The sequence below is a fragment of the Humulus lupulus genome, chromosome X, assembly GCF_963169125.1.
Source record: "Humulus lupulus chromosome X, drHumLupu1.1, whole genome shotgun sequence".
In the NCBI taxonomy this organism is placed as follows: Eukaryota; Viridiplantae; Streptophyta; class Magnoliopsida; order Rosales; family Cannabaceae; genus Humulus; species Humulus lupulus.
Window position 1 is genome coordinate 34228559 of NC_084802.1, and position 144179 is coordinate 34372737.

General features: G+C 37.9%; 1 non-coding gene across 1 annotated transcript; it reads right to left on the reverse strand.

Moving 5' to 3' along the window:
• Positions 1-126723: 126723 nt before the first annotated feature.
• On the reverse strand, positions 126724-126830 carry LOC133807480 (small nucleolar RNA R71). Its single transcript, XR_009879392.1, has one exon. It is a non-coding gene; the product is annotated as a small nucleolar RNA R71 (small nucleolar RNA).
• Positions 126831-144179: the final 17349 nt, after the last annotated feature.

The following is a 144179-nucleotide window of genomic DNA, read 5'->3' on the forward strand; positions in this document are numbered from 1 at the left end:
TTGTAACTGGGGAAGGTAACTGGTTACCTTAGTCTGTAATCACATACCCTACTGAAACACTTAATTGAAAATATTGACTGTTTTTCAAGGTAACTGGTTACCTTGTTGTTACTGAATGTTTTTGCAGTTAAAATTCACACAAATATCAAATGAATTTTTTTTATTGAAAAGACAAGTTAGAATCTAAAATTTTCATAGTTCTTGTTTTTTGTCTATTTTTTATCAATCAATGTACATATATCAGTATGATTAAATAATTTTTTTTAATTTTTTAGTTTATAAATTGTTTGTGTTTTTAGAAAGTACATCATGATCATCACTATTATCATTATATTCAAGATAATAGTTAAAAAATAATTTCGAATTTTTATGCAAACAAAAATAGATTTATGTAGAACATTTAGGAAACTAATAGTTTTGAAATAGAAGAAGATGACAATAGAATATAATTGAATATATTAAGGTAGCTAATTACCTTAGTCTGTAATCACATAAATTACTGAAACACTTAATTGAAAGTATTGACTGTTTTTCAAGGTAACTGGTTACCTTGTTGTTACTGAATGTTTTGACAGTAAAAATTCACACCAATATCAAATGATTTTTTTAATTGAAAAGACAAGTTAGAACCTAAAACTTTCATAGTTCTTGTTTTTTGTCTATTTTTGATCAACCAATCTACATATATCAGTAGGTTTAAATATATATATTTTTAATTTTTTTAGTTTATAAATTGTTTGTGTTTTTAGAAAGCACACTATGATCATCACTATTATCATTATATTCAAGATAATAGTTAAAAAATAATTTCGAATTTTTATGCAAACAAAATAGATTTATGTAGAACATTTAGGAAACTAATAGTTTTGAAATAGAAGAAGATGACAATAGAATATAATTGAATATATTAAGGTAGTTAATTACCTTAGTCTGTAATCACATAAACTACTGAAACACTTAATTGAAAGTATTGACTGTTTTTCAAGGTAACTGGTTACCTTGTTGTTACTGAATGTTTTGACAGTTAAAATTCACACCAATATCAAATGATTTTTTTTATTGAAAAGACAAGTTAGAACCTAAAACTTTCATAGTTCTTGTTTTTTGTCTATTTTTGATCAACCAATCTACATATATCAGTAGGTTTAGGAAATTAATATTCTGAAATAGAAGCAAATGACAATATAATAGAATTGAGAGAGGTGATGATTTTTGCATACCTTGTTTCTTGATTGTATACCAGAGACGCAAGTTGTTGGAAATGCCAAAGATTGCAGCAGAACTGATTGGAAGATTTCTTGAATTTGAATTGATTTTTGCAGAAAATGATCACCAATTTTCTTGCAAAAGTGATTAGATTTTCTTGAAGTGTTTTTGCTTGAGATGAGTTCGAAATTAACTATTGTTGATCAAATGTTGAGGTGGTCGTCGGAGATAGAAGTTTTCACCGGAGAAGGAAGGTATCGCTGGAGAAAGAAGCTGTAGATGGAAGAAGAAATTGGACAGAGTTACGGCAGAGGAAATGCAATGTTACGGTAATGGGTTTGATTGATTTTGAGGAGTGTTGTATTATTTATTACGATTCTACCCCTCCTTGGGCTGATTTGTCTTTGCTTAAATTTTAATTACCATATGTAGTTAGTTTTCCCATAAATTAACTTTTTGTTGATTAAATTTTTCCATATAGATTAGGGAAAGTTTAATTCCCATATTTTTGCACAATAATGGGGAAAAAGTCATATTTATGAAAAAATCTCTTTTAAAAAAATAGATCTTTACAATTATATACTTATAATATAAAATAAAAACAAAAGTGACTTACAAAATTTTATTTACAAAGATATATTGCTACGTCGTTAAAAAATATTGGATTCTAAAAGTAATATACCTGAATTTGAAACTTTCACGAAATTTCAGTTTTTCCATTTTTCTGGGTTTAAAAAAGTAACATTTTAGTTACTTAAAATGTTAATAAGTTACCAATTAGTTACTTTTTTAATTGATTTTTATACTGCTTTTTTCAACTTTTTTTTATTTTCTTTTTGTTTTATTCATGGTATGCCCCCTCCCCTCTCTCTCCACTATACTATTTTTTTATTAGTTTCTTATATTCTCTCTTATCTTTAATTTCAAAAACCTTTTCCGACAACATCGCTAGTCGGTTGGGCTGGTACCATCGCAACCTATTGTTCAAGGTGATCATTTTAATATGTGGGAAGCATATGTTTTTTAGCCATCGCTGGAGAAGATGACCAGAATAAAAGACAACCTTTTAGTTTCTTTTTTATATTATGTTGACCATAAAGTAGCTAAATTTTAAACTTGATCAAAATTTAATATACTAAAATTTGTATTCTTATTTTACATTTAAAAGATACTATATTGTATTCTAAACAACTAAAATTTATTTAAAAATATTTCAAGTAACTGTTTTAAAATAGATTATTTATGATATTGTTTGGTAACTTTTAAATAGAATATAAAAAAAGTTATTGTATAGTATACTAAAAGTAACTTTTAATAATAAGCTATATAGTAATTTGTCATATTTTATTGTAACTCGTTAGTTTATATAAAATGACTAACTTGTTAGTTTAATAAGTAATGTAAATTTCTCTTAAAAAAAACTAAAAGGTGATTTATGGAAAAGTTGTGCAGTAATAGTGTTTGGTAAACAGTTTATTGAAAAATTTATGCAGAAATAATAGTTAGAAGCTAAAGCTGGCAAAACCCATAGTTTTTCCTAAAAATATTTTTTTGAAATTTTTTTTACAATAAACTTATTTATTATATATTACTTAAAATAAAAAGATTTAAAATAACTTAATATTATAATAAAATAAATAATATTTATTTCTTAAGTATTTATTTTGTTCAAAAAATATTTTTTTATAATTTATATTTATTAGATGTTATTTTATTTTAGTAAGTTTAAATTAACAAACAAATTTAATATAGAATTTATTAACGCTATAATATTATTTTTGTATCTCATAGTATTTTTAAATTATAATTTATCAAAAACATATCAATTTCATGTTTTAGGAAAAATAAATAAAACGAAAAAATAATTAAAGACATAAAAAGTGAGAGTTTTGAGATAACTTAAGTTTTACATATTTATGGTTATATAATGAACAAGATTATAATATCATTATCATTATAATTCGAATATTAGTTACATCGACTTGTTATAATATATATACACAATAATAGATATTATATAATTTAATATTTTTTTATGATCACTTTATTAGACTCTTATAAAAAAAAATATTTAATTTAAACTTGTGAATTTGTTTAATAATATAAATTAAATATGACATCCTAATACGATTTTTCCAACTCACAACACTTTAAAATTTGTAATTTACCAAACACTCAGTAACTTTTCCCCACAGCACAGATGCAGCTGCTTTTCCCCCACAACACAGTTGTACCAAACTGGACCTAGGGCTTCCTAAGTTTCCTTTTTTCTTCATCTTTTCTTTTCGGCCAGGGGTGTCGGCGTCGTTAGTACGTCTGGTCATGCCTGACTGAGAGGATATCTCTGCATATTGGGTTGGTGGGGTTGAGCATGAAATGTGGTTGCTTTGGATCTTCTACTTCTTGTGTTTGGTTTGGGGATAGTTCCATGGAGGTGGATGAGAGGTAGCAGATCTAAAACTACACTTTTTTGGTAGTTGATTTTTATTTTAGTTTTGTTGTTTTTATGCCTTGTTTTGTTTAAATGTCAAAATAATGGTGGAGTTCAACCACCGCCCTACTAGATCAGTGGGATTAGTAGTTATAACAGCGGGGGGAATGGTTTCAAATCTGGGGGATTCATCGATCTTTATTGGCTCTGTGTCAGGTGAAATTATGATATCTAGTGTCGGTGCTTATGGACATGGTTGGTTGTTGTTTTATTTTCCTTATTCCTAGTTTGAATAATGAAGTTGTTATCTCCTGCCTTCTATTGGAAGATTATTAGTTGATGGTCATTGGTGGGGTTGATCTATCATATGTCCATTCGGAAAGGAAACCTAATATACTTGGAACTCGTTGGAAGCTTCATTGCTTGTGGCTAATTAGACCTTTAGTTGAAGTTTCTGTTAGGATTTTCTTTCTATTGATTATTGTAAACGACTTGGTATGCTTATATTGGTTGATTTTGCTCTATGAGTGTTATCTTCTTGTAATGAATTATGTCTGATTGACCTATTAATGGATATTTCATTTACCTTCAAAAAATTTATACATTATTATTATTATTTTGGGTCCATAAGCACTCAAATTTAAAAATACTAGTAATTATCTATTATTTCATTAAATTTATAACAAAATTTTAATAATTTTTTAAAAAATAAATAAATTGTCACCAATTTACAATATAGTGTTTTAACTTGTAATCAAAATCAAATTATTTTTCTAATTCACAAAAATAATAATAATAAGAAGAAGAAGAAGAAGGCATAACAGCAAAACTCTATTTCTATGCCACTCTTTTCTTGCATTTCTCCTCAAATTTATTTTCAAAAGTCTATATATACTAATTCTATGAAGTAAAATACACTAAGTTATACATTTTCATCACAAAAAGGGGCATAAATGAAGTGGAGACAAGGTTAAAATTATATACTGAGGTAGAGTCTGTAGACATAAAGGTATGTGAATAAGCATTTGGTCTTGGGTTTATATCAGGAGAAGCCTTTAAATTTTATTTTGTATTACTTAGGTCTCCAAACTTACTAAATATGTATCACATAAGTCATTTATGTTGGAATATAATTTACAGAATACACAACGGAAAATGATTTATGATACAAAAAAATTAGCTTGATCATAAATTGTTTTCTGCTGGGCTATAAATCATTTTCTGTTGTGCATTCTGTAAACTATTTTCTAACTAAAAGAATCTATGTGATGCACATTTAATAAGTTTGGGGGACCTAAGTGATACAAAGTATAATTTAGGAATTGTTGACCAGCGTTTTGGTCAACGAAACTTAGTCAATTTATACGATGAGAATTAATAAAACGAACTGAAACCAAGTAAACGACACACAGAATTTCATAGTGGTTCAGCCCCAAGAGTTGGTAATGACCTACGTCCACTTGCACTTTTATTAATCAAAGAAGTCTCAGACTCGAGATCAAGAAGAAACAGGGTTCAACTGAGTTTCTCAAGCTTGAGAGAAAAATAATACAATTCAATAGGGTTTTGTATGTAAAGTGCGCACATATTCAACTTAGAAATAATGAATGAGATAGATATCTATTTATAGAGTCTCTTAATGGGCTATGGGTCTTTACAAATTAACCTAGGCCTTACACGCTTAGTGTGAGATTGTTATAACTGACTACAAATTCAAATAATACGGAGATAATACAATTCAAATATCGGTTACATAAATATCTTGGGATATTTTGCAGTATCTCGTGAAATCAGGATCTTCAGATGAAAAATGTGTCGTACATCGAGCAAGTCCGTCTTCGAACAACATCATATAACAGCACCAGTCTTCTCCTCTCGAGCAGGTTTTGATGTAGTTCTTTCGAGCAATTACTCTTTTTTTCGACCAGCCAACTGCATTCATTGTTGTTTATCGCCACGTGTCCCTTTTTCAAATGCCATGTCACTGAGTCAAAAAATGGGTTAAACATTTGTCCCCCAACTTTATCCTAGTGCGACCAACACTGGATAAACTTGTATGCTTCGATGAGGTTAACACCTATTCAACTTCTCATATTTACAACTCACAGTATCACCTTTATAGGAAATGATCACTTCTTCTTGATTCTGTAATTGACGGCTTTTGGGTTTCCTAGGCATCTGACACGCTTCTGTGCACAACCATCATTGTACCTTTTTAGCAAAAAAATAGGCAACTTTTCACCAACCCACGCGTGTGACATCATATCAACTCAAAAAGTCATGATGAAATTTCTTGGATGACATCATCTGCTCGCATGCGATCTGTTGACTATAAATAGGCCTTCACCTTTCTTCTCATTCTTTACTCTTTCAAATTTCTCAAACCTTTCCTCTCTTTGAAATTCTCTCAAACCTAAATCTCCATTTTCTCCTTCTGGCCTTAAACTTTTCCCAAATCCTTTCTCAAAATCTCTATAACAGTAAGTCTCTTGAACTTTTATTTGCGTTTGCATGATTTCTTGTTACTCGTTACATTGTTCTTCATGCATTTTTTGAGATTTAAGTCTTCTGTGTTCTTGATCTTCACATGAAAAACTTTACTTTTTTCTTGTAAAAACCAATTATTTTCTAGGAAAATAACTGTTTGGGAAGTAGGAAAATGATTTAGGCTTCGGGATATACTTGATTGTGTTGATATATCGAGAAAATTCCAAAAAATCAAGGAGAAAGTGCTTGTTGTTTTCTAGAAAAATGGTGGGAATTTTCCCTCCAAAAGGTAAGTGAAAAGTTTTCGTGAAAAACTTTTTAACTGCCTTTTGGATCCAACCTAGCTTCTACTCGAGCGCAGAATTGTGTTTCTTGAGTAGCTCACATTTATTAGGCACACACATAAGTTGGTCGAATAATTCACTTCCCTTTTTCCTGTTATTAGATGTATGCACGCGATCACTGGGGAAGTGATCATTCAATTGGCCCGGATTTGTTAGAAATGCTAGTTGATGAAGTGGAACGGACTTGACCAGACATTGTGTAATGAGCCAAATTTCCTAATAAGGCTTAGGGCCTTGATTAGGAGGCCAGGAGGGCCATAATTGATCTATTATGCTATTAAATGATTATATGCATGTTTATGTGCATTATATTATTATATGATGATAAATGCATGCATATGGATCCACTTTTCATTATAAGGGCATTTTGGTAATTTGGCTCGTTGAGGGAATATTTGTATATTTTCATGCATGTTGGTGAATTATGAGTAAGACCACATCATAATGTGGATTTGTTCGAGCCATTCAGCATGAGACGATCTTTGAATGCAAGTTATCAGTTTGGTCATAGCAGGGTTAATTTCGGGGCTCGGGGTGAGTCTCGAGGTAATTTGAGGATTAGTTCATTACCGAGAATTAAAGGGTAATGGGATATGATTTATTAGCATTTGAGATTATTGGGAATAACGGGAATTGAAGGGCATTAATTATGATTAACGGGATTAGAGGAGAAAGGACGGTTTTACCCATGGTAGCCTTAAGAGGACTTTAAATGACCTAGGGGAATTTTGGTCTTTTGACCTTAAGATATATATCACTTGAGAAGGTTGTAGAAAATAGAAACCAAAACAGACCATCATCTTCTTCCTCTCCCGATCATCATTTCCCCTTATTTTCTCTTTGAATTTTGAAGCTCCATTTGAGGAACCAAGCTAGGGAGTTGAGCCTTGATGGTCTAGATTGAAGAGTGTGTGATTCTAAGCTTGAGGTAAGTTTCTAGTCATGGAAAACTATGGTTTTGCTCTGTTTTCATTTGGTTTTCAGTTGGGATTTTGAGTTGGATAGTTGAGAATTGATGGGAGTTTTTGGCAAAGGTTGATTAGGTTTTGATGCCTAGGACTTGTAGAGTGGATATTTGGGTTCATTTGGGAGTTTGGATGGAAGTGGAAAACTCAAAGGAGAAAGAACCAGGGCTAGTCAGCTCTGGTTGTAGCGCTATGGTGATAGGGGGGCAGCACTGTAGTGCTACCTTGTTTTTCCAGGAACCTATTTTGGGCACTTTTGAAGGTTTTTGGCTCAGGGTTTCAATTCCTAAGGCTTGGGATCGAATCTACTAACCGTTTGGGTACGATTTGAGGTCCCGAGAGTGAGGTTTAGGTCATGAACTTTTTATTGCTCATTTTCATTGATGGGGGTTATATTTGGTTATGACTAGGTGACCACTAAGGGATCAAAGGATTGATCGTTCTCAAGGATCGTTCATTTGTTATTTCTCGATCGAACCAGAGGTAAGAAAACTGCACCCAGTATGTGATGCATGAGAAACATGTGATTAGGGCATGACATGAATATTGAATATGAGATTGATCAGAGCTTGAGTCTTGTAAATGTGCATGATCATAATTATGCTAGTGACTGTTAAGTAAGCATGATGAATGCCCTACATTTGGATATTTTACATATGATATATGCCTGGATGCATTGCTTACTTGTGAGTGGAACTGACTCCATAGTTAGAATCGGCAATGGTGTTAGTATTGACTGTGAAGCTGTGAATCATTAGTCAAGTTCAACAGTAGTACTGAGCACTGGTCGTATAGAATTGGCGTATGAGTCAAGAATGGTATTAGCGTGTTTAATGCAAGCCAAAAAGATTAGATCTAATCGACATAAGCATTGAATGAATCATCATGAGCATTAATGTTTGACCGACCTCAAGTTCAATGAAAACTAAAAGTGCTTGTCTAGCCAAATGGCTAGTTACTTAGAGCTAGGGCCAGAAGGCCCAGGTGACTGCATCGCCACATGGCTAAGGGTGCGGAGCCCAAGTTAATGACTCATCAATCATTCATCTGATTCAAGTTTGTGACTCCATAGTCACTTATCTGGTTTAAGTTAGTGACTTACTCATCAGTCACTCATCTGATTCAAGTTTGTGACTCCATAGTCACTCATCTGGTTTAAGTTAGTGACTTACTCATCAGTCACTCATCTGATTAGGGCTACACGCCCCAACATGATTATCAGAATCTCAAGTGTTAATCACTCATCTGATTAGGGCTACATGCCCCAGGATAAATATCAGAATCTCAAAGTGTTAATCACTCATCTAATTAGGATTGACTTGATAGTCATCCATACAGGAGGGCAGGATCCACCATCATTATCTGGACTTATTTGCATGCATGATAGGGCTATTATTGCTAGGCATGCCTGTTATGATTTAGTAACATGTTATTACTGTTCATGAGCATATTGAGTTTTATTGCTGAGCTTCGGCTCACGATTGTTATGTGGTGCAGGTTAAAGCAAAAGAAATTTGGACCATCCTTGAGTTGGAGAGCTTAGGTGATGATGTGTACATATGCGACTACTCGACCGCCATGCCCGAGGGTTTAAAAAGGAACTAAGGTTAAACCCTATTTTGCCGCTTAGGTCGGTTGGTTGTAAATATTTTCTTGTAATTAACCTTTAAACTATATTTTTGGATCCCAATGTATACAGTAAACATTTTAGTGAAACGTTGTATCTTAACCAAAATTTTTAACCCTAAACTGCTAATCATACTTAGTTACCCGATTATGGCCAAACGACTCGATTAGCGAGTTTAGCACTGTTTAAAATGCACACCGTAACAGTCCCTGGAGTTTAGAGCGTTACAACTTGGTATCAAAGCGAGCCAAGGTTAAGGGTTCCTGAAGACAAGTTGGGCATGTACACTCGTCACTAAAGATAGCTTCACTCAGGCAATGGTAACTATTTCTGTAGTTATGTGCTTAACTGCTTAAATAGAATGTAAATGCGTTACTTACATATTGTACTAGGGACCATGAGATTCTGATAGTTACTAGCTCTTGACTATATGATTACCTGCTCCATGAATATATATAAATGTGATATTTGCTTGCTGGAGTTGGAGGCATGGTAGGTATGTTGGAAGAGCAGGGATTATGAATTGATGAATAAATGCTATGGGCATGTGTTTACCACTGCAGTGGTTTGTGAATGTAGTGTGGTAAGATTGTTCCCGTGGGGAAAGCTCTTGATATGCTCATCATGTTTGATGGGTCAAGTTATTGACTGCAGATTCAATCAGCAGGTATGTATCCAAGGCAGATAATGAGACATGGTGGTGGTTATACCGGGGCTGGGGATTACAGCCAGGGTTTGAGTTCTTCATATGCCCCTTCGAATTTTCAACAAATGTTTATAGATGTGCAATTAAGATTGCAGAGGCAAGAGGAAGAGATTGGGTGTTTGAAGCAACAGCAAAACCTGTTGGGGAACACCTCTTCCTTTGCTATGCCAAAAGTGGCACCAGTATTGGCTCAGCCTAAGGTTGAGAACAGATAGGAATTCCTTTGTGGAAGATTCCAGGAGTATTACCCTCTAGTCTTTGAAGGAGGCCTAGATCCATTCAGAGCTGAGCAATGGATGGGCTTGATCAGTTCCATCCTCGACAGTATGGGGCTGGTAGGTCACGATAGGGTGATCTGTGCTACATATGTATTGCGGGATGATGCCCGGACATGGTGGGAAGTAGTATCCCAGACACGAGATACATCTTTGATGGACTGGAAAGAATTTAGGCAGCTGTTCAATGAAAGATATTACTATGATGCAGCCAAGACTGCTAAGATGAATGAGTTTCTAAACCTCGTTCAAGGAAATGCAACAGTAACTGAGTATGTTAATAGATTTGATGGGTTGTCCAAGTTTGCTTTTGACATGGTACCCACAGATGTAGCTCGGAAGGAAATGTTTATTCAGGGATTGAATCCCAGAATAGCTCAGGGCATTAGAGTTTCCCAGTGCATGAAATCTCTACCTACGCTCAGGTGGTAGGGAAGGCTCTTGCTGTTGAGAGCACGGGAAATCAAATTAAGAAGGAGAGTGCTGGAGAGCATGGAGCTCAGATATTGATACCTCAATTTATTGGATCAAGCAAGAACAAGGAGTGGAAAGTCTACCCAGAATGCACTCGGTGTAAGAGGCGTCATCTGGGAGAATGTCGAGTAAAGACATGTTTCTTATGTGAAATGGTTGGGCGTTTCTAGAAAGATTGCCCAATGTGAAGGAAGGATAAGCAAAATGTGGTGGACAACTTGACTTTGGCTTGAGTGTTCGCTCCGATGGAGTCAGATTCGGAGACTAAGACTGAGGCTGGTTCCTCAGGGGTGGCAAGTCAGCTTTCTAGTTCTGATTCTTGTATTGTGCTGACTAGTTTGGTGCCATTTTGTTCTTTGTTTGTTGCATCTAGAGAAGCATAGACTTGTTATGCAGATTGCATGGTTATGTTGTGATGGGAATGTGATATTGTATTGGTGAATTTAAGAGATGAGATAGATTATGATGGAAAGGACTCATTAGTAGTTTTGATAGGGTTGGTTATGACTGACTTCAGTATGATCCTGGATTTGGATTGGTTAACCAAGTGTGGGGCAATGCTAAATTGCAAGGAAAGGATAATAACTCTTGGGTTTGAGAGTGGGAAACCCTTGTGGTAGTTGGCACGGTGCATGGATTTTGTATGCTTATGACATCTGTATTTAGAGCTAGAGATCTATTGCAGGAGGATGCATAAAACTCCTAGCTAGTGTGGTGGATACCACTTAGGTTGTGCCAGTGAGACTAGGACAAACTGGAGTAGTCTATGAGTTTCTGGATGGATTTCCAGGGGATTTGTCAGGATTACCTTTACATAAAAAGATAAATGGTGATTGGATTGGTGCCAGGAATGGAATTAGGTCTAGGACACTGTATTGAACGGCTTCAGCAGAGTTGTAAGAATTAAAGGTTTAGTTATTGAGTAAGATGGTATTCTCCAAGGTGGATCTTTGTTCTGGTTAGTACCAGCTAAAGATCAGGGATAAGGATAAGCAGAAGACTGACTATTATATTAGATAAGGGCACTGAGAGTGCTGAGTTGTTTTTATGGATTAGATAAACATAGTATTATGAGATTATCTGAATTGGATTTGTGATCGTCTTGATCGACGGTGTTGTGGTTTATTCTCTACGGAGATTTGCCAAGGTCAAGCAACGCTTTAGGGGCAGGAGTTTCCTTGGATGGGCAGGATATTATATGTGTTTTGGGAAAGAGTTCTGAGTCTTCTTACAGATCAGAATCAATTTGCAGGTTGTTATGACACCTCAGTGATAGGGAAAAGTGATTGCATATGCATCATGTTAGTTAAAGGATTTGACCAGAACTAGAGTAGAGTTGTTGGTGGGCCAACATTGTATTTGAGTTACTCTTGTAGAGAAGATCAAAGGGAAAACAGTTAAGTGAACCACAAATAGGAAGATTGAGGGGAAAGTCTTAGCTGGATGGCTAAGGATTATACAGTGTCAGGTATGGATTTATTGAGATATAGAGATCGGATTTGGAATCCGATGGACACTAGGATTAAATGAGAGATTCTGGATGAATCTCATACTACTCTCTTTTTCTCTTCATCAATGCATCATGGAAGATGCAATAGAATCTAAAAGCTTTATATTGGTGGCCTTGGATGGAGAGGGACGTGACAGAATATGTGGCAAAGTTCTCAACCCGTTAGCCAGTCAAGATAGAGTATCAGAAATCAGTAAGGCCATTGCAGCCTTTGAGTATTCTATAATGGAAATAAGGAAACATTGCGATGGGTTTCGCGGTGGGACTACCCAGGATAGTGGGTCAGCGTGATTGGAATTGGGTCATTATGGACCAGTATTTAAAGTGAGTTCACTTCTATCAGTAAGGATAAGTAACACAGCTGATCAGTATACATATTTCTATGTGAGAGAGAGAGAGTATGCCTTCATGAAATTCAAGGTCTATCTTATCAAATGAAGACTCTATTATTACTTCTAGGTCTTGGGAGGGTTAAGGAAGGTGATGAGTATACAGTTGGAATTTAGTACAGTTCATTATCCTCAGACTGATGGTAAATTAGAGAGAGTTATTCAGCTATTGGAAGGGCACTTTATGAGATGAGGTATATAGAGAATGTATATCACCCATTCATTGGAATGAGATGGGTGAGATGTTATAATTGGATTATGAGGTAGTTCAGGGGACCATTGAGGTTATTGAAAAGGTTAAAGCTTGGATGCTCACTTTTCAGAGTAAATGGAAAAAAGTTATGTTGATTTGAGATGAAGGAACATGGAGTTCCAAGTAGAAGATTGTATCTTCCTTAAAGTATCACCATGGAAAGGGATGAGGAGATAAGAGCAAGTTGAGCTCTAGATTAGTAAGGACTGTTTGAATCTTGGGTAGGATCGGTCAGATTGCTTTTGGATTGGCCTTATCTTTGGCACTGTCAGCTGTATACAGTGTATTTTATATTTCCATGTTGAGGACATGGGTTAGAAGAGACTCATGAGTTGAGTAATGAGAATCTGAAGATTGAGGCTAAGTTATCCTATAAGGAATAGCCAGTCCAGATATGAGACAGAAAGAATAGAGTTCGGAAGAACAAAGCTATACCTTTGGTTAAGGTATGATACATAAATAGTGAGATTGGGGGAGCGACCTGGGAGCTGGAATCAGTTGTGCGAAATTTATATTCCGGGCAGTTTAGATAAATTTCGAGGATGAAATTTTTGTAAGGAGGGGATAGTTGTAATGACCCAAATTTTCTAATAAGGCTTAAGACTTTGATTAGGAGGTTGGGAGGGCCAAAATTTATTTATTATGCTATTAAATGATTATATGCATGTTTATATGAATTATATTATTATATGATGATAAATGCATGCATATGGGTCCACTTTTCATTATAAGGGCATTTTGGTAATTTGGCTCGTTGATGGTATATTTGTATATTTTCATGCATGTTGGTGAATTATGAGTAAGACCACATCATAATGTGGATTTGTTCGAGCCATTCGACATGAGATGATCTTTGAATGCAAGTTATCAGTTTGGTCATAGCGGGGTTAATTTCGGGGCTCGGGGTAATTTGAGGATTAGTACATTACCAAGAATTAAAGGGTAATGGGATATGATTTATTAGCATTTGAGAATATTGGGAATAACAGGAATTGGAGGGCATTAATTATGATTAACGAGATTAGAAGAGAAAGGACGGTTTTACCCTTGGTAGCCTTAAGAGGACTTTAAATGACCTAGGGGCATTTTGGTCTTTTGACCTTAAGATATATATCACTTGAGAAGGCTGTAGAACATAGAAACCAAAACAGAGCATCATCTTCTTCCTCTCCCGATCATCATTTTCCCTTATTTTTTCTTTGAATTTTGAAACTCCATTTGAGGAACCAAGCTAGGGAGTTGAGCCTTGATGGTCTAGGGTTATGTTCTACCATTGAAGAGGGTGTGATTTTGAGCTTGAAGTAAGTTTCTAGCCATGGAAAACTATGGTTTTGCTCTGTTTTCATTTTGAATTTTGAGTTGGATAGTTGAGAATTGATGGGAGTTTTTGGAAAAGGTTGATTAGGTTTTGATGCCTAGGAATTGTAGAGTAGATATTTGGGTTCATTTGGGAGTTTGGGATCATGTTTTGAAGCTTGGAAGTGGAAAACTCGAAGGAGGAAGAACCAGGGCTGATTCAGCCTGGTCCTAGCGCTATAGCGCCCAAGGGAGGGCGCTACAACGCTGTCCAGGGCCAGTCAGCTCTGGTTGTTGCGCTGGGGCGCTAGGGGGCAGCGCTACCCTATTTTTCCAGGGTACTATTTTGGGCACTTTTGAGGGTTTTTGGCTAGGAGTTTCAATTCTTAAGGCTTGGGATCGAATCTACTAACCGTTTAGGTACGATTCTAGGTCCCGAGAGTGAGGTTTAGGTCATGAACTTTTATTGCTCATTTTCATTGACGGGAGTTATATTTGGTTATGACTAGGTGACCTCTAAGGGATCAAATGATTGATCGTTCTCAAGGGTTGTTCATTTATTATTTCTTGCTCGAACCAGAGGTAAGAAAATTTCACCCAGTATGTGATGCATGAGAAACATGTGATTAGGGCATGACATGAATATTGAATATGAGATTGATCAGAGCTTGAGTCTCTGTAAATGTGCATGATCATAATTATGCTGGTGACTGTTAAGTAAGCATGATGAATGCCCTACATTTGGATATTTGACATATGATATATGCCTGGATGTATTGCTTACTTGTGAGTGGAACTGACTCCATAGTCAGAATCGGCAATGATGTTAGTATTGACTGTGAAGCTGTGACTCATTAGTCAAGTTCAACAGTAGTATTAAGCACTGGTCGTATAGAATTGACGTATGAGTCAAGAACAGTATTAGCGTGTTTAACGCAAGCCGAAAAGATTAGATTTAATCGACATAAGCATTGAATGAATCATCATGAGCATTAATTCTTGACCGATCTCAAGTTCGATGAAAAATAAAAGCGCTTTTCTAGCCAAATGGCTAGTTACTTAGAGCCAGGGCCAGAAGGCCTAGGTGACTGCATCGTCACATGGCTAAGGGTGCAGAGCCCAAGTTAGTGACTCACTCATCAGTCACTCATCTGATTCAAGTTTGTGACTCTATAGTCACTCATCTGGATTAAGTTAGTGACTTACTCATCAGTCACTCATCTGATTCAAGTTTGTGACTCCATAGTCACTCATCTGGTTTAAGTTAGTGACTTACTCATCAGTCAATCATTTGATTAGGGCTACACGCCCCAGCATGATTATCAAAATCTCAAGTGTTAATTACTCATTTGATTAGGGCTAAACACCCCAGGATGAATATCAGAATCTCAAAGTGTTAATCACTCATCTAATTAGAATTGACTTGATAGTCATCCATATAGGAGGGTAGGATCCACCATCATTATCTGGACTTATTTGCATGCATGAATAGGGCTATTATTGCTAGGCATGCCTGTTATGATTTAGTAACATGTTATTACTGTTCATGAGCATATTGAGTTTTATTGCTGAGCTTCGGCTCACGGGTGCTATGTGGTGCAGATAAAGGCAAAAGAAAGCTGGACCATCCTTGAGTTAGAGAGCTTAGGTGACGATGTGAACATATGCGGCTGCTCAACTGCCACAGCCAAGGGTTTAAAGAGGAACTAGGGTTAAACCCTATTTTGCAGCTTAGGTCGGCTGGTTGTAAATATTTTCTTGTAATTCACCTTTAAACTATATTTTGGGATCCCAATGTATGCAGTAAACATTTTAGTGAAATGTTGTATCTTAACCAAAAATTTTAACCCTAAACCACTAATCACATTTAATTACACGATTATGGCCAAATGACTCGATTAGCGAGTTTGGCACTGTTTAAAATGCACACTGTAACGATCCCTGGAGTTTAGGGCGTTACATTTAAGCTTCTAGTATTGTCTCAAAAATTCAATCTAGTGAGAGAGAAGAAGATGTGATCGAGAGAGAGAGAAGAGGAAAAACTCTATTTTTTTGCGTTGGTTCCTTCTACAGCCAACCTTGGTTAAGTATATCTAAAGCCTAAATGACCAAAATGCCCCTAGGACCATTCTACTTCCTCAAAGCCACCCAAGGACAATTTTTTCATTTCCACCTACCCCGTTAATCATAATTAACGTCCTCCAATTTTCGTTACTCCCAATATCCTCAAATAATTATTAAATCATTTCCCATTACCTGCTCATTCCCAGTAATGTACTAAGCACCAAATTACCCCAATGCTCACCCCAAGCCTGGTAATTAACCCCATTATGACCGAACTGCTAACTTGCTTCCTAGGATCGTCTCATGCCTGCACCAAACCCCAACTTTCTTTTACCTTTACCTCCACCACATAGCACCCGTGAGTCGAAGCTTAGCAAGAAAACTCAAACATGCTAATAAGCAGACAATAACATGTCACCAAATCATAATAAGCATGTATAGCAGTAATAGCCCTATTCATGCATGCAGACAAGTACAAATAAATGTTTATGGAGTCCTACGCCCTGAGTAGATGACTAATAAGTCTCTCTAGGGAACTACGCCCTGAATAGATGACTAATAAGTCTCTTTGGGGAAAATGTGCCCTGAATAGATGACTAATAAGTCTCTCTGGGGAACTGCGCCCTGAATAGATGACTAATAAGTCTCTCTGGGGAACTATGCCCTGAATAGATGACTAATAAGTCTCTCTCGGGTCCTGCGCCCTAGCCATGTGACATGTCAGTCACTTGAGCCTTTTAGTCATGGCTCTGAGTAACTAGCCTTAGGCTAGCAAAGCGCTTTATTTTTCTTCGACCAATAGGTTGGTCAAGCATTTAATGCTCATGTTGATTAGATCTAATCATTTCGGCCTGCGGTCAAAACACTAATGTCATTCTTGACTCATAAGTCAATTTCATACTACCATTGCTCAGTACTATTGCCGACCATGACTGATAAGTCAAAGCTTCACGACCAGTATTAAACACCATTATCGTTTTTGACTAATAAGTCAGTGCTTTCTCAATGAGGTAATGCAAACAGACATATATCATATGTCAAATATCCCGATATAAGGCATTCAACATGCTTAATCAATAATCACAAGCATAATCATAATTATGCACAATTACAGAGACTCAAGCTCTGAATACATTCCATATTCAACATTCATGCCATGCCATAACCACATGTATCACATGCATCACATACTGGGTGCAGTTTTCTTACCTTTGGTCCAAGTACAGGTTACCAATAAATGACCCTCACGCACGATCCTGTTTCCAAGCCCCTAGCGATCACCTAGTCACGACCATAATATAAAATCCCATAAAAAAATGAGTAAATAAATACTTCTGGACCTAGTCCTAGCCTTCGGGATGTTGAATCCTACCCAACTGAGTAGTAGGATCGATTCCAAGCCCTTAGAAGGTTGCAACTTGCCTCCCTGATAGAGAGCCCTTTGCCTGGGCTTTAGGATGCGGGCCACAACTTGGACTTCTTGAGTCGCGGCGCGCACCCCAGGCAGACACCTCCAGGTTTCGGGTTCACTCAGGTCGCGACTTTCTAGAACAAGGTCGCGACTTGACCACGAACCCAGCCATTTCCACGTTTTTTCTCACTTAAAATCCTCAAAAAATCTATCCAAACATATCCAAATCCCAAATCAAAGTTCCCAAACATCCTAATTTCCCAAAACCATCAAAACCCAAGTCTCAATCTGTAACGCCCTGGATAGCCAAGACCGCTACACTGTGTATTTATAAAAGTGCAGGACTTGCTAATCAAGCATTTAGTTAGAAACATGTTACTAGAACTACAATTGAACTAGGGTTAAAAGATTTTGGTCACAAAAGTTGCATTTCATATAATTAAACATTTTAGTACATGGGATCCCAAAAGAAATAGCGTTTAAAAGACAGTTTACAAAATTTCAGGTTATAGGTACAACTACTAGCCACTCTAAGGGCAAAACAGACATTTAGGCTTTCCCATCCTGTACCACTCCTCGGCCGTGGTGACCGATCAGCTGACAATGTACATTCAGCCTCAAAGCTCTCCCACTCAGGACTGGTACACTTTACCCTTGCCTTTACCTGCACCACATAGCACCCGTGAGCCAAGGCTCAGCAAGAAAACACAATAACAGAGTATAAGAATCAATCAACAATCAGATAATTCATACAGTGTAACCATACACTCAACAGTCCAAGACATCCATATAATCAGGCATTCAGCATACCAAGTTTATCAATTATCATTAACAACCAATTCACGTATAACAATCAGAGTCAATGCCCTTAGGTCACACCCCCTATTTATCCCACTGACTCTGACCCGCTTAAACCGAGCTCAGTGAATATCAAGCTGTCCTCAGCTACCAGTGGCTGAGCCGCGCCCTGTGCGCAAATATTGATTACGACACTCTTAGGCTGTTTATCACATGTCCTATAGCATAATACTATCTATGACATTATACAGATATAGGGAGCTCTTAGTCCCAATACAATCACATAACCGGGTGTAGTTTTCTTACCTTTGGATTCCGGTAGCTTTGATCAATGGTGATACCCCTCAAGCACGATCCCTTTCGAGCCCTAGCGTACACCTAGTCACGGTCACAAGTTAGAACCATACCAAACTTCAATTCCAAAACCTAACCTCAGGACCAATCCTGAGCCCTCGGAAAGCTCTAATTCCACCAAACGGGGTGGTGGAATCAAACCCCGAGCCCCTGGGCAAAAACCCTAAGAAATATCCCAAAAAACCTCTTCTAGAAATAGGGTAGCGCTATAGCGCCATAAAGAGGGTGCTATAGCGCTACAAATAGAGCCAAAAATGCCCCAAGCACCCAAGCCTAGCGCTGTAGCGCCCTAAGGCTAGCGCTACAGCGCTAGTCACAGCTAGACAACACCCTGATTTCTCCTCTTCGAACTTCCTCGAGCCAAAACCCTCCAAAATCCTTCCAAACCTCAACCAAACTCCAAAAAAAGCCTACCAACATCTATATCTCACCCCATATGACCCAACCATACAAAACTCAACCATATGCATCATCAAACCAAGAAAAAGCCATGATTGATCTTGAAACTCAAAAACTCAACAGAAAAAAACAGAAACTTCAGAATTCAAGTGACCAAGTTCAGAATTTCTTACCTTCAATAGAGAAATTCAACCTTAGGCTATCCTCCACACTTCCTTAGCTTTCCCTCCTCAAACACTCATCCTTTATTCCCTAGAATTCCCATCAAAACCTAGTTAGAAATCCAGTTCAACACCAAAACCAAAACTGAAGAAAACCTTGACAACTTACCTTAATTGGATGAGTAACCTCTGCTATTCCTCAAGATTATTCAAAGTCCCTAACTCCAAGCTTTAGTCCAAGCTCTCCCTGAGTTATAGCTCCAGAAGATCCTCAAGAAATGAAGAGGAATGGCCAACCGAGTGAAAGAAAGGGGTTAGCTCTAGGTGTTTTGTTTTTCTTTCTTTCCTCTTTCTTTTCCTTTTGTCTTTTTTCCTTCCTTTCTTTCAGCTTCCACTATACTCTAAACATTCCACTAAGCCTTAAAGGCAGAAATAACTCTTATCCCTTATAAACCAAATGACCATATTGCCCTCCCAATAATAATTAAACCATTGAATCATTCTAAGGGCATTTTGGTCATTACTCCCAATTCCCGCTAATTCCTCGAGTGTCTCTAATATTTATCGCTTACTTCCCAACACCTAACTAATCACCAATTATATTCCTCAATATCAAATAGACTCCAATATATTTCCTAAATTCCCAGAAATACCCCCAGGCTCGCCTCGAGCCGGGTATAAATCCCCGCTGTGACTTTTTCGCTAAACCGCTCACTAGGATCGCCTCGAGTCACAAGCTACAAATATATCCACATAATAATGTGGTCTCAAAAATTTATCATAGATATTTACATTTATGCCCTCAACGGGCCAAAATTACGAATATGCCCTTATAACCTAATCTGGGCCTACATGCACACTAATACACATAGTCATGCATCACAGATATCCAAATAATCATATAAACATGATTTTAATCATTTAAATCACATATAATCCAGTTATGCCCTCCCGACACACTAATCAAGGCCCTTAAGCCCTATTAGTAATTTTGGGTCGTTACACAATCAAATAAAAAACTCATCAAAACGTAAAATCCAATTCAAGCTTAAAAACTCAAAATCTTAAAACTTAAAACTTGGATTACCTCTGATTGAGTTGTTTTCGAACTAAATCCTCAGGCTAAAAAGCTTCTAATCTTCCCTAGAATCACTATGCCTCGATCCTTGCCAGAATCTGAGTCCTAAAACTTGAGTTTCCTTCGAAAATGTGATCAGTGTCAAAAAGGGAACAGGAGAGAGAAGGAGAGAAAGAGAACGTTCTTTTATAATTATGAAAGGTTACTTCGAGTTTAAGTAATCTCAAGCAAATCCTAATGCTCGGGGTCCCAAAAATGCCCCCGGGATAAAATAGTCAAAATTCTTAGAATTCGCTCCTTATCTCACTAACTCCCAATATATGATCAAATAATCATTCCCATTACCCGATATCTCGGTAATGTGCTAAATACCCTTTGACTCACTTTGAGTCAAGTATGGTCCCGTTGTGACTTTCCCACTAGCTTGCTCCCTAGGATCGTCTTGTGCCGCGTAACCCAAACATATTCACATAGTAATGTAGTACCACACACATGCCACATATATGCCAAATATACCCATAACGAGCCAAATTATGAAAATTGCCCAATTAAACAGAAATGGGCCCACATGCATATTTAATACACCTAAACATGCATATCAAGTCATATCATAATATTACTCACATAATCACATAATAATACACATAATCACATGATTCCATAATTTTCCATCCTGGCCCCCTAATCAAGGCCTTAAGCCTTATTAGGAAATTTGAGACGTTACATTAAAGCTTGAGGATTTAAGGTTTGAGAGTTTAGGATTGAGTTGTAGCAACTGAAGGGATTCAATTCATATCTGAGGTAAGGATTCTAAGCTTAACTTTGAGTTTTCCTCTGTTTTTAAGGTTATTTATAAGCTTGGAAGTTTGATTATGGAGTTGAGTTGTAACGACCCAAAATTACTAATAAGGCTTAAGGGCCTTGATTAGTGTGTCGGGAGGGCATAACTGGATTATGTGTGATTTAAATGATTAAATCCATGATTATGTGATAAGCATGCTTATATGATTATTTGGATATATGTGATGCATGACTATGTGTGCTAGTATGCATGTAGGCTCAGATTAGGTTATAAGGGCATAATCGTAATTTTGGCCTGTTGAGGGCATAAATGTAAATATTTGTAATAAATTGTTGAGACCACATTATTATGTGGATATATCTGCAGCTTGTGACTCGAGGCAGTCCTGGTGAGCGGTTTAGCGAAATAGTCACGCTGGGGATTTATACTTGGCTCGGGGGAGTTCGGGGGTATTTATGGGAATTTGGGAAATGTATGGGAGACTATTTGGCATTGAGGAAAATAATTGGTGAATAGTTAGGTGTCGGGTAGTAAGCGGTAATTATTTGGGACACTCGAGGAATTAGCAGGAGTTGGGAGAAAATGACTAGAATGCCCTTAGAATGATTTAAAGGTTTAGTTATTATTGGGAGGGCAATGTGGTCATTTGGCTTAATAAGGGATACGTTATGCTCTATTTTTTTTAGCCTTAGTGGAATGTGTAGAATATCTGAGAAGCTGAAGGAAAACAAAAGAGACAAAAAAAAAAAAAAAAAGAGAGAGAGAAGAAGGAGAAAAGAAAGAGGGAAAAACAAGGTCTTTTCTCTTATGCAGTTTAGGCTTTTCTTCACCATTTCTTTTGGAACTTGAAGATAAAATTCAGAGGAGGCTTTAGGCTAAGGCTTCACACTTGGGACCTTGATCAAGCTTGAGGAGTCAGCAGGAATTAGTCACCCAATTGAGGTAAGTTTCAAGGTTCTTCCCTAGAGTTTCTGGTTTTAGCTGAAATGGTTCTCTAAGCTGAGTTTTGATGGGAATTCTAGGGAGCTAAGGCTGAGTTTTTGAGGAGTGAAAGCTAACGAGGTGTGGAGGATAACCTAGGGTCGAATTCCCCACTTGAGGTAAGAAATTCAGAGCTTGAACATTTGAGTTTCTGGGCTGTTCTAGTTTTCTGGTTGGGTTCTTCAATTTTTGAGTTCAACCTTGCTTTTCTTTGATTGGTGGTGCATGTGGTTAGGATTTGTGTTGTTGGGTGTTGTGGGGTGAGTTCTAGGTGTTGGTAGGTTTGTTTTGAAGTATGGTTGAGGTTTGGAAATGTTTTAGGGGGTTTTGGTTCAAGGAAATTTGAAGGAGACAAATCTGGGCATTTTGGCTCTGGAAGTAGCGCTAGTCCTTGGGCGCTACATCGCTAGGCTTGGGTGCTTGGGGCATTTTTGGCTCTGGTTGTAGCGCCATAGCGCCCACTTTAGGGCGCTGTAGCGCTACCCTGTTTCTAGAAGGGGATTTCTGGGTTATTTCTTAGGGATTTTGCCCGAGGGCTCAGGGTTTGATTTCACCACCCCGTTTGGTGGAATTAGGGCTTCCCGAGGGCTTAGGATTAGTCCCGAGGCTAGGTTTTGGAATTGAAGTTTGGTGATGATACTAATTTATGGCTTTGACTAGGTCTACGCTAGGGCTCGGACGGGATCGTGCTTGAGGGTCGGTTTCATTAATCAAGCTCTCATAATCTAAAGGTAAGAAACTACACCCGGTTATGTGTTCATGATGGGACTAAGAGCTCCCTATATATGTATGATTTCATGAATGGTACTATGCCATGGGACATATGATAAACGACCTAAGAGTGCTGGAATCAATATTTGCGCACAGGGCGCGGCTCGGCCACTGGTAGCTGAGGACAACTTAATATTCACTAAGCTCGGTTTAAGCGGGCTGGAGTCAGTGGGATAAATAGGGGATGCGATCTAAGGGTGTCGACCCTGGTTAATATATGAATTGGTTATTAATGATAATTGATGAACTTGGTATGCTGGATGCCTGATTATGTAACTATTATGGATTGTTGAGCAAGTGGTTATGCTTTATGAGTTGTCTGATTGTTGGTTTGTAAATTGATTACTTAATGATTATGCTTTGTTATCTAGTTTCTTGTTGGGCCTTGGCTCACGGGTGCTACGTGGTGCAGGTAAAGGCAAAGGCAAAGTGGACCAATCCTGAGTTGGAGAGCTTTGGGATGAATGTACATAGTCAACTGATCGGCTGCCACGACCGAGGAGTGGTACAGAACGGGAAAAACCTAAATGTCTGTTTTTCCCTTAGAGTGGCTAGTAGCTGTACTTTTATCCTGAAGTTTTGTAAACTGTCTTTAAACATTATCACTTTTGGGATCCCATGTGCAAAAATGTTTGATTATATGAAATGTAACTTTTATGACCGAAATCTTTTAACCCTAGATCAATTATAGTTTCAGTACCACGTTTCTAACTAAATGACTTGATTAGCAAGTCTTGCACCTTTATAAACACACAGTGTAACGGTCTTGGCTATCCAGGGCGTTACATGAGTATTTTATGGTGTGATGAAGGTTGGGTTTTATTGCTAGATGGGTGGTTATGTTATGTTGGGGTTTGGTTTTGATAATGGGATTGTTGGGTTGTGTTTTTGGCTGAGTTTGAATTGAGGAAAATGCAGGGGAGCTGGGTTCACGGGGTCAAGTCGCGACCAAGTTAATGGGTGCCGTGACTTGAGTGAATCCCAGAGCCTTCACTAGGCTCAGTCTGGCCGACGCGCCGCGACCCTCAAGGGCAAGTCGCGGCCCGCCCCTGGCACCCAAATAGGGGGCTGTTTGTCTGGGAGGCGCGTTGCGACCCTTGGGGGCAAGTCACGACCCACATGTCTGTTTTTGGCCAAGCTTAGCTTTTCTTAGTTTTGAGTGCGGGTTTTCAAACCTTAAGGCTCGGGATCAAATCTACTAACCGTTTTGGTAGAATTCGAGGTCCCAGGGGCTAGGACTTGGTCCAGTGATCTTTTATTACTCATTTTATTGATGGGATTTTATATTTGGTTATGATTAGGTGACCGCTAAAGGCCTAAGGTCAGGATCGTTTCTCAAGGGTCGTTCTTAACTTATTTCACGCTCGAGCTTGAGGTAAGAAAACTTCACCCATTACGTGATATACATGATTATTGTTGAAGCATGTTGATTACTCTATATTTGGATATATGTTGCATTATGAATGCTTGAATGCATTGTTTATCTGAGCAACGCACTGACTTATTAGTCAGAAACGACAATGGTGTTAAGTGCTGGTCATGAAGCTCTGACTTATCAGTCAGGATCGGCAATAGTAATGAGCGTTGGTCATATGGAATTGACTTATGATTCATGAGTGGTAATAGCGCATTGAACGCTGGTCGACATGATTAGATCTAATCAATAAGAGCATTATATGCTCGTTCGACCTATTGGTCAAAGAAGACTAAAGCGCTTGGCTAGTCTATGACTAGTTACTCAGAGCCAGGGCTAAAAGACTCAGGTGACTTGATGGTCACATGGCTTAGGCCGCAGGAACCCATGATGTCTTATTAGTCATCTATTCAGGGCGTAGGACCCCAGAATGTCTTATTAGTCATCTATTCAGGGCACAAGACCCCAGAATGAATTAATAGTCATTAATTCAGGGCGCAGGACCCCAGAATGACTTAACAGTCATCATCTGGTTAGGGCTGCAAGCCCCAGAATGATCATTTATTAATACTTGTATACATGTAGTAATAAGTTTTCTTGCTGAGCCTTGACTCACGGGTACTATGTGGTGCAGGTAAAGTGTAACGCCCTGCTAATTAGGGACCATTACCAAGAGTGTTTAAAATCAGTGCTGGACTTGCTAAACAAGTCATTTGGACTAAACATGTGATTAAGCCACTAAAGGTTTAGATAATAAAACTTTTGGTCAACTCATAAACATTTCCATCAAGTTAAAAACATGTTCTTTACATGGGATCCCAAAAACATCAGTTTAAAAGTCAATTACAATTCTCAAGTTATACAATAAGCCGACCTAGGCGGCAAAAATTGGGTTTGACCCTAGTTCCCCTGAGCATCTCGGTTGTGGCGGACGAACGAACTGCATATGCACATACCACTGCTAATGCCCTCCGACTCATGGCTGGTTGAGCTTCTCTTTGCCTTTACCTGCACCACAAAGCACCTGTGAGCCAGAAGACTCAGCAAGAAAACATATTCAACAACTTACAGAATAGAACAATTATCAAACAGTAATAACTGAAACTGATGCATTCACTAAACCAAACTGGAGACCATAGAGTCACACAAGTGCATGTTGCACTTTCTTTCAAGTTGTTGGCATCCGAGCCAGTCAAGTGCATGTCACACTCCCCGGGTGGCCCAGCCATGGTGGCCTGCACTCCACATGCATTATGCCAATCTTAGCTTATAAACTAATTTCTTAAAGCCCTTGACTTATAAGTCAAGCCACCACGTGCCTTCAACTTATAAGTTGAAGCTTTGGGACTCTCAACTTATAAGGCAAGTCTCCCAGAGTTCAACATAATCTCAACTAATAATTTGATCCCCATTTAACACCCTAATAACCCTTTAGTTTATAAACCAAGCTTCACAGTCATAGCCCAGCCCCACGAACCCAGAATTTTCTGGGTTTTTCTTCAGGCGAACCCAACTAAAACCCATCTAATTCCACCCTAACCTTCCAATTCAGTTCCCATAATTATCACAACCCTTTCCAAAAACAAAACCCAGCCATATAACATAATAAAACTTATCAAAATCCACAAACTCAACCTTCTAACTATCTAACATGCATAAACACCATAGTTCTAAATTATTCAGCATAATTAACCATAACAACTTTCAGTTCAGAGCTCTTACCTCAGCTGAGTTGAACCACTTGAGCTAAACCTCTGCTTTCCCAAAGCCTAACACCTTGATTCCTAGACTTTACTCTTCAGCTTCCCAAGAAAAATCCTCAAACTTCCATGGCACATAGAGAAAACGAGAGAGAGAGAAAGGGAGCTGCTGAGTTCCTTTTTCCTTTAGTTTCCAGTAATTTCTCAAACCTTCTTAGTATAATCCAGTTAGCCAAGTCTTGAACCCCAAGTGGAATTGACTAAATTGCCCCCTTGCCCTTAACCTATTCCTCAAATGTTCACAAGGGCAATTTTGTCCTTTGCCTTAAATCCCGCTATCCATAATTTACATTCTATAATTCCCGTTTCTTTTAATATTCTCACTCGGTTACCAATAAATTCTCCCATTACCCACTAATTCCCAGTAATGTACTAAATCAATAAAAGCCCTTAAGCTTACCCCGAGCCGGGTATTAAGACCCCATTGTGACTTTTCCGCTAACTTTCTCATCGGGATCACCTCTCGTCGAGTAACTCAAATATATCCACATAATAATGTGGTCTCAATCACACAAACACATATTTGTATTTATTTCCCCGAAAGGGTCAAATTACTAAAATACCCTTCTTATAAGAAACGGGCCCACATACACATATTTAATATCTCTAACATGCTAACATAATTATATTATAATATAATTCACATAATAACTCAATTATTGCCTCCCGGCCCCCTAATCCAGGCACTAAGCCACATTAGGAAATTTAGGATGTTACATAAAGGGAAAGAAAAGCTTACCCAGCCTTGAGTGGAGAACTTAGGTGGCGATGTGTACATATGTGACCGCTTGACCACCACAACCAAGGTGTTTCTCAAGGGAACTCGAGTTTAACCCTATTTTTGCCACTTAGGTCGGAGGGATTGTAACTTTTGAATTGTAATGACCATTTTGGATTGTAAACAACTTTGTAAACACTATTATGGGATCCCATGTACAGTTAAACGTTTTAAATAAAATATATTCATTCCTTTTGACTGAGATTTTAACCTTGGCCCATTAATAACACTTAGATGCACGTTTATGGCCTAAGGACTCATTTAGCAAGTTAAGTACTATTTAAAGTACACAACATGATGGTCTTGGCTAACCAGGGCATTGCAAAGAGTTAGGTGTTGCTTCCTTGAAAGTCTCCTTGAATCCTAATGGCGACTAGAGGCCTGAGCACAAAGATGCTAGGTGGTCGAGCCTTGAGGGGGAGTGTCCTTGGAAATAATATTTTCCTTTTTCTTTTGCTGGACACCAGCACCGTCAAGTTCGTGGTGAAAAAACATTGGGGCTGACCGAGAAGCTTTTATTCTCAGATATTTTTTTTAATAATCTTCTTGCATTACATACAATATACTGCTCGTTAATTTTGACTAGATATAACCATTTAAATGCTATATGTGTTTTCAAACTTTCTTGCTATTGTCGAACAAACGAAGTTTTTAGTTTCAGTGTTCTTTATGAACAAAGCACATCACTTTATAAATTTTGAAAAAAATTCTAGGTACTACTCAGTTGTGTTTTTTCCCTCATTTGAACAATAAGGAGGACAACTTTGAATACCTACCCACCAACCTTCAGGACATAGAGATTGCTAAATGCATAGCCTGCAAGGAGGAAGAGTTAGCTGCTTCTTCCCCGGAAGTCTGCTTGATCCAAATGGCGACCAATGGCTTGAGTAGGAAGATGCTAAGGTGGTCGAGCCTTGACGGGGAGCGTCCTTGGAAGTTATATTTTTCTTTTTCTTTTGTTGGACACCAGAATCGTCAGGTTCATGGTGAAAAAATATTGGCGTTGACTGAGTAGCTTTTTGTTGGGATTAATACCCTTTAAAGCATATTTGTTGAAAAATGTTTTATGAAATAAATAATTGAAATGAATTTTTAGCATATATTGATTGTTTATTATTATTGATAGAATAATATTATATGAATATCATAAAATTCCCAATTTTGTTATTGGGACTATAATATTATTTTGGTACGAAAGTATTAAGATTGTAGGGAACAAATTTAACTAGTTCGCAGTAAAACAAAGTTATATGGAATCTTTGGATTAAATACTTTAAGTACGGTTCACTAGTATTATGAATGCATGTAATCTAGATCCAGATTACTGATGTACTAGGACATCTAAGTGGATGTACTTTGTATAAAGTGGCTATACATGAGGGGCCTGATATGTTATTAATACTTAATAATACAGTTTACTTTATAATTATTAATTAAACATATCAATAAGATGATCATATATAAATTGATCTTAATCCTAAAGTTATTCTGAACTCCTGTTTATGTCATATGAGTTCTTTGATTCACTCGTTATGGTTTGTCAAAATGATCAGGTTGAAAACTTTTGTTTTGGGAACTCATTGATGTAAATGCGTGGGGACATAATATACAGATATGAAATCTATACCTATCCAAGAGAAATTGAATAATGGTTCTCTTAAAGGTTGGCTTTTGGAACTGAAAGGTTATTGAGCTCAAATTCATAAATCAGTTTATGAATTAACATTCACTAGTAAAGTTAATGGTACTTAAGGAAACAAGATATAATTTAATAGGTTAAACGATAATTAATTCCTACTTTAATTATGAACCATTAACAAAGGATTGAATTGTATGTAGTGATTAAATCAATTGACACTTTTTATATTTAAAAGTACTCAATAAATAAATATTTATAATTACAAGAGTGCAATCTCATATTTTTAGTGGAATAATATTGAAATTAATAAATTAAAGTTATTATATTAAAGAATTTTAATTAATAATCTAAATTTATTGGAGCTTGAAATTATAGGTAAGAGTTGAAATGGTGAAAAATCAGGAAAATGACTTATTTGGAAGAAATTTGTTCTTCATAGTCAAATATGTAATTGAGATAGATTAATTAATTAATATAATTTTTGAAATTTATTTTTTAAATAAAATGGAATTTTTGAAAATGGCTATTTAAATAATTAAGATAATTAAATTTGAATGAATTAGTTTTATTTATTTAAATAATGTGAAAGTATATTTCTGATAATTCAAATTAAATTTGAATTTGAAATGATATTTATTCTTTAATTAATCTTATAAGATAAGTTATCAGGTTTAGATATTTTTGAATAAATAATTATAAAATAATAATTAAAAGAAAGTGATTGGAACACGTCCCTGAAATCAGGGAGGTGTTACACGCCAACAATAGTGCATGCACTGTAGTTGGCGTGTAACAATGTCCAAGAATGAGTCTTGGATATTTCTTTTATTTATTTAATAATTGGTTTGTAATTTGTAATTTGAATTTAATTAATTCTTTTATAAATCCATCATATGAAAATAGTTTCAGAATACACTTAACAGAGAGAATATTCTAGAGAGAAAAATTCTAAGCTTTTCACATTGAGAAAAATATATTGTATTATTTTTCTCTATCCCTGAAATCTGTCTCAGACCTAATATTCCAAGATCTCATGAGTTGAGTACATCTTGTGAATCAGAAATTTTCTCACCATTACTTTACGTGTCCATGCACGTCTTGAGGTGTAGAGATACATCTGGGAAGATATTGGTCTGAGTATTCAAGAGGCTGCTTTGGATTGGATGTTCCTTGGAGGTACTAAAAGATAGTGAGGATTCTTGATTGTTCTACAACTCGTAAATCCTCATCTTTTTCTTTCTCTATGATTAATTTTTTGCATATTAATGGATCCGTTATTTAAAAATTGGTTAAATATATTTTTTTAAAATCTCTAGGCCCACCACCTTGTGCTTTTCGCTGCGCATATGGTAAACCAGTTACCAGCAATTGGTACTAGAGTGGTCACTAATCTCTGCATACATTAATTGTTGTGTGGGTATAATATGCATCCTTATATTATTGTAATATGTGATGAATGGATGGATGTTTATTTTGATCAATAATTGTTCTTAAGAGTCGTTAATTATATGACGTTTTGGGTTTAGGAATTGTTCTTATTTTTTTAGATCTACAAAATTGTAAGCCATATGGGGCAAAGGATTTTTTGTAATTTTATTTTCAACATTTAAATTATTTGCAAAAGTGTAAATCCAACCTCGAGCCCCTAGGTGTCCTCTCAGCACCTGCTGCCCAGACGCATCAGGCGCACTAAGCGCCCCTGTCATGTCCAGTGGTGCCTCTACGCTCCTGGATAACTGAGCCTTATCGCGCCTGGCTCCCTCGCCCTTGTGCCCTAACTCTAGTGTCCCTGCGCACTGAGTTCCTTGAGCCTTGTTGCGCCCTAGCTCAAGCGCCCCTGCGCCCCCGCGCCTTGCCTTCTGCATGCCAGCCGCATCCTGTTGTGCCTTGCCTTTGCAGCTTGGTGTGTTGGTGGCTCTTTGAGCCGCCCCACAAAGCCGAGCCCTAAAATTTCAAACATCACCACTTGGTTCCTCATCCGAGCCCTAGAGTTGTTAATGGTTTCCATGAATTTGTGGGCTTGGCCCAAATTGTTAATTGGAATTTTAAAATTCTAATTAAATTTTGAATTAAGTAGCATACGTATGAGTTGTGGCATAAGATTCATAAAGATGTTGGATCTCTAGATATAGTGGAGTTAGTGAAAAAGGACACAGAAGGTAAATTCAGATTTGCCTTTACTTTTACACTTATGTGATTGATGTTTTATAAACATTATAAATGTTATAATGCATTGATTCTAAAATTATTTTTCTGTTCCTTACAAAAATGATGAATCTTCCTCCAAAAGAGTCAATTTCTAAAGGGAAGGCATCAACATCAAAGAACAAGCAAAAGACCCATCATTAGTTTTAGAAATTTATTGTTATTTTGATCAATATTATTTCTTTTTGTTTTAGAGATTTTTTATTTCTATTTAGAACAAGAAAACTAATGTTTTAGAATTTTTTTAGTATATGATTAGTAATGTGATTATTAATTGGAAACTTTATTATTTCTATGTTGCATGTTCAAGGTTTTGATATTTCTTTCAATAATAATTCGATTGTTATCTCAAGATCTAGTATTGAAATATATCATGCAAAATCTGATGATGGGCTGTATAAACTTAAGGCAAAAGATCGATCTATATACAACTCCAAAATATTTAAAGTTGCAAACCCAAGGTCTATTAAATGTCAAAAGACTGATGCCGACAATGAAACATATCTATTGCATTTGAGATTAGGGAATATTGGTTTGGATAAAATTAACAGACTAGTAATGGAGGGACCTTTAAGAGAATTAACTATTGGTTCTCTTCCAGTCTGTGAATCCTATCTAGAAGGCAAGATGACCAAAAGACCTTTCTCTGCAAAAGGTTCAAGAGCCATAGAACCACTTCAACTCATATACATTGATGTGTGTGGACCACTTAATGTGCAAGCGAGAGGAGGGTTTGGATATTTTGTCACCTTCATTGACGATTATTCAAGATATGGTTACCTATATTTGATGCAAAAGAAATCTAAAACTTTTGGAAAGTTTAAAGAATTCCAACCTGAAGCTGAAAAATAATTAGGTAAATCGCTGAAAGTTATTTGATATGATCGAGGAGGAGAGTACTTGTATTATGAATTCGAGGATCACTTGCATGAGCATGAAATTCAATCCCAACTCATTGCACCTAGAACACTACAGTAAAATGGTGTTTCAGAATGGAGGAACATGACGTTATTAGACATGGTTAAATCAATGATGAGCGATTCAACATTGTCACTGTCATTCTGTGGCTATGACATTCAATGTGCAATGTACATATTGAATGTTGTTCCATCCAAGTCTATCAAGAAGACACCGTTAGAATTATGCAATGGTACTAAACCTAGTTTACACCATTTTCGTATTTGGGGGTGTCTAGCACATGTGCTTAAATGAAAGACTAGAAAGTTGGATTCTCGCGCTGAACTATGCTTGTTTGTGGAATATTCCAAAGAGACCAGAGGTGGTATATTCTATAGTCCTAAAGAAAATATAACATTTGTATTGACAAATGTTACTTTTATTGAATATGACTATATTAACAACCACAAGCCTTGCAGTAAGGTTGTACTGGAGGAGATAGTTTCATATCAAGTAAATAGATCACCAACTATTCGCAATGAAAAACGACCAGAAGAAGCCACAAGTTCTAGTAAGAACAATAGAGAGCTTCGTCGTAGTGGGAGGGTTGTCAGGCAGCCAAGTCACTATGAACATGAAGTTCAAATGTTTGTGTCTGACACAAACAAAGATGATCCATTGACATATAGAGATGCAATGGAAGTTTCTAACAAAGAAAAATGGCAAGATTCCATGAACCTGGAAATGGAATTGATGTATTCTAATTCTTTCTGGCCTTTTGAAGATCTTCCTGAAAATGTTAAAACTATTGGTTGCAAATAGATATTCAACAAGAAAAGAGGAGCCGATGGGAAAAAGGAAACTTTCAAAGATAAGCTTGTAGCCAAGGGATAAACTAAAAGAGAAGGGGTTTATTATGAAGAAACCTTTTCTTCCGTGGCCATGCATATATCCATTCGCATACTCTTTGTAACGCCTTGGTTACCCCAGAACAGTTATGGTGAACCGAAAATTTAACTCGCTACCCGAGTTCTTGGGTTAAAAATGTGCTTCTAAGTGTTATTAACAGGCTAAGGTGGAAAACCAACCAAAAGGAAAGGATATATTTTATTTAATACATAAAACTGTTCATGGGCCCATAAAAAACATTTACAAGTTATTTACAACTCAAAATAGCCATTACTGTTTCAAATTTATAACCCGCCAACCTAAGCGGCAAAAATAGGGTAAACCCCCTAGTTCCTCTGAGAACTCCTTGGACGTGGTGGTCAAGCGGCCGCATATGTACACAGCACCACCTAAGCTCTCCACTCAAGGATGGGTGAGCTTTTCTTTCCCTTTACCTGCACCACATAGCACCCATGAGCCAAAGCCCAGCAAGAAAACACAATATAGCAAACATATAATATCAAATGATGATCATAATAATCATACAGAACTTATAGCTCAGAACAGATGAGTAAATTTCACTTTGTGTTTACAATAACCATGAGTGAGCTTATAGCTCTAATCAGATGAGTGATTTAACACTTGAGGTTCTGCTAAACCATAATGAGTGACTGGCAAGCAAGTCACAAGCTTAAACAAATGAGAGACTGATGGGTAAGTCTCTAACTTAACAGATGAGTGACTGATGGGTAAGTCACTAGCTTAACAGATGAGAGACTGATGGGTAAGTCTCACGGGCTCAACACCCACAGCCATGTGACTAAATAGTCACTGTGGCTCTAAGTGACTAGCCTTTGGCTAGACAAGCGCTTATAATACTCATCGAACTTGAGGTCGATCCGACATTAATGCTCTTTTGAGTCATTCAATGCAGATGTTGATTAGATCTAATCTTTGTTGGCTTGCGTTGACCATGCTAAGGCCGTCTCTGACTTATGAGTCAGCACTATGTGACCAGTGCCCAGTACCACTGCCGAACTTGACTAATGAGTCACAGCTTCACAGTTGATACTGACACCTTTGCCAATTCCGACTAATGAGTCAATGCCATACACAAATGAGCAAGATTTGCTAAGCATTCAATATTCAACCCATGTCCACATTTACACATTCAACAAGCCTCATGAATAATCATGCATGTCACATATGGGGTGCAGTTCTCTTACCTCTGGTTCGAGCGAGAAATATAATAAGAACGACTCCTGAGAACGATTGACCTTTTGATTCCTTAGCGGTTACCTAATCATAACCAATTATAACCTCCATTAATGAAAATCAACAATGAAAGGGTCTTAACCTAAACCCCACCCTCAGGACCTCGAAACGTGCCCACACGGTGAGTAGATTCGATCCCGGGCCTTAAGGATTGAAACCCCGAGCCAAAAACCCTTAAAAACACTCAAAACGGGATTATGAAGGAATAGAGTAGCGCCACAGCGCTGCTCACTAGCGCCCCAACGCTATACTTAAAACCCCAAACCGCCCAACAGAACACTGGGTAGTGCTAGAGCGCCCTCTGGTGGGCGCTGTAGCGCTTCACCCAGCCAGAATCTCCCCTGAAACCTCTTCCTTCGACTCCTTCAATTCAAACTTGATTCCAATGCTTCCAAACCTCATTTTTGGTGCCAAATTAACCCAAAAACCATCCTCACATGCCCTAAGCATCACAACCACAAGAACCCTAGCCAAAAACTCCCAACAAAACCAATCATCCAACCTAGAAATCTCAACTGAAAACCAAAGCTAAAACAGAGAAAACCAGGAAATTTAATGGCTAGAAACTTACCTCAAGCTCAGATTATGATGGTCTTCAATGGTGGAACACACTCCCAAGCTCTCAAGACTTACTTCCCAAGCTTGAATCCTCAAGTTAGGCTAAAAAATCCAAAGAGAAACTAAGGAAAAACAGGTACGGGAGAAGCTTTTAAAGTTGCTCTGTTTTCTCTTCTTTCTACAGCCTTCAATGGCTTTAATCTATCCTAGGGGTGAAAATACCAAAATACCCCTAGGTCAAATAAGGATTTCTAAAGGCTCCCAAGGGCAAAATTGACATTTCCACCTATTACGTTAATCATAATTAACGCTCTCCAATTCCCGCTATTCTCGATATTCTCAAACACCAATAATTCACATCCCGTTACCCTTTAATAACCGGCAACGCTCTAATCATTATAATCACCCTGAGACTCACCTCGAGCCCCGAACTTAAACCTGTTACGACTAAACCGCTATTAATATTCCAAGATCGTCTCATGCCGAATAGCTTGAAAAGCCCCACATTATAATGTGGTCTCGGCGGGCCGCGGCTCGGGTTTGTGGGGCTGCGGACCTTAAGGGGAATTTTGGACTTAATGGGATTTTTAGGTTGGGAACTTAACCATTTGGGCCCAGGATCAATTCTACTTCCTTGATAAGTGGAATTCGATGTCCCGGAGGCTAAGATTTGATCTGGAAGCTTTTATTTACCTGTTGTTGATAGAACTTCCTTATTACGGTTGTGACTAGGTTTACGCTAAGGACTTGAATCGGGGATCGTACTCAAATGGCCGTTGCTAGTAACTCGCATACGGACCGAAGGTAAGAAAGCTGCACCTGTTATGTGAATGTATGATTAGTGCTTAGTCAATGTGGTGAATATAGAAATGAATAAAGCTTTGACTTTGTTAATGACCATGATTATAATTATGTTTGCGAATATTTGATTAGGTACACTGTAATGCACATAACTATGATTATGCCTATCACTGTCGTTTGAATGTATTATAATGCATTATAATTGTTGTTAAGTGTGCTGTATGAAACATGTGATTGTCTGCTGTGACTGTGAAGCTTGGTTTATAAACCAGAGATTTATTAGGATGTTAAGTGAGCATCAACTTATTAGTTGAGAGTTTATTGGACTCTGGGGGACTCACCTTATAAGTCAAGAGTCCTAAGGCTTCAACTTATAAGTTAGAGGCATGTGGTGGCTTGACTTATAAGTCAAGGGCTTTAAGAGCTTATTTTATAAGCTAAGATTGGCATAGTGCATGTGGAGTGCAAGCCACCATGGATGGGCCACCCTGGGAGTGCAACATGCACTTGACTGGCTCGGATGCCAATAACTTGAAAGAAAGTGCAGCATGCACTTGTGTGACTCCATGGTTACCAGTTTGCTTAATGAACACACCAGTTTCAGTTATTACCGCTTGAAAGGCATTTTATTCTGTGAACTGTTAAATATGTTTTCTTGCTAAGTCTTCTGGCTCATAGGTGCTTTGTGGTGCAGGTAAAGGTAAAGAGAAGCTTAACCAGCCATGAGTAGGAGGGCAATAGTAGTGATATGTACATATGCAGTCTGCTCGACCCCCATGCCCGAGAAGCTCAAGGGAACTAGGGTTAAACCCAGCTTTTGCCACCTAGGTCGGCTTATTGTGTAACTTGAGTATTGTAATTAACTTTTAAACTAATGTTCTCGGGATCCCGTGTAAAGAACATGTTTTGAATTTAATGAAAATGCGTTTGAGTTTATCAAAGATTTTTAGTACCTAAACCTTTAGTGGCTTAATCACACATTTAGTCCAAATGACTTGTTTAGCAAGTCCAGCTCTGGTTTTAAACACACTTGGTAATGGACCCTAATTAGCAAGGCGTTACAGAAATGGCTAGTCGAGCAATTCTAAATGAAATATTTGGCAGATGAAAACTACGTTCTAGGCATCTAGATCCTTCGGGATCGATAGAACAAAGTGTAGAGTCCAAGAACTTTACTTAGCTAATTGTTTAGTAGTATTATAGTATGTTTAGTGTTATCTTTGTTACTATGGATTTTTGGTTCAGACCGGGAATTATTTGGACACTCATAGTAGTACTTATAGATTTTCTAAAGTTTAACCTATAGTTTAAGAATATTAAGTATAACCTAAGGTTTGATTATATGACTGATAATTAAGGGTTATATTTATTATATGATAAGATTTAGACATCAACCAATAGGATTTTAAGCACATGTTATGAATGGTGATTAAGGATTAAAGATTTTTGAGGATTTAATTTAATAAGGAGTAAAGTTTGAATGTTATAGGGTCAGTCAGCAGCTTTGAGTACGTTGAGGGCTTAGTCAAGGCTGTTTACTCCATTCAAACTTAGCTAAAAATGTGTAATTTCGTGTTTAATTATTCAGCATGTGCCGATATATCGCAGCTATAGGGGGCGATATATCGCAGCACGTAAATACGGAAAACACGAAACGATGCACGGTCGCCTCGGGCATACTGGCCCAGGCGATATATCGCCTACAGGGGGCGATATATCGCCTCCTCCAGTATGTTTTCAAATGTTTTTGAATTCATTTCCTTTCAGCCATTCAAACTCCTTCAACAGTCCAGCATCTTCTGAACGAGTCTTCAGCCTCTGCTGAACGATTATTCAAATGATTTTCACCTAAAAAGCCATTATCTTTATTCAAGTAAAATCAAGATATTTTCATTCCCAAACTCTATAAATAGGACCTAGTACCCAGCCATTATTCACCATTTGCTCTAAGTTCAGAAGCTGCTAGTGTTAAGTGAGTGTGAGAGTGAAAACACCTGGTTTGGGGAAAAACTATAAGCTTAAACATCATAAGCTTATCAAACACTTTGGGAAGTGAGTTCTATAGTATTTCGGTGGAGGTTAGATTGATCTTGCAAATCTTTGAGGTAACCAAAACTCTAGTTTCTTTCTGTATTATGTTTCCTTTCTCTTAGTATTCTACTCAATTTCCTAACCTCATTCTTATTTTGGTTAGGGAATCCAAGTTCTTAAGCACTTAAGTTGTGGTAAGCATATTTTCTTTTAATGGTTTAGTCTTCCTATTCTCTTTCATTTCATCTCCTTTCTTTAGACTCACTCTTGTTCATTATGGTTTTAGGAGTGTTCCAAAAAGTCCCAACTCAGTCCATTTTTATCCCGGTAACTTTGGTAAGGAAAATAGGCTAGAATCTATATGTTTATGTTTATGCTATTTTATGTGTTATGTTTTCATATGTTATTGATGTGTATGTTGTAGGCTTGGGCATATGCCCTATTTGACTAACAAGACCCCAAAAAGATTGTGGGCATAAGCCTATTTAGCTGGTAGGACCCCACTAATCTCATGGGCATAAGCTTGTTTAGTCTATGGGACCCCAAGTAATAATGGCCATTATAATAAGTGAATAATGTGTTATGATATGTCTTTACGTTATTATGAAATTATGTTTATGTTTATGACTATGTGTTAGATTTTTCCTTGCTGGGCATTAGGCTCATTCCTTTCTGTTTATGTGCAGGAAATAAGCTTTAGAGGTGGAAAGATTCGTGACGCTTGGAGGATGTGTATCGATGGTGAATGGAGTCAAGGGGCCGAGCGTTATTCGATTCGAGGATGTAGTCTCCTTTTAAATTTTTATGATTTTATGTGTATTTTCCGCACCAAATATGTAATGTCTCTTATTTTTAAATCATCTTTTGTTTTAAAAACAATGGGATCCCATAATCCTTCTTAGTATTCTGTTTGTTTGTAAATAACTCTTATTTTGCAAGTTACTCAATAAAATATGGTATTTTCGTAAAAATGTAAGTTTTATGTATAGTTTCGTTAATGGTCCAAATAGTCTAGAGTAGTGGGTCATTACAGTTGGTATCAGAGCAAACGGTTCCTTCGCATGAAGTTCTCCTCGATACACATGCTCAAAGCTCCGAATCGGATCGCCAAGTAAGTGTTTAAGTTACAAGTTACAAGTTACAAGTTACTTTGTCTATGTGTATAGCTAACAACTTTAGTGTTTATGTTTCAGTTAAAAATGAATGGAGCTTTAACCTACCAAGATATCCGAGCCATTAAGGCCTTAAAAAGAATAAGGGAGCCAAGAAACACCGTAGGAGCCCTAGAAAGGATTACTCGAAGGTTGCTTTTGTTTCACCAAGCGATAGGTGGCCTTCAAGAGGATAAACAAATAATGCTAAGATCAACGGAACAATATGTATTAGCGATTAGGTTGTTTAAAGATTTCCATCCTGTAATAGCAGCCTTAGAAGAAATATGGGAAGAAATGCGTGAGGAGGATGAACTACCCTTAGCAATGAGATACTACTTCCTCTTAGTTAGGTTTACCGCAAAAATTGAATTTCAGTTCACCAATGAGCAAAAGAATAGGATTCTCACCAACCTACCTATATGACGTTTCGATGCTCATGATAATGATGATTATGAGCAAATAGATGATGATATGCTAGATGACGGATCGGATGTAGAAGATCCCGATTTTTAGATTAGTAGTTTTTATTTGTTTTATTTACTTTTGATTGTAATAAGTGAAATTGTTTTTTTTTCCAAATGAATAAACATGCTATTTGAATATCATGTGTGAGTTTGATTTTTTTTTCACAATCATAATAAATACTAAATAAAATGAATAATGACTGAGTTCGGTGAGGGTGGATACGAATCAATGAACCTGGTTTCCTTATTGAGAGTTAGGGGGCCTTAGTAATGGGAACGATTTTACTGATCCCAGCCCTCCCTCAATATGGTTAACTTTGGAACAAAGATAAGTTTCGAGCCTGAGAATTAAGTCATATAGGATGATTAGAAACACACTTAAAAAATAAAGATGACTTGTTTTTCTAAGTATAGAAACCCACTCTAATAATAAATAAAGACCTATATAATTTTTCATAAGAAGTCATAATAAAGAGGTCCGAGATATGTTTGTTTTAGAATAAGTTTTTGCCTTAGAGCCTATTAGGAAAAGTTCTAACATGTTTCTTTCAACTGTTAGAACTCTGCTACGATGTCTCTCCGAAGATCCGCACGCACCAACGGAAACGCCTCCAACGATGTTCCAGCGACCAATGCGGTCCCTACCGTTCGCCGAAGGAGAGTGCGTGTTACTGCTCGCCGCAACGCACCGGCACAACCAGCTGACAACACTGCAGAGATTGCTAGACTGCGACAGCAAGTCGAGGAACTTCTGCAGCAACAACGCCAACAGGCTCAATCTCAGCCTCAGCCTCCGCCACAGCCACAGCCACAGCCGCAGCCGCAGCCACAGCCAATGGCCCCAGCACCCCAACAAGTTGGTCCATATGGGGGATGGCCTATGACGAACTACGCTCCATATCCTGTACATCACATGGAGCCAGTGTACGAGAGGTTCCGCAAGCAGCACGCTCCGAACTTCGAAGGGACTACGGACCCCTTTGAAGCAGAAGAATGGCTAAGGAATGTGGAGCCGATCCTAGCCCACATGAACCTCAGTAATGCTGACCGCATATCCTGCGTCTCGTCTTTACTCAAGAAAGATGCCAGGATATGGTGGGATTTGGTCCAGCAATCCCATGATGCTGCCACCATGACATGGACTCGATTTGTGGAGCTCTTCCACAAGAAGTACTACAATTCAGCGGTACTTGCTACGAGAGTTGAGGAGTTCACCAATCTGAAGCAAGGAAATTTAACAGTGGCGGAATATGCTCGTCAGTTTGATCGCTTAGCCAAGTTCGCGGCAGAGTTAGTTCCGACCGATTATCTGAGGGTGAACAAATTCGTGAGAGGACTCCGACCAAAGATCGAGATGGGGGTGAAGTTATCAAACCCGGGAAACACTTCATATGCCGACATTCTTGAGACGGCAATCGAAGTAGAAAGGCTGCAGGCCAATATAAGCAAAGAAGAAGCCAGCAAGCCAGAACCTAGACAGCAGAGCCAACCTCAGGCCAGTCGGAACAACAATCAGTCCAGCAACAGTCAGTCCAACAACAACGGTAACGGACAGAAGAGAAGGCATCCTGACAACAAGCAAGTTGACAACAATAAAAGGGCACGACCAAATAATGGGGGAAACAAGTCGGGCTACGTGGAATACCCGCCATGTGCCAAATGTCAGAAGAAGCACCCCGGAGAATGCCGTGCCAACACCAAGGAGTGTTTCAATTGTGGTCAAGAGGGGCATCGCAAGAAAGATTGTCCTCAGCAAAAGCCGGAAGGAAAGAAGGACGAAAAGATGGTTCCTGCTCGGGTTTTTGCTTTAACCCAAGGAGAGGCGGATGCTAGCAACAAGGTGGTCACAGGTCAGGTTTCCATCCTCAATAATTTATGTCATGTATTATTTGATTCGGGAGCCACTCATTCGTATATTTCGTTAGGAATGATAGATAAACTAGACAAACCTAGTGAAACATTTAGAACTAGGTTTGTAACCGAGTTGCCTTCGGGAAAAGTAGTTCTATCATCACGAATTGTACGAGGCGTACCAATCAAGATTGAGGACAAGGAACTAGAAGGAGACCTGATAGAGCTGGTGATCAAAGATTTCGACGTAATCCTAGGCATGGATTGGCTAGCACGGCATGGCGCAACAATCGACTGCAAACGCAAGAAGGTGGTGTTCGAGACTCCTGACGGCCAGAAACTTTGCTTCATGGGACAAGCTTCAGGACTACGCACACCGTTAGTATCATCTCTCAAAGCTCAGAAAATGATGGAGAAAGGATGCCAAGCGTTCTTAGCTAGCATCACGAAGATGGAGAAGGAGACATCACTTAAAGTTGGAGATGTTCGGACTATACAAGATTTTCCAGAAGTTTTCCCCGATGACTTGCCAGGATTGCCGCCAACTAGAGAAATAGACTTCACGATAGAATTAGTACCCGGCACCGAGCCTATCTTTAAGGCACCATACCGGATGGCACCTACGGAACTCAAGGAGTTAAAAACGCAGCTACAAGAACTCCTAGACTTGGGTTTCATTAGGCCAAGCCATTCACCATGGGGAGCTCCGGTACTATTCGTGAAGAAGAAGGACGGAAGCATGCGCATGTGCATAGACTACCGTGAGCTGAATAAAGTAACAATTAAGAACAAATACCCGCTACCTCGGATTGATGATTTGTTGGATCAACTCCGAGGCGCGACTGTATTTTCTAAGATCGATTTACGGTCCGGGTATCATCAGCTCAAGGTAAAGGGAGAAGATATCCCTAAGACAGCCTTTAGGACTCGTTATGGACATTACGAGTTCTTGGTTATGTCTTTTGGTCTTACTAACGCGCCAGCCGCGTTTATGGACTTAATGAATAGGGTCTTCAAAGACTACTTGGATAAATTCGTCGTTGTGTTCATCGACGACATTTTAATTTACTCCAAAGATGAAGCGGAACACGAGGAACACTTGAGGATGATTTTGACGCGATTGAAGGAGCACCAACTCTACACGAAGTTCAAGAAATGCGAGTTTTGGCTCTCACAAGTGGCGTTCCTCGGGCACATCATATCGAAAGACGGAGTTGCAGTAGATCCATCGAAGGTAGAGGCCGTGAAGGATTGGCCTAGACCAAAGAACGCGTCAGAAGTAAGAAGCTTCTTAGGGCTAGCAGGTTACTATAGAAAGTTTGTAGAGGGATTTTCTAAGATAGCCACTCCACTCACCAACCTGACCCGGAAGCAACAAAAGTTTAACTGGAATGATAAGTGTGAGGAAAGCTTCCAGTTACTTAAGGATAAGCTTTGCTCAACACCAGTACTTAGTGTCCCAACACCCAACGATAAGTTCGTTGTCTACTGCGATGCATCAAAGCTAGGATTGGGATGCGTGTTGATGCAAAACGACAAGGTGATAGCCTACGCCTCACGTCAGTTAAAGGAGTATGAACAACGCTATCCAACTCACGATATGGAGTTGGCAGCGGTGGTCTTTGCGTTAAAAATCTGGCGCCATTATCTTTACGGAGAACGGTGCGAGATTTATACGGACCACAAAAGTTTAAAATACTTCTTTACTCAGAAGGAGCTTAACATGAGGCAGCGCCGGTGGTTGGAATTAGTAAAGGATTACGACTGCGAAATCCTATACCACCCGGGGAAGGCAAACGTAGTTGCTGATGCACTTAGCCGAAAAAGTTATGGGAATTTAGCAGCCTTATCCGGAATAGAAAAGCCGCTACAGCAGGAGCTGATCAGTGCCGGAATCGAAATGGTTGTAGGCAAGCTGGCTAACTTGTCTATCCAATCGAATCTGCTAGAGGACATACGAATTGGTCAGAGACATGATAGCACACTAGCAACACACACGGATGCAGTCAGAGAAGGCAAGACTACAGATTTCTCAATATCCAGTCAAGGTTTATTGAGATATAAGGATCGAGTATGCGTGCCAGACGATCAAAGTCTTAAGAAGACGATCCTAGAAGAAGCGCACAGTACCCCATACTCGGTTCATCCAGAGTCTACCAAGATGACTCATGACATCAAGGCAGTCTATTGGTGGCCAGGGATGAAGAAGGACATAGCGGAGTATGTGTCTAAGTGTCTGGTATGCCAGCAAGTGAAAGCAGAGCATCAGCGGCCTGCAGGATTATTGCAACCGCTTAGCATATCGGAATGGAAGTGGGACGATATAGCCATGGACTTCGTGACGGGTCTGCCAAGGACAAATAAGCAGCATGATTCTGCTTGGATAGTCATAGATAGACTAACCAAGTTGGCTCATTTTCTGCCTGTTAAGACTTCTTATACGGCAGACCAATATGCAGACATCTACATCCAAGAGATTGTACGATTGCATGGAATCCCCAAGACGATAGTATCAGATAGAGGATCAATGTTTACGTCAAGATTTTGGAGAAGCTTACAGCAAGCCATGGGTACTAAGTTAAGTCTTAGTATAGCTTTCCATCCTCAGACAGATGGGCAGTCCGAGCGTACGATTCAGATTTTAGAGGATATGCTACGCGCATGTGTACTTGACTTTGGAGGATCGTGGAAAAAGTACTTACCGCTGATCGAGTTCTCGTACAACAACAGCTACCAGTCGACGATCGAGATGGCACCTTATGAGTTGCTATATGGAAGAAGGTGCCGATCACCGTTGCACTGGGACGAGGTAGGAGAAAGGCAGCTTCTAGGGCCCGAAGCTGTTAGACAAGCACAAGAAGCAGTAACGCTTATTAGACAGCGTATGCTTGCTGCTCAAAGCCGACAGAAAAGCTATGCGGATACCAAGCAACGCGATGTGGAGTTCCAAGTTGGAGATCAAGTCTTCCTGAAGATATCTCCTATGAAGGGTGTCAAGCGGTTTGGGAAGAAAGGAAAGCTCAGTCCCCGATTCATAGGTCCTTTTGAGATATTGGACAAAGTGGGACCAGTTGCATATAGACTAGCCCTACCACCAGCACTAGCCGATAGTCACAACGTCTTCCACATTTCGATGCTACACAAATATGTGTCAGACCCATCTCACGTCCTCAAGTACGATACCATAGCGCTCCAGAAAGACTTAAGTTACGAGGAACGACCGGTTAGCATCCTAGATAGAGGGATGAAGCAGTTACGGTCCAAGAGCTTTCCTATAGTTAAAGTCCTATGGAGCAATAGTTCTGAACGCGAGGCAACGTGGGAGTTGGAAGAGGACATGCAGAGCCGGTATCCGGAGTTATTTGGTAAGTAAATTTCGAGGACGAAATTCTTTTTAGTAGGGGAGAATTGTAGAGTCCAAGAACTTTACTTAGCTAATTGTTTAGTAGTATTATAGTATGTTTAGTGTTATCTTTGTTACTAGGGATTTTTGGTTCAGACCGGGAATTATTTGGACACTCATAGTAGTACTTATAGATTTTCTAAAGTTTAACCTATAGTTTAAGAATATTAAGTATAACCTAAGGTTTGATTATATGACTGATAATTAAGGGTTATATTTATTATATGATAAGGTTTAGACATCAACCAATAGGATTTTAAGCACATGTTATGAATGGTGATTAAGGATTAAAGATTTTTGAGGATTTAATTTAATAAGGAGTAAAGTTTGAATGTTATAGGGTCAGTCAGCAGCTTTGAGTACGTTGAGGGCTTAGTCAAGGCTGTTTACTCCATTCAAACTTAGCTAAAAATGTGTAATTTCATGTTTAATTATTCAGCATGTGCCGATATATCGCAGCACGTAAATACGGAAAACACGAAACGATGCACGGTCGCCTCGGGCATACTGGCCCAGGCGATATATCGCCTACAGGGGGCGATATATCGCCTCCTCCAGTATGTTTTCAAATGTTTTTGAATTCATTTCCTTTCAGCCATTCAAACTCCTTCAACAGTCCAGCATCTTCTGAACGAGTCTTCAGCCTCTGCTGAACGATTATTCAAATGATTTTCACCTAAAAAGCCATTATCTTTATTCAAGTAAAATCAAGATATTTTCATTCCCAAACTCTATAAATAGGACCTAGTACCCAGCCATTATTCACCATTTGCTCTAAGTTCAGAAGCTGCTAGTGTTAAGTGAGTGTGAGAGTGAAAACACCTGGTTTGGGGAAAAACTATAAGCTTAAACATCATAAGCTTATCAAACACTTTGGGAAGTGAGTTCTATAGTATTTCGGTGGAGGTTAGATTGATCTTGCAAATCTTTGAGGTAACCAAAACTCTAGTTTCTTTCTGTATTATGTTTCCTTTCTCTTAGTATTCTACTCAATTTCCTAACCTCATTCTTATTTTGGTTAGGGAATCCAAGTTCTTAAGCACTTAAGTTGTGGTAAGCATATTTTCTTTTAATGGTTTAGTCTTCCTATTCTCTTTCATTTCATCTCCTTTCTTTAGACTCACTCTTGTTCATTATGGTTTTAGGAGTGTTCCAAAAAGTCCCAACTCAGTCCATTTTTATCCCGGTAACTTTGGTAAGGAAAATAGGCTAGAATCTATATGTTTATGTTTATGCTATTTTATGTGTTATGTTTTCATATGTTATTGATGTGTATGTTGTAGGCTTGGGCATATGCCCTATTTGACTAACAAGACCCCAAAAAGATTGTGGGCATAAGCCTATTTAGCTGGTAGGACCCCACTAATCTCATGGGCATAAGCTTGTTTAGTCTATGGGACCCCAAGTAATAATGGCCATTATAATAAGTGAATAATGTGTTATGATATGTCTTTACGTTATTATGAAATTATGTTTATGTTTATGACTATGTGTTAGATTTTTCCTTGCTGGGCATTAGGCTCATTCCTTTCTGTTTATGTGCAGGAAATAAGCTTTAGAGGTGGAAAGATTCGTGACGCTTGGAGGATGTGTATCGATGGTGAATGGAGTCAAGGGGCCGAGCGTTATTCGATTCGAGGATGTAGTCTCCTTTTAAATTTTTATGATTTTATGTGTATTTTCCGCACCAAATATGTAATGTCTTTTATTTTTAAATCATCTTTTGTTTTAAAAACAATGGGATCCCATAATCCTTCTTAGTATTCTGTTTGTTTGTAAATAACTCTTATTTTGCAAGTTACTCAATAAAATATGGTATTTTCGTAAAAATGTAAGTTTTATGTATAGTTTCGTTAATGGTCCAAATAGTCTAGAGTAGTGGGTCATTACACAAAGTTTTGGCTCTGTCTCAAGCTACTTATATAGATAAGGTACTGGAGCGATTCAGTATGCAAAATTCTAAGAAGGGTGATATGTCAACCCGTCATGGAATTGTCTTATCTAAAGAGTAGTGTCCTAAGACACCTAAAGAAGAATAGGATATGAGACAGTATCCCTACGCCTCTACGTTAGGCAGTCTAATGTACGCCTTGTTGTGTACAAGACTTGGCATTTGTTATGCAGTAGGGATAGTCAGTTGTTATCAATCCAATCCTGGATTTAGTCATTGAGTTGCAATAAATAATATTCTCAAGTATAGTAGGAAAACTAGAGAATATATGCTTGTACATTCAGCTGGTGACCTGAACCCCACTTGATACACTGATTTTGATTTTAAATCAGACAGAGAAAGTTGAAAATTGACTTCTAGATTAGTGTTCACACTTGGTGGAGGAGCTGTGGTCTGGCATAGTATTAAACAAACCAGTATCGCAGATTCTACCATTGAATCTGAATACATAGCGGCTTGTGAAGCAACTAAAGAGGTTGTGTGGCTCAAAAGTTCTATTCTAATCTCGAAGTGGTTCCAAATATGGATAAGTCACTGATCCTGTACTGTGATAATAGTGGGGCAGTAGCTAACTCGAAGGAACCAAGGAGTCACAACAGGGGAAAGCATATCGAGAGGAAATACCACTTGATCAGGGATATTGTTCACAGAGGAAATGTGGAAGTTATGAAGATAGCTTCAGAACATAACCTTGCTGTTCTTTTTACTAAGACTTTGTCTACCAAGTCTTTTAAAGAACATGTTAGCAATATGGGTTTGAAGGAGATGCCTCATTTGCATTAGGGCAAGTGGGAGATTGTTGGGATTAGTGTCCTTTAAAGCATATGTGTTGAAAAATGTTTTATGAAATAAATAATTGAAATAAATTTTTAGCATATATTGATTGTTGATTATTATTGATAGAATAATATTATATGAATATTAGAAAATTCTCAAATTTGTTATTGTGACTACAATCTTATTTTGGTACGAGAGGATTAAGATTGTAGGGAGCAAATTTAAATAGTTCGCAGTAAAACAAAGTTGTATGGAATCTTTGGATCAAATACTGTAAGTATGGTTCACTAGTATTATGCATACATGAAATCTAGATCCGGATTACAGATGTAGTAGGACATCTTAGTAGATGTACTTTGTATAAAGTGGTTATACATGAGTGAGACCTGAGATGTTATTAATACTTAATAATACCGTTTTTTATAAGTATTAATTAAACATATCAATTAGATAATCATATATAATCATATACAAATCGATCTTAATCCTGAAGTTATTATGAACTCCTGCTTATGTTATATGAGTTCTTTGATTCACTCGTTATGGTTTGTCAAAATGATCAGGCTGAAAACTTTTGTTTTGAGAACTCATTGATGTAAATGGTTGGAGACATAAAATACATATATGGAATCTAAACCTTTCCGAGAGGAATTGAATAATGGTTCTCTTAAGAGTTGACTTTTGGAAACGAAAGGTTATTAAGCTCAAATTCATAAATCAGTCTATGAGTTAACCTTCACTAGTAGCATTAATGGTACTTAAGGAAACAAGATATAATTAAAGAGGCTAAATGGTAATTAATTCATAATTTAATTATGAACCATTAATAGAGGATTGAATTGTATGTAGTGATTAAATAGATGTACACCTTTTATACTTAAAAGTACTCAATAAATAAATGCCTATAATTACAAGAATGCGGTCTCATATATTTTAGTAGAATAATATTGAGATTAATAAATAAAGGTTATTATATTATAGAGTTTTAGTTAATAATTTAAATTTATTGGAGCTTAAAATTATAGGTCTATATGTCCCTGAGACGGCCCCATCAACACTATTCAAGGTAAGAGTTGAAATAGTGAAAAATCAGGAAAATGGTTTATTTGGAAGAAATTTGTTCTTCAGGGTCAAATATGTAATTGAGACAGATTAATGAATTAATATATTAATTTTTTAAATTAATAAATGAATTAATATAATTTTTTAATTTATTTTTTAAATAAAATGGCATTTTTAAAAATGGCTATTTAAATAATTAAGATAATTAATTTTGAATTAATTAGTTTTATTTATATAATTAATGTGAAAATATATTTATGATAATTCAAATTAGATTTGAATTTGAAATGATATTTATTCTTTAATTAATTTGATAAGATAAGTTATTAGGTTTAGATATTTTTTAATAAATAATTATTAAATAATAATTAAAAGAAAGTGGTTAGAACACATTCCTGAAATTAGGGATGTGTTACACGCCAACTACAATGCACGCACTGTATTTGGCGTGTAACAAGGTCCAAGAATAGGTCTTGGATATTTCTTTTATTTATTTAATAATTGGTTTATAATTTAAATTTTGAATTTAATTAATTCTTTTATCAATCCATCTAATGAAAATAGTTTCAGAATATGCTTAACAAAGAGAATATTCTAGAGTGAAAAATTCTAAGCTTTTCACATTGAGAAAAATATATCGTATTATTTTTCTCTATCTTTGAAAATTTTCTGAGACCTAATATTCCAAAATCTCATGAGTTGAGTACATCTTGTGAGTCATAAATTTTCTCACAATTACTCTACGTGCCCATACACGTCTTGAAGTGTAGAGATACATCTTGGACGATCTTTGTCTGAGTATTCAAGAGGCAGCTCCATTAGATGTTTGCTGGAGGTGCTAAAAGATAATGAGGATTCTTGATTGTTCTACAACTGGTAAATCCTCATTTTTTTTCTCTGTCTATGATTAATGTTTTGCATATTAATGGATCCGTTATTTAAAGATTGTTCAAATAATTTTTTTTAAATCTCTGGGCCCACCACCCTGTGCTTTCCGCTGTGCATATGGTAAATCAGTTACCAAAACTTTTAATCTCATATATTTTTGTAATATTCTTCTTGCATTACATACAATATATTGCTCGATAATTTTGACTAGATATAAAAATTTAAATGTTACATGTGTTTTCAAACTTTCTTCCTTGTGTCGAACAAACGAAGTTTTTAATTTCCATGTTCTTTATGAACAAAGCACAACACTTTATAAATTTAAAAAAAATTTCTAGTACTACTCAATTGTGCTTTTTCCTTCATTTTCTTTTGTGCGATTATGTATACCCTATATGCCCCCCAAGTGATCGAGGGGGTAAGTCCTTAGTCTCTTGACAAATAACCAGTCCTAGTCGAGCTAACGCAACTGCTCGAATTTATTTCCTAAAGTAGTAAATCAGTATGTTGTTAAAGAATCTCATATGTTAAGCAATACATTATAATAACAAAAGTTGGCAATATTGAGTGTGTCTAGCACACTCCCTTGTAAATATCTCGTAATAACATGGACAAAACGTGTGTATTTAATTAAAAATTCTATGAGCAATGAATGTTTCGAATAAAAACATTAAGAATTGAATTAATCAGAGGTTATTAGTCGTATTTAAGGGAAAATTGTGCCTGATAGCCAAATAACAAAAAATTGTCTAACTAATAATTGGTGTTAAAAAAAAGGGCAATACATGCCTTACAACCAAACATAAATATATAATAAAAGAGTGGGCAACAATCGTTCCTTACAAGAAAAATAAATCTAGAACAATGTTGGTCGAAGTAAGTGGGCAAAGCGTGCCTTTCGATCAATGTTTATTGATAATACTTTCACAAGTGTTCACCATTCAAGTATCTTGCGACTAGTTCACCATTCAATCGGGCAAGTTTATACGTTCCTGGCTGTAAAACGTCTATAATTTGGTATGGTCCTTCCCAATTGGGTCCCAAAACTCCTGCTGTAGGGGCTTTAGTGTTTTGGAACACTTTTCGCAATACTAGATCTCCTAGGGCAAATTTTCAATCTCTAACACGAGAGTTAAAATACCTGGCCACTTTCTGTTGGTAAGCACCACTTGCAATTGTTATTTCTCCCTTTGTTCATCGATCAGGTCAAGGGTTTCAGTTAAAAATTGGTGGTTTTGTTCTTTGTCATACGTACTTCTTTGATGTGATGAGGGGGTTAACTCAACATGTATCATAGCTTCATATCCATAAGCTAAAGAGAATGAAGTATGATCAGTTGAGGTACGAGCAGTAGTACGATGTGACTGTCAGGAAAACGTATACAAGATCTTGTTTACTTTCATGTAAATCTTATATTAAACAAATTAATATAAGAAAACCTAGAACATGTTTCTAAAATTTAATTCATACAAAGTTAATGATAAGAAAACTTACATTATTGTGCAGCGGAATGATTGAGTCCTTCCTTCAGTTTCTCTAACCCTTGTATCCTTTCTGTCGTAGGGTATCACCAAGAAACTGGACCATTCTTAAATTTTCTTCATAGCCTTCCAAAGTATCCTTAGAATCACGTAGACTAGAGTGGGCAGATACAGAGAGAAGAAGAGAAAAGAATATTGAGGCTTAGAAAATGACTTATGCTGTAAAGAGAATCTAAAACCTAGAGCACCAAGAATGGTCTTCTGATTTTCTATCAGATAGTTTTTCTGTAATCTGTTTTCAACTCTCACTTAGCATTCCTTTTATAGACTCAATTAGGCCACTTATTTAATTAAAAAATCAATAAAATAATAGCCAATTATCAGCCCTAGGTTGAAATTATCACGGGCTTTAGGCCCGTAAAATTTCCCATTTAATTATAAACACGTTGGAATTAAAATCAAGACATGTATTATTTTCTATTGATTTAATTAATTAAATAATTATTTAAATCCTTTATCAAATTAATTATTTATAATTTGAACCTTGATTTAAACTTATTTATTAATTTAGACACAAATTTTTCTTAATTAATAAATCTGCCCTAAAATCTCTTTTCTTCTCTAAATTGTATAACTTTGTGAAACTATCTAAAATTGACCTGATCAACTTTGATAATTCTAATTGATAATTGAATCAATTAATTGAGACTATCTAGATGATTTTATCCAAGGTACAGTGGGGACCATGGGCCTATGAAATCAAGCTCCAATAAGTTATCATAAATTTAACAAATAAATTTACTAACTGATTAATTCCTCGTGAATCCACTAAAGACTTAGAATTGCACTCTTGAATTCATAGAACACTCTATAATAAATATAGATATGTTATTAATTATCCATTGTTACAACCATAATTGTCACTCAATCCTTTATAGATGGTCTACAATGAGATGGGACTAAAATACTATTTTACCCTTCATTGTATTTTATCCTTAAAACACTTAGTTCCTTGTAAATGATATTTCAGTAAACTAATATTAATTACTGAAATGAGATCTCTATCATTTAGCACCTTGAACCAAAACTAAAAGGAAACCATCGTTTCACTTCTTCATCAGAAGCTATAGATTTTCATATCTATGATTAACACTCCCACTCAATTATACTACCGAGTTCCCAAGATGTAAGTATGTGTTATGAATAATACCCTAAAAGCATGTAAAGACATTTTATTGGTTTTAAATAAAAGTACAATTTTATTATATTTGAATGTTATAATTATTGTTTGAATTAATTATATAATAATAGCAAGAAAATTCCTTATTCATTCATGAGAATATGATCTTGTATTAGTATGAGAGAATTACGATCATATATAATGAATAAAATAGTCAGTAACATATTAAAGTAAGGAATCTTTAATGAATGGTTATTAGTACGGTTTGCTAAGCATACGAGATGCAAGTAATCTAGATTCGGATGACTGATGTGGATAGACATCTTAGTAAATGTGTTGTATATAATAGAGATTATATATGATAGGACCAATGAGAATGAATTATCTTTATAAACTTGCTGTTTGACGTAAATATTTAATTCTTGTCATAATAGATGATCATTTGTAGATCAGTCTAAATCCTGAGTATTCATGAACTCCTGTTTAGGTTTATTGGAACTTTTGATTCACTCGTTAATGTCTCTTAGAATAATGAGGCTAATGACTTTTGTTTTGGAGATTCAATACGTGAATGGCTGGGAACATGAATTACAATATTGGAATCCATGCTTTCCTAACGGATCGAATATTGGTTCCCTTAAGGGTTGATTCTGGAATTTAATAGTTATTGAGCTCAAATCTATAATTAGATTATACATTAATTATTCACTAGTGAATTAATGGTACTTAAGGATCAAGAGGTAATTAGAAGGGTAAAACAGTAATTTTGACTAGCTCTAATTAACGAACTAATAAATGGAGGACATAACTATATATATTGATTATATCAATGGACTACTAGAGAAAACTCTGTAAATATAATTATGTAAATACTTAGAGTGCAATTCCATATTTATGGTGGAGTGATCATGGAATTAATAAATAAGATTATTAGACTAAAGAGTTTAATTAATAATCTGGTTTATTGGAGCTTCGTATTAATGATACCAAGTTGTAACGCCCTACTACCCAGGGACCGTTACGTTGTGCATTTTAAACAGTGCTAAACTTGCTAACCGAGTCATTTGGCCATAATCGTGTAACTAAATGTGATTAACGGTTTAGGGTTAAAGATTTTGGTTAAAGATACAACGTTTCACTAAAACGTTTACTGTATACATTAGGATTGCAAAATATATTTTTAAAGGTTAATTATAATAAAAGATTTACAACCAACCGACCTAAGCGACAAAATAGGGTTTAACCCTAGTTCCTCTTTAAACCTTCAACCGTGGTGGTCAAGCAGCTGCATATGTATACATTGTCACCCAAGCTCTCCAACTCAAGGATGGTCCATCTTTCTTTTGCCTTTACCTGCACCACATAACACACGTGAGCCGAGACTCCGCAAGAAAACTCATGAACAGGTAATAACATGTCACTAAATCATAATAGCATGCCTAGCAGTAATAGCCCTATTCATGCATGTAGACAAGTCCAAATAAATGATTATGGGCCCTGCCCTCTCTATAGATGACTATCAAGTCAATCTAGCAATAGATGGCTAATGTGTCCATCTTTGAATAGGTGACTAATGAATCACACACTTGGGCTCTGCACCCTAATCAGATAAGTGACTAATGAGTCACGCACTTGGGCTCCGCACCCTAATCAGATAAGTGACAAATGAGTCACGCACTTGGGCTCTGCACCCTAATCAGATAAGTGACAAATGCGTCACGAACTTGGGCTCCACAACCTAATCAGATAAGTGACAAATGAGTCACACACTTAGGCTCTGCACCCTAAGCCATGTAATGTTACAGTCACCTAAGCCTTTTGGCCTTGGCTCTAAGTAACTAACCTTTAGACTAGACAGGTGCTTTTAGTTTTTATCGAACTTGGGGTCGGTCAAGCATTTAATGCTTATGTTGATTAGATCTAATCATTTCGGCTCGGCGTTCAATATGCTTATGCTGCACTTGACTCATAGGTCAATTCCATACGACTCGTGCCATTTCTGACTAATGAGCCAGTACCACTCACAAGTAAGCAATGCACCCAGACATATATCATATGTCAAATATACAAATATAAGGCATTCAGCATGCTACTCAACATTCACTAGCATAATTATGATCATGCACATTTACAGAGACTCAAGCTCTGATCAATCTCATATTCAACATTCATGCCATGCCTTAATCACATGTATCTTATGCATCACATTGTAAAGAACGCCCTAGACTAGTACTTATTAAAACATTCATATATCGTTGGTCCATAAAGAAAACCACTTTTTATAAAGGTCTCAGTGGGGACTTGCTTAAAACAATGAAAGTTGGGCCCATTAGTTTAAAAAGAAAATATGAGTTTTTATGCAAAGTTCAAAAGAATCAATATTAAATAATTAAGTCCCACTGATAATTTAGAAAGTCTCTTAAAACATAACATAATTAAAATGACGTCCTAAAGTGATCGTTTATTCCGTCCATAGGATACCCCACGCCATACACCCTACGATGATAGAACTCTTCACGTCACCACGCGTGCCACAGAGAAATCCTATTTGCTACCTGGAAGGGAAAGTAAGGGGGTGAGATAAAAGCCCAGTAAGGAAGTACAAACAATAAGCAAGTAAGGAAACAACAAATACAAACACTATCGTTCATCTTAAACATCATGACATCATAGCTTATCATAACATTATCGTAACATAACATCATAGCATATCATAACATTATCGTAACATATCATCATAGCATATCATAACATTATCGTAACATATCATCATAGCATATCATAACATTATCGTAACATAACATCATATCACATTCATACAACATTCATGATGAACATGGCCCGCTAACTTGTCCATGTCACCCTATGAGGTAAACAAGAGTCTCTGGTCCTTGAATAACTTCAGCGCGTCCGCTCTAGGAGTTACATCTTTATATCCTTAGTAACTCGGGTTACATCTTTATATCCTTAGCAACCCATTTGATGTGTCGCGTTCATCACGCTAACATCCATTCATAAACATAGGAGTTACGTCTTTATATCCTTAGTAACTCATTTGATGTGTCGCGTTCATCACGCTAACATCCATTCATAAACATATCATATTCATACAAGCCACATATCATCACATTATGGCATTCATAATTCATAACGATTCATTCATACAATAGTCTTACCATTCATAGCATAAAATCATAGAATCTATCTAACTTCCTTACCTCAGGTCCGAGCTAAGTAAATTCACAACCTCTCAACGAGCCTATACCATGATCAAAACGACATTTCTTAGCTTCATAAAATTACTATTTTGCCCTTTCATATAACTCATGTGTGCATGGGCCATGCACACATAATAAGAGTTACACACAACATGCAATTGTTCTTAATTACACATAAGGCCATAAAAGAATAATGCTTACTTTGCCTACTTTGCATGCATGATCTTTCTATAAAAAAAACCACATGGTTGAATAATAGACATAATTTTGGACGTAAAAGTGGATTTGCATGTAACATGCATACGTGGGAACATTGCGTAATTGTGTCGTTTTAAAAACGATAATTTTACATATCTTACTTTTATCGTTTTAAAATTAATAGACTTATAACATGCTTTATTTTTCTTAAAATTTCTAGGTTGATTAAATTTCTCAAAACATTATTTTATTTAGCTTAAAAAAAAGTAAAATATGTGACAATTTCATTTATTATTCTCAAATTACAAAGAAATAACAAAAGCTTGGAATTTAATTAAAATACCTATGATTAATATGTTTCTTTAGAAAAATCAAATTTAATATTGGTTAATTGTGTTACATAAATGATGTGAGAAAAATATATATTTAAGTGTGGGAAAAATATATTTTATTTAAATTATTTAAGACTTAGTTTTATGTAACATAAATCCATATGTGACAATTAAATAATCATTTTTAAACTTTTTAAACCAAACTTTCAGCCACTATTTAATTTCTTTAAAAATCACAAATAAATTGATTCTAAATATTTTTCTCAATCAATATAAAGAAAAATCCTAACTTATCAAAATATGCATTCATAACATATTAAAATACCACTTTTAATATTACCATAATTTAAGGTATTAATTTTATTTCAAATACTCATCAAATTCATTTTATTGAAACACTTCACATTTTTTTACAAAAAAAAAAAAAAAAAAAAAAATTCCAGCAACCATGTTTATCTTTAAAAATCACCATATTCAAACCCCATCAAATCCATTTTCTCAATCATTCCCATGAGCCCTTTTTAAACAAAACATATTCCTTTAAAAATACCAATCATAATCACCAATCCTACAATAATCAAACCATTAACATCACCATCAACAACCTCAAAGATAAACCCATCAAAACCAATATAAAGGCTAAGAAAAACCATTACCTCTCTTGATTGTTGAATCAAGAACACTCTAGCAAGAAAACCTTGTCACCTATAGAGGATTTCCAAACACCATACATCCAAAGAAAGAAACCACAAAATCATCCTTAGATTAGAGAAGAGGAGAAGATACAAATGCACATATGTGAAACTAGTAGATGGATTCTTACCTAGGGTTCGAACCTCTTCTCCTTCTCATTCTCTTTCTTTTCTTCTTCTTCCTTTCTTCTTCTTCTCTAGAAAAATATGGCAGCCTTCCTTTCTCTCTCTCTAGCTCGCCTCCCTCTCTCTCTACCCTCTCTAGATGGATGGCTGTGGTATAGAGAAGAGAAGAGCAAAAATGCTCTCTAGGGTTCTAAGGTTTCATTTATAGTGTCTAGGTTTTTATTTTTCTAAAATAATAAAAGTTAATTTCTTATAAATTTATTTAATTCTAAAATCTAATTAATTAAATATAAACATTTTTTTTACCCAAAACGGCAGCTGCAATTGTCCACCCCCCCCCTTTCCTTCCTTGGATTTCTACACTAATAAGGAAAATGTGATTTTCGTAGCTCTAAGCCTGTGACTTGGGCCTGGGTTTTGACCCGTTTTAGTTGCGTTTAAGGAAAAGTTCTATTTCATAAAAAATGTAGATAATTTCATTAGCTTTGTCTAAATCGAATATCTACAGCCCATGTAATACCCAATTTACTGAGGCTGGGTCTAAGGTTACGGGAATTCAAAAATGACAACTCTATCCTTTCTCCTCACCATTTGTTTCCTAATATTTTTCTTGTGTGAACACAAGCCCTCTTTATTTCCCTTTCTTTTTATTTTCTTTTTAAATCCCTTAATTAAATAAAAATAAATAAACCAATAAAAGGAAATTAATGTGTAGAAAACTATTGCATGCACACCATGCAACCATGCACATGCACATACTTAATCACTAGGGTGCATCACTACCTACCATGCACCTTAATGCATTCAACCAAATCTCACATGATCACATTTTAAAATAAAAATAAATATAAATCATTTAACAAGTAATTTCACAAAAATATTCTACAAACAATTCTAACAATTAAATACAATAACAAACAATCAAATAAAACAAACAACAACTAATAAAATAAACAAAAATTAAATAAAACAATTTATCACACTTCACACTTAAATAAAATAAAACACAAAAATTTTAATAAACTAAAAAAAAAAAAAAATTGGTGCACTACACACATGCATCACATACTGGGTGCAGTTTTCTTACCTTTGGTCCAAGAACAAGTTACCAATAAATGATCCTTAAGCACGATCTTGTTTCCAAGCCCCTAGCGATAACCTAGTCATAACCATAATATAAAACCCATCAAAATGAGTAAATAGATACTTCTGGACCAAGTCTTAGCCTCAGAGACACCAAATCCTACCCAACGGGGTAATAGGATCAATCTCGAGTCCTTAGAGTTAAGTTCCCATGACTGAAAACCAAATCTGGGCAAAACTGCCCTTAAGCGTCGCGGCTCCCCAACCCTAAGTCGCGGCCTGCCTCTAGACAGAAGCCAGACCACCTCTCTGCCTACACCTCGCGCGCGTGGCACACCTACCTTGCATCGTGGCCCTATCTGGCCATCACCCAATTCCATCATCTTCGTCAAGCCTGGGCCGCGGCGCCCAAGAACAGGGCCGTGAACTGACCCCAACCCAGCCATTTTTCCTCGTTTTCTTCATTTAAAAACCTTCTAATGACCTATCAAAGCATATCCACATCCCAAAATCAAAGTTCCAAACATCCTAATTATCCAAAACCATTAAAACCTGAGTCTCAAATCATCAAAAAACTCATCAAAACATAAAATCCAATCGAAGCTTTAAAACATGAAAACTTAAAACTTGGATTACCTCCGATTGAGTCGTTTCCCAAATAAATCCTCCGGCTAATAAACATCTTCCCTAGAATTGCTATGCCTCAATCCTTGCTTGAATCCGAGTCCTAAAGCTCAAGTTTCCTTTGAAAATGTGATCGGGTGTCGAAAAGGGAACGAGAGGGAGAGAGAACGTTCTGAACATTCTTTTTATTTCTGACAAGTTACTTCGAGCTTAAGTAACCTCAAGTAAATCCTAAAAACGCCCCCGGGGTAAAATAGTCAAAATTCCCATCTTTTTCCTCTGATCTCACTAATTCCCAATTTATCATCAAATAATCATTCCCATTACCCAGTAGCTCGGTAATGTGCTAAATACCCAAAATACCCCTTGACTCACTCCGAGTCAAGTATGGATCCCGATGTGACTTTCTAACTAGCTTGCCTCCTAGGATCGTCTCATGCTACGTAACCCATGCATAACCAAATCATAATGAAATATCACACACACATACCACATATATGCCTAATATACCCAAAACGGACCAAGTTATGAAAATTGCCCAATTAAATAGAAATGGGCTCACATGCATATTTAATACACCCAAACATGCATAACAAGTCATATTATAATATAACTCACACAATCACATAATTCCATAATTTTCCATCCTATCCCCCTAATCAAGGCCCTATGCCTTATTAGGAAATTTGGAACGTTACATCCATGGTCCCCAGATCACCTCTGTCCTACACTGTCAAGGGTAAGGATGTCAAAGAAACATTTGTTAAGAGAAAGGAATAAATTGCAAAGGAATTAATTTTTCAGGGCAAGGAAATAATTATTTGATTATTATGAGTAATTGATTAATTGTGAATTAATTAATTATTTAACTATATAGTTTTGATTTTGAAAAATAATAGGTTAAAATTAATATTAATCTTGTTTGGATTAATATAAAGAGAGAAAATAATAAATATCTTATGTATAATATGATATTTATTTATTTAATTTAAAACTAATATTTTAAGATAAAGTTAATTTTAAATTAACTGATATTTATGTTGGAATATATATCTTGCCTTAAAAGATGATTAAATAAACAAATGAGAAAATTAGGGCAACCCTAATAGGGCTGGGCGACACACACTGTATAGTATAGTGTGTGGCGCCTAGCATCAGGGTTTTTATCCCTGAGATTTGAAATTTGAATTTCAAATAAATTTGTTTAATCAGTTATTTAATTATTCTATTTAAATATGATTTAAATAGATAATTAAATGAAAATATCTAATCAGTTTTAATTTGAATTATATTTTAATTAAATAAAGATTATTTAATTAGATTAAATATCTTTATAAATCTGATATACGCGATATTCAGATAATAATGGTTAATCAAACTCTCTCTCTCTAAAAGCGATAGTTTTCTCTAAACCTGAAAACTATTATAAACCTTCTCTCTGTCAAAAATCTCTAGATCTCATGTGTTGAGTACATATAGGGAGTCACATAAATGAACCTTTTGAATCCTACGTGCCCACACATCCTTGTGTATTTGAGGATTGGTCTAGAAGATCAGGGTGTGAGATCTCAGAACACTGGATAGGGAGATCGTTGATTTATACAAAAAGACTCAAGGACACTTGATAGGCTATAAGAAGTAATCCCTGATCTATTTGTATGTTATTTAATATTTATATATATATATGATCCTGGCTGGTATTAATATTTATTAAAATGGGTCCTTATATTCTGCTATGTACCTTTGATTTGATCATTTAATACCAACAATATAGGCTAGTCTGTAGGGTAAGTTGGTTACGAACAAGTCAAAGAACTCAAATAATACAATAAGTTAGAATTCTAACCACTTAGAATTGAGATTGAATTGACCTATGATCAACTATATGATTTGACTAGAATAGGTAATAACAGTATGTTTACTTGTCCTATCTACTGTCAATATCGGTCCAATTCGATGTAACAAATACATCCGATCTTATCTACTTTGCTAATGTTCTGGAAAGAACATAACACTACAATGTGTAAGTAGATCATATCGTAGATTGACAAGTCAGTGTAAATCTTGTGCACTGACTAATCTTAGGACTAACTTATTTTGAACATATAATCATATTTATATTCCACTGTGATTGCGTCACTATAAATAGGATTAGCTACATCCTCGGGATTTAATAGAAGTTTATATTAAACAAATAATCATGAAAATAAAACATGTGAGCAAAGTGATTGACCAAGTCAAAAAAATGATTTCTATTCTTTTATTGATAATAAGTGAGATTACAAAGAAATTGGGTTTTAATTAGGGCATAAAACCCCAACAAACTCCCACTTACACTAATTGAAACTAATGCATTAATTATACTAACCCCATTTCTTTGATATGCTTATCAAATGTAGCTTCTGGTAGTGTCTTTGTAAACGGATTTGCAAGATTGTCTTTAGATGCATTCTTCATAACCTTCACATTTCCCCTGGCCACATATTCTCGAATAATGTGATACTTCCTTTCTATATGCTTACTCCTCTTGTGACTTCGAGGTTCTTTTGAGTTGGCTATCGCTCCTGTGTTGTCACAAAACAACACAAGCAGTTTATCCATTTATGGAATAACACCAAGATATGAATATAACTTCTTTAGCCACACTATTTCCTTAGCTTCTTTAGAAGCAGCTATGTTCTTAGCCTCCATGGTGGAGTCTGAGATTGTAGACTGCTTTACACTTCTCCATATCACACCTCCACCCCTAAGAGTAAACACCATTCCATAAGTAGACTTCTTGTCATCGACATCAGTATGAAAATCTGAATCGGTGTAGCCTATAGGGTTCAGAACACCACCCTTGTAGACTAACATATAATTCCTAGTCCGCCTTAAATACTTCAGAATATGCTTAACTGCTATCCAATGTTCCGGTCCTAGGTTTGATTGATACCTGCTCACTATTCCCACTGCATAGCAGATATCTGGTCTAGTACACAGCATAGCATACATCAGACTTCCAACTGCAAATGCGTAAGGAACTTTTCTCATTGCATCTTCCTCTTCAGGCGTCTGGGGAGACTGCTTCTTTGAAAGATGAATTCCATGGAGAGACGGTAGACGTCCTTTCTTGGAATTTGTCATTGAGAAACGTTCAAGCACATTATCAATGTAAGTTGCTTGAGATAGAGCTAAGATTTTGTTCTTTCTATCCCTAATGATCTGGATACCTAGAACATAACTTGCTTCATCAAAATCCTTCATCTGGAATTGAGTGTTCAGCCAATTCTTCACATTTGACAATTTCTTAACATTATTTCCAATGAGTAAGATATCATTTACATAAAGAACCAGGAATACCACTATTTGATTTGCCTTTCGTTGGTAAACACAAGGCTCATCAATATTTTGTTCAAAGCCATAGGTTTTGATTATTTCATCAAACCTAAGATTCCAGGAACGAGAAGCTTGCTTAAGTCCATAAATGGACATATTCAACTTGCAAATTTTTCCTTCTTGTCCAACTACTTTAAATATTTTTGGCTGATCCATATAAATGACTTCGTCAAGCTTCCCATTAAGAAAATTTGTCTTGACGTCCATTTTCTAGATCTCATAGTCGAGAGCAGCTGCTATGGATAGGAGGATGCGAATGGACTTGAGCATGGCTACCAGACAAAAAGTTTCCTCATAGTCCACGCCTTCTTTTTGGGTATAACCCTTTACCACTAATCGAGCTTTATAAGTTTCAATATTTCCATCAACACCTCATTTCTTCTTGTAGATCCACTTGCACCCAATGGCCCTAAAGTCACTAGGTGATTCCACAAGATCCCAGATGGAATTTGAGTATATGGACTCTATTTCCTGTTTCATGGCTTCGACCCATTGTTCCTTTTCAGGGTTAGCTATTTCCTGTTTGAAAGACAATGAATCATCATCACTAGTGTCACCAATAACCATATTGGTTTCACCATCCAAACCATAGTGAACTGGGTTCTTAGAAACCCTCCCACTACGACGAGGCTTTGTGACTGTTTGCTCAGGAACAATGGTACTTTCTTCATTTAAACCGACTTGTGTCGGTTGGACATGAAGAGTGGGAATTTCATCATAAACTCGTGTTGATGACTATGGAACATTGGTTGGAGTCAATTCTTCAACCATCTCCTCTAAAACTACTTTGCTACGGGTTTGAAGTTTTGGACATAGTCATTTTCCAGAAAAGTAGCATTCGTAAAAGTAAACACTTTCTTTTTTGAATGACTATAGAAAAGTCCACCTCGAGTACCTTTAGGATAGCCAACAAACATGCAAACTTCAGTTCGAGGTTCTAGCTTTCCCTCCTTTTTCCTCAGGATGTGGGCGAGACACCCCCAGATTCTATAATGGCGTAAACTAGGTTCACGACCATTCCAGCGTTCTAAAGGTGTTTTGTGAATTGATTTGGATGTCATGACATTGAGAATGTCATTCGCAGTTTCAATTGTATGTCCCCAGAATGAAGTTGGTAGAGTTGAGTAACTAAGCATGCATCTAACCATTTACAATAAAGTTCTGTTCCAGCGTTCCGCTACACCATTTTGTTGCGGAGTACCCGGGGCAGTAAGTTGTGATAAAATCTCAAGTTTAGTTGAATGATCTTGGAACTACATATCCAAATATTCTCCACCCATATCAGATCGCAAGATCTTTAACGTTTTACCTAATTGGTTCTGAGCCATAGCTAAGAATTCCTGAAACTTAGAAAATGTTTCTGATTTCCTATGCATTAGGTAAAGACATGAGTATCTAGAGTAATCGTCAATGAAAGTGAGGAAATACTCAAAAACTATCCCTCGCTTGTACACTCAATGGTCCACAAACATCTGAATGAGCAAGTCCAAGTGGTTCCTTGGCCCTATCACCCTTTGTAGAGAATGGACACTTGGTCAGTTTGCCTTCTAGACAAGATTCACAAACAGGTAATTCACCTAAGGTGAGTTCCCTCAAATGCCCGTCCTTTGTAAGTTTTTGATTTCTATCATAGCCAATGTGATCTAGTCTCAAATGCCATAATATGTCATGTTGTCGTTATCGGTCTTTTGACGTTTATTGGTCCTAGGTTTAGCTACTTTAAATAAATCATTGTTAAGAGCGAGGGGTTCATTAGGTCATAGAATATAAAGCCCGTTTTCCAAACATGCAATACACAATTGTGATCCATTGAAAGAAATAGATATATTAGAACTTGTGAAAGTCATAACAAATTGTTCTAATTGCAACAGGGAAACTGAAATTAAATTTATACTAAAATTCGGAATAAAAAATACATCTTTCAAAATTAAATATTTATTTTTGAACTTTAGGCGAGCTTTTCCTCTAGCTTGGACCACAACGAACGCTCCGTTTCCAACTCTAAGCTTTAATTCGCCTTCATCCACTTCCTCCCACGATTGAAGAAGCTGTAAAGAGTGACAAACATGGTTAGTAGATCCAGAATCAATAATCCAAACAGATTTATCTTTCTCTAAAATACATGTTTCTAAGATAGATGAACTATAATCATTACCTTTGTTTTTTGCTGCTAGAAACTTAGGGTAATCCTGTTTCCAATGCCCCTTCTCTTTGCAATGAAAATACTTACCTTTACCTTTCTTGTTTTTACCCTTAGGCGTCTGTGCATTAGGTTGTGCACTTGTCTTTGCAGCCTTTGCAGACTTGGGGTTGTTGTTTTATCCATCTTTCCTCTTGTTTCCAGCTTTCGAAGATGAAGCTTGGTTAGTTTCAGCCTTAGCTGGATCAGCAGCAGCAGTAGTAGTTTTCTTCTTTTCTCCTCCCTTACTTGGTCCACCCATGATAGAATCGAAATTCTGAAGCTCGTTCATGAGCTTTGTCAGACCATAGTTGGGTTAATCACGAATGTGTGGAGATGGTGCCATCCGAGCATTGGTATATTTCTTGGTGGCCTCAAAACGAGTTTGCACCGAACATGTCTTGGAGCCGATCCATGATTTCATAGGCCGTCTCGACAGTCTCCATCTTTGTCTTGATAGTGTCGACCATACTAGTCAACATGTAGTGTCGTGCCTTGTTATTAGCTGCCTGCCAACACTCATATTTATCTCTTACAGACTTGGGAGCTCCTTCAACTAGAACTTCTGGAGATTCCTCAGTCATGACGAACTCGGAGTTGTCACCAATCAACACTATGTTGATGTTCTGCTTTCACTTAAGGAAGTTTTCTCCAATGAGTTTCTCCATCGAAAGTTGAGAAAGGATGGGAGTAGACACAACCATAATTAAAACTACAAATTATCAATAAATAGAAATCAATCACTTTTGCTCAATAAAATTTCTATTCATACAAATTTCAAGAAATAGCACACCATATACCAAAAATATGTAAGATATGAGAAAAAATACCAAAAAAATATCATATCTCTATTTCTCTAGGTTTTTAACTATTCTATGATATCCTTGTCCCGGTTGGCGAGAGTAAAAAATACCACTAGTTAAATAAAGTTGTAAACTTATTTAATAATGGACACCATGATTAACAACCTACTATTCGATCAAAATAAGAAGACAAAATATCTTATTTTATGAGCTAGACCCACGGTTTTGATAATCAATAGATTTAGTCCTAGTAGTCACCATAGGGGTGAGTCTAGTAGAATTTGACCTATAATTATCTATCTTTCGAAATCTAACCTTGCCAAAATAACTAATGAACACCTTCCATAGGGAGACGAATCAAAGCGTCTCGAGGCCCCATTAAGCTATTGACCTTGTTAAACCAACGGTGGAGATAAAATATTATTCTTTTAAAATAAGCTCATTATAAAAATAGTATTTTTATTATTAATTTTTGAAAATTAATGACTATGGTTCTCCAAAAAATTGTAAAATTAAATTTTTAAAACAAAAGTCCTATAATTTCCTATTAATTCTAAAGTGTCACATTGAAACATTCAATTAAATCATAATTAATTTGTTGCTAATCAATGTTTAGGTTTAACTATTATAATAAACCTATACAATTAAGTCCAACTCAAGCAAATTGGCCTTAACAATTGGTCGAGATACGCCAAAAGGAGGGAGAGCCCTTAAAGGAGTATGTCCAATGCTTTATGCGAGCAGCGGCTAGAGCCAAAACAGTGGGCGATGAGGGAAAGATGATGGCCCTAACTGCCGGGGTTAGACACCATTCCCCCCTCTGGAGCAGCTTGAGAAATAATGGGGTAAAAAGTACCCAGGAATTCCTAGATTGAGCTGATCGATACATCAAGCTCGAAGATGCGATTGCCAACGAAGGGAAGTCGCTCACGAAAGATAAGGGACCGAAGGAAGATCCCGCCGAGGCCACCAATGGGACGGATAAACCCAATGGCAACGATAAAGGCAACGGGAACGAAAATGGTAAAAATGGTGGAAAAAGGGCGGGCAATGAGCCGTCAACATTTGAAAATAAATGCCCTAAAGGCAATAGATACGAGCCAAGATTCACCAACTATACAGCCCTTGTCGAAAGTAGAGCTGAGGTCTATCAAGCGACCAGGTCTAATGTCCCTTATAAGCGACTAGCACCTATAAGGAAGGATATCTCCAAGAGAGATACGAAAAAATTCTGTCGTTTTCACAACAACTACGGACATGACACCAATGAGTGTAACTAGTTGAAGGACGAGATCGAGTTCCTGATCAGGCAGGGACACCTAAGGTGATACATACGAGCCACATGAGGGTCTCAGCGAGAGGCTCCAGGTGGCAGCGAGCAGGCGCCTGCACGCCAACTCTCGCCAACTTTACAGCTAGCTCCTGTGGCAGGAACGTTACTCACCATTTGTGGCGGCCCACACATTGTAGGGGATAGTGGGAAAGCAAGGGAGCGATACGCTCGGACCTTACGCCACGACCAGGACATCGAGATGATGAGTGTGGAGGATCGAGCACCAAAGAAAGCTCGAACAGAGGAGGAGTTAATAACCTTCTCTGAAGACGATGCTCAGCACGTCCGATTCCCACACTCCGATCCGCTGGTCGTTAACATCCAAATCGCCAACATGATGGTTAAAAGGGTGTTGGTTGACACGGGAAGCTCAGTCAACATCTTGTACAAGTCTTCACTAGAAATGATGAAGTTGTCCGTCAAGGACCTGGAGCCGTGCAACCAAACCATATACGGTTTTTCTGGCAAAGGGCTCGCCCCGACAGGGTCGATTAGACTCCCAGTTACAGCAGGAACTGCACCTGTAAACAGGACATTACTCACTACTTTCATAGTAGTTGATTGTCCTTCAGCGTATAATGCTGTAATTAGAAGGCCAATTTTGGTTGACCTGCGAGCCGTTACCTCGATATGGCACCTTTCCATGAAAAACCCAACCAATGTAGGGATAGGGTGTGTGTTGGGAAACTAGCGAGAAGCGAGAGAGTGCTACAACGCCTCAATATCTAAAGCAAAGAAAGGTGTATCGAGGGAAGCTGTCGGGAAAGAGTTGCATGCGGCCAGTGATGTACAAGCCCAATCAGGTGATTGTGTCACCAAATAGGGTGTTGCCCAAAGTGAGGATAGGGATTTGGATCCTCGATTTGATGATTTTGATGAAGAGATATGTCCCATCGAGGACCTTGAAGAGGTCCAATTCGATGACGCAGATCCGACTAGGGTTGCGAAAGTCGGTAAAAACTTAGAGACAACAACGAAACAAGAACTGGTGGAATTTTTAAGGAAAAACAAGGAAGTCTTTCCTTGGTCGCATAAAGACATGATTGGAATAGAACCTATGGTTATTAGCCATGTCCTGAACGTAGACAAGAATTTTCCACCAGTACAACAAAAAAGGAGGCTGCTCGACAAAGATAGATCGAAGGCTCTAAAGGACGAAGTCGAGAAGCTAAAGGAGAATGGATTCATCCGGGTAGCATTTTATCCATCATGGGTCTCTAATCCTGTGCTTGTTCCCAAGACGAATGGCAAGTGGCGAACATGCGTGGATTTCACAAGCCTTAATAAAGCCTGCCCTAAAGATTGTTTCCCACTCCCTAGAATCGACCAGCTGGTCGATGCCATTACAGGGCACGAGATTCTCTCATTCATGGATGCATACTCTGGATACAATCAGATCAGTATGCATCCCCCAGAAGAGGATCACACTAGCTTTCGGACCGATATAGGGCTCTACTGTTACAAGGTAATGCCCTTCGGTTTGAAAGTGTGACTTACGAGCGACTAGTCAATCACATATTCAAGGAGCTGATTGGAACAAACATGGAGGTATACGTCGACGACATGCTGGTTAAGTCGAAGAAGGCAGAAGGACATATCAGGACTTGCAAGAGTGCGTTAACGTCTTGAACAAATATAAGATGAAGCTGAATCCCCTTAAGTGTTCCTTCAGAGTTGGATTAGGGAAATTCCTGGGATTTATAGTAAACTCACAATGAATTGAAGCCAATCCCGAGAAGATCAAAGCCCTGGTCGATATGAAATCGCCAACAAAAAATCAAAGATGTTCAAAGCTTGATCGGAAGAATTGCTGCTCTTAGTAGATTTATTTCGAAATCGACAGACAAATGCGTCCCATTTTTTAATCTACTCAGAGCCAACAAGAAATTTGAATGGACGGAGGAGTGCAAACAGGCTTTTCAAGTCTTAAAGACTCACATGTCGCAGCCACTGATTCTATCAAAGCCGGTTGATAAAGAAACTTTGTTCATCTACTTGGCGATCACAGAATACGCTGCCAGTGCTGTCCTAGTACGAGAAGAGGAAGGCATGCAAAAGGTTGTTTATTATGAAAGCAAGAGGCTAATAGGAGTGGAGTTGCGGTATCCACCTATTGAAAAATTAGCCTATTGCCTGATCTTAGCCTCCATAAAATTGTGGCCATACTTCCCAGCTCACCCAATCACAGTTTTGACCGATCAACCTCTACGGCAAGTTCTGCAGAAACCAGAAGCCGCAGGTTGATTATTGAAGTGGGCGGTCGAACTTGGGCAGTTTGATATCTCTTACTTGCCACGAGCAGCGATAAAAGGATAGGCTCTGGCCGATTTCGTCGCAGAAGTCACTGGGCTTCCAGACAGCGAGCAGCCAGAAGGGCCTAAAGAGCCTGAGTCTCAAAGCCAAACTCCTTCTTGGAAGTTGTTTACAGATGGTTCTTCTAATGAGCACCACGCAAGAGCAGAAGTGATTTTGATAACGCCTGAGAGGCATCGATTTCACTGCGCAATCATATTTGATTTCACTGCTTCTAACAATGAAGCCGAGTGTGAAGCACTACTCGTAGGATTACGGTTAGCCAGAAGCATGCACATAAAGTCACTTGATATCTACAGTGACTCTCAGTTAGTGGTCAATCAAATCATTGGAGAATACCAGGCTCGAGGTTTAAAAATGGTTGCTTTCTTGAATAAAGCGAAGGATCTATTGGCGCAGTTTGATATGTAAATTCTTCAGCAAGTACCTCGCGACCAAAATTCAAACGTTGATGCTTTGGCCAAGTTGGCGAGTGCCAAGGATGCTGACACCCTAAACATAGTGCCAGTTGAACGAATATCTACACCAAGCATCCAAGCAGAAGGGGCCTCTTTGGTGATTCAAGCAGCGGATACATGGATGGCACCTTACATAGAGTACCTAATCCAGGGTGTATTGCTAATAGACAGAAACAAAGCCAGGACCCTTTAGCGGTAGGCTGCTAGGTATATCATGGTCGATGGAATCTTGTACCGAAGGGGATACTCAATGCCACTCCTCAGGTGTATTTCGAAAGAGAAGGCCAAAGAATTAATGAAAGAGGTCCATGAAGGCTTTTGGGGGACCATGCTAGGGGGCAGAGTTTATCAGAAAAGATCCTAAGAAGAGGATACTTCTGGCCAACAATGAATGAAGACTCGATGGAATTTGTGCAAAGGTGTGAAAAATGCCAAAGGTTCTCCAAAATTCCACAAGCAACCCCTAATGAGCTAAAATAGATGCAAAGTCCGTGGCCGTTCGCAGTCTGGGGTGTAGATCTAATCGGATCTCTGCCCACGAGAAAGGGCAGAATCAAGTACGCCATAGTGGTCGTCAATTGCTTCACTAAATGGGCCTAAGTTGAATCACTTGCAACCATAACGACCAAGAAAGTGCTAGATTTTGTAGTCAAAAACATCGTGTGTCGCTATGGATTGCCAAGAAAAATTGTCTCAAACAACGACACGCAGTTTGATAATGATCTGTTCACAGATTTTTGCGAGCGATATTGAATTATCAAGTGCTTTTCTTTAGTTGCTCACCCTCAAGCAAACAGACAAGTCGAGGCAGTCAATAAAACGCTAAAAGATACTCTGAAGAAGCAAAAGGGGCATGGCCAGAGCAATTTCCTGAAGTCCTTTGGTCATACAGAACGTCCCATCGCACAGCAAACGGCCATACCCCATTTTCCTTAGCTTATGGATATGAGGCTATGTTTCCTGTTGAGTTAGATCTGCCATCGCATCGAAGAATAACGTACGATCAAGGCTCTAATAGCTAGCTATTGATGGAATCTCTAGATTTGGTCAATGAAAAGCAAGAGCAAGCCCAACTCCGAGTAGCAACTTACCAATAAAAGGTTGCTCGGTATTTCAATTCTAAAGTACGCGAAAGGAAATTCAATGTCAGAGATCTAGTACTTCGAAGGGTTTTCCTCAACACCCGCGACCAAGCTGCTGGAGTACTCGGACCTATTTGGGAATGACCATACCAAATTGAAGAAGCCCTCCATCCGGGCACTTACAAACTTGCTCGCTTAAATGGAGATCTCATTCCTCGCTATTGGAATGGAGAACACATGCACAAGTACTATCAATAAACAATTCTTCTTAAATAATTGGCTTGTATTAATTTTACTTTTTAGAAGTTATGAAAAAGGGTTGGTCATTTTATGTAACTGATCGCTTATAAGTGTAAGATCATTATGTTGATCACTCGTACATACATGTTTTGTCCATTTATTACGAGAAATAGAAGGGACTGTGCGCAGCCGGTCATTCTTGCCAACTATTGTATTTATTACAAGTATTTGCTCATTACGTGTGTTATTTTGATGTATTATCATTTTTACAAGTCTTTATTATGAGCAGAAATGTTCGAATAGGTTTCGGTCAAGGCAAGTGACCGAGGACCTAAAGCTCCTCCATCACTTGGGGGCATATAAGGTACCTAGTAAGCAAAGCATATCAACGGGTATGAAAACACACGAGCAAAATAAGTGAAAGCATGCTACGATACTTAGAGTATTTTTCAAAATTTTGTATTTTGTTAAATCAAACCAAAGTACTATGCTAAGTTCAGTCATGCGAACAAAGGTTATAATAAAATGCAAGTATTATAATATCAAAAAGGAAACCTTTTACACCGCGAGCAGTTATTACTCGGAAGTAATTGTCTGTTAAAAGTTAAAGCTGTCCGTGCAGCAATAAATATAATTGTCTTGAAGTACAGATAAAAAAAAATCATGAAGCAGGAGGGTCTAGTGGATTTTCCTGGTCGACTGCAGCTTAGGCTTCATTCTCTACGCCTTCAACGCCAGTGGCCAAAGAGATCTCGGGCAAGGCTGGGGTTTTTGCTTTCTCTTCTTCTTCTAAGAGAATAATGCACCGAGCTATTTCTGTTTGTCTCATGTGCTCAGAGAGATAGCTGAAATCGGCCCCTTGGTTGTGTTTCCAGAATTCATAGAAGCACTTGGACGTGGCGCCCTTGTACTAATCCAGATTGCTGGCGTTGGTTTTTTTGAGATCGTTGGTGCGAGCCTCCAACTTATCAGCCTCTTGCCTGCTCTCGATCAGGTCCGCCTTGAGTCTTTTGGCTTCGCGAAATTGGTGAGGTGGGACTCTTTGTACTTCTCCTTTGCTTCAAGGGCTTTATTCAGAGCAGCCTGCTGTTGCTTCATCTCCTCGGCCATTTTATTTTTCTCCTCGAGCAATGCCGCAATTGCCTTCTGAGCCGCCTCAAGCTGCTCTGTATATTTCGCTTCAATGGCCTTAAGATCCTTAGCGTGCTGTTGCTCAGACGCCTTTAATTGCTCAGTAATGACCCCCGAGAGGAGCTGGCCGGCAGTCATGGTCAGCATTGCCTGTGATCAGAACAAAAGTTAAAATGACTATAATAGATAAAACGATTGAGTCCCAATAGGAAGAGACAACTTACACTGGCAAGCTCGTTTAGTGCGCAGTTCAAGATCTGGTCGACATCCATCGAATCTGTCCCAGCCATGGCTTCTCGGCTGCGCTCATGCCTCAAGATCCTTGTCATCCTGTCCTTGGCTGATCTTAGAGCGCGACTCGATAAGTCATCCCCTATTTGAACAGGGGCACCTGGCTGTGTCTGATTGACAGGAGCCAGTGGAGTCGACCCGACTGGTGCAGGCAGAGATTGCTGCTCAAGGGGAGATTGAGGTGGTGTTGTATTTTTTGAAGGAACAACTGCTGAAGGGTCCTCAGTGCGAGTTTTCTTTGCTGGAGGCTCTTTGCTGCACTCCTCGCGATGCCACCTGCTCGCATTCTTCTTGCTTGCAGGAGCATCAGGTGCACTGTAGAGGTCAAACATGTCTTCGGATGGCATGTCTGCAAGAAGGCAAGTACACGAACAGTTAGACAGTATAAATAAATGAGTGTGTTATGTCAAAAAAAAAAGGAAACAAAGGAAATTGTAAGTAAAATACCCAAGCTATAATTACTGGTCGCTACATTATATACTTTACTAGTGTTACACTCACTCTTTGGTATGAAGAAGTCTGAATCTAAAGTGGGAGTGTACTTAAAGTTGCCGTCCCTGTCAAATAAGTGATAGGGAATAGGAAAGCTATCTTAAAGTGAGAGATCAATACCGTTCTCGTTCGAGGATTCAGAGACAGGCTCGGAGACCTTCTTCTTGCCCTTCCCTAAAGGGGCCTGAGGAGCATTTGCTCGCGGGGTGCTGGAGGGTTCCCTGATTGTCACTCCAGTTGTACTCCTCCTTGGGGGTTGTGACACATCTGGATGCTGCTCAGGAACTCCTTCATTAGCGGCACTCCCCGCAGTGGTTTCCCTCACATCTTGGTGAGGTGCCAGAAGGCCGACTAGCCTTAGATAGGCCTTTATGACCAGCTATTTGACGCTTTTTTCCACGTCGGTCATGCTGGCCAAAAGAGCCGCTCGTAACTCCATCTCTGGAGTAGGGGTTGGTCGTAGCCATGGACCTGAACGACATAAAAGTTCTAGTAAACGTGTGGGAAAAGTTAAGAGAATTTAAAGCGACAAGAGAATGAAGAATTGATCTTCCTCAGTGAATGCTAGATTGTTAGCGACCAGATCTAGGGTTAAGAAGTACTCCTGGAAGTACTTTCCTACATTAGACTTGTAGGAGGTTTCACTTAGGAAAACGCGAGACGATTCCTGGTGGCAGAAATAGAAAAATCCCGTGTTGTTTTGATTGGGGTTAGACTTGAGATCAAACAAGTAGTTGATCTCATGAGGTGTGGGGACAGGCCACTTTTTATGGTTGTAGAGGATATAAAGGGCAGAAAGTGTCCTATACCCATTTGGTGTTATTTGGAAAGGAGCAACCCCGAAATAATTGGCAACTCCTTGGAAGAATGAATGAAGAGGCAAGATTGCCCCTGCCTCGATGTGATACCTCGACCAGGCACTGAAGGCCCCACCAGGCAAGTTTGCCTGCTGGTCGTTGGTGGGTCGGACTAAGGTTACCCTAGGAAGTTCGTACTTCCTGATATAATTGGCTATCATCCTAACCGTGATTTGGCTAGGAGGACCAACATACCATTCGACGTCTGGTCGAAGGACCTTTCGGAGTTGGGCTTGATTTTGGATTTCTGGATCAGGGGCATTTTCATCTTGACCACTGGTCGAAGGAATTTCAGCCCGAGGAGTAGGCTGATTTGAAGGAGGGTTGGATGATTTCTTTTTCTGGGTTGTAGACTTTACTCGACCCATGTTTTGAGGTGAGGTCGAAGGATTATTTGGGGTGTTTCGAGAAGAAGGGATCTACGGGATTAACAGCAACAGTTGTTCTTTGTCCTCGAACAGTTGGGCCAGCAGGTCGTCGTCAATTGGCCTCTCACCTCCCTACGGATCTAATGGTCAAAAGGGGAGATGAGAATCTAATGGTCAAAAGGATCAAGATGTTTAAAAGTTGGAATAACGTTGCTCGTGTATAAAAGTTAAGCTTTTATACGACGAGCAGCATTCTGACAAAAAACACTACATTTCAAGCGAAGAGTTTGGAAAATGGACTAAAAAGCAGAAGTGAAAAGTTTTTCAGGAAAAACTTTTCGACTCTGAAAGGGCAGGAAAAACCCAGTTTTTTCTACAAGCTTAGAAATCAAATTTTTACTTCAATTTCACGCCCTAAAGTTATAATCCTAACTACCAAACTATTTCCTAACCCCAGTAAAATGATATTTTCCTACCAAACTTAGCGCAAATCAATATACTCATTTACCCTGAAACCATTTTGCAAGAACTGACAGGGATATTCAAGAACTCAATATTAAAAAATAAAGGGGAAAACAGGCACATCATAGCATAACAGAAAAAAATCGACCAGAAAGCTTACTTGGATGAAGGATTGGAGTGAAGATTTCAGAAGAATGGACAGGCGCACCTTGAATCAGCGAAGTTTTTTGGGTTTGTTTTGCTTTGTTCTTCAGAGTTCTTGAAGACAAGAAGATTGGTAAAAAGTGAAAAGTGAAGAAAATGGGTTATTTATATTGATCGTGGCACTGTAAAAGAGGTAATAATGAGATTAAATTTTCAAGGCATGGGGAAACGCAATAGCCGTCAGACAACTTTTTGGAAACTGAAAATACATGATTGGTTGCCTTTTTCGAGAAAGCATAGGCAGCTCCGACAAATTTGGTGGGGTATGTGAAGGGCCAGTCTCCTAAGTTTACTTTATTTTGGTCGCAGTAAAATAAACTTGGGGGGCAAATTTTTACCCAAAAATGACTCCTGATAACGTGGCAAGAATTTATTACACGTGGTTGGCACGTGGCAACGTTAAAATGAAGGAGTGTTTTTCGCTTATTGACCAGGTGTTTCTTGCCTCATCAAATCTCGCGATTAGATACGACCAGTCTGGTCGCATGCTTCGGTTTATTTCCTTTAAAGATATGTAATCTTGTAATAACTTCATTTATTATATTTTCTCTTTATTGCCTTGATACGCTGATATTAAGGATAATTAAGGCCCATTGGCCCATGTAACCCCCTTAAGCCTATAAATATACGTGAGAGGGCTCTAGGAAGAGACTTTTGACTTTTGAACCTTGAACCTGAATACTCATAGAAAGAACATAGTGTGATTATCCACCAAAAAGTTGTAATTCTCCTAAGGCTGGTGAAACTCAAGAACCCTAGTTCTTTGATCACGACATTAGGATTCAACATCAATAAGAACACTAAGTGGACGTAGGTTATTACCACACAATTGGGGTCGAACCACTATAAATCATTCGTGTCACCTTCTTCCCATTTGATTTCATTCTTGATTTCCTTTTTGTTTCTTTGTCGTTATTTTGACTCCATGTCGTTGGCCAAATCGAGGGTCAACCCCACTCCAGTATCAAAGTCCCAAAAGCAAGGATCAATATCTTCTCCTTCACTTTGGGCAACTCCTTATTTGAAACTGCTCGGTTTATCCAAGGAAGTTGTGACTTGTTCTTCGATGGTTCTCACTCCCATCACTACTGTTGGCTTGCTCACTGCTGGTCCAACAAATATCATGCTAGTAAATGCCAAACCTTTCTTAGTAGTTGTGCTGGAATAATTGTAGCACAATCGAGCCTCTCTCTAATTTCCCATAGCACGCCCAATTCCAAAGTTAGTGGGAAACTTCATCATTAAGTGGAATATAGATGTAACGACTCTTAGGTCGATCAATATCAGTCTTCCAAGTAAGGCATTGAAGGCCGGGGGAATCTCGACTACCATAAACATGGCCATGACTGTACTATTTGCTGGTCTAGTTCCCACAATCACTACTAGTTTAATTATTATACTATTTCATACAATATAATGTCAGATTAAATAATGTGACAAAATGTGATTCGTCACAAAAATGTGATTTGTCACACCTTGTAACATATTATTGAGAGTCACAAAAATTAGACACATGTTTGTGCCCAAAATCAGTTACAAATTTATAACTCCCACATATTACCCAATAATGTGTATATTATATGTTACACATTTGAGATTAGATTTCACAAAGCCATGATGAAATATGGCTGTTGGAGACATGTTTTTAACTCCCAATAGGTGTTTGGAGGTTACAAAATCATGTGGGAAAAGATTTGGGGCGTTTTGGAAAAATGACTTTTTTGTGCTGAAAATGGCCTGTGGCCACGACCTGGGGGACAGAAGCCAGTGGCCGTGACCACTGAAAAGTCCTGGCCGCGGCCAATGAGGCTGACAGCCTATATGGTTTTTCATTTTTTTTTCCAAATTGAACGGTTCTAACATCCCAAATAACTCCCACATCTCCATTTTAATTCCATAAACATCCAATTAAACATTGGTAACAACCATGGGGGTTGGTGGAATTTGAAATTCAAAGGGGTATCTCAAACTCTATAAATAGGAGCCTAATGCTCACTTGTAAGACACACCATTTTCCATCCACAAAGCACTTGGTTGGAAAATACACCATAGAGACTTGATAAATCCAGAGAGCTATTTCCTAGAGAGACCCCTTAGTGCTTAGAGAATAGGGGAAAATAAACTTTTGGACAAAGGTTTTGAACCTTGCTCAAGTTGGTGATCCCTACTACTCTACACTTTGGTTGTGTGAGAGTTTGTTTTTTCATCGATCTTTTCATTGTGTTGTTCTTCTTGTATTATTAGTGTATTGAGTTTGTAATCCTCTACTTCAATTTCTATTCACATATTCATTAGTATCTTTTGTTTTAGGATTTTAGTTCTTATAATTCTCTTCCTTCTCTTATTTCTATCTACTTGTAATATTTATTTAATCAATCACCTTGTCTATTGTATTTTTTGCATAGAGTTGTATTTTGGCTTTTCCACTTTTCCATTGAGCAATAACATATATTCTCTAACAATCAAAAGCTTATTTTCCTTTTCAATGGAAGGAGAAACCATGGAGATCATATGAGGATCCAACTTTGAAAAGATGGTAAGATAAGGTAATGTTCTTCTTTGATTTTCTTAGAAGATCTAATGGTTTTCATATGGTGATAGAAATGAGAAGAAGAAAAGTTTATATACGAGGTTCATTGTTTTCTAATCTCCGTTTTTCAAATATAATGGTTATATTAGAAGATAATTTAATATCTTGAGTTTTTATTATATGTGATCAAATAGTAAATAATCTAGTAGATTATTGGGTAATATGCTAGCATGTCATAGAATTGTCTTATTTTGTGTTAATGTGAAATTATTAGAATGACAACTATATGAGCTTTATATGACATGTATAAATATATTGATTTTGTGAATCAATAGAAATGTGAAATCATATGTGTATGATATTTGTAATTCGTGTTTTCATATTAATAAAGAGCCATGTTAGTATGATATAAGTCATTTATGTTGACAACAATGTGAAATTATATTGAAATATAATCTTGTAAACATTTGTGAGATTTTAATAGGTTTTATCCTATATTATTGTTAGTATGTAATTTGTAAATAAAAAGAATAATTTGAGAAATTAAAATTCTCATTTAAAGTGTTGAGCATCTCAATTGTGAGAAAAGAAAAGATGAACCTAAGGAGTTACATCTTTTGATAAGTGTCTTGCCATTGCAAGAAAAATGGATCAAAGTGGATTAAAAAATTGTAGGATGACATATTGACTCAATAGACTTATAGTCTAGAGTGTGGTCAAATGAAATATATTTGAGAATTATTTAGTGACAATAATTCTTAAATATTGAATGCCTCAATGAGGAGACATTACAAAATTGGAGAAGCAATTTTGAATCTTTACACCAATGGTGAATAAAAGAGAACTTTATTCATTTTGGTTAAAGATTGTGATATGTATAAATTAATCTCAATGAGGAGATAATTTTAAACAAAAAAATAAGAAATAAAAGTGCTTAAATAAATCAATGAGGGTTTATTTTATTTGATTTAAAGTGTTTAAAAAAAAATTGACATTTTCATTTTGATCTTGATGAGAAAATTAATGGATGTCAAATTGATGTTTTCAAAAGAATCTCAAAGAGACTCTTAAGAAATACACAAAAGTTGTTTAAGTGATTTTGAGATTATTTAGACAACTAAAATTGAAAATTTGTGATTATTTGTTTGAGAAATTCTCACATTACATTTGTGTTCACATTTTATTTTGTGAAATACATAAAAGAACGAAACTAAGTAAAAGTTTCTTTGAAAGAAGTGTGCCTTGATTTAGCAAGTAAATAAATCAAGATAAACATTGATGATTTTATCTTGATCTATTTAGAGTTTATCATGTGGCATAGAGGACTCATGATGAACTTTGAGAAACATAGGTCTAGATTTATCTTGGAAGATAAAGGACTTAATAGAAATGAATATATTTCTATTTTAAAGTGATATTTTATTATCACTATGTGAGAAATGTGGGGGTGATGCTCCAAAAGTTAATCAATTTATTTTGTTGATAATAATTGATTAATTTGGTCATCCTATCAAATAGGTAATTTGGAATTTCACATTCTAAATCACATTGGCTATATGTGTATAGAATAGACAAATCTAGACATGTTTGGTGTCTAAAGTCATTGTTTGTAATGTTTTTATTCAAGAAGGAATCAATTTAAAACATAAAGGAGAATTTTAGAAACAAAGAGGTTTCTAGAATTAATATTCAAGGAAAATGTTTATCTTGGATATTAAACTATAAAATAGTAGGGGTGTTGACTATGGTCAAAATCACTATTTTAAAGAGGTAACTATTTTAATCAAACTATGGCTAGCAACAAAATTTGAATAAAATAAAGAGAGTGTTTAAAGTATGCATACATGAGAAAAGAAATGATTCAAATGGAATCATTTCTACATCTCAAGGGGTGGGACTTAGACTCCCTAAAGAGATTCACGGTTGATGGTAACCTATCTTAATACTAGTCACCAAACTAGTATTAGGTTCAATAGGTAATAACAAGTCAATCAAGTGAATAGTAGTAGTACTCAAATTTTTTCCCATCTGAGATATGAGTACTAGTGTGTTACCAAATTGAGGGTTAAAACCGAAAGGTTTTTTTAATAGAACTCAGTCTTGAAAAGAAAAGTATTTTAGGGTAACAAAATACTGTAAGAGTTCTACCTATATAGACCTAGGGGTGGTGCCACCCCTCATGAGAATTGGGAGTCATTCCCAAGAAAAGTCTATGAATGGAATGTGCATGTAACGACCCGAATTTGCTAATCGGGCTTAGGGCCTTGATTAATGTGTCTGGAGGGCAATAAGTGGTTTAATATGCTTATATGTGGATTTATGTGTATATATGATTGTGATGCATGTTTAGCTAAGTTAAATATCCATGTGGATATTAGGGGTAGAAATGTGATAAATGTTATATATATGTGATATGTCCGTGCAGCACGGACCGAGACAGTCCTGGTGAACGATTAGTCAGAAAGTCACAACAGGGTTGAGATTCGGACTCGGGGCGAGTCGAGGGGTAATCTGGGTATTAGATGAGTTATGGGGTTATCGGGACATGGAAATAAATATTTGGAGATATATTTGAGGATAGAATGTCTAGGCGGGGATACTTGGGAAATTACCATTTTGCCCTCGGGGACGTTTTGGTACCCCGAGCCTTGAGGTAACCATATAGACTTAAGCTGAATAAAACAAAAAGGAGGAATTACTTAGAGCCTTGGAGAAACCGATACACACACATTATTTCATAACTGAGATAGCTTTTATCCTCTTCTCTTCTTTACTCTTCAAGGCAAACTCAAAGGAATTGGCTAGGGACTAGGAGGATTTCAGCTGGGATACTCTAGGAACTTGAAGGTTGGGGATTGAGGATCAAACTTAGGGACTCAGCTTTGTAAGGTAAGCTCTAATTACTAAGGTTTAGTCTTAAATTTATGCTGGTTATAGGGGATTGCATGCTAGCTAAGCTTGATTTATCTTTGGGTGTTCTAGCTGAGTTTTGGAGCATATTTTAATGGGGTCTTCATGTTGTTTTTGAGCTGGAATAACTGTGCTGGTTATCTAGGAATGTTAGCCAAGTTTTAGGATGAATTGGCTTGAGAAAAGGTTTAGAAAAATGGTGTGAAAATCTGGGTTCGGTGGGGAGCGCCGTGACCCTAGGAGGGGTGCGTCGTGGCCCGTGTGTGCGCGCCGCAGCCCGTGTGGGGGGTCAGTGTGGTGCTAGCCTCTGTTTCGAGGCTAGCCGCGACTCTTGTGGGTGGGGCCGTGACCCTTAGTGCCAGTTTGAGTTTTTAAGGGTATTTTATGCTTGGGAACTCAAGGGGTAAGGCTCGGGATGGATTTTATCACCCAGATCGATAGAATTCAAGGTCTCGGAGGTTAGGGTTATGGCTTGAAGTTATTTATTGGATTAGAATTTGATGGATGGACATTGTTAATGTGTGGTGACAAGGGTTTCGGCGAGACTCAAGTTAGAGGATTGTGCTCGAGGCATTGATGCTCAGAAAGCTCGGAACTTAGGTAAGAAAACACTTGTTCCCATAGAGCTTGTATGCAGGGCTGAGCCCAATATGTTTGAATGGAATTGATATGCAGGGCCGAGCCCAATATGTTGAAACTGTGGGGCGTAGCCCTTTATTTGATTATGCTAGAATTCTGTACTTGCTATATTATGTGTGTTATTCTGTGAGTGAACGGCAAGAGTCGGGAACGGTGTAGACCAAGAACGGCGAAGGGCCAGGAACGGCGTTGGGCACGTTGAGTGCAAGGCCGAGAACGGTAAGGGGCCGGGAGTAGCGTTGAGCACGTGGGTGCGAGTTTCCAGGGCGAGTCCCTAAAAGGATACCTGGGATATCCTCACGACAGGGTCCGCGAACCTAGGCCGTATGTGTTTAGCCAATTGGTGGCCTGTTTATATGCTTGATATATGTGTTGCATATGTTATCTGTTTGTGGGTTTCTTGCTGGGCTTCGGCTCACAGATGCTCTGTGGTGCAGGTAAGGGTAAAGAGAAGATCAACCAACCATGAGTACAGCAGGCGTGAGGCGGCGTGTACATGTTTGGCCAGCCTGGCTGCCACAACCAGAGGATTTTGGGAGATGCTTGTAAATGAACTTTGATTTTGTCGTTTAGCCGACTTAGTACAATTTTTATGTTGTAAATATTTCTAAACTGTATTTTGGGATCCCAGGTGTCAAACTTTTATAATCTTCATTGATATGGAGTTAATTCTACATTTTTCCTCTGTTTATGGCTTAATTACACTGTTTGACTTAAAACCTCGATTAGCGAGTTGAAAGCACGTTTTTAAACTCACTTAGTAACGGCTCTAAGGAGGTAGGGCGTTACAGTGCACATGGCCATTAACGGTGCAAAAGCGATATATTGAGGTCTCAAGTGAACACAACAAAGGTGTGTGTGTTATCACCGGTTTGTTATCAAGGGATAGTGGTTCAATGCTTCGGCAACCAAAATTTCAACAAACTTTGCGATAATTACACTAAAGTAAAATTCAAGTCGAAAGACATTTTACTTTATGCACCAATGCAAATGTTTCTATAGAGAGTGATTATTTAATTAAGTGGGGGAATATTATATTTTAATATAATGTTTGATTGATTAAATAAGTGTTACAAAAAGTGATTATTTAATCTAGTGGGGGAATGTTATATTATTTCATATAATATAATGTTAGATTAAATAATGTGACAAAATGTGATTTGTCACAACTTGTAACATATTATTGAGACTCACAAAAATTAGACACATGTGTGTGCCCAAATGTGACATATTTTGGAGTTACAAAATCAGTTACAAATTTGTAACTCCCAAATATTACCCAATAATGTGTATATTATATGTTACACATTTGAGATTGGATTTCACAAAGCCATGATGAAATATGGCTGTTGGAGACATGTTTTTAACTCCCAATAAGTGTTTGGAGGTTACAAAATCATGTGGGAAATGATTTGGGACGTTTTGGAAAAATGAATTTTTTGTGCTGAAAATGGCCTGTGGCCACGGCCTGGGGGACAGAAGCCAGTGGTCGTGGCCACTTAAAAGTCTTGGTCATGGCCAGTGAGGCTGATAGCCTATATGGTTTTTCATTTTTTTCCAAATTGAACAGTTCTAACATCCCAAATAACTCCCAAATCTCTATTTTAATTCCATAAACATCCAATTAAACATTGGTAACAGCCATGGGGGTTGGTGGAATTTGAAATTCAAAGGGGTATCTCAAACTCTATAAATAGGAGCCTAATGCTCACTTGTAAGACACACCATTTTCCATCCACAAAGCACTTGGCTGGAAAATACACCATAGAGGCTTGATAATTCTAGAGAGCTATTTCCTAGAGAGATCCCTTAGTGCTTAGAGAATAGGGGGGAAATAAGCTTTTGCACAAAGGTTTTGAACCTTGTTCAAGTTGGTGATCCCCACTACTCTACACTTTGGTTGTGTGAGAGTTTGTTTTTCATTGATCTTTTCATTGTGTTGTTCTTCTTGTATTATTAGTGTATTGAGTTTGTAATCCTCTTCTTCTATTTCTATTCACATATTCACTGGTATCTTTTGTTTTAGGGTTTTAGTTCTTATAATTCTCTTCCTTCTCTTATTTCTATTTACTTGTATTTTGATCAATTGGGTTGTAATATTTATTTAATCAATTACCTTGTCTATTATATTTTTTGCATAGAGTTATATTTTGGTTTTTCCACTTTTCCATTGAGCAATAACATATATTCTCTAACATTAATTGTTCTAGCTGGAGTCATTCCTTCTCCAGTAAATCCATACAGGGTTTGTGTGCAAGGCTCTAGATCTCGTACATATAACTTCATCCTTTCAAGGGTAGTTTTGAGAAGGATGTGTACGGGGGAGCCATGATCTATCATTATTCTAGCAATGATCATATTGGCAATCTGGGCTTCTATCACCAAAGGGCCATTGTGCAGGAATTTGACATGTGCGGCGTCGTCCTCGGTCAATGTTATGGGCTTACATTTATACTGAGGTATTTTGGGAGTACGCTCCTCGACATCCAACACCTCATATTTTAGTTCATGGCGAAGTGCCCGTGCATAACGTTCTAGAGCCTTTCTACTCTCACCTGCCAGGTGTGGCCCTCCACATATCATGTCTAAACGACTAGCTAATGGGTCTGGTTGTAGTGGTTGTGTTGGTGCATCCATATTGGGTGCAGCAACCTAATTTTCTTCAGCAGGACGTTGAATATATATTCTCATGGCCTGGTGATTTTGGCGGATGAGAAATTCAATTTCATCCTTGAGCTGGTTACACTCATTAGTGTCATGTCCATAGTCGTTATGAAAGTGACAGAACTTGTTTGTGTCTCTCTTACTTATCTTTCTATGACAGTCAGAATCCCGTGATCCGCAGAGGGAAAGACCGGGTAAAAGCTATGCAATCCCACATCGCCTGGGGAAGGTCAAGTGTGATGATTCTAAGACTGTGTAGGTATATGAGTACACAGTTGAAGATGGCTTAAATGGATTGATGGGTACTACCTATGCCACAAGATGCATCTTCTTTTTGGTAGCCCATCACTTGAGAACTCCAAAGTTAAGCGTGCTTGACCTGGAGTAGTCTCATGATTGGTGACCTCCTGGGAAGTTTTCCCAGAAAGTGTGCGAGTGAGGACAAAGCACGCTGGAAGGACTCGTGTTGGTTTTCAGAGCCAGTCGTCATTCCAGGAAGCAACCATAGTGATGTGGGGCGTTACAACTTGGTATCAGAGCGTGCCAAGGTTAAGAGTTCTTGAAGACAAGTTAGGCATGTACACTTAGGGTATGGTAACTATTTATGTGGTTATGTGTTTAATCGCTTAAATAGGATATAAATGCTTTACCTACATGCCTAATAGGCGTGAGATTCTGACAGGGCCTGACCCTTGACTATTGATAAGACTATGTGATTATGTGCTCAGATTCTATATGAATGTGTTATCTACATGCTAGAGTAAAGAGCATGATATTTTGTTGGCAAGAGCAAGGATTATTGATTGATGCATGAATGTCATGGTCATGTATTTTAATACCACAGTGGTATGTGAATGTGGTGTTGTGTGATTGCTCCCGTGGGGAAGGCTTTTGAATGTGTTCATCATGCTTAATGGGTCAAGTTATTGACTGTAGACTAAATCACAGGATATGTACCCAAGTCAATTAATGGGACCCGGTGGTGTTTATATTGAGGCTGAGAATTACAACCAGGGCCTGAGCCCTCCGCCTGCCCCTAAGAATTGGTAGCATGTGTTTACAAATATGAAATTAAGATTGCAGAGGCAAGAGGAAGAGATCAAGGGTTTAAAACAACAAGTTCTGTTAGGGAACACCTCTTCCTTTGCTATGCCAAGAGTGGCACCGGTTATGGTTCAGCCTAGGGTTGAGAACAGATGGGAATATCTATATGAGAGATTTCAGGAATATTACCCTCCAGTTTTTAGGGAGGCCTAGATCCATTTAGAACTGAGCTATGGATGGGCATGATCAGTTCCATCCTCAACAATATGAGGGTGGTGGGTCACGATAGGGTGATCTGTGCTACATATGTGTTACGGGAAGATGCCCGAATGTAGTGGGAAGTGGTATCCCAGCCACGAGATACAGCTTCAATGAACTGGAAATAATTTAGGCAATTGTTTAATGAAAGATATTATATGAAATTAAGACTGCTAATACAAATGAATTTCTGAACCTGGTTCAGGGAAACACGACAGTAACATAGTATGCTAACAAATTTGATGGGTTGGCCAAGTTTGGTTTTGATATGGTACCCATGGATGTGGCTCGAAAGGATCGATTTATCCAGGGAATGAATTCCAAGATAGCTCAGGGCGTTAGAATCGCCCCAGTACATGAGATCTCTACCTACGCTCAGGTGGTAGGGAGGGCCCTTGTTGTTGAGGGCACAAGAAATGAGATTTGGAGGGAAAGTTCTGGAGAGTGCAGAGCTCAGGTAGTGATACCTCCGATTATTGGATCGGGCAGGGGCAGAGGCCCCAGTGATAAGAAAGGAAAAGTTATCAATGTATTTGGTGCCTCTAGACTAGAAAAGAGGTTCATAAGTGCTCAGATAGGCCATCAGGGCGAGGATGAGGATTGGAAACTCTACCCGGAATGCACTTGACGCAGGAGGCGCCATTTGGGAGAATTCCGAGAAAAGACATGTTTCTTATGTAGGATGGTTGGGCACCTCAAGAGGGATTTCCCAGGGCTAAGGAAGGATGAACCAAAGGGGGCGGATAGCTCGACTCTAGCTCAAGTGTTCGCTTTGATGCAGTCAGAGTCAGAGACTGAGACTGAGGCTAGTTCCTCAGTAGTGGCAAGTCCGTTTCCTAGTTTTTATTCTTGTATTATGCTGATTGGTTTTGGTGCCATGTTGTTCTTTGTTCTGTTGCATTTAGTAGAGTATGTGGATTATGTGGTTATGATGTGATGAGAATTTTGGTACCCTATTGGTAATTTTAAGAGATGAGTTAGATTACTGTGGGAAAAGATTCATCAGTTGACTTGATATAGTTGGTTATGACCGACTTTGATATGATCCTGAATACGGATTGGTTAGCCAAGTACGAGGTAATGATAGATTGTAAGGAAAAGATGGCAACCATTGGTCTTGAGGGTGAGAAACCCTTTGTATTTTTTGGCACTGTGCGTGGACTCTGTATACTTATGACATCTATACTTAGAGCTAGAGATCTATTGTAGGAGGAATGCATATGATTCTTAGCTAGTGTGGTGGATACCACTTAGGTCGTGTCAGTGGGACTAGGACAAACTAGATTAGCTTGTGAGTTTCTGGATGTGTTTCCAGAGGATCTATCAGGGTTACCTCTACACCGAAAGATAGAATTGTGATTATGTTGGTGCCAGGGATGGAACCAGTGTCTAGGGCACCGTATTGAGCGGCTCCAGCAGAGCTGAAGAAATTAAAGGTTCAGTTACTGGGTAAGACGGTATTCTCCAAGAAGGATCTTCGTTCTAGTTATTACCAACTGAGGATTAGGGAGAAGGATTGTGCAGAAGACTGATTTTGTATCAAATATGGGTATTATGAGTTTTTAATTATGTCATATGGATTGACTAATGCCCAGTTATTTTTATGGATCAGATGAATAGAATGTTCAAAGATTATCTAGATTGGTTTGTGATCGTCTTTATTGGCGATGTTTTGGTATACTCTTTGTTTACCCAAAAAACGGTTGCTGATGACGTGGCGAGAATTTCTCACACGTGGTTGATACGTGGCGAAAGTACTGCTCAACTATCGACCAGAAGCACACCGCATCATCAGGGTTAATTTTTGATACGACCAAGCTGGTCGTATAACCTAATTTATTTCCTTCTTAAGTTGTAATCCTATAATAATTGCATTGAATTTTTCTTCATTATTATCTTGATATGAGATTATTAAGGAAAGATAGGGCACGTAGCCATGTGTAACCCTCCTTGAGCCTATAAATATGCATGAAATAGCTCAAGGAAGGGACTTTTTTTAACTTTTGATTCCTGAATCTTGTTGCGAAATAGTGAGAGAAAAAGGAGCTATAAGTGAGTTATTCACCGTCTAATTGTAAGACATTTAAGGTTTGTGAAACTCAAGAACCCTAGTTCTTTGATCATGACTTTAAGATTCAATAATAACAATATTACTAAGTGGACGTAGGTCATTACCATTTCTTGGGGCTGAACCACTATAATTCCTTGGTGTTTTCTTCCATTCCGTTAGATCATTTTTCTCATTCTTGCTTTATACTTTGTCGTACAATTGACTCCGTGTCGTTGGCCAAATCAAGGGTCAACATTTTGGTGCTTTCATTGAGAGTTTGGGAAAGAACTGTGAAATAATATAATGGCAAAAACATCCAAGAAAACTGGATAGGCTGCTGGCGCTGCACCATCCCAACCTCCTCCCCCAAATGTGGCCGAGAATGAAACGCATTTAGAGTTTGATGAGGAGGAACTAGACTCTGAAACGCTGAGGGCAACGCTAGGAGTGTTGCAAGATGAGTTGGCCAATCTGAGGGCCAATCAAAAGAATGCAGCGGAGACGATGGCCAGTGTCAAGAGCTAAGTGAGCGGCAGGCTGAGATGGATCATCGGCAGAGGGATGCCATGGCCGCCCTTGAAACAGCCATCCAGCTGGCAAGGAATCAAGCTGCGCTAGCCTCCCAACTAGATTAGCCACCAAGCATGCCACCTCAAAGAGGTCCCAATCGTAGCCCTTCGCTTCAGCCGACAAGCCCTCAAAGGCAGGAGCAGCCGCCTATGGCTCAGGATGATGTCCCACCCAGGGATCCTGAGTAGCAGCCTCCATCCCAGGTTGGTCGAGGCAATCCCCAGCGCCCGAGGCAGAATAGGGCAGGGCAGCTGCCCTGCAGCCTTAGACGCCTAGGGGATGAAGAGCCGAATCTATCGAGCAGGGGGCAACATCCTTCTGCCAACATGAGGAACATCGAGTCATGCTCTGCGTTCAGGGCCCCCCCATGACATAACAATACACGGGGACCCAACAACCAGCGCAGGCCTCCCCCTGACGCTCGGGAGATGCCACCCCGGGGAGGAAATAGTGTGAACAGCCGGTCACGCCATAGTCAGCCACAATTCAGAGATGGCCATGGCTATAATGAAGCTGATTCCAGCAAAGGAAATGCTGGCCAGAGAAATGAAGAAATAGGTGGAGGTAAAAGCCCCCCACCTAGAGAAAATAGGCCAGCTAGCCACAATGCTGGGGGGCATCCCAGGCAGCCGAATGTCTTTAGCCGGCTAGGAGCTAGCGAGCAGAGACGAAGAGACGATGATCTTAGGGACATACTTAACGACCATGCGTGAGAGGCATGATGAGTTCGCTCCCCCGGCACCAGTAGTACCGAAAGTTGTTCAGGCTCAGATTGATGCCCTGAACCAGGCAGTACAACAACTGGTCAGGGGGCGAACGTCCCATATTGAGTACGATAGGAGGAGGGGCACCCCCTTCGTACAGAGGATTGCTATGGCTGAAACCCCCAGTAAGTTTAAGATGCCTACATTACCAAATTTTGACGGGTACGGAGACCCAGTATCTCACGTTAATAAGTTTGAGATACAAATGGACATACAAAAAGTGTTGGAAGATGCCCGCTGCCGGATCTTCCCTGCGACACTATCTGATACCTCTCAGGAGTGGTTCTTCAAGTTCCCTCCTGCTAGTATAGTATCTTGGGAAATATTCGTGAAGGAATTCTACGGACAGTTCTACGCGGGTCGTGTACACCCCACAGAGGCCAACCAGCTGGTCGAGAAACGACAAAAAGAGGGAGAGCCCTTGAAAGAGTATGTCCAACGCTCATGCCAGCTGCAGCTGGAGCCAAGACAGTGGGTGATGAAGGTAAGATGATGGCTTTAACTGCTGGAGTTAGGCGCCATTCACCCCTCTGGAGTAGCCTCAGAAAGCATGGGGTTAGAAGTACTCAAGAGTTCTTGGATCAAGCTCGAAGATGCGATTGCCAACGAAGGGAAATCGCCAAATAAAGACAAGGGGCCCAAAGAACCCGCCAAAGTTGCCAACGGGTCCGAAAAACCCAATGGCAACGGCAAAGGCAACGGGAATGGCAATGGTAGGAATGGTGGAAAGTGGGCGAACAATGAACCCTCGGCTTCTGAGAGTAAGCTCCCCAAAGGCAATCGATATGAGCCGAGATTCACCAACTACACGACCCTTATCGAAAGCTGAGCTGAAGTCTACCAGGCGACCAGCTCAAGTGCGCCTTACAAATGACCCGCATCTATAAGGAAAGATATCTCCAAGAGAGATACAACGAAGTTCTGTCGTTTTCATAGCGACTATGGGCACGACACCAATGAATGTAGCCAGTTGAAGGACGAGATTGAGTTCTTGATTAGGTAGGGACATTTAAGAAGATATGTGCGAGCCGCAGGAGGGTCTCATCGAGAGGCTCAAGGTGGCAACGAGCAGGCGCTTGCACGCCAGCGATCGCCACCTCTACAGCCAGCTCCTGTGGCAGGCACTTTACTCACCATCTGCAGAGGCCCACATCTTGTAGGAGACAGTGGGAAGGCAAGGGAACGATACACTCGAACCCTACACCACGACCAGGACATCGAGATGATGAGTGTGGAAGATCGAGCACCAAAAAGGGCTCGTACAGAGGAGGAATTGATAACCATATGTGATGACGATGCCCAGCACGTACAAGTCCCACACTCTGATCCGCTGGTCGTGGACATACAAATTGCAAATATGATGGTGAAAAGGGTGTTGGTCAACACAGGAAGTTCGGTTAACATCCTATACAAGTCCTCGCTGGAAAGAATGAAGTTGTCCATCAAAGACCTGGAGCCATGCAACCAAACCAGTTATGGTTTTTCCGGTGAAGGGCTCGCCCCAACAGGGTCGATTAGGCTTCCAGTTACGGCAGGTACTGCGCCTACTAATAGGACATTACTCACTACTTTCATAGTAGTTGATTGTTCTTCAGCATACAATGCTGTAATTGGGAGACCAATTCTTGTCGACCTACGAGCCGTCACCTCGATATGGCACCTCGCCATGAAATTCCCAACAGACGCAGGGACAGGTTACGTATTGGGAAATGAGTGGAAAGCGAGGGAGTGCTACAACGCCTCGATCACCAGGGCGAAGAAGGGTGTATCAAGAGATGTTTGAGGGAAAGAGTTGCAAATGGCGACAGATTCTCAGGCCCACTCGAGTGATAATGTCACCAAATAGGGCGTTGCCCAAAGTGAGAATAGGGATTTAGATCCTTGCTTTGGGTATTTTGAGGAAGAAGTTGGGCCCATCGAGGACCTTAAAGAGGTTCAACTCGATGAAGAAAATCCGACCAGGGTTGTGAAAGTCAGTAAAAGCTTCGAGACAACAACAAAACAAGCACTGGTGGAGTTTTAAAGCAGGAACCAGGAGGTCTTTGCCTGGTCGCACAAAGACATGGTCGGGATAGATCCTGCAGTCATTAGCCATGTCCTAAACATCGACAAGAATTTTCCACCAGTGCAACAAAAAAGAAGGTTGCTCGACAAAGATAGATCAAGAGCCTTAAAAGAAGAAGTCGAGAAGTTAAAGGAGAATGGGTTCATCAGGTTGGCATTTTATGCATCGTGGGTCTCTAATCCTGTGTTAGTTCCCAAGCCGAATGGCAAGTGGCATATGTGCGTGGATTTTACAGACTTAAATAAAGCCTGCCCCAAAGATTGTTTCCCACTCCCAAGAATCGACCAGCTGGTCGATGCCACAACAGGACATGAGATCCTCTCTTTCATGGATGCATACTCCGGTTACAATCAGATCAGTATGCATCCCCCTGATGAGGATCACACTAGCTTTTGGACTGATACAGAGCTCTATTGTTACAATGTGATGCCCTTCGGTTTGAAAAATGCTGGTGCGACTTACCAGCGACTCGTCAACCACATGTTTAAGGAACTGATTGGCACAAACATGGAGGTCTACGTTGACGACATGTTGGTCAAGTCGAAGAAAGCAGAAGGGCATGCAAAGGATTTGCAGGAGTGCTTTAACGTCTTGAACAAATATCAGATGAAGCTAAATCCCCTTAAATGCTCTTTCGGAGTAGGATCAGGGAAGTTCTTGGGATTTATAGTTAACTCGAGAGGAATTGAAGCCAGTCCTGAGAAAATTAAAGCCCTGATCGACATGAAATCGCCAGCAAAGATTAAGGATGTTCAAAGCTTGACCGGAAGAATTGCCGCTCTTAGTAGATTCATTTCAAAGTCAACAGATAAGTGCGTCCCATCCTTTAATATACTTATAGGCAATAAAAAGTTTGAATGGAAGGAGGAATGCGAATAGGCTTTTCAAGCATTAAAAACTCATATGGTGCAACCACCCATCCTGTCAAAGCTGGTCGATAAAGAAACTTTATTCATCTACCTGACGATCACGGAATACGCTGCTAGTGCCGTTTTAGTAAGGGAGGAAGAAGGCGTGCTGAAGGCTGTTTACTATTTAAGCAAAAGGCTAATTGGAGCAGAACAACGGTACCCGCCCATCGAGAAGCTAGCCTATTGCCTAGTTTTGGCCTCCAGGAAGCTGCGGCCTTACTTTCAAGCTCATCCAATTACGGTTTTGACCGACTAGCGTCTACGACAAGTCCTAAAAAAACCAGAGGTTGCAGGTAGATTGTTAAAATGGGCAGTCGAACTTGGGCAGTTCGATATATCTTACTTGCCGCGAGCAGCGATAAAAGGACAAGCCCTGGCTGACTTCATTGCAGAATTCACTGAACTTACGGATGGCGAGTAGATTGAAGAAACTAATGAGCTTGAATGTCAAAACCAAGCTCCCACGTGGAAATTATTTATAGATGGTTCTTCTAACGAGTGCCACGCTGGGGTAGGAGTGATATTGATAACGCTGGAGGGACATCGATTTCACTGCGCAATCAGGTTTGACTTCACTACTTCTAACATGAGGCTGAGTATGAAGCACTACTTGCTGGAATGCGGTTAGCCAGGGACATGAATATAAAAGTGCTTGACATCTATAGTGATTCTCAGCTGGTGATGAATCAAGTCATGGGAGAATACCAGGCGTGAGGTTTAAAGATGGTTGCCTATCTAAACAAAATAAAAGATCTATTGGCTCAGTTCGACAAATACAGTCTCCAGCAAGTACCTCACGACCAGAATTCCAATGCGGATGCTTTGGCCAAATTAGCAAGTGTGAAGGATGCTGATACTCTAAATATAGTGCCGGTTGAGCGGCTAATAGTGCCAAGTGTCACGGGACGGCTATTTGGGTACTCCAACTAGACGGAACGTGCGGCACTTGCAGACTCTTCAAGCTAGCAAGTTAGCCTACAACACACACCTACAGGCAAACAAACGCAGTGGTTAGCCACATACACATCTCGGACATGAAACGAGCAATAACGAAGTATGAGCAAGCACAAAGCAAGTCATTCCTAGGAATGTCCACACAACACAAAGCACACAACAAGGCAAGTGGCACGCAATGGCCCAACGAAGATAACAAACAAGTAACACATAAGCAACAAGGAAGCACACAGGGGTAAGTATGGATAAATGTTATTTTATTAATATATATAGCCTTGATAGGGCAAGGGAGTACACAGCTTTGGCCCCTATCTACTGATGGCCATGGTGCTTCCCTAAGTCACCAGGTCACCTCCCCCTAAGGAGCTTTCTAGGGAAATAAGGTCCTTGATAACTCTAAGATTTAGAGTTATTTTTATATCTTTAAACCTAATTTTCAAACTAAAACAAAAGAGTAATGAGTTGTAATTAGTGAAATTGTGTCCATTTAGTGTATCTGTGTAGCAAGGGACTGTGTGTTTGTATTGTCATATTTTTTTTTAGTGATCTATGTAGTTTAGTGTTTGTGTTAAACAGGAAATGAGGCTGGAATAGGTGATCGGGAACTTTGGATCAAGAAGGGGAACAAATCTAGAAATAGCATGTTGCTGTTCTATCAATGCTGTAGCAACCACAACGTAGCAATCGGCAGGGGCCAGTGAAGAAACGTGACAAATTCCAGCTGGACTTAATGAAGAATAAGTGACGCCTATGTGGCGAGAATGTTGTACAATGAGTTAGCTGGATGGTGTGGCAAAGGACAAGAGGGCACAATTGACTTTGACTTACTAATTAGGGTAAACCAAGTACCCTAAAAAGGAGGCAGCCGAAATAGAAGGACACACTCTCATGATTGAAGAATTCTGCATTTTTACTAAGAAAAGTACAGAGAGAAAAGAAAAAGAAGAGAGAAGAAGGAAGTACTAAATAGAGGAGAAGAGGAAGGCAGATGTCTAAGGGAAACCTGAGCTCACCACTCATCTCTCAAATCTCTCTCTCTCTCTCATTTTGTATTAAATTCTTATCTAGTTTTCTGATTATACTCAATGGAACTTTTCTGTACTAGATTTGTGTTTATAATTTCAGCTATGAACTAATATCCTAAGGGTTTGGGTGGTTATGAACCCTATACTATGAAGTAATGTTTTGATGCATGGTTGTGGTAATTGTGACGTTGTTCAATTAAGTGTTGCTAATGTTAACTGATTGTTGTTTACTGGCCATAAGTAACAATTATTTAGCTAGATCTGATTTTGGAAGAAATTAGGCTAGTCGATCCCACTTAATTGATGCAAGAGAAGTACCTTTTTAGGTAAGTCTTAGTGGTAAAATAGGGATGTTTTGCTGCCTTGTATAACATGAGATTTGGTGTTTAAATGATAGTATGCAACCTGATTTCATACATGAATGTGTTGAATTGGGTTGTAAACGTTATCAGTAAGTTTTGGAAAGAACTACTGGATCTTTGTGAAATCTATTAACTCTGATGCAATTGCTAAACCATTGCTGAGCCATTGCTGTAACAACTGGTACGAACAGAGGGGAATTAACCACCCAGGCCTATTTTTCTCATATCTGAAATCTACACAGAATTCCTTCATTTTGATCTCTGAATTTTAGTTTAATTAAATTGCTCATTTACATTTATTTTCAGAATTAATCACTCAAATTTTCTCTTGATTTGGTCACTGAATTGTAAACTGTTTTTGGTTGATATTTCATTTATTTAGTTTAAAAGTCCCTGTGGAGATGAACTTTGATACTCTATCACTGTATTACTTGTTGTCGATTGTGTATACTTGCGCATATTTTAATCGTTAGAAAATTCACAACAGTCCTCCCAGGAACATATATGATTTTTGTCTGGGAGACATATGCCTAATTACAAAACTGCCACTACCATATCCCATGAGGTTGCTTGGTGCAAGACTTGACTAATGATCAAGCACCAAGGCATGCTCACTTACAAAATGGCCCCATGTGGGTGTGCCAAAGGGGCAGCACGCCACACTCTTCCCCACTCAATCCTTCGGCGTCCTCGACGAAGTAGCTTGTAGATCTTCAATCTTCTGCGTGAGCTTTTTCAAGTCTTCTACCCTCTCCCAGCTGATCTCGTCATCTGCGAGCCCCTTCCATTTTACCAGATACTCTTTATGCTTTTTACGGTCAGTGGTGACCGTCCTTTCCGCCAGGATTTCTTCAGGTTGATGCTTGCTCCTTGGTTGAACGATGACTCCTCCTCTGGTTGACTGGTTGCGCTCTGGATTTGCTGGATCTTCATGATACGACTTCAATTTGCTGACGTGAAGGACCGGGTATATCTTCATCCAAGCTGGTAGGTCGACTTTGTAGGAAGTTAGGCCCACTTTTGAGATGATTGAGACCGGACCCTCGTACTTGCGAATGAGTCTGATGTCTTTGTCCCCTCGAAATCTCAACTGTTCGGGCCTCAGCTTGATTAACACTAAGTCACATGATTTGAACTCCATTGGTCTGCGCTTCTGATTTTCCCACTTCTTCATTCTTCTTGATGCTTTTTCTAAATAAGCTCGGACAATCTCTGTCGTTTTCTTCCAGTATTTTGTGAAGTGAAAGGCTCGCGGGTTCCGACTGCGATATTCGTCCACTGTGTGGGGCAACAGTGGTTGCTGTCCATTAAAAACTTCAAAAGGGTTCTTATTCAATGAAGAACTCTTTTGAGAGTTGAAGCAAAATTGAGCTACATCGAGTAGTTGCGGCCAATTCTTCTGATTGGCATTGACAAAGTGGCGTAAGTACTCCTCCAATATCCCGTTGAATCTTTCTGTCTGCCCATCTGTCTACGAATGGTAGCTCAAGGAAATGTTTAGTTGTGACCCCAAGAGATTGAATAGTTTGGACCAAAAGGTCCCGGTGAATCTTCCATCTCGATCACTGACAATGTTCTGGGGCACTCCCCAATATTTGATAATATGCTTGAAAAATTGTCTGGCTGTCTCTTCTACCGAACAATACTTCGACACTGGGATGAATGTTGTGTACTTCGAGAATCTGTCCACGACCACCAAGATCGCACTTAAATCCCCTGCCTTCGGAAGACTGGTGATAAAGTCAAGCGACACACTCTCCCATGGTCGGCTTGGGACTCGCAAGGGCTCCAACAACCCAGGTGTCTTGTTCCTATCGACCTTGTCTTGCTAGCAGACGAGACAGGTCTTGGTGTACTCCATTACATCATCTCGCATTTGTGGCCAGTAGTACCCCTGCTTCAAGAGTGCGTGGGTTCTCTGCCACCCTGGATGACTTGCCCACAGGGTGTCATGACACTCGCTTAGTAATGTCCTCCGCAAATCTCTAGCTTTCGGAACATACAAGCGCCCCCCTTTAGCCCACAGAAGATCATCCTCCACCCAGAACTGGCAAGTCTTGCCTTCTTTTACGAGCTTTAGGATGGTCCTGACAATTGTGTCTTTCTCCAGGTTTTCTTTGATGCGCTCCTTGAGTGGAGTGTTCACCACGCTAGCCGACAAACTAGCCAAGATCTTTAGAGTCACCAACTTCGCTTTGTGACTCAAGGCGTCAGCTGCCTGGTTCAAGCGTCCTGCCATGTACTCAAAACGGAAGTCGAATTCCGCCACGAACTCCTGCCATCGAGCCTGCTTAGGGGTCAGTTTCGGCTGAGTAAGGAAATGACTAACATCTGCATTATCCGTCTTCACCATGAACTTTGACCCCAGCAAGTAATGCCTCCACACTCGCAAGCAATGTATAACTGCAAGGAGCTTCTTCTCCTGGGCAGTATACCTCCTCTCAGGTTCAGACAGCTTGCGGCTCTCATATGCGACCGGGTGGTCTTCTTGTACTAGTACCCCTCCCAGAGCATAATCTAAGGCATCTGTCTATACTTCGAAGGGCTTGCTAATAGTTGGCAAGGCAAGAACAGGATCCTTCATCATGGCTTCCTTCAAACTCCTGAATGCTTCAGCACACTTTTCAGTCCATGCCCAAGTCACACCCTTTTTCAGAAGCTCGGTTAAGGGTGTCACCCTTCTTGAGTAGACGTCCACAAATCATCTATAGTAGTTGGCTATGCCCAAGAAGGAGCGGAGTTGTTTCACGTTTGTGGGGGCTTTCCATTCCTGGATTGCCCTCACCTTATCCAGATCCATATGAATTCGGCCACGTTCCACAACGTGGCCTAAGAAATTGATGCTCTCCTGTGCAAACGAGCATTTCTCGCGCTTCACATATAGCTGGTTCTCTTTCAACTTCTGAAACACTTGAGCCAAGTGTTCTTGATGCTCTTCAATCGTGGTGCTATAAACCACGATATCATCCAAGTACACCACCACAAACTTATGTAGATACTCGTGGAATACTTGGTTCATCAGTGTGCAAAAAGTAGCAGGTGCATTTGTCAACCCAAATGACATTACTCGAAACTCAAATGCTCCGTATCGAGTAACACACGTTGTCTTTGGTTCATCCCCATCTGCAATCCTCACCTGATAGTAGCCCAATCTCAAGTCCAACTTTGTGAAGTATTTGGTTCCACTTAGCTGGTTGAACAAATTAGCGATCAGAGGGATGGGGTAGGTGTTGCGAACTGTCACCTTGTTGAGAGCCCTATAGTCGATGCACAGTCTCAAGCTCCCATCGTGCTTCTTCTGGAATAGCACAGGGGTGCCAAATGGTGCCTTCGATGGTCTGATGAAGCCTGCCTCCAATAACTCTTTTAATTGTTTCCTCAACTCTTCTAGCTCAGGGGGTGCCATTCTGTATGGCGCTTTTGTTGGAGGTTTCGCTCCGGGCACCAGCTCTATCTAGTGATAAATCGCCCTCTTTGGTGGCAAGGCTTTGGGGAGTTTATCTGGCATCACGTCCCCATACATCCTTAAGACCCTCATAATTTATAGTGGAACAATCTCTTCCACTACTTCTTCGAACACGGTGGGTATAGCGACATAAGTGGGCTCCTGCTTCTTCACACCCTTCTTGAACTGTAAAGCTGATAAAAGCTTCATACCAAGGGGTGGTTTCACCTTTGCAGGCACCATTGAAGGAGTCTCTCCCATTATGACTAAGCTTCCAGTGGCAGCAATTGGAATGACACCTTTCTCTGTTAGAAAGTCCATTCCCAAAACTGTTGGGGTTTTATGCCCTAATTAAAACCCAAATTCTTTGTAATCTCATTTTATTATCAATAAAAGAATAGAAATCATTTTTTTGACTTGGTCAATCACTTTGCTCACATGTTTTATTTTCATGATTATTTGTTTAATATAAACTTCTATTAAATCCCAAGCATATAACTAATCTTATTTATAGTGACGTAATCACAGTGGAATATAAATATGATTATATGTTCAAAATAATATAGTCCTAAGATTAGTCAGTGCCCAGGATTTACATTGACTTGCCAATCTACGATATGATCTACTTACACATTATAGTGTTATGTTCTTTCCAGAATATTAGCAAAGTAGATAAGACCGGATGTATTTGTTACATCGGACTGGACCGATATTGACAGTTGATAAGATAAGTAAACATACCGTTATTATTTATTCTAGTCATACCATATAGTTGACCATAGGTCAATTCAATCTCAATTCTGAGTGGTTAGTATTCTAACTGATTGTATTATTTGAGTTCTTTGACTTGTTCGTTACCAGCTTACCCTACGGACTAGCCCAATACTTACATCTTGGGAACTCGGTAGTATAATCGAGTGGGAGTGTTAATCATAGATACGAACATCTATAGTTTCTGATGAAGAAGTGAAACGATGGTTTCCTTTTAGTTTGGTTCAAGGTGTTAAATGATAGAGATCTCATTTCAGTAATTAAATTAGTTTACTGAAATATCATTTACAAGGAACTAAGTGTTTTAAGTATAAAATACAATGAGGGGTAAAACGATATTTTAGTCCTATCTCATTGTAGACCGTCTATAGAGGATTGAGTGACAATTATGGGTGTAACAATGGATAATTAATAGCGTATCTATATTTGTTATAGAGCGTTCTATGAATTCAAGAGTGCAATTCCGAGTCTATAGTGGAGTCACGAGGAATTAATAAGTTAGTAAATTTATTTGTTAGATTTATGATAACTTATTGGAGCTTGATTTCATAGGCCCATGGTCCCCATTGTACCTTGGATAAAATCATCTAGATAGTCTCAATTAATTGATTTAATTATCAATTAGAATTATCAAAGTTGACCAGGTCAATTTTGGATAGTTTCACAGAGTTGTGTAATTTTGAGAAGAAAAGAGAAATTATGGCAGATTTATTAATTAAGATAAATTGGTCTTTAAATTAATAAATAAATTTAAATCAAGGTTCAAATTATAAATAATTAATTTGATAAAGGATTTAAATAATTAAATCAATAGAAAATAATACAGGCCTTGATTTTAAGTCCAACGGGCTTATAATCAAATGGGAAATTTCATGGGCCTATAGCCCATGATAATTTCGACTTAGGGCTTCAAAATGGTTGTTATTTTATTGATTTTTTAATTAAATTAAATGGCCTAATTGAGTCTATAAAAGGAGTGCTTAGAGAGAAGTCAAAACATAAGTTTGATAAGTCACAAGTCAGATTTTTTGATAGTTTTAGATTCTCTCTAAACACAAGTCCTTTTCTAAGCCTCTTTGTTATTTTCTCTTCTTCTCTCTATATCTGTCTCATGTGTTGAGAATTGCCCACACTAGTCTAGGTGGTTCTAAGGATACATTGGAAGATTGTGAAGAAAATAGAAGATCAGTTCAGTTTCTTGATAATACTCTGCGACAGAGAGGATACAAGAGTTAGAGAAACTGAAGGAAGGACTATTTAATTCCGCTGCGTATACTGTAAGTATTCTATTCTTTGTTTCTCTTGAATTCAATTTTAGAAACATGTTTTAGGCTATCTCGTATTCATTTGTTTAATATTAGATATACATGAACATAAATAAAGATCATGTATAAGCTTATTCCAACAAAAACTACATCAAAGTCGTCCATATGGACGACCACTAAGTCAGTCTGCCCCTCCCACATGCCGATTCTAACTTTTACCCCTTTAGCCACGCCAGTTGTGACCAAGGCCTTTGGAGTTGATCGCTTTCATGCGGCCTGCATCTTTCTCCAGCTTCAGTCCCAATCGCTTTGCTTCAAGTTCAGATATGAAGTTGTGGGTGGCGCTAGTATCAATCATCACGTTTTTGGCGGGCTTGCCAATGATAGTTGTAACGCCCCAAACCCCAGGGACCGTTACGGTGTGCCTTGTAAACAGTGCTAAACTCGCTAACCGAGTCATTTGGCCAAAATCGTGAACTAAGTATGATTAGCGGTTTAGGGATTAAAACTTTGGTTAAGATGTAACGTTTCACTAGAACGTTTAATTTATACATTGGGATCCCGAAAATATAATTTCAGAGTTTATTACAGAAAATATTTACAACAGGCCGTTCTAAGTGGCAAAACAGGGTTCACCCTAGTTCCACTTTAAACCTCGGCCGTGGTGGACGAGCAGCTGCATATGTACACGTCATCACCTAAGCTCTCCAACTCAAGGATGGTCCAGCTTCCTCTTTCCTTTACCTGCACCACGTAGCACCCGTGAGCCGAAGCCCAGCAAGAAAACACAATAAAGCATGATATAATATCAACAACGATCATAATAACCATTCAGGACTATCAGTCCAAGCAAATAGGTGACAATAGCCAAAAGTCACAATAATAAGCATCGCTCCCTCTAGCCATGTGACGATAGGGTCACCAGGGCTTAACTGATAAGTGATTCTTTCATAAGTTTGATTAGGACAGGTGCAAGGTGAATGGTCACCAACATAACCTTCCTCCCGACTCTAGAGTCGTGCTATGGACAGCGTCCCTTGGCCATGTGACAAACAGTCACCGGGGTCATATACCTTGGCCATAAACATCTGGTCATAGACCAGGCAAGCGCTTAATAGTTCTTCGACCTTAGGGTCGGTCTGGCATTAATGCCATAGAGCCATTCAATGCATAATTCTCGACTTAAGCTTGATTAGGGCAGGTGCAAGGTGATTAGTCACCAACATAACCTTCCTCACGACTCTAGAGTCGAAACTATGGACAACGTCCCTTAGCCATGTGACAAACGGTCACCGGGGTTATATACCTTGGCTATAGTCATCTGGTCGTAGACCAGGCAAGCGCTTATAAGTTCTTCGACCTTAGGGTCGGTCCGGCATTAATGCCATAGAGCCATTCAATGCATAATTCTCGACTCTAGAGTCGGTCCCTGACTAGTCAGTGTCTTTCACTAGTAAGACATGCCACCAATCACATATCACATGTTCCACATCCATAAACGAGGCATTTAGCATGCTTACCAAACAGGTAGTAGTGCTATTAGGGCCATGCCTAAACACAGAGGCTCAAGCTCTGAACAGTATCATACTCAGTATATAAAGCATGTCCCAAACACATGTTTCTCATGCATCATATGCAATAAATCCAGCAATCTAACATGCATCAATAACAGCCATGCATGTCACGTTTAATAACCAACCAACATGCATCAAGAATAGTCATGCATGTCATACATAATAATCAACCGACATTCATCAATAATAACCACGCATGACGTACTCATTAATCAACCAACATGCATCATAATAACCATGCATGTCTCATATACACAGGGTGCAGTTTTCTTACCTCAAAGCCGAGCTAGAACGATTAAAAGAACGACCCTTGAGAACGATCAACTTCTAGTCCATTAGCGGTCACCTAGTCATAACCAAATATAAAACCTCATCAAAATGAGTAATTAAATACTTCCAAACCCAACCCAAGCCTCCGGAATATCAAATCCCACTCAACTAGGTAGTAGGTTCGATCCTAGGCCCTTAGAGTTAAGTTCCCATCACAAAACCACCATTTAGTATTTTTTTTCCCATAAGGGCCGCGACCCTACATGGACCATGCCGCTGCGCGCCTCCCTGACAGAGCCTCCACCACCTTCCTCAAGCTAGGGCCGCGGCGCCCAAGAACAGGGCTGCGGCCCAACTTCGCACCAGCCATTTTTCTTCGTTTTTCCTCCTCTAAAACCTTCCAAGAACCCATCTAAACTTCTCCAAATCATCAAATAAATATTACCAAACTTCTCAATGGTCCAAAACCACCAAAACCTGAAGCTCAAACCAACCAAAAACTCAACAATTCACAAAGTCCAATCTTAAGCTTAAAAACTTAAGAAACTCAAAACTTAACTAACAAAAACAGAGCACACCTTAAATTCATAACTAGAACTCACCTCAAACACGGTTTTGAATCCCCTTTAATGGCCATGACAAGTTCCCTAGCTTCCTCCTTTGATCTCCAAGCCTAACTCCTCAAGGTGGCTCTCAAAATTCAAAGAAAAGGGTGATGGAAAGTTTGTACGGGAAGGAAGGGAGAAGGATAAGGATTGGCTCTGTTTTTCCACAGCCTTCTAATTGATACTTATCCCAAGCCAAAAGACCTAAGTACCCCTAGGTCAAATAAACCCCTCTAAAAGCTTCCGAGGGTAAAACCTTCCTTTCCCGTTTATCTCGTTAATTATAATTAACGCTCTCTAATTCCCGCTATTCTCAATATCCTCAAATTCCAATAATTCATATCCCGTTACCCTAAAATCCCCGGTAACGCTCTAATCATTCACCCCGAGACTCACCCCGAGCCCCGAACTTAAACCCGTTATGACTAGACCGAACACTTACATCTCATGATCGTCTCATGTCGATTAGCTCGAACCAATCCACCTTATAATGTGGCTATATTAATTAATCACAATCATGCACCCAAAATATACAATTACGCCCACAGTGGCCAAATTACCAAATTACCCTCATAATAATAAATTCTCCCATATGCATGCATTTACCATCTTATAATAATATAATTCACGTAAACATGCATATAATCATTAAATACCATAATAAATCAATTATGGCCCTCCCGGCCTCCTAATCAACGTCCTAAACCTTATTAGGAAATTTGGGGCATTACAATAGTGGCATCCACGAACATTAGCCCCTTCCCCAGGGTCTTCTTCCCTTTCTCGCCATGTTTCTTGAGAGCATTCAAAAGGCGGAAAGTGCCCATGTGCGCGTACTCTTCGTCTCCCTCTTCTCCTTCGCCCTGTTGTTCTTGGCCAATGAGGGCATTCAGCTTGCCCCTATAAGGGCAAACTGCTGACTTATGTGGGCCTTTGTAAAGCCAAAAATTTAGCGGCTTCCTCCCTGCAGCAGCATCTGTCCCACTGGAAGAATTGGACTCAGCTGTCCTCTTCTCTCCCCCACTCTTGCCCTGCCAGGACTTCCCAGACTTCTTACTCCCAGTGCAACTTGAGTTGGTTGGAGGAGTAGCCCTTTTCGGCAGGCTGCTCTCCGGAGTGTAATCTATAAAGCGTTCAGCAGCAGCTTGAGCGGTGGCAAGGTCAGACACACACTATCTTTGAAGTTCTTGTTGGCCCACGGTTTCAATCCCTTGAGGAAGCAAAAGTGCCTATCTACTTCGGACATGTCCTTTATATCGAGCATTAGTCCCGAAAATCTCTTCACATATTCTCGGACTGTCCCGACTTGTTTGAGCTTTCTCAAATGGCATCGAGCTATGTAAGTGACATTTTCTGGCAGAAATTGTGTCTTTAATTCTCTCTTCAGGTCTGCCCAAGATGTGATGGTGCACCTGCCATTCTCTATGTCATCATACTTGGTCCTCCACCACACCTTGGCATCCCCAGACAAGTACATGGTAGCCATGGCGACCTTTCCGTCTTCCGAATCGGCCCGCACGACTCTAAAATAATGTTCCATGTCGAAGAGGAAATACTCCAAATCCTTTGCGTCTTTAGGCCTGTTATAGGGCCTCGGCTCGGGTACTTTAGCTCGGCCATACTCCATACCTATCGGCCTCGTTGCAGGGGCATTCCCAACCGCTCGCATGGTCAGGTTTACCTTGGCAGATAGCTCAGCCATTTCTTCTCTGAGCATGCCAACTGCCTTCCTGTAGTCTTTCCTAGTGTCATTTATGGAAACTTCTTGTTCCTTCAGCATGCGCTCTTCCCACCGAGGGGAAACAAAAGTACTTGTTGGAGTGTTTCTTTTGTCCAACGCAATTATTCTGGATAGGAGAACATCATTCTCCTTTTCCAGCGCAGCTATGCGATTGTTTGCATCAGACGATCCCGAGTCATGACTTGCAGAGGAAAGATCCCTGACCCTTTCGTCCAGGCCATCTAGTTCCCCTAACCGCTTCTCAAGAGCTTCGATCCTCTAACTGTTGCTCACCATAGTGTGTTTTGCCAAGCTTTTTCTAACTTGGCTCTGATACCAGCTGTCACGGGCCGGATATTTGGGTACTACAACTAGACGGAACGTGCGGTACTTGCAGACTCTTCAAGCTAGCAAGTCAGCCTACAACACACACCTATAGGAAAACAAACTCAGCAGTTAGCCACATACACATCTCAGACATGCAACGGGCAATAACGAAGTATGAGCAAGCACAAAGAAAGTCATTCCTAGGAACATCCACACAACACAAAGCACACAACAAGGCAAGTGGCACGCAATGGCCCAACGAAGATAACAAACAAGTAACACATAAGCAACAAGGAAGCACACAGGGGCAAGTATGGATAAATGTTGTTTTATTAATATATATATATATATAGTCTTGATAGAGCAAGGGAGTACACTGCTTTGGCCCCTATCTGCTAATGGCCATGGTGCTTCCCTAAGTCACCAGGTCACTGTTGGGGTTTTATGCCCTAATTAAAACCCAAATTCTTTGTAATCTCATTTTATTATCAATAAAAGAATATAAATCATTTTTTGACTTGGTCAATCACTTTGCTCACATGTTTTATTTTCATGATTATTTGTTTAATATAAACTTCTATTAAATCCCAAGCATATAGCTAATCTTATTTATAGTGACGTAATCACAGTGATATATAAATATGATTATATGTTCAAAATAAGTTAGTCCAAAGATTAGTCAGTGCATCGGATTTACACTGACTTGCCAATCTACGATATGATCTACTTACACATTAGAGTGTTATGTTCTTTCCAGAACATTAGCAAAGTAGATAAGATCGGATGTATTTGTTACATCGCACATGACCGATATTGACAGTTGATAAGATAAGTAAACATACCGTTATTATCTATTCTAGTCATATCATATAGTTGACCATAGGTCAATTCAATCTCAATTCTGAGTGGTTAGTATTCTTACTGATTGTATTATTTGAGTTCTTTGACTTGTTCGTTACCAGCTTACCCTACGGACTAGACCATACTTACATCTTGGGAACTCGGTAGTATAATCGAGTGGGAGTGTTAATCATAGATATGAACATCTATAGCTTCTGATGAAGAAGTGAAATGATGGCTTCCTTTTAGTTTGGTTCAAGGTGTTAAATGATAGAGATCTCATTTTAGTAATTAAATTAGTTTACTGAAATATCATTTACAAGGAACTAAGTGTTTTAAGTATAAATACAATGAGGGGTAAAACGATATTTTAGTCCTATCTCATTGTAGACCGTCTATAGAGGATTGAGTGACAATTATGGTTGTAACAATGGATAATTAATAGCGTATCTATATTTGTTATAGAGCGTTCTATGAATTCAAGAGTGCAATTCCGAGTCTATAGTGGAGTCACGAGGAATTAATAAGTTAGTAAATTTATTTGTTAGATTTATGATAACTTATTGGAGCTTGATTTCATAGGCCCATGATCCCCATTGTACCTTAGATAAAACCATCTAGATAGTCTCAATTAATTGATTTAATCATCAATTATAATTATCAAAGTTGACCAGGTCAATTTTGGATAGTTTCACAGAGTTATGTAATTTAGAGAAGAAAAGAGAAATTATGGCAGATTTATTAATTAAGATAAATTTGTATCTAAATTAATAAATAAATTTAAATCACGGTTCAAATTATAAATAATTAATTTGATAAAGGATTTAAATAATTATTTAATTAATTAAATCAATAGAAAATAATACAGGCCTTGATTTTAAGTCCAACGAGCTTATAATCAAATGGGAAATTTCACGGGTCTATAGCCCATGATAATTTCGACCTAGGGCTTCAAAATGGCTATTATTTTATTGATTTTTTAAATTAAATTAAATGGCCTAATTGAGTCTATAAAAGGAGTGCTTAGAGAGAAGTCATCAGTTAAGATTTCTGAGAAGTTTGATAAGTCTCAAGTCAGATTTTCTGATAATTTTATATTATCTCTAAACACAAGTTGTTTTCTAAACCTCTTTGTTATTTTCTTTTCTTCTCTCTATATCTATCTCATGTGTTGAGAATTGCCCACACTAGTCTAGGTGGTTCTAAGGATACATTGGAAGATCGTGAAGAAAATAGAAGATCGGTTCAGTTTCTTGATAATACTCTGCGACAGAAAGGATACAAGAGTTAGAGAAACTGAAGGAAGGACTTTTAATTCCGCCGCGTATACTGTAAGTATTCTATTCTTTGTTTCTCTTGAATTCAATTTTAGAAACATGTTTTAGGCTATCTCGTATTAATTTGTTTAATATTAGATATACATGAAAATAAATAAAGATCCTGTATAAGTTTAATCCAACAGTCACCTCCCCCTAAGGAGCCTTCTAGGGAAATAAGGTCCTCCCAGGAACATATATGATTTTTGTCTGGGAGACATATGCCTAATTACAAAATTGCCACTACCCTATCCCATGAGGTTGCTTGATGCAAGACTTGACTAATGATCAAGCACCAAGGCATGCTCACTTACAAAATGGCCCTATGTGGGTGTGCCAAAGGGGCAGCACGCCACACCAAGCATCCAAGCAGAGGAGACCGCTATGGTGATCCAGATGATGGATGCATGGATGACACCATATATAGAGTATCTAACACAAGGCATATTACCAACGGACAGAAACAAAGCCAGGACCCTTCAGCAACAGGCTGCTAGGTATATCCTGGTCGATGGAATCTTGTACCAAAGGGGATATTCAATGCCACTCCTCAGGTGTATTTCGAAAGAGAAGGCCAAAGAGTTGATGAAAGAGGTACACAAAGGCTTTTGTGGAGACCACACTGGGGGGAAAAGCTTGTCAAAAAAGATACTGAGGCAACGGTATTTTTGGCCCACGATGAATGAAGATTCGATGGAGTTTGTACGGAGGTGTGACAAGTGCCAGAGGTTCTCCAAAATTCCACAAGCAGCCCCTGATGAGCTTAAACAGATGCAAAGTCTGTGGCCGTTTGTAGTTTGGGGCATATATTTGATCGGATCTTTTCCCACAGGGAAGGGCGGTGTCAAGTATGCCGTGGTTGTCGTCGAATACTTCACTAAATGGGCCGAAGCTGAGCCACTCGTGACCATAACGACCAAGAAGATCCTGGATTTTGTGATCAAGAACATCATTTGTCGCTATGGATTGCCAAGGAAGATCGTCTCAGATAACGACACCCAGTTCAATAGTGATTTATTCACGGATTTTTGCGAACGGCATGGCATTATCAAGAACTTTTCTTCAGTCGCTCATCCCCAAGAAAATGGACAAGTTGAAGCAGTCAACAAAATGCTGAAGGATACACTGAAGAAAATACTAGAAGAAGCTAAGGGGGCGTGGCCAGAACAATTGCCTGAAGTACTTTGGTCGTACAGAACTTCCCACCGAACAACAACGGGTCATACTCCATTCTCTTTGGCTTATGGATATGAGGCTATGTTGCCTGTTGAGTTAGATCCACCTTCGCATCGCAGAATAATGTACGACCAAGGCTCAAACAACCAACTATTGATGGAATCCCTCGACTTAATCGATGAGCAATGTGAGCAAGCCCAACTCCGAGTAGCTGCATACCAGCAAAAAGTCACCCGGTATTTCAACTCTAAAGTGCGAGAAAGAAAATTCAGCATTCACTACACCAAACACCCCTTACCATAACACATCATTATAATACTATTTAAATGAGTTATTGTATATTAGCAAAGTTTCAGGCAGCAAGGTAAAATAAAATAGTGCCAAATCACTAAGCTTTTTCTACAGTAACTCCCCTTTCCTGTGTACCCATTTCCCCTATACCCATTTCCAGTCTCATTTTCTTCAATCTTTCTCCTCCTGGTATACTCTCCCGTGTCTCATTTTTCTTGGTATACCCATTTCCCTTTGACCTATTTCCCATTTCCCGTAGACCTATCTCTCTCGGTCTCTCACTCCCCTTCACGAAAGACAAATCCTGAGAAGGCCTACACCCATTCGAAGGCGATATAGGAGGCACGATCTTCCCTGGAGGCTTTGGTTTGAAATCAGGTAATGTTCTCTCTCTAGCTCCCTTTCTTCTCTCTCTTCTTCATTCTCGTTTCTCCATTTTTGTGAAATAAGATTGGCAGGGCGGAGGTAATTGGCAGACTAGACTAGGTGGAATTTTTCTCTGTTTGGCTGCTACGAAAATAATCTTCTAGAAAGAATGTATAATCATTATTTTGAGTTTTGATTAGGTTTTTGTTTCTATTTTAATAAGTTGGTATATGAGAAGTTAAGAGTATCTTAGTTTTTGCTTCTTCTTGTAATGGTTGATGTTATTATTGTGTTTGTGTTTTGTGAAATGAAACAGATTGCGAAGGTATGGGTCAAAACGATTAGTCGGGCTAAGGGTTTCAATGCGCAACTGGTGCAAGAAGCCAATGCAAAGATTTTCACTTTCGGTTCTTATCGATTAGGGGTAGGGCTTTTCTTGTCTCTTTCTCAATCTTATTATATATATTCACACATTAGAATATTATCCGCACTCTGTTTGTCGAATATTCAATTTTTTTCTTGATAGGTAGATAATGATAGGATTATAAATGTGTAATGGTTGAAGTTCTTTGCCTGATAAATTTGCTTCCTAGTGATACCTATATACCTATTTTAAATCAGTTTGTGACACCTTTCTATCAATTTCTATGGCTGAAGATAACATACGTTTCTCTTTTCACCAAAACCAACATTTTGCCAAATCAAACTAAAGTGGAGGCTCTATTAAGTAATCTGGAGCCAACCCCTTGTGAAAATCAACCAATTACAATATTATTTTCTTGCTTTCATCAGAGCCCATGTCACCTAAATATATATATGTTATATACATAAAAATATATTGTTTACCAAATCATTAGTAAACTTTCTCATTTCACTCTATGTATGATTTATGGTGTATTTAGGACAAGAAAAGAGAATTTCCATTGTTAGTAAATGAGACTATTTAGCATAAGATAAGAAAGTGATAGCTCAACAAATATTTATGCAACACAATCTGATCTATGCTGAATTATTGGGTTACATTTTGACCAAACTTTTAATAAACTGACTTAAGCATTTTGATTAAGAGAATGATATCTCAAGTTACCCACTATGGAAATGAATATTAAATCTCTTACTCTGCAACTATTACATAACCTCAGAAAAAGAACTAGGCTAGTAGATATATGCTGTCAAAAGCTGATTAATCATGTGAGCTAACATAACAATTAATTATATATGCACATATATATTTATATATATTGATATACATATACATATAGTCTAGAGAGGATATAGAAGGTGGAATATGACATGGCAAAATTAACTTTTACATCAGTATATTATATAAACAAATGGACAAAAAGACATTCTTTTTTATTATAATTATATTTTTCATGAAAACATATACTTGTTTGGCATATAACTATAGTGTCTGTCTTTCAACTAGAAAAGGCGCATATGTTATAGGTAGCAATGACATCCACCTCAAAATCCATATAGAAAGAATACAAAATATATATACATATATAATATGTATATAAAAATATATCTATATTTGTTTAATCACCATCTGCCCCTGAGTCGGCTCCATTACTACAGCTTCTACCTAAGTAAATATATATAAAATGAATCTAAACCGGTCAACAAGAAAGAAACAACTCAATCATCATCAGAATAGTTATCATGTACTAATACTCTATTAAGTTCATAACCATGATCATTAGTGGCTTAACTACTAATTATTTTATGTACCAAAAAGTTGTATTAAAGTTCTGATAGGATTATTAGTCGGCTGCAACACCCCCCCAACAGGTTGGCAAGTGCTTGCCAACTTTAATATCTCAAATGGGGTTTGGATTCACTTGCATTGATCCCCATGCAGTGATTTTCACCATAATAACTTTGTTTTGAAAACTTACATCTTTAAAGGGTCGATCGATGGAAAGCATTTTTTCCTTTGCTTTTTGTGTTCAAGTACAAAGTGAAATAATGGGAAAATGGAATCTAGTTCCTTTTGTTTTCCTATTTTTCTCTTCTCTTACTATGCACATAGAATCAAGTAGTAGATATGTCATGTGTACAGTATATATATACATATACATACATATAAATGCATATTGTATAATATATTTGTACTTTGTATTTGTTGAACTTAGTTTAAAATAACGAACTTGGTCATGTTTGCTAGGTGCATCTGTGTGATTGCATGACCATATTATATATACATTATTTTCTCGACAACCTAACCTGTCATAAAAAAAAAAACACGTACTGTTATTGAAACTTCAACATTTTTCTTGGACGGTACATTATATAACACTTCAGAAAATTTGTTCATAAATTACAAAAAAATAAAATGTATAGTTTGTATAGCTTAAGAATGAAATACCCTTTTCCAAACCAGATATTATATTTTGGGTTTAAAAGAAGCATAATTCCTCATATACGTACACTTTCACCTACTCACGTTCCTGTTCTATGAGCTTCTTCTTTTTGTTTTAGTCTTACCATGTAGGCTGATAGAACAATTTTAGAGAATATAATTTTTCTATCAACACAGTAACACCAAGAATGAAATCCCTCATAGAAAACCTCTTTATTAATGGTGAGAAAAGAAATACAGTCTAGCTTTCGAGATGCTAGTATCTCCAATTACAACCTTTTGAGAGGGTTGCTCTCTCCTAAGTCTAGATCTCTCTATCACAAGCTGCCTTCTAAATGAGACCCCTGCCTTATTTATAGGCTTTGGTCCTTTTACAATATAACAATCTAATGCCAGCTAGGAAAAAGAAAGACCAAATACAACAATTACAACTCAGCCCTAAAACGACCAACTAGATTAACTAATAAAACAGAATAAAACTAAATAAAACAGGGTACAATTAATCACCATAAAAACCTAATTATTTCGGGGCCTCCTAGTGTACACGGCCTGGATTGGAGGCTTATCATAGGCATGTACCAACTCCATGAAAACTTCTTTATGCATGTTTTAACTTTTTTCTTTTTTTGTATTTTTTCGTTAAATGTTATTATTATTACTTTTACTACTACTACTATCTTAATGCGATTATTTTAAGTGTATGATGCATGCACGTTTTTTTTTTAGTACTCTCCACCAATCAACTTATGTATATATGTGACTCTCTATTGTTTTAGTTCTTGGACCGCACATGCACACTCAAAGTGTAAAAAATCTGTAGTCTGACATTAACTTCTTCTTCCTCAGCTGCCTCTTCTCCTTTCTTTAGAGCCAAATAATACACGCCAAAAGGAATCAAACTAAGGTGACCCTTTGTGTTGTATTTATTATGACCTGAACTAATAACTCATTTTCAGCTTCTACTCTAACCAGTTTCATGTAAGAGACTGATTTCTTGGTATCATACATGTCTTTTCTGTAATCTCTGTTAGTTTATCATACATGCTTGTTTAATATCTATTGACAAATTTTAATTTTCTATTAATCTTTTAAGTATTGATTATATTCTTTAGGTTGGGGATCGAATTGGCAAGGAGCATTGCAAAGGTAATTTGTAAGAGGTACGGAATTTGTTCTTTTAACTCTTATTATTAATATCTTAAAAATGTTAGAGGAGTTTGAATATCTTAAATATTCATCCATAGAGAAGTAGGTTCTGAGATTAAAATTGTGTGCTGCGGTGATAACGGAAGGTTGAAAACTTGTGTGTATTAGAGAAGTAGGTTCTGGAAAATTTGTTTGCGTGCTGCGGTGATATAAGGAAGAAAACTTATTGTGTGTTGTTTGAATTTTTTGACTTGGTATTGATAGATGGTTAGGTAAGCTTTTATATGTATAGATTAGATTTTTCATTATATGTATAGATTAAAATTTTCATTTAGTCATATTGTTTTCATTATTTCCATATGTATAGATTAGATTTAATTGCCACAACCCAAGCTAAAATCTTGTCTTTGATCCAAACCCAATTAGTTAGTGGCTACCATTTTAGAATAAGATTTTTAAATTAAAAACAACACTAGAATCTCTTGAACTAGAGACTATTAAATGGATAAAAAATAAACTAGCAAAATTAACAAAAAATGGTGGTCAAGACTTGTGTTTAGATAAGCCTCCAATAAGATAACTAGATAAGCATTTAGATAAGCCTCCAATAACTAGATAAGCATTTAGACCAAGCTTTCGAGTCCTTAGTTATCTATCTCCGTGAAAGCAACTTTACTACAATTAGAAATTACCTAAACATTCACTACCCTAACAAAAGTACAACTGAGTAATAGCATATATTGTAGAAGATGAACAAGAGAAGTAGTTTACTTGTTTCAGACCAAATAATCAGGTCCTACGTCCAAGGCAGCAGAGTCAACAAGGTCCCTATATAGTCACTCAATCAAACACCACACCTACCTCTCTTTAGTACACATCTTCTAGACTTCAATCTAACCTGCAATAGACAATGCATACAACCAAGAAAGCAAAACTGACAGCACTTGTTCAAACCAGAAATTCGAACAGTAAGTAACAAATATTAATTAAACTAGAGAATATTAGAACAATAATAGAATGTGAACACCAAGATATATATAGAGCTGGTTCTTCTCCTCTGCACTAATCTGTAATGGTAGTACAAAACAATGGTGTCACCCTCTTCTATAATATTCTCACTTCCCTGTACAAAGAAATCCCAGAACTCACAATAATCTAATCTCTCTTGTCTTCACACACCACACTCCAAGTTTTCTTGCTTTTGATTACAAAATGATCAGTTAACAAAGAGAGGTGACACCCTTTTATACACACATAACAAAAGTAAGTTAAGAAAACAGAAGTAACAAGACCTTTTATTTGGTAACTGATTTGAACAAGCTTCCTTCAAAGGAAAGAAAAAAAAACACTTACTAAAGAGGTTGAGAAGAACTTTTTTGTTTTGTCTAAACAAAGTAATATATAGTCTAACATTTATTTGATGTAAGACACTTTGTTTATAGTTTTATCTAGCATAAAGTTTTGTTTTATGCTTTGTTGATATTTTTCATTTGCATAAGCTTTAAAATTAATTATACCAACCACCCAATGAGGGATGAAAACTTTTGGGTGATAATCATGGACAAGTTTAAGATAGTTCACTCAAAGTGGAAGGAACTGTAGTGATATACTGATATGCATGATCTAATTTGAATAGATTAAAAAAAAAATCTCCTTGTTGTTTTCTAACAATTTCTCTTTCAACAATTCCACCCGAATAAACCTAGAAAGATGCACCAAAACTCAATTAGGCGGCAAATAATCTTTAAGTATAGACAGAAAATATTTCTTACAAAAGCACCGTTGAAAAAAAAAATACAAGGTTAACACTGTGAATCAAGTCCAGTAGATAAAGCTTTAAACTTCAATAACCCAAATATATTGAAATTCAACCAAGGCATGTTTTCTTTTAAAAGCATGTGTGTGAATGACGTTGTCATGACCTTGATATTACAACCGCAAATAATGTGATTGTCTTGTCTAACAGTTGTTAAACCCAGACAAAAAACAAGATTTTATTAAGAGAACAACATAAATTACAAATTCATTGGAGATGGATAAAAGTTGGATCCATCTTAACAGGTTAGTAACCAAAATCATATAGTTTATTTTGGATATAAGTTTAAGTGTTAGTGCTTGATTATTGACGCATGCTCTAAAATTGTAGAGCAACGGTGGAATATAAGCAAAAAGCTAGAGAGTTTGTTAAGACAGCCATGACGAATCTTGGATTTCCAGCCAAGATTCTTTGTCCATGCAACAAATGTCACAATCTAAGACATCAACTTTCAGACGAAGTTGTCGAACACTTAGTTTTGTGGGGCATGGACCAATCTTACAAAACAGGGTTTCATCATGGGGAAGATCCAGTCCAATGCAGCATGACAAACACAAGTTTTGAATATGATTTATTTCGGGCAGCGGGAGTATTTTCAAGTAACGCCAATGATTTTGGTGACAATAACAATGATGCTGATTTTCAAAGTCTGTTAGTGGATGCTGAATCTCCATTGTATGAAGGTTGTTCAAAGTATACAAAAATTTCGTCTATCATTGGGCTGTATAATCTAAAAACAAAACATGGAATCTCAGATGTTGGCTTTAGTGAGATGTTGGAGATGATCAAAGAAATGTTGCCGAAAGATAATCTCCTACTGACATCAATGTATGCAGTTAAAAAGATTCTAAAGATGTTTGATCTGAGCTATAAGCATATCCATGCTTGTGTCAACGATTGTTGTTTGTATACAAAAGAGAATGTTGATGCCCAAGTATGTCCCACTTGTCAATATCCAAGATGGAAGCAAAATGAACAGACAAAAGGGATTCTACAAAGGCAGCCTGCAAAATTGTTGAGATATTTTCCTAGTATACCAAGGTTTCAAAGGATGTTTAGAAAAGAAGAGACGGCTTTAAGCTTAAAATGGCATTCAACCAATAAAGGAACAGACGGGAAAATACGGCACCCGGTAGATTAAGAGGCTTAGGATGCAGTTCATGAGAGATGGCCAGATTTTCAACTTGAACCTAACAACCTTCGATTAGGACTTGCTGCTGATGGGATTAATCCTTATAAAAATATGAGTTCTATGTATAGTTGTTGGCCTATAATGCTCATTGTATATAATCTGCCACCTGCGTTGTGCATGAAGAATGAATTTACTTTTCTATCTATGTTGATTCCTAGACCTAAACAACCCGGGAATGGCATAGATGTTTACTTAGAGCCCTTAATTGATGAGTTACTTGAATTATGGAATGGTGTTTATACATATGATATTTCTACAAAGAAGTTTTTTAATTTAAGGGCCATGTTGCTATGGACCATAAATGATTTTCCAGCTTATGGAAACTTAGCTGGATGTGCGACTAAAGGAAAGTATGGTTGTCCTATTTGTGGCGAGCACTCAAATGTTGTTTGGTTGAAGCATAGCAAAAAGATGTCATTTTGCAATCATATTCGATTTCTACCACAAGAACACCGTTACAGAAAGAAGAAATATACAACAGCTAGGGCAAGGTAAAGAGCACCACAATGTCCAATTATATTGATAGGTGTTGAAGTAGCTGAGCAGTTAAGCAAAGTGACTAATGACTTTGGAAAGGGAAAAAAGAGGAGTCGTGGTATAGACACAGAACAAATCTGGAAGAAGCATTCTATTTTTTTTTAGGCTGCCTTATTGGGAAATATTAGTTGTTCGTCATAACCTTGATGTTATGCATGCTGAAAAGAATGTTTGTGAAAGCATACTTAACACATTGCTCGATTGCAAAGGAAAATCTAAAGATCACTACAACTCGAGATTAGATTTGACAGAGATGGGCATTATGCCTCATCTCCATCCGTATGAAGAAAATGGTGTTACTCGTCTTCCTGCTGCAGCTTATACTCTATCAAAATCTGATAAGAAGTTTCTTTGTGAGAGGCTATTTGACTTGAAATTGCCTTATGGATATAGCTCTAACATTAGAAACTGTGTAGATGTGAAGAAACAGAAGCTGACAGGACTTAAGTCTCATGATTGTCATGTGATTACGCAACAACTATTGCCTATTGCTATAAAGGGTTTAATGGAAGAAGGTTGTAGAAAGACAATTCTTCGGCTCTCTAAGTTTTTCCATGGATTGTGTCAACATGTGGTTGATAAGGAGAAAATTATGAAATTGGAACTAGAAGCCTTTGAAATTCTTTGTCAACTAGAAGAATATTTCCCTCCTTCTTTCTTTGATCCAATGATTCACTTGGTTGTTCATTTAGCACGAGAAGTTAGACTTTGTGGTCCGGTGCAATTTCGATGGATGTACCATTTTGAGAGAGATATGAAAGTATTGAAAGGATTTGTAGCAAACTATGCACGACCAGAAGGATGTATTGCAAATCGCTATCTTGCTGTTGAATGTGTACGCTTTTGTGAAACATTTTTAAAGCAAAATGATAATCAAGATGGTACATTACTAGAAGAAAATCCACTATCAGCAGCAGAGTGCTTTGAGCTTGACCGATTGAACTTGGCAGTAGCGCATCGGTATGTGTTGTTTAACTCGGATATTATAGAACCATTTCTCAATGTCCATATGGATGAGCTAAAAGAAAGACACTCAAATCTGAATAACAATCAAAACTTTGTTGTGGAATCGACATTCTGAAGAGTTCCCGTTATGGTTTTATGAAAAGGTTGTATTCTATTGCCAAGATAAAAGTTTACGTTTTGTTTTAGTGTACAAATTTATTACAAGTATATTTTTATTTTCAGATTTCTAGCATGAAAAAAGTAGATGGCATGTTAGCTCAATTGGCTGAAGGTCCAAGTCGCGGTGTCACTTCCTACAAAGGGTACATGATTAATGGAATTTGATTCCATAAAAAAGGAGCTGAAAAAACAACTCAAAACAGCGGTGTATACTTGGAAGCACATGGCAGTGGGAAATTGAATGATAAAGATGAGTATTTTGGTGTTATCAAGGATATAATTATGCTTGATTATCGTACTTTTAAGGTGCCATTGTTTTGGTGCGATTGGGCGAATATTCGAATGGGTGTTAAGAAGTCGGAGTTCTATACGCTTGTAAATTTTAATATAGGACAAGCTCAATCCATTAGGGATCCATTTGTATTAGCTTCACAAGTGAAAAAAGCTTTTTATGCAAGGGTGAATGAGTCAAGTAATTGGTATATAGCTTTAAAGGATTCAAATAGAGGGTGTTTTGGACTTAAATCCAATGAAGAAAATTGAGTTTCCTGTTGTCTCTCATGTACTTTGAATGAAACAAATCTGCTTACACTTTTTGTATGTAATTTTGGTGTATTATTACTCTTTTGTTAAATGAAACAAATCTAGTTTTATTACTCTCTATGGTGAACTTTATGATTTTACTTTAATTTGAATGAAATAATTCTGGTTTTATGGTTTTGGTGTATGTTTATTACTCTTTGGTGATCCACATTTCTGATTTATATACTATGTTATCTTTCTTTTTATATTGCAGCAATTTCAACTTGAAAAATGAGTACATTATGAAGATCTCCAAAAAAACACCTTCGTCCAGGTGCTTTATGCAATCTTGTGGCCAAAAAACGAAAAGCATCATTGAAGACTCAAGCTGATTGTGACGATATGTTGCTTGGAAGCCCTATTTTAAAGAAAAAGAGTGCTCTTCGTATGTTTTCTTCACCTGTTAGAGTTGTAATTGATTCACCACCTACTCTTAGTACTAGAGCAGCAACTCGTCGTATGGTCTATGATACGGAGCTAGATCCAAATGATGATGTGGAAGACATGGAGATGTCACTTGGAAGTTCAAAAACTAGATGATCTCTTAATTATGAAGTAGATAAGGTAGTTGATAGTGTTTGTGAAAAGGGAGTAAGGGAGGAACATGAAGAGATAGCTAATGAGGAAAGGGTTGGTGTAGAATTTGAAGGGGCTGTTGCACAATGTGAAGAAGTGCCTGATGCAGAATGTGAAGAAGTGGCTAAGATAGAACTTGAACAACCTCTTAGAAAATCTGTTAGATTACAAAAAACAACTGATGAGGAAAATCAAACTGAGATTGAAGAAATACCTCAAGATGTAGATGCGAATGTAATGAACTTAGCCAAGAAGACAAGGGGAAAAACTCTATTGGCAAATCTTACCAAGAGGAACAATGACTTAAGGATAATAAATTGGAATGAAAAAGGGCAACCAGTTGGTAATAACTCAATGCAATTTTCTTCTTTTGTGGACGCTCTTGTGCGAGAGGTTGTTCCTTACACTATTTCAGATTGAAGGAAAGTTTCACCAATTATGAGAGATGCTCTTTGGGCATCTATTCAGGTAGAATTACAAGTTTTATGAGTGTATTTTTTTATATATTTTCAGCTCTATACTTAAACATATAATATGTTGTTCTATATTCTATTGTAGGCATAATATGACTTACATGATGATTGGCAAAAAAAGATGTGCTTTGAAATGATGGCAGAACTATGGAGAGTTGGGAAATCTAGACTTGTAAAGGATATTATCAATGCAAAAAATGAGAGTGAACGACTAGCCTTAAAGCTGGATTGCATAAAAAGTGATGTAGAATGGAGAGCATTTGTTGCCAAAAAAATTAGTAAAGAACATTTGGTAAGAAATATGATGCAAGAAGTGATGTTGCTGCCTCTTTTATCTCTGTTGGTGTTAAATTAAATATAGTTATGCCTCTTTTACTTATTTATTAAATAGGATATAAGGGCCAAATACCAAGAGAGAAGAAAGAAAGCTGTTCCACACACCTTAAGTCGAAGAGGATATGCTCGAACAATCGATGATATGGTAATAATTAAGTTTTATACTGTTTGTATTTTTGCTTCCATTCTTGTAGTCTCTATTTTATAATCTCTATTGATGTATTGTGTAGAAGAAAGAAAATGAGGATGGTAAAATATCTAGAATCGATGCTTTTCGAAGAGCCCATACCAAGAAGAATGGTGAACCTGTAAACCCAACGGCATCTGATATTTTTGTGAGTATTAGTCATTTAATTTTTGTGAATTTTTACTTATTTTCCATAATGCATACATTAGTTATACTAATTTATATGCAGGGTTCATTGAATGAGATCCTCCTTGAAGACCCAAAATCTGGAACTACAGACAACGCTGATGAGGATGCCTTGACAAAATTGTTTGGTAACCCAAAATCTAGTCGTTTAATCGGACAAGGAAGAGGCGTAACAAGGTCAAAGCTAACTGTTGTTAATATGTGTAATAGCAAGATCTCCAAGTTAGAAAAAGAGCAATATAATATGAAGCTCAAATGACTGAAATGATGAATCTACTTAAAGAACACTTGGTGGTATTTCTATCTTGCACTTATAAATCTTAGTTTTCTTTTCTTCCAATGAAACTTATCTTGGTTTTATATTTAGGTTGGTGGTAAAGTGACACCAAGCGAAGGACAGTCTCGCAATGTACCGCAATCAAACAATATTCAGTCCCCTAAGGTAAATTATAAAAGTTGTTATTGTTTTAAATTTTCATTTTAGAAGAACAATTACAGAAACTAATATATTTTATTTAAAATAAATTTGGTAGAGTATTGCACTAGAAAAAAGACATAACTTTACAGAAGGGAAGAATGCTTGCTACTTGCTTGACTGGGCAGATGTAATTGTTGCTGAAGGTCATTGGGATTCTAGAGATCCAAAGATAACTGTACATGGAAAGCCTCTTGAACCAGACTTTATGCGAGTATGGGTTGATGTTGCTATTGTACCAGAATCTTACTTATTTCGTCCTAATCATGCGATGCTTACAATACAAGAAGCAGTTGGTTCCACAGTTGCATGGCCTTCTAAAAAAGTTATTCCAAGAGGTACATTTTCATACTCAAAAAATAACTAATGTCTTATAATTTAGTGTTTGGTTTCTTTGTTTGCTTTGGTGTAGTTGTGAATCCATTATTTTGTATGTGGTGTCATTTCTTGGATATAATTTCCATATCATTTTTCTTGAAGTAATTTGTGATGCTAGATAATAACAATAAAATATTTCTTTGTTTATTTTGCAGATATGACAAGCGAAGTATAAAAGGATACTTAAGACTCCTTGAAAGTAGTAACTTTGTTTATTTCTTTGTGTTGAAAGTAGTAACTTTTAGACTCCTTGAATACTTAAAGAATATTTTGTTGTTGATGACAGTGTTGAATGTTTTAAACTAAATTGTGGCTTGTTAATTCAATGTAGAATGTTCTTACTTTTTGTTATTTGAAAATCAAGTTCATTTGATGATGCTAATTTTAAAAGAATAAATTAGTGTTATATAAATAAAATATATCATGAGAATTTCAATATATCTAAATATAACAATAATACGAAAATTGAGTTATAATATATATTACAATAACACTTTTTATGCAAAGAATTATGTTATGCAAACTTCATTATATAACACAAATAATGTGTTATACTAAAGTGTAGTATAACACAAAAAATGTGTTATACTAAAGTATAGTATAATACAAAAAAAGTGTTATATTAAAGTGTAGTATAACACAAAAAAAGTGTTATACTAAAGTGTAGTATAACACAAAAAAAGTGTTATATAATCGACTATAAATAACATAATTAAACACTTATCTATATATTAAAATAACATAGAAATTGTGTTATCGTTGACAGTACAATAACACATCTGTATAACACTGATAAAGTGTTATGTAAAGTACCCTGACCTACGATAACATAGTCAGTCTTAACACATCAGAAAGTGTTATCGTATGTTTTGATAACACATTTTCAGTGTTATTAAAAGCATTTTTTCTTGTAGTGGTTGGAGATCTTGTACTCCGAAGAGTTTTTCTAAACATTCGCGACCAAGCTGCTGGAGTACTTGGACCTAATTGGGAAGGGCCATACCAGATTGAAGAAGTCCTTAACCCAGGCGCCTATAAACTTGCTCGCTTAAACGGAGATCTCGTTCCTCACTATTGGAATGAAGAACACCTGCGCAAGTACAATCAATAAACAATTATTCTTAAAGAATTGGCTTGCATTAATTTTACTTTTTACAAGTTTTGAAAAAGGGTTGGTCATTTTATGTGAGTGATCGCATATAAGTGTAAGATCTTATTGATCTCTCGTACAGACATGTTTCATCCATTTATTACGAGAAATATAAGGGACTGTGCGCAGCCAGTCATTTCTTGCCAATTATTGTATTTATTACAAGTATTTGTTCATTACGTGTGTTGTTTTGCTATATTACAATTTCAATTATTTTGCTCCGAGCAGTATTGTTCAAACAGGTTTTGGTCTAGGAAAGTGACCAAGGACCTAAAGCTCCTCAATCACTTGGGGGGCATATAAGGTACAAGTGAGCAAAGCATATCATCAAAAGGTATGTAAACACATTAGCAAAATAAGTGAAAGCATGCTAAGGTACTTAGAGTATTTTTCAAAATTTTGTATTTTGTTAAATCAAACCAAAGTACTATGTTAACTTCGGTCATGCGAACAGATGTTATAATAAAATGAAAATGTATTATAATATAAAAAATGAATTACTCTACATCGCGAGCAGCATTGCTCGGATGTAATTGTTTGGTTAAAAGGAAAATAGTCGCCCACGCAGCAATAAAAAATTAATGTCTTTATATTACGATCCGTAGGTCGTGTAATCAAAAGATTAAAAGAAAAAAAAAAAGGGAAAAGACTAAGAGGCTGGAGGGTCTTGAGGAGCATCCTGGTCGACAGCTACGCTAGCTTCATTATCAACACCATATATCCTTGTTGCCAGAGAGATCTCTGGGGAAGCAGGAACCTTAGCCCTCTCTTCTTCCTCCAGGCGAATGGCACACTGAGACATTAGAGTCCGCCTCAGGCGTTCTGACAAGTAGCTGAAGTTAGCTTTTCGGTTGTGCTTCCAGAACTCGTAGAAGCAAAGATGAGTGGCTTCTTTGTACTTCTCCAAGTTCTTGGCTTCAAGTTCCTCAAGCTCCTTCACGTGCTTTTCCAGCTCCCCCGTCTCCTGCCTGCTCTCAATTAAATCAAGCTCAAGCTATACGGATTGTTGATAGTTGAGTTTGACGCTATCCCTAAATTTTTCTTTGTATTCATTGGATTTATTCAGGGTGTCCCGAACCTCCAGCAGCTCCTCGGCCAGAGTGGCTTTTTTCTCGAGTAGTTCCTCTTTCTGCTTAGACAGCTCCGCACTCTTCTCAAGTAGCTCGCCGTTCTGCTTAGTTAGCTCATTATTCTTCTCGAGCAGGTCAGCTTTTTTCCATCAAGCGCTTTCTTAGCCTCAGCAAGCCTGGTGTCAAAAATTTTAGTCTTGGACACCATTGCACCCGCACGGCGCCAGCCAGCAGTCATGGTCAGCAATCCCTGCAGTCAGATGAAAAGGATAAGGCGATGGTAGAAAATCAAAAGAAAATTATTTAGCATCAGGAAGTAACTTACGCTAACTATCTCATTCAACCCTAGGTTGAGTATTTGGTCAGTCTCCATGGAAATTGTTTCGTTAATGGCTTCTTGACTGCGTTTGTTCTTGGAGAGCTTGTATATCCTCTCCCTGGCTGACCTGGCCACGATGCTAGGCAGGGAGCCTTCGGGATGTGTGTGCTGTGTTTGGCTGGTAGGGACCTGAGGAGTAGGGTGCTGGTCGACAGGTGTTGGAGGAGTGGAATGCTGGTCGACCGGAGGAGTTGAGGTCGGCTACTCGAGTGGCGATGGAGGGGGCGTGTTCTCCTTCGAAGGGACGGTGGCTGGAGGATCCTCAGTTCGGGCCTTCTTTGAGGCAGTTTTACTAATCTCCCCCCGAGTCCTCTTGCTGTCTTTCTTCTTGCCTGAAGATGCAGCGACAGCCTTGTAATGCTCGAACACGTCTTTAGATGACATATCTGCACAAAAAGAAACAACACAAACAGTGATACAAGATACATAGACGAAGCTAAAAATGAAAATAAAGAGATTATAAGTAAAGTACCCGCGCTACAACTACTGGTCACTACATTACTTACTGAACTACTTACTGCCTGGAAGAAATCTGAACTTAAGATTGGACTATACTTAAAGTTGTCGTCCCCGTCAAATAAGTGACAGGGAATTGGCAAACTATTTAGGAGCGAAAGATCAATACCGTTCTCATCTGAAGATTCGTCGATGGGAGCAAGGGGTTCAGTGGCTTGTTTTTTTCCTTTTCCATTTGGGGTGGGGGGAGCAGTAGCCCGTGGAGTGCTGGAAGGTTCCCTGATTGTTACTCCAGTGGCCCTCCTCGGAGAGGGTTGTTCCACATCTGGGTGCTGCTCAGGAACCTCTCCGCCAGTAGCATTCCCCGCTGTTGACTCCCTCACATCCTGATGAGGGGCCAAAAGGCCGACCAGCCTAAGGTTAGCCTTTGTGACCAGATGCTTGACGCTTTTCTCCATGTCAGACATACTGGCCAAGAGGGCTGATCTTAACTCCATGTCTGGAGTGGGGTCTGGTTGCAACCATGGTACAAAGACGTTATCTCCTTGAGTGAAGGCTAGGTTGTTCGCGACCATGTCAGTCATAAGGAAATACTCCTAGTAGTACTTCCCCACGTTCGATATGTGAGTTGTGTCAGATAGGAAAGTGCGCCCTGTTTCCTTATGACAAAAGTGAAAAATCCCCGTGCTTTATTGGTTGGGGTTAGACTTGAGGTCGAACAGATAATTAACCTCATGTGGTGATGGCACATGCCATTTTTTGTTGCTATAAAGGATATAGAATGCTGCAAGCATTCTATATCCATTGGAAGTTATTTGGAAAGGGGCGACCCCGAAGTAGTTGGCCACCCCTTGGAAAAAAGGATGAAGAGGCAATGTAGCCCTTGCCTCAATGTGGTACCTCAACCAGGCGCTGAAAGCGCCTCTAGGCAAGTTTGCCCGTTGGTCTTGAGTGGGTCGGACCAGTGTCACCCCCGGGAGTCCATACTTTCTGATATAGTTGGCGATCATCCTGATCGTTACCCGGCTTTCAGGTACAACATACCATTCAACATCTTGTTGAATAGCATTTCAGGGTTGAGCATGAGTTTGGATGTTTGGGTCAGGAATATTTTCTTCTCGACCACTGGTCGTGGGAATTTCAGCCCAAGGAGCAGGCTGATTTGAAGGATTGGGAGTTTTCTTTTTCTGGGCAGTAGTTTTTGCTCGACCCATATTTTGGACGAGGGTCGATGGAGTGTTTGAAGTGGCGCGAGAAAAGGGAATTTCAGGTATTAGCAACGACGGTTGCTCCTCGTTGTCAAGCAGTTGAGCTAGTAAGTCATCGTCGATGGGTCTTTCACCTCCCCACGGATCTTGCATGAAAAGCTGCGAGCAGAGAAAGGGGGAGGTAAAACATAAAGCTTAAAAGCTTGTGTTGAGAGTTGGAATAACGTTGCTCGCGTATAAAAATTAAGTTTTTATATGGCCAACAGCATTCTAACAAAAGCACTAAGTTCTATACGAGCAGTTTGAAAAACAGATTGAAAAGCAGAAGTAAAAAAAATTTCAGAAAAAAACTTTTTCGCTCCGAAGGGCGCGGGAAAAACCCAGTTTTTCAACTAGCTTAAAAATTGAATTTTTGCTTCGAATTTACGCCCTAAATCTATAATCTCGACTACCAAACTGGCTCTTAACTCCTACAAAATGTAATTTCGTTGTCCTATCAAGCATCGATCAATATGCCCACTACCTCAAAACAGTTTCGGCCAAGAACAGTCAGGAACACAGATTTGAATACATAAAAAACAGTTTTGCATGGCATCTCAAACATCCAAAGGGTTCGTAAAACTTACTTGGATGAAAATAGGGGTCTGAAATGAAATAGCTTTGAGCGTCCGAGCGGAGGATCCTTAGAACAGCGATGGAAACTCTGCAAGTTTTCTGGGCTCTGAAAGTCGAGGTTCTTAGAAGTTCTTGACGAGAAAATGGTGAATGAAAAGTAAAAAGTGAAAAAAATGGATTCGGGGTATTATATATAGCGACTGTGACACGTTAAAAAAGGTAATCATGAGTTACTTTTTCTAAGCAAGGGGAAGTGAAATGGCCGTCAGACACATTCTTGGGAAATCGAAAAGACTTGATTAGACATGATTGGTCACCATTTTCGAGAAAGCATGGGCGGTTCTGATAGATTTCGTGGGGTATTCGAAGAGTTGGTTTCCTAAGTTTACTTATTGCTGGTCGCAATAAATAAACTTGGGGGGCAAATGTTTACCCAAAAAACGGTTGCTGATGACGTGGCGAGAATTTCTCACACGTGGCGAAAGTACTGCTCGACTATCGACCAAAAGCACACCGCATCGTCAGGGTTAATTTTTTATACGACCAGGCTGGTCGTATAACCTAATTTATTTCCTTCTTAATTTGTAATTTTATAATAATTGCATTGAATATTTCTTCATTATTATCTTGATACGCGATTATTAAGGAAAGATAGGGCACGTAGCCATGTGTAACCCTCCTTGAGCATATAAATATGCATGAAATAGCTCAAGGAAGGGACTTTTTTTTAACTTTTGATTCCTGAATCTTGTTGTGAAATATTGAGAGAAAAAAGAGCTATAAGTGAGTTGTTCACCGTCTAATTGTAAGACATTTAAGGTTTGTGAAACTCAAGAACCCTAGTTCTTTGATCACGACTTTGAGATTCAATAATAACAATATCACTAAGTGGACGTAGGTCATTACCATTTCTTGGGGCCGAACCACTATAATTCCTTGGTGTTTTCTTCCTTTCTGTTAGATCATTTTTCTCATTCTTGCTTTATACTTTGTCATACATTTGACTCCGTGTCGTTGGCCAAATCGAGGGTCAACACTCTTAGTCAAAGATTGGCAAAGGCCAAGGAACGCCTCAGAGATCAAAATAAGTTTATGGTTTATGATACCTGGAGACAGGAAAGGTGATTTCCTATGCATCACGTCAGTTGAAAGATATAACCAGAACTGGAGTAGAGTTACTCATGGGCCAGTTGGCCAACATTATGCTTGAGGGAAGGATTGGGGGGAATGTCTTAGCTGGAATAGCTAAGGACTATGCAGTGTCAGGCATGAGTTTATTGAGTTATAAGGATCAGACTTGGGATCCGATGGACATTGGGATTAAACAAGAGATTCTGGATGAATCTTATACTACCCCTTATTCTCTTCATCCAGGCACCATGGAGATGTACGAGGATCTGCAAGCTTTATATTGGTGGCATGGGATGAAGATGGACATAACTGAGTACGTGGCAAAGTGCCTGACCTGTTAGTAGGTCAAGACAGATTATTAGATACTAGTAAGGCCATTACAACCTTTGAGTATCCCAGAGTGGAAGTGGGAGGACATCATGATGAACTTCGTGGTGGGACCACCCAGGATAGTGGCCCAGTATGATTCAGTCTCGGTCATTATGGACTGGTATACAAGTCAGCTCACTTTTTACCAGTGAGGATGAATAATACAGTTGACCAGTATGCATATCTCTATGTGAGAGAGATAGTACGCCTTCATGGGACTTTGAGGTCTATCTTGTTGGATAGGGACCCTATTATTACTTCCAAGTTGTGGGGAAGGTTATAGAAGGTGATGAGTATACAGCTGAAGTACAATATAGCTTATCATCCTCAGACTGATGGTAAATCAGGGAGGATTATCAAGATATTAGAGGACATGCTGAGAACATGTATATTGGACATGGAAGGGTCCTGGAATGAATATTTGCCTCTAATAGAGTTTTTCCTATAATGATAGCTACCAGTTGATTATTGGAGTGACACCTTATGAGAAGTTGTATAGTAGGAAGTGTAGATCGCCCATTCACTGGGATGAGATGGGTGAGAGTAAATATTTGGGTCCTAAGGTAGTTTAGAGGACCACTGAGGCTATTAAAAAGATTAGAGCTCAGATTCTTGCTTCTCAGAATAGACAAAAAAGTTATGTTGAACTGAAGCAGAGGAACGTGGAGTTCCTAGTGGAAGACTATGTCTTTCTTAGAGTCCCACCATGGAAAGCGGTGAGGAAATTTAGGAAAAAAAAGGGTAAGTTATGCCCTAGATTTGGAAGATCGTTTGAGATCCAGGAGAGGATCAGTCAGGTGGCCATAGAGTGGCCTTACCATCGGCATTGTCGATCGTACACAATGTATTTCACATTTCCATGTTGAGGAAACATGTATTAGATGAGACTTATGTGTTGAGTTATGAGGATTTGGAACTAGAGGCAGAGTTATCCTATGAGGAATAACCAGTTTAGATTTTAACAGAAAGGATAAGGTTCCGAGGAAGAAAACTATACCTTTGGTTAAGGTATTATACATACACAGTAAGGTCGAGGGAGCAACTTGGAGACTGGAATCAAATATGCGGGATTTATATCCCGAGCTGTTCAGGTGATAACTCCATTTTAGTGTCGTTTTAGGATGTGTTTTTGTGGTAATCTTGAGTCGTTATGTTTTTTTTATGCAAGATTAGGCTTGTTTTTTTTTTGTAAGTTGGTGCATGGAATCATGAGTTAAATGCGAAAAGATGAGGAAATGGTGAAAAAATAGAGCTTTTGGTGGTTGTTCGACTCAAATTGGTGCTAAGGATGAATAATAATAAGTTTTGATGAAGGAAGGATGTCAAAAGGTTAAAATCTAAAAAAATGGAATTAAAATCACAACATGGGCTTAAGGGTCGCAACTTTAGTAAAGTCAGAGGCTGAATGGTTACTGAAAAGAAAAAGAGTCGTGACTTGGTCAATAGAGTCGCAACGCTAGTAGAAGTCAGAGGCCAAGCCAGGAGGTCCATGGAGAGGCGGGCTGCAACCTGGGTTTAGAGGTTCGCGGCGCCAGCAGATGTTAACCAGATGCTGAAGGGCTAAAAAAGGACACGGGCCGTGACCTAGGAAAGGCCAAGTCGTGGCCCGCCTATGAAAAAAAGGAATTCGTGGACTTTTTTAGTATACATTCAGACTTTGTGTTTTAATTTGGGTTAGGTCAGATTTTCATTACGAATTTAGAGATTAAATTTGATTCAGAGACAATTTTTTCTGCATTTTCATATTTTTTTTATTTCTTCTTCAAGTCTTTGAATTTTATGTTTCTAAATAATTATTTTGTTGTTTTAGTCATGTCTGATATGAACTAAACACCTCTATCTAGGGGTTAATGTAGTCACTTGGATTTCTATTTAAAGTTATTATGATGTTCTATTAATTCTTCTTCTTTATTCTAATCTATATAATGTTTGCCTAATGCTATGTTATACTTGATCAATATTTTCTTGATTTATGATTTTGATTCAGAATTCGAAAGATGAGAATTGAACATGCTATCGTTATGTAGACATAGGTTACATATTGGACGAAAGTACTTGTATGGCATGTGTAGTAATTAGGTTTCTACTCTTAATGTCTGCTATATGTTTAAGTTTATCACAGAAATGTAGAAAACTTGCATATAGGTTGAGATCTTATATCTTGAAAAAGAATAGGAATCGATTTTTGTTACCTGTTATTAGAATAGGAAGAAGAGATTTAGAACTGATTAGTAAAATTGATAGAATGAAAAGTTGATGAATTTAATACCCTAGGTTTTTAATTATGTAATCAATCTTTATTATTGCAAATTTTATTTCAATTTTAAGTCTTAGTTTAAAAATCACTTTATTTTCAATAGCCAAATAGAAATTTAAATGCAATTATTAGTAATTGGTTGATAGTCCTTGTGGGAACGATACTTTACTTACTATTTTATTACTTAAATCAATTGTGTATACTTGCACATCATATTTTCGCGATCAATTTTTTGGTGCCGTTGCTGGGGACTTAATATCTAATATCAAGATTAATTGTTTTTTTTTCTAATTTGGATTTTATATTTTACACTCATTCGGATCGAGGTTGTATCGTGTTTCGGGAATTATTGGTATATGCGAGGAAGTAGACAAAATAAGCTCATAGCGGTAGATCTTGAAATTGAAAGAACGTGCAGAAAGAACCGAAAGATAAAGAAAATGTTGGATTTTGCCATGGCTGAGAATCAAGGAAATGCCGCTAATGTTAATAATATCCCAAATATTGCAGAAGTCCCAGTGGAAAGAGGACAAAGGACGCTTAGAGACTATGTACTTCCTACTGTCACAGGAGTGCATTCATGTATTAGACACCCCACTATTGCTGCAAATAATTTCGAGATTAAGCCAGCAATCTCACAAATGGTGCAGTCAACTGATCAGTTTGGGGGGTTGCCCACGGAAGATCCAAATTTTCACATAGCCAATTTTCTGGAGCTATGTGCAACATTTAAGATGAATGGGGTAAGTGACGATGCGATTAGACTTAGATTATTCCCATTTTCTCTACCAGACCAGGCAAAAAGTTGGCTTATTTCACTGCAAGCTAATTCTATCCAAACATGGGAGGAGTTAGCCCATAAGTTTTTAGCAAAGTTTTTCCCTCCAGCAAAAGTTGCAAAGTTGAGAGGGGAAATCAATAATTTCTATCAAACATAAGGGGAATCGCTGTATGATGCATGGGAAAGATTTAAATAATTATTAAGGAAGTTCCCACATCATGGTATAGAGAATTGGATGCTGGTCCATAATTTTTATAATGGGTTGAATGGTACTACTCGTACCATAAAAGATGTTGTAGCAGGAGGTGCATTCATGAGCAAGAATGCTAATGAGGCGTATGAATTGCTTAAGGAGATGACAATGAATAACTACCAGTGGCCAACTGAAAGGGGACAAACCAAGAAGGTGGCTGGTATGATTGAATTAGATGCCATCACAATGCTTACAACGCAAGTGGCAACTTTAACGAAGCAGTTACAACAGAGCAACCTGTTAACCCAAAACATGCAAGTTCAAAGTCTATATGGGGCATCTGGGAGTGCTCATCCATTAAATCCGTGTCCTACCATGGATATGAATAATATACCTTTGGAACAAGTCCAAGCTATAGGAAATTTTCAAAGACCAACCAACAACCCCTTTTCGATGTCATATAACCAAGGGTGTATGAATCATCCTAATTTATCTTGGACAAATAATCAAGCTGCACAATAACCTTTCCCTCAAAGTCAACAACAATTTCCACCTCCACAACCACAACCACATCAACCAACACATATGAAACAACCTGAAGTACAACCCGATGTACTGAACCAATTTATGACAGAAACCAGGGCATCTATCAGGAGTTTGGAGACTCAAATGGGGCAGTTGGCTACTTTGATGACAAACCGTGCTCAAGGGAACTTACCAAGCACTACTGAGGTAAACCCAAAAGAGCAGTGTAATGCAATATCCTTGAGGAGTGGCAATGAGTTAAAAGAGCCAAAAGTGGTTGATAAGGAGAAGGAAGTTAACGCTATTGAAAATTTAGAGAAGCAACCAGAAATAAGTATAGATCACCATATAAAGATCCCATTTCCTCAGAGGCTTCAAATGAATAAGCTTGATAAATAGTTTTCTAAATTTTTGGGTATCTTTCGAAAGCTACAATTTAATATCCCGTTTGCTGAGGCATTGGAACAAATGCAAAGTTATGTGAAGTTTATGAAAGAAATTTAGTCAAAGAAAAGGAAACTAGAGGATTATGAGACAATGACACTTACTGAGGAGTGTAGTGCGATACTTCAAAAGAAACTACCTCCTAAGCTTAAAGATCCTAGTAGTTTTAATATCCCATGTTCTATAGGGGGCTCAGTGGTGACAAAGGCTTTATGTGATTTAAGGGCCAGTGTGAATTTAATACCTCTATCAATCTTTTGGAAGTTGAATTTGGGAGAAGCTTGGCCTACTACCGTGTCTTTGCAGATGGCAGATAGACCAGTCAAACATTCTCGTGGAGTGATTGAGGATGTATTGGTGAAGGTGGATAAATTCATCTTTCCTGCGGACTTTATCATTCTTGGTATGGAGGAAGATGAAAATATTCCAATAATACTTGGCATGCCATTCTTGGCTACTGGTAGGGCTTTGTTCAATGTACAAAAGGCTGAGTTAAAATTGCGAGTGCAAAAAGAGGAGGTAATATTTAATGTTTTTGCAGCAACAGAAATTCCAACTTGTTGTAGAGTTGAAGTGGTAAAACGAGGAGAGAACAAGTTAGAAGTCTCTAAGAAAAGATCCATGGTTAAAAGTGGAATGCGAAAAGTGTATCATCGTTTAAAAAGGTTTTTCAGTGAAAGGATTCAGATGTTACATGAACGGGGTAAAGTTCCACCAATTTCTAATCACAAGAAACGAGGGACAACTCATGATACTATGGCTCTCAAGGATGTGAGGGGAGGACTTGATCCAAGTTGAATATGAAAGAAAACAAGCATCCGGCTAAGTGCCGTTAACGACAACGCGTTTGGAGGCATTCCAATCTTTTATTTGCATTTTTTATTATTAGTTTTATTTAATTTTTGGCTTATGAACACTTTAATTTTAGTATTTTTTTTATTTATTTTTATTTGATTTTAATTTCTGTTAAATATGAGACTAATTTTAGTTGCAGCGCTACTTCGAGCTCAGCCATAATGAACTATGGGATAACCAAAAAAAATTCTTTCACCATCTTGATATGTATCATTTTCAGCAGTCTGAGGTGTTAGGTAAGTTTCTTTTTCTGTGGCTTTTATTTAAACATTGGGGACAATGTTTAGGTTAAGTTTGGGGGAAGAGATTTATTGTTTTGTATATATTATGGTATTTTGTCAGTTGTTTTGTGTTTGTTATGTTATGTATAGGTTGTTTAAGGTGTTAGTTGAATCATGTTGACAATGATTAGTTAATGATAATATGATTGAATGATGCACTATATAAATTGAATGGGAATGAAGCTATAAAAATCTGTGTGCTTGGTTGAATATTTCTTACCATTTTTACATGAGTCTACTTAAATAATTGAGAGCTTAATCATGATTTTTAATAAATTTTGTGTAATTAAACAATTTTTATGCTTGTTGAATGTTGAATTTTTTTTTTATGAAAATGTTGTTATTCTAGAACTTGTTTGCTTGCTATTTGAGACGAAATCCTAGATTATGCATGCTTAGGAAGATGATTTAGGCAATTCTTTGGAACGTTTGAGCCTTTTAAGCCAACCTTGATTTATTAAATCCTTAGTTACCCAATTTTGAGCCTAATTTGATTCTTTTTGTTTGACACTTATTTTGAGCTTATTGGAAACCTGGTTATTTTTCCTTCTCTTTGATATACCATGAGCATATGAAAAGTGAATGGGGAAGTTTGTAATGGGGTTTATGTTTGGAAATTTGTGTCAATAAAAGAAAAAAAATTGAGACAGAAAAAAAGAAAGAAAATATATATTGAATATGAACTACACTCCAGTTGAAAATACAAAGGAATAAGTTTGGGGGAGTGTAATATCATTAGAAGAAAATTTTAAAAAAAATTCATTAATTGAATTTTCTCTCAAAGTAAGAAAATTTGGAAATTTGGGATTGTTTTTGGGGTTTGCAAGTTGATACAAGATTGGTTTGTTTGGTTGTGTGCTTATGGTATATTTTGAGCCTAATTGACTTTTTCATCTACCTTTACCTAAGCCATTCAATTATAAGCTGTGAAAGTCCTATTGATTTCTAAGCATGTATTTTCTACATTAGTGGAGATTAGTAAGTATAGCCAGCTTATGGGATAGTGATATTAATTGATTGTAATGAATTTTTTTTTGTGAGCATGAATTGATTCGAATACATGTTATTTATTAATCATGATTTTGAGAGCTTTTATTTTTGTTTGGACTTAAGTGAATTGGAAGAATGTTTTGACTGAAATTCTTGATTATAAGACAATTTTCCTAAAGATTATATAAGTGTGTTAGTCATCATAGCTTGAGGCGTGAATTATTGTTGTCAGCTTGATTCAAGTGTGTTTCTTGTTTAGGTTTTTAGTCGAGTCTATTTATTGTTGTGTTCTTTACTCGAGGTTAAGTAAAGAGTAATTTTGGGGGAGTTTGATAACTCCATTTTAGTGTCGTTTTAGGATGTGTTTGTGGTAATCTTGAGTCGTTATGTTTCTTTTGTGCAAGATTACGCTTGTATTTGTTTCTGTTGTAGGTTGGTGCGTTGAATCATGAGTTAAATGCAAAAATAAGAGGAAATGGTGGAAAAATAGGGCTTTTAGTGGTTGTTCGGCTCAAATTGGTGCTAAGGATGAATAATAATAGTTTTAATGAAGGAAGGATGTCAAAAGGTTAAAATTTGAAAAAAGAAATGGAATTAAAGTCGCGGCATGCGCTTAAGGGTCGCGACTTTAGTAAAGTTAGAGGCTGAACGGTTGCTGAAAAGAATTAGAGTCGTGACGCTAGTAGAAGTCAGAGGCAAAGCTAGGAGGTCCATGAAGAGGCGGGCTGCAACTTGTGCTTAGAGGGCTGCGACGCCATCAGATGTTAACCAGATGCTGAAGGACTAAAAAAGAACACGGACCGCGACCTAGGAAAGGCCAAGTTGCGGTCCGCCTATGAAAAAAAGGAATTCGTGGTTTTTTTTAGTATAAATTCAGACTTTATGTTTTAAATAGGGTTAGGTCAGATTTTAATTACAAATTTAGAGACTAATTTTGATTCTGAGACAAGTTTTTCTGCACTTTCATATTTTTTATTTCTTCTTCAAGTCTTTGAATTTTATGTTTCTATATAATTATTTTGTTGTTTTAGTCATGTCTGATATAAACTAAACACCTCTATCTAGGGGTTAATGTAGTCACTTGGATTTCTATTTAATGTTATTATGATGTTCTATTAATTCTTCTTCTTTATTTTAATCTATATAATGTTTTCCTAATGTTAGGTTATACTTGACAAATATTTGCTTGATTTATGATTTTGATTCAAAATTCGAAAGATGGGAATAGAATATGCTATCGTTATATAGACATAGGTTACATATTGGAAGAAAGTACCTATATGGCTTGTGTAGTAATTAGATTTCCAAGCTTAATGTCTGCTATATGTTTAAGTTTATCACAGAGATGTAGAAAAGCTGCATATAGGTTGAGATCTTATATCTTGAAAAATAATAGGAATCGATTTTTGTTAACCTGCTATTAGAATAGGAAGAAGAGATTTAGAACTGATTAGTAAAATTGATAGAATAAAAAGTTGATGAAGTTAATACCCTAGGTTTTTAATTATTTAATCAATCTTTATTATTGCAAAGTTTATTTCAATTTAAGTCTTAGTTTAAAAATCACTTTATTTTCAACAGCCAAATAGAAATTTAAAAGCAATTATTGGTAATTGGTTGATAGTGCTTGTGTGAACGATACTTTACTTACTATTTTATTACTTGAATCAATTGTGTATACTTGCGCATCATATTTTCGCGATCATCAGGTAAAATTTCAAGGACGAAATTCCTATATGGAGGGGATAGTTGTAACGTCCCAAATTACCTAATAAGGCTTAGGGCCTTGATTAGGAGGCCAGTATGGCAAATTAAGGAAATTATGTGATTATGTGATATATATATGTGTATCATTATATGATTATATGAGTTATATTATAATATGACTTGATATGCATGTTTAGGTGTATTAAATATGCATGTGGGCCCATTTCTGATTAAAAGGGAAATTTTTGTAATTTGGCCCGTTACGGGTATATTTGGCATATATGTGTGGGACCATGTCATTATGTGGATATATTTGGGTTAGTCGGCACGAGACGATCCTAGGGAGCAAGCTAGTGGGAAAGTCACAAAGGAACCAATACTTGACTCGGAGTGAGTCAAGGGGTATATTGGGTATTTAGTACCTTACCGGGATATTGGGCAATGGGAATAAATATGTGATGATATACTTGAAGTTAGTGCGATCAGGAGGGAATTCTGGGAATGTTGAATATTTGGCCCCCGGGGACATTTTTGGGTACCCAAGCATTGGGATTTGCTTAAGGTTACTTAAGATTGAAGTAACCTGACATAATAAATAAAAAGAACGTTCAGTCCTCTCTCTCTCTTTTCGGCCTTCGAAGGAAACTCAAGTTTTAGGACTCAGATTCAAGCAAGGATAGAGTCATAACGATTCTAAGGAAGATTAGAAGCTTGATAGAGGATTTAACTGGGAAACGACTTAATAGGAGGTAATCTAAGCTTTAAATTTTAAGTTTTTGAGTTTTTAAGCTTTAATTAGATTTTACGTTTTGATGAGTTTTTGAATTGTTTGGAACTTGGGTTTTGGTGGTTTTGAGCTGCTTAGTTGATTGGGAACTTTGTTTTGGGGATTTGGATGTGTTTGGATAGGTTTGTGGAGGGTTTTTATGTGGGAAAAACGTGGAAAAATGGCTGAGTTCTAGGTCGAGTCTCAGCCCTGTTCTAGGGTGTCGCAGCTCAAGCTTGACGAAGGAGAAGGTGCTGGCTGTTGGGCTGTTTGGGCCACAGCACGGGGTGCACTCACAGAGGGCATTAAGCCCCTGACTTGAGCGGGCAGCGGCTCAAAATGGAAAAAATGGCCAAAATGAGTTTTTAGTGATGGGAACTCAAACCTAAGGGCCCAAGATCGATCCTATTACCCGATTTAGTAGGATTCGATGTCCCAAAGGCTAGGACTTGGTCCGGAAGCCTGTGTTTACTCGTTATTGACGTGATTTTATATTATGGTTGTGATTAGGTTAACGCTAGGGGCCTGAAACCGGGATCGTGCTTGAGGGTCGTTCATTGGTAACCTGTGCTTGGACTAAAGGTAAGAAAACCACACCCAATATGTGATACATGTGATGATGGCTTGGCCTGAATTATTGAACAGGAATATGAATAGGGCATGAACGCTTGAGAATGTGCATCATTATGATTATGCTTGTGAGTGTTGATTGAGCATGTTGAATGCTTTGTATTTGGATATTTGATATATGATGAATGTTTGTTAGCATTATATAATTGAGAAAGACATTGACTTATTAGTCAAGGTTGACAATAGCGCCGAACACTGGTCGAAAAGAATTGACTTATTAGTCAAGGTCAAAAATAGCATCGAGCGCTGGTCGAAAATCATTCACTTATTAGTCAAAGGGAGGTAATAGTGCATTGAGCGCTGGTCGTTTTGGTTAGGCTAACCAGGAGCGCATCATACGCTTGTCTGACCTACTGGTCGTGGAAAACTCAGCGCCAAGTACGCTGAGCCAGCCCTAAGGCTGGTTATACAGAGGACAGGGGAATGGGCCCGGGGTGAATTATTAGTCCTATATTCTAGGGTTGGGCCCCAACATTGACTTTAGTCAATGACGACCTTAGCATTCTGAGTGTTGATCGTAAAGCATTGACTTATTAGTCAAAGACGGCCTTAGCACTCTGGGTGCTGGTCGTAAAGCATTGACTTATTAGTCAAGGACGACCTTAGCACCTTGAGTGCTGGTCATAAAGCATTGACTTATTAGTCAAGGACAGTCTTAGCACGTTGAGTGCTGGTGGTAAAGCATTGACTTATTAGTCAAGGATGGCAATAGCACACTTAGCGCTGGTCCATATGGTTATGCCTAATCAGGAGCGTGATATATGCTTGACCGACCTATTGGTCGAGGAAAACTCAGTGCCAGGTACGCTGGGCTAGCTCCGAGGCTGGTTATATAGAGGATAGGGCAAAGGGCCCCAGGGTGACTTATCAATCCCATATCCTAGGGCGTGGAACCTAGTATGATTCCATAATCATGTAGTTTGGGCAATGGACCCCGATATGATTCATTGATCATTTATCTTGGGCTATTGGCCCTTATGACATCGTAGTCATTTATATGAATGGTATGCATGCATGAGTAGGGTGATTACTTCTAGGCATGCTTATTATGATTTGGTAATATGTTATTAACTGCTTATGAGCATGTTTAATTTTTCTTGCTGAGCCTTGGCTCACGGGTGATATATGGTGCAAGTAAAGGGAAAAGAAAGATGGATCATCCTTGAGTTTGAGAGCTTAGGTGACGATGTGAACATATGCAGCTGCTCGACCACCACGACCGAGGGTTTAAAGAGGAACTAGGGTCAAACCCTATTTTGGCGCTTAGGTCGACTGGTTATAACTTTTTCATTGTAATTAAAGTTTTTAAATGTGTTTTGGGATCCCATGTATGAAGTATACATTTTTATAAAACGATGGTACCTTTGACCAAAATTTTTAATCTTAATTTGTTAATCAAGTTTAGTTTATGGCCAAATGACTCGTTTAGCGAGTTTAGCACTATTTAAAATACATAGTGTAACAGTCCATGAGTAGTAGGGTGTTACACTTTCCTTATAAGATTGGGTTTCCTCTAAGGCACTTCAGCCTGTGTAGCTTGAAAGACTTCTACTCGTGACCCCAAGAGCGTAGAATAGGTGGTAAAACAAAGAGTGTACTCTCGTGGCTTATCATTGGTTTTTGTCCGTTTGTTATCACTATTGTTGCCACCGTTAGAATTATTACTTCGTTTGTCACCATTTTTGGTTTTTCTTATTACCATTACCATTACCATTGGTTGTCTGGTTCTAGTTTATTTTTGGTTGGAGCAGCACTGTGCCTGCTTGGTTAGCCTATTCTGCCCTTCAATTAACTTCTTACAACTTAATGAACTCATCTACTCAATTTAAAATCTCTCTAGTTGAGTAGACGATCTTTCTTGTGAGATCAATCCCTAGAGGACATTTTACTTGGATCCAAGCCATGATGGCCATCAACTTTCCATCATCACTGACTGTTTTTGACCTAGCAGTTTCTTGCATGAACTACTGCACATAGTCCTTAAGGGGTTCGTTGGCCATTGCTTGATGACAACAAGGTTTTTGAGTTCAGCTATTGGGATACGAGCAGTAAGAATTTTGAGTAGAAAAACCTCACAAATGTATCCTAGGATGAAATGGTTCTAGCTTAAAGAACCATTGTTTAGCAGAATCAGCCAGGGTAGTAGGGAGAATCCTACACCGGACATCATCTCTTAATCCTTGAAGATCCGTTTGTATTTCAAAGTTGTTGACGTGTCAAATGAGTAATCTCTTCCAGTATACATTTAACAAGTTGGCATCTTGAACTTGGGAGGGATTGTAATAGCATTGATCCGTGCAGAGAAATGAGATCCTTTCATTCTCTCTATATCAATATCAATGAATTTTGGAGCAGTTAGCTCCCAAACCATCTGAGTGAGGGTATCTATTTGCGCTTGGATTGCCGGAGCAACTAGTGGCACAACTGCTGGAGCAGCGACTGGGATTGCGGCAACTGTTACTTGTGGCGCAGGTGGGATTACTCGTGCAATGAGTCCTTCAACATTAGAACCATTGCCTTCCCGAAGCTGGTCGAGGACATCTCACAGGTCGGGCCCTCTATTCCCAACTCTATTGAAGACGCTTCCTCCTTTGGGTTGCCCCCCAGCATTCTGGCTATATGCTCGAGGAGGGCCAAGAGGTGGTCTTTCTTGACAGTTTCCTGGCTCTTGCTGCCTTTGTGGGACAAACGTTCCTTTAGGCTGCACATTTTCCCTAGGTGGGATATCTTGAGGCCCAGGTGGCCTTTGCAGAATAAATTGTCCTCTTGGATGCCCATCATTGCGACGATTATCATAATATTGACAGTCACGGGGTCGGTAGTATCGACTATCCCCCTCATCATCATCATAACCATCTCTGTATGTTGTTTGATAACTACTATTGGCTTCTTGATCATTCCTCCTTCTATTTCTTCTGTTAGGATGACCATAATTATATCCAGCATGTCGAGGTGGCTGTCCCCGATTCTGGCTAGCTGGTCTTTCATTCCTTTGTTGTTAGAATTGCTGACCAGCTTCAGGATTAGGAGGCTGGCCTCCACTTGAGGTTGCACGCCTTAGTTGTTCGTTAGCATGCCTTCCAGTTCTAGACGCTTGTCTGGCGCAACCTTGCTCTCTGTTGGGCAACACTTGCTCGTCTTGATGAAGCGGTCGTTGCACTCTTGGCTGATCCCCCTGTTGGAGAGTTGACTCCGAGTTTTCCTAGGGGGAACTACTTCTCTCAAGATCGTGATAATTGAGCAAGCCATGGGGCTCTACCAGCTGCTCGTTAGGCTTCAAGATTTGCATGACCAATGTTTTCAGGCTGATGATTCACTGGTTGGGGTCTTGTTGCTTGATTCTATGACAAGACAGCCCTAGTAGCCTTGCCGCCTCAGCATTGCGATAGTCAGCTTCCTCTTGACGGGCCTCAAGGGCTCGTTGCCTTTGATCCATCCAGGCTTGGAATCTTATCTTTGCTTATTGAGGGCTTCTGCTATAGCCTCTTGTGCTGATGCCTGACTCTCATGCATGGCAACGAATTGTTCCTGCATTTGTCCCATGACTCCTTTCAGCTATTTAAGGTCGGAGTGTAGATCTTCCCCTAAGTCAACATTGGGCTCATTATGCCCAAATATGGCTGCTGGAGGTAGGTTTCCAGGAGGAGGAACCTGATGAGTGGGACGTAAAGGATGGATATGACTGCTCGAGGGGCCATCCGGATGTTCAGTGTTAGGGTTCCCCCCTTGTGGTTCTTGACTCTGAATTCTAGTAGTGACAGCCATTATTTTAGATGGATCTAGTAAAGTGGGATCTTGAGTTCATCTCTCAATGTAAGCACCAAAATGTTGACCAACGTTTTGGTCAACGGCACTGAGTCAATTTATACAATAGGAGTTAATAAAATGAACTGAAATCAAGTAAACAACACACATAATTTTATAGTGGTTCGACCCCAAGAGTTGGTAATGACCTACGTCTACTTGCACTTTTATTAATCAAAGAAGTCTCACACTCAAGATCAAGAAGAAACAGGGTTCAACTGAGTTTCTCAAGCATGAGAGAAAAAGAATAAAATTCAATTGGACTTTGTATGTAAAGTGTGCACAAATTCAGCTTAGAAATAATGACTGAAAGAGTTCTCTATTATAGAGTCTCTTAATGAGCTATGCGCCTTTACAAATTAACCTAGGCCTTACACATGTAGTGTGAGATTGTTATAAGTAACTACAAATTCAAATAATACAGAGATAATACAATTCAAATATCGGTTACATAAATATCTTAGAATATTTTGCAGTATCTCCTGAAATTCGAATCTTCGGGTGAAAAATGTGTCATACATCGAGCAGGTCCATCTTCAAGCAACATCATATAACAACACTAGTCTTCTCCTCCTGAGCAGGTTCTTATGTAGTTTTTTTGAGTAGCTACTCTTTTTTCGACCAGCCCTCTGCATTCATTGTTATTTATCGCCACGTGTCTCTTTTCCAAATGCCATGTCACAGGGACCTAAGTGATATTTTTTAGAAAAATTGGAGACCTTTATGCCCAAATTTTGGGATGAATCCCTTAGAGCTTATTGGATGTAAACAAATAGCATGTCACATGCTTCTATTTTATCATCAAACTGATTATTGTTCACATTTTTTCTTTTTTCTTTTTTATTGATAAATAGATCTTTTTACTTGTAATTTCGTAGATTATTAGCTCCTTTGATTCGAAGATGCATCAATTTTCTGGTTCTGATGTTATTCGTAACTTTCACATGGGTTTGGCACTCTCCATCTTGCCCACGTCCATACTTATAAATATATAAATATATTTAATTATTGCTTACAAATTAAAAAAATTATAATTTACTAATTCAATTATAAATAAAAAATGATTTAAAATCCCCATTGACTAAAAAAAATGGAGACAAAACTTAAACTTAAAACCACAATAAATATTTTGTTATATATTTTTCTAATTTTAATATTTTTTAATTAAATAAGTCTCCAACCCCGACCGAAATTATGCGCCATGCCTCTGCTAGAGAATAGTTCGGGGCAGGGAATGCCTTCTTTGCCTCCTCTAATTTTTATACGTAGAGACCACCTCTAAAATTTATATCTTCAGTTTTAAAAATGAAATTTATATATTTTTAGAACCTATGGTGATGAAAATACTACTAAAATTTAAGAAAATATATAAGTTGTGTTTGGTAAAATTTTTGTTTTTTAATTTTTAAAACACAAAATAGAAATATATTTTTTTATTTTAAAAAAAATAAAAATATGTTCGGCAACTATTTTTGTATTTTATTTTTTAAAAAAAATAATAAATGTGCTTGATAATTTTTATTTTTATTTTTTGTTTAACAATATGAAGTGTTGATTTGAATAAGAGAAGAAAAAATAAAGGAAAAGTCAAAATCGATTTAAAAAAATTTGAAAGTAAAAAAATTATATTTTTAAAATTTAACAAATTTTAATTAAAATTTTAAAAAATATTAAATAAAAATAGAGTTACCAAACACATTTTACGTTTAATTGTCAAATTTTTAATTAATAAAATAGAAACTATTTTTTTAAATGTTACCAAACAGCACCATAGTTTTTATCCTCTCTTGTTCTCTTTTTACTCTTTAAATATATAAAAATAAATAAAAAATTACATCTAATATGGTTTTACTTTTTTTTTTTTTACATAAATATAAAATTCTGAGCTTTTTCTGTAAATATATATGGATTTCATTATTTTAAGGTAATTATATGAGATTAACTTTCCCACATTTTTTTATAATTTTCAGATTATGCCATATTTTGATCTTAAGTTTAGTTATTTAAGTTTTGCATTATTCTTTAAGGCAAATTTGTTATTTCATCCAATTATTAAGGTTAAATGTATAATTCAAAATATATTTTATGTTATTTTTAATTTCTTGAAGATGTTTTTTTAATAGGGTAGTAGATTATATAATGAAATACATAATTAATACCATATATTTTTATAATAATAATAATACAAAAGATACCTCAAAATAAAAAATTTATATATTATTGCATAACAACAAATACTTTCATTTTAACTGTTTCGGATGTATATATTAACTTACCTTATATAACTATATATCATGCAAAAATGTTCAAACAAAAAAAAAACAAAGATATACAACACCAAAATTAGCCGTCCATTTCAAATTTTAAATTAGTCATATTAGTTGTATATCTTCTCAAATTGAAGTTTGGATTGTAGTGTTTATAAACAAAAACAGTTAACGTATCTTTATTAATAAATAAACAAAAATGTTTATTAAGAAACACTTGTATGTTTCTAAACCTTGTTGTTTATAATTTTGAAATTCAACATGACAACCAAACTGTTGAGAAATGTTTATGTACGAATTTTTAAAATAAACATTATGAAATAAAACGAAGTTGTTAGGTTAAATAAAATGAATAAAAAAGCAAATTATGGTTATTAAAAAAATAAAATAAAACATGAACACATCTAGTATAAACATAAACATTTATTTTATTAACCATTCAACTTAAATTAAACCAAAGTGTTTATTTACTTATTTAATGCAATAAAACAATCAAATAATATACTAATGAGTTATGTTTTATACATAACCAATTAGTTTTATGCATAAATAACACTATATAATAAACTAGTTGGTGGGAATAACCAATTAGTTTAATGCCTAAATTAAACTAGTTTATTTTTTTAGCTGTTTAATTTGTTTTGTTTTAAAAAATATGAAATAAACTAAATGGTTATGTTTGATATAATATCTTTAGGAACATGGTATTTCAACGGTGATGTGTTCCAAAAACTCAATGGTATATTTTCTTTTATTTACAATTAAGCATATGAAAACAATGACACACTTAATATAAAATAAACATAATCATTTACCTAAATGAGTTGATGTAACAAAATTTAAACAACATGAAAAAGTAAATAATTAGATTTATTTTATTAAATTGTGCATAAAAAATAAACTTATTATGCATAGCTTAAAGTATTGGAATTAAATAATTAATAAAATAAACTAATTAGTTTTGATATATTTTTTTTGGACAATGTACTTATATGAAACTAAACATATATGTATATTTGGGGGAGTTGAATGGGGGTTTGGATGGGGTGGGAAAAACTGAAACTTTTTTGAAAAAATGAGAGAGGGTATGTTTCAATGTGCTAGCTTGAAAAATGAGGCAAGTCTTGTCAACTTGCATTTTCAGTTACTTTCTTAAATATATATATTATAAAACAATGTAATTTTGGGAAAAAATCACAACAATTATTAACTTACCATAAATAAAAACAAGATGATATAAATTTATATACAATAATATTTATGAAAATCCGGTATAATATAAGTGTACTTAGAAATAAAAGTATTATTATAGTATTATAAGTGTAATTGGGTGGCACCAAGTCAGAGGCGAACTTGGCTAACCTATCGAAGTTCAGGGCATATTCTGTCACTGTCATGTTGCCCTGAATAAGGCTGGTAAACTCATCCACCTTTGTAGCTCTATCTACGTCATTGTAGTATTCCTCATTAAATAGTTTCTTGAACTCCTCCTAGCCCATCGTAACTACATCCCGAGTTTGGAATACCACCTCCCACCAAATCCGAGCATCATGTAAGTGGCACAAGCTACCCTGTCATTACCTACCACCATCATAAAGTCGAGGAAGGAGGTAATCATACTCATCCACTCTCAGCCTTAAATGGATCTGGGCCTCCCTCAAAGGTTGAAGGGTGTTGTTTCCTGAACCGTTCGTACAGTGGTTCCCATCTGTTCTCAACATCTGGCTGTCCCAGGACTGATACCTCTACAGGTGGTGCGGGCGGGGCAGCGTTCCATGGCGAAACCTGCTCTCTCAGCTGCCCATTCTCTTCTTCCTGCCTCAGAAGTCTTGCTTGCATTTCTGCAAACATTTGCTGCTAGTTCTGAGGGCAGGTGAAGGGTTCTGACCCTGATTATCATCTCTAGCCTCGATATCAGTGCTGACTAGTCACATTGATCACCTTGGAGGCATAACTCCCCAAGTATATCTACAATCAATGACTCAGCTTATCAGGCAATGATAACGGTGTCCTGAAACCATCCCACAGTCCAAAAACAAACAATTAAGCATACACATGCAATGCTAATGCTAATAAGCATTTATACAATTTCCACATACAACAGTAATGCTAATAAGCATGTCTTCTCATATTCGCATAGCATTCAAGGGCCATACCCTATCAATATATTTCATGCTCCTTATTCTAGCATGCAGATAAAGTATGGATTTCAATTAAGCAGTTAGACACATATTCAACTCATTAGTTACTGAACCTTGAGCCGAGTTTGTCTTTACCAGCGAGCGTACATATTAATCTCGTCTTTAGGAACCATAAAGCCTTACCAACTTTGATACCAAGTTGTAACGCCCTACTAATCCAGGACCGTTACAATGTGTTTAAAATAGTGCTTAACTCATTAAGCGAGTCATTTTAACTCAAAAGTGTAATTAAGATTAGAAAATGGTTTAGGTACTAAAAATTTTGGTCAATGGAAATAAACTTTTCATTAAAAGTTTTGAATATTGTTGATGGAGTTTTTTGCCAACAATAGATTTAGAAATCTAATAAGAGTATTAGTGCTTATTTGCAAACCGTACTAAACTTATAAGAATCCTTTCATACACACACAATTTTACGTGGTTCATTGGTTAAAATCCACAAGACAATATTATTGCTCTTCTCTCACAATTTCTGCAGAGTTTCAGTAATACAAAAAGGTTGTCCCTTTCCCTGTCCATTATCCCTGATATTTATAGTGGAATTTCCTGGACAGGTTTGAGTAACCGCGTGCATAAATATGGTATACATTTAATATAGATAATTCCCATTTACATTGGGATATGATTGCATAACAGAATATACTCCTGGTATCTCAAATAATAAATGATAAATGTGCAATGCAGCATGGGCATTAATGAGTGTATAAAGAACCTCCAAGTCTCTCGGGATCCTTCAATGTGCATTCTGACCAAGTTTCCACGAGCTAAATATCTTCGTCGAGCTCGTGATCAAAGATTATCCGAACCTTAGTTCGGATTAACTTCAAAGCACCCAAAGGGGAATCTGGCCACTATATATCTCGAACTGGACCGTTATCCTAAGAGGCGACCTGATAATAACCCGAATGTCACATTGCCAAGTCCCAACTTGAGCTGCTCACATCATTATGAGCTAGATGTTCTACTTGGCTATTTTTTCATATATTCATCTACCAACTGAACCCATAGATGAGTAATTAAACTCGTGCTAATTTTTAGGGTACAACATTTGCCCCCCAAGCTCCTGCTTGTGCTTGATGTCATCACTTTCTGACACATACAGTAGGGGATTTTAGGCTTCTGTCATGTAAAATCGTGCCTCCCTACTACTCGAGTGTTGGACACATGGCCATCTGTAATTGGCGTCTATTTGAGTTTCGAGGACTGTGATAACTGTCCTGTCAACTTTTTGCTGCCGCATGGCTCATTTAATCTTAGCCTTTGGATCTCGAGCTGACCCAATTGGATGGCCCAAATTAATTGTCAATATTTACGTATAAATAGGGAGATCTGACCTAAACCTTACCACCTTTGCATTCAAAAAATTTCCTTTCAGAAACAAAAATTTCCCTTTTCTCTCAAACTTTTCCCAAAAACCTTCATCGCCCTTCAGTCTCTCAGAAGCTTTCAAGCTCCTGCCTATGGACGTATCGACATTCTCTTTGAACGAACGTACAAACTATAAGTATTTCCTCCTCTAATTTGAATCTTTCATTTCTTTATTTTCCAGCAAGTTTTATACTTCGAAAAAAAATTCTTTGTTCAATATCGTTTCATGTTCTGTTCATGTATGAGTTTAAATAGGGATTGGTTTAGGCTAAATGAATGAGACTAGACTTGTTTAGAAATAAGGTATTCAAAAACTGGGCAAACTTTCTGTGTTTTATAAAGAAAATGTCACTGGTAAAACGACTAGGATACTTGTTTGGATGTAGAAGCCGAGAGCGTTTTAGGTTTGGTTCTGGATAGTGGTAGCTTAAGGGTCATGATTCCTTAAGTAGTTTTGCATCAAACCATTTTCAAAAGAAAAGTAGTGGGTCTGACGAGTCTGACACACGAATCCCGAAGTATCAGGGAATTTCACAAATACATAGCGCGTGGACCCACGCGTTGATGCTAGGACACAACTTAGCTTGTGTAAATTTTGAATTCCCAAATGTAAACCACTTAAATCCACAGATCATCGTACCTTTATTGCCGTAGCTAGTAATTGTCTTAGGTCGCCACTAATAGGCCGCTTTGTCGTCAGGCCAGCTAGATCATGGCCCCACCAAAGAAAAACGTCGCGAGCTCCTCTACTCAGAACAAGAACAAAGGCAAGCAGGTCGCATCTGAATCAACAATTCCTCATTTTGGTCCAGTGGTGGAGAGGGAACTTGTCGTCGACCCCAACACTTTCTTTGAGGCAGAGCACATCGTGTCTTGAATAACGTCGCATGGGAAGGTGAAAAAAATACTGCTAAGCCATGGGATTGAGATGGGAATTGATGGCCTCCTCGCCCGACCTCTATTGGAAGGAGAGCAGAGCTGCGCCCCTCTGGAAGATGACTTTGGGGCTTGGAGTGATGAGTACCTGAAGGCAGGTGCCTTCCTCCCCTTAGTCCAGTACTTCGTAGATTTCTAAACTACGTCGAACTGGCTCCATTCCAGTTCCCTGTGAATTTGTATTGGCTTTTGGCGATGTTAAAATATCTATTTTTAAGGCACGAGCGAGAGGTCCCCACCCCAACATATATTGTGTACTTCTTTGCCTCAAGGTCAGTCTTGACCAAAAGGGGCAAGTTGACGACTTTTACTACCTCACTCGCTTCCCCAACTCGACATCCGTCATTGACCTCCTAACCACCCAAATGACTATAACGAATAGTTATTTATGTCAAATGGGTTCAAGAAATGCGATCACTGATACTTCAACCACCCTCATAAGTCCTCTAACTTTATGAATTCAGTACGTGAACTCTCTTATAACTTTCACCTTTTTCTTGTTTAATTATTCTAACTGAGTTCGTTCCTTGTGCAACTATATTCGCGAGGACAGAGCGGTTTGAGACCCTTAGGGGTCAATACAAGACACTGTCTCGTCTTCCTTCAG